The 144,179-nt window shown below is 38.4% G+C and overlaps 1 protein-coding gene across 1 annotated transcript; it reads right to left on the bottom strand.

Moving 5' to 3' along the window:
* Nucleotides 1-51,221: 51,221 nt before the first annotated feature.
* LOC111142734 (ARP3 actin related protein 3 homolog) lies at nt 51,222-110,863 on the bottom strand. The gene is made up of 12 exons (XM_022496025.1): nt 110,608-110,863; nt 85,629-85,684; nt 82,445-82,569; nt 80,091-80,201; nt 77,025-77,120; nt 75,228-75,335; nt 69,204-69,347; nt 67,136-67,309; nt 58,073-58,165; nt 57,746-57,871; nt 53,728-53,811; nt 51,222-52,446 (listed from the first exon to the last, which is right to left on the bottom strand). The coding sequence occupies exons 1-12, from the start codon at nt 110,649-110,651 to the stop codon at nt 52,351-52,353; spliced, it is 1,257 nt and encodes a 418-aa protein (XP_022351733.1). The 5' UTR covers nt 110,652-110,863; the 3' UTR covers nt 51,222-52,350.
* Nucleotides 110,864-144,179: the final 33,316 nt, after the last annotated feature.

Genomic DNA, 144,179 nt, shown 5'->3' with positions numbered 1-144,179 from the left:
GAATGCTTCCCTGGGGTCCAGAAACCATGTCAAACCCACTTCTCTTGCCAGTCAGCAGGCCACTACCCCGGTCACCGGATTTCATGGCAGCAAGCCTTAGTAGGTGCTCTCTTAGTCTCCCCATTGGGTTCTCTCACTCCTCCTGCACTACTTTGGACTCATGCTTCCACCGCCATTCTCTCCAGCTATGCCCAGAAACTGAACAACACACAGTGGAATTATCAGATGCCTTTCAAGTCACATTCAGGTTGCTTTGAGGTGGGAGAAACTAGTGAGGCCAATGGACTTCCCCAGGGCCATGGCTGCCAGGCTCTGCTGTGTGTAGCCAGCCAGCACCCCACTACAAATAGACCAGCAGCTACTGAAGCAACTGTCCCCTTCAGGTCAGCCACTGCCACCCCCTTGTAGCCAAGGTTTGCAGAAGGCCAACTGGGAAAGAAGTGGGGCCAGGGGTGGGGGCAACTGAGGGAGAAGGTGTACACACCTGTGAGAGAGAGCAGGTGTCAGGCCACCATGAAATAAAATTCAGTTCTACACACCTCAAGCCTGTGCAGAAGCCACCCAGGCCACCCTCAAAGTAGTCTGTAGAGGTGAAGAACAACGGCCTTGACATCTTTTGCTACCCATGACCCTAGGCAAGTTATCTAACTTTAAGCATCTGTTACCTGCCTGTAAAATGAGGATGATAAAAGTAGCTTCCTCATTGGGCTGTTTTGGAGATTAAGTGAGTTAAAACACAAAGTACTCCAGTGTCTGGCAGATAGAAAGTACTTTTTTTCAGACACTCTCTTTCTAAGCTCTGGTAAACTTGCTCTCACCCTGAAAGGAAAGAATAACCATTCTCCAACTCCCTTCCCAAATGCACTTGACTTGCTCACAGGACAAAGTTTGGTACCAACGTTAAAGTTCGCTCTGCACTTGGAGGAAGCAATGTGTGGTGTTGCATTATCCTATCTTTCTGTTTCAACCACTGCTTATCCTCTCAGCTCGCCCCTGAGCTGCCTCTGACACGACAGCTAATTGATATGGGCAGTTGATTTTTTTTTTCTTAATTTGGTGCCAGAGGCAATGGCTCCTTTTAAGTAATGGAATCAGAGCTCTGATAGTTCTCAGTTAGGAGGAGGTCTGGACTCTGTGAGGGGAAGTTGTGTCTCTTCCCATTCCAAGTTCCCCCTGGCATGAACCCACTTGGAGTTCAATATGGCTGGCGCAGTCTTGGGTAAGTGGCTAGCCCTTGAGCGCCATCGCCCATCTGGAGAGGAAATCACAGATCCTGCCCTAACCGCGGCAGTTGGCCAACCCCAGGCCAGCACCCTGAACTGTAACAAAAAATAATGAGATGAGAAGGAAGAAACAGGCAAAAGGATTGTGGCTTTAAGCTACATGGTCTTAAGTTAAAGAGGTGTCCAGCAAGTTCTCTGAACCAAGAGAGAGCGTATAGGAGGGTGATGGAAACAGCACCCCGACTAGCTTATGAAGCCAACCGGCAGAGCTGCATCATACCAGAAAAAATCCACTCAGAAAGTCTTTCAGTTTATAGTTCAAAAATTACATTCCCTTGGTCAACTTTCTAACCTACCTTTGAAGGGACTTCCTTGTCTGAGCTCTGTGCTCAGGATGAGATGAAAACAGAAATAAGGGATTCTAGTGAGCTCTTTGATCCCCATAGGGCTGGGCCAAATGGCCTGAATGAGCTCCAAAATCTCTGAGTAAAGTTGTCTGTCCCTCAAAGTCACAGATGGGAAACTCCGATTCCACGCCCCCACCCCACAGATGAAACAAAACAGCATATCTATTATCTGAGCAACAGGAAGTCAGGGAAATTTTTCCGTCTTCACTTTCCAGTGTAGAATCTTTACCTACACATCGAAACCTCGTGGTTTAGAGCTTGTCTCATCCTTCATTCCAAAATGCACTGGCTCCATTTGTCCACAGAGTGGTAGTAATATGCTCTTTCCCAAAGAGAACGGCAGCAAGAACAGAAATGTAATTTATTTTTTATTGCTGAGTTAGGCTTTTGCAAATGATTCTTGCAGACATATCTTTAATAGATTTTCAGACATATTTTATTTGTTGAAAAATTTCCATGCCGTAGCATAATTTCAATTATTCAATGGAAACCAGAGTTTGGGGAATTGTTCCAGCCACTCATTCAGCCCATTGAATAAGCTATATTTATCACATGAATTGATTACTTTGTCCATTTGAAAATTAGCTCAGATGAAGGGAGGTTAGGAGAGAATATGTTTCTGATCTCTTCCTCCTGCAGTCACACAGGGGCTCTTTGCTTCCTTGGAGAAGTTTGGAGCCTGGCCTTTCAGATCGCTGGGCTCCTGAGGAAGAAGGGCAGGAGGAGGAGGGCATCACTGAGGGCACTGTGCTCCTGAAGATACACTCAACAGAGCTTTGTTTATTCACAGTACAAGAAGTCTAGACATGAACAATCGCTGCTCTTGGTTGGGGGATCGACAATGCCCCTGGTCAGGGTCTTAGCATGTTTTTGGACCAAAGATGGACGCTACCAGTCAGGTCATCACATTCATCAAGAAGAGTAAAGGGAAAAGAATCCATTTAGTACGATCTGTCTCTTTTTATTAGGAAATCAACACCTTGTCTTGAAGCCTCCAGCTGATGACCACATACTTCCACTGTTACCCTTGGTCAAGTCACCATCATATCACCCCTTTGTCTTCCAGTTCTCACCCACCTCCTTCTCCTTGACCCATCCTGTCCTCTTCCAATAGACCAAGCAGAGTGAGCACATTAAAGTAAAATTCAAAAATGGCATTTCTCTGCTCCAAGCCCCAATAGCTTCCCAGCACACCCAGAGTTAACTCCAAACTCCTCAGAGGGGCTTATGAGGCCCATGTGATCTGGCTATCTTATTTCCACTCTGATCCCCTCTTTGACAACACAATCCTTGTACATTCCACTCTAGCCACAGTGGCTCTCACTATTTTAAGAAGGCCAAGCCTCCCCTTTGTATCTCTTGTTCCCTCTACTTGGCATGCTTTTCCCCTCTGTCACTATATGGCTGGCTCCTCACCTCCTTCAGGCTTTGTGTACATTTCAGCTTTGCGGTGAGACTTTCCCTGACCACCCTATCCATAATTCCACTTCCCTTCCACCATTCCTTTCTGTGTTTTATTTTACTATTTTTGCAAAGCATTATCTAACATCTATACATATTTTTTCCATCTCCCCCAGTGGCCAGAACAGTGTTTGGCACATACCAGATGGCCATATACTTTCTATTGAATAATGCGTGGCGGCATGCAATCATGAATGGGACAGAATTGTCTTGCACGGCCTCTACTAACAAATATTTGCTCCTCCTGCCTCTAGAGCAAGAGCCGATTGGAAGAAAGGGGGCTAGGAATGACTTTTGAGTGGTCAACAAATAGGGTGTGTCATATGGATCTACCTGTGAATGGTTGGAGCAAAATTGCTCAAATTAATTCTGCTTGCTTTTATTAAGTGAGGATCCCAAAGGTGGTTAGAGTATTAGGTGTAAGGGAAGGAGGAAAAAGTTAAAAGAAGTCCAGAATCTTCATAGACACTTTATGTGTTACTTACTTCTTTAAATTCCCAAGACAACCCTGGAAGAGAGTGGCAAGTTCAGAGACATCCAGTAATGTGGCCACAGACCTTCAGCTGGGATGGAAGGCTGTGGGTTTTAGTCTCCAAGTTCTTTGTTTTTCCCACTGTACCAGGTGTCTCCTGATGGACATATCAATGCCCTGATTTTTGCATCAGTAGCTGAGAACATACCTTCTAGAAGCTGAGGGATATCAGTGTTCTTACCTGCCACCTTGGCCAATTATGTGGTCTGAAAAAGGATAGGAAACAAAGGATAGGAAGATTTTAATCTCTGGCAAATTATAAGTGTGATTCAGAAAGTCTGGCAATGTTACCCTGGCCCTGGCCCAAAAATATGTCCCACCCACTTCCATGTTGCTGCTCAATATTCCTTTATCTACAGTTAAAGCTTTTATTATTTTAAATGCTAACTGAACATGTCTAGTCTCACAAATTTCTCCTGAAATTATTTTGATTTTTTTTCTATTTCACAGTTTGTTTGCCTGTCACAGGCTTTTGTGTGTCATCCTTCCTAGAGCATAAGTAACCAAGGAAGAAACCATGTCCTACACAGTTACCATAGCATTCTTTCCCATCAGTCAGTCAGTATTAAATAAGTGCTTGCTGGTTGATTATAAAGTCAAAAATGCAAATCCCCAGGGGAGTGTATTATACTGGGATATTCCATGTTTGGGGCAGCATGCTGTGGAGAAAGCAGAGTGAGTCACACGTGTCTCAGTTTCCATCCTCGTTCTACCACTTATCACCTGTTACACCTTGGACTGTTGCCTTTAACCTCCCAGAGCCCTCAGTGTCCACATTCAAAGAATGGTTCTGTAACGGGCCCAGCACAGTGTCCAGCCTGTCTTGTCCCTGAGTCAGAGTCAGAATTAAGGACCCTCAGTTACAGCAGCAGGACATAGCCACTCCAATCCTGCCCCCCCCCACCCCAGGGTGAAATTCCCCAGCACAGAAGATAGTGACCCTTCAGTGAAAGGATACCCCAAGGCTTAGATCCATCCCAGGCTCAGCAGTCACTCACAACAAGATCCACTCAGATAGAAGAGGAAACCAAAATCATCACACCCCCTTTCATGCCCTGACACTGAGCCACTGGTCTGGGAGAAGCTGAGAACCACAGGCCCACAGATTCCAGAGTTTCTGGCTGACCTACCTTTCTAAACACCATGCCTGTCCTCCCTACCATTTCCAGGGAAGCTACTCACCTGTCATACCTGTGTCTTGGGGCCAGGTGGCAGATCCACCTTCTCACACCTCCTCGGTGCCCTTCCAGACAATATTTGCCACCCTTAGTCTGAAGCACAGTTGATTATCCCCTTTCCTGAACCACCCCTCTGGATCTACGGCAGAGAAGTTTCTTTCCTCCCCACTGTAGAGATCCGCACTGTCAAGTGTGGCTTGGGGGCCCTGAAATGTGGCTGGTCCAAGTTGAGATGTGCTGTAAGGCCAAAATGTCAACCAGATTTTAATGACTTAGTATAAAAATAGTAAAATATTGAGTATTTCTTCATATGGATTATATATTGAAATGAGACTATTTTGGATATATTGGGCTCAGTAAATGTACTGTTAAAATGAATTACACTAGTTTGTTTTACTTTTTTTTAAGTGACTCCTAGAAAATTTTAAATTACTTTTGTGGCTCATGTTATATTTCTGTTGTATAGCACTGGTAAGGACAATTCATCATATTATACTGTCATTATTTGTTTTCTTTTGGTCTCACCCACTAGACTGGGAGCTCAAGGAGGGCATGAAGAGTGTCTTCCAGTGCCCCGAGAGAGGCTCTAATCCAAGGTTAATCTTCCACAAATGCTTGTTAAATGAATGAAGGTATGACCAAAAACAAACACAACTATTCAGTATTTCTGAAATAATTACAAAATCACTTGGAATTTTATGCTATGAATTGCTATTGAATTGCCCGCTGATCTCTTTGGTGTGGAGATCACTTTCAATACATATGGTTGGTATGCATGCCCAGTTCTGCCCACAGGTGTAAATGAAATGAATATTCCAGAACAACACTGAACCTTATCCATGCAGACTTGAGCTTGTACATTGTAGGTGAGCTGGGATGGCTACCCACTTATAAAGCGTAAGTAATGATTGCCCTTTCTCAAAATTTGGCTGTTTAGTCAGCTGTTCTGTTTATTGCCTGGGTGAGCCAAGGGCCACAGCATGAGCATCACCTGGGAGCTTGTTTAGAAATGCAGAATATCCAGTTGCATCCCAAACCTACTGAATCAGAACAAGACCTCTGGTTAATTGTATGCACTTAAAATTTGAGAAGCCTGAGCTATATATTTTTGTTTCTCAACTCTAAGGAAGAGGACCACCTAGACACTTGGCTATCATTCCCTTCTACTCTTCACACCTTTTTTTTTTTTTTCTAAAAATGTGTTGAACTTTCACTTTGTATAAGATACCATCCTAGACCCTGAGATAGGAGGATGAACCAGACACAGGACTGTAGTGGGTTCTGTGACTCATGTCTCCTGTGACTGAACCTCACTCTGTGTGGGATAGCTGGACACACTGGGCACAGGAGTGCCTGAGAGCTCTGCAGGAGGGTAGGACAGGAGTGTAGGGGTCAGAAATGGTGCAAAATGGCCCCCTGTCTGGAGCAAATCTACAGACAGATGCTTTATGAATCATGCATGCTGAGGGTGTCCAGAGGAAAGGTAGCAGCCAATATTGCCCTTCCCTTCATGAAGAAAACTTTTCCAGAATCTGTCTGTTTCCATGGAGACCCAAGAATCTGCCAAGCTGCCGTTAGTTCTCTGGTCCCCAGGCTCAAGTTCAAGCGAGCTTAATTCCCCCTTTGTGTAGTCTCTGGGGTAGTGCTAGTTTTCTTCCTCGGAGGGAATACGGGTCTGTCAGTCTCATCTGTGTGCTCCTGGAGACCCGAATCAACTCAAACTCTAACTTGGCAGCAGTCCCCAGACACTCTGTGCATGGTGGAGTACAGTGAAGCCTCAGTTCACGCTCATCCAAATAACCAGAAAATTGAACTACCAGGATTCTTTTCCTCTATTTCTACAATTATAATTGCATTCACTTCATTAGTCAAATTCCTTGAGCACCTATGGAGCTTACTATAAAGAATACAGAGATGGCCCTTCCTAACAAGAGCAACTGACAAGAAAACAAGTTATAGCTTAAAAATCTTCCCATGGCTCCCATTGCTTCATATATGGAAATTATTGTACAAGTGCATGCCCTACCAGGCTCTGTTCTGAATGGCCCTGGTCCCTCTCATTCCTCCCTGGTACTCTGTGCATGCCAGCCATACTGGCTGTTCCCACTGCCTCCTCCCCAGCCTTCTCCTCTTCCCCTCATCTTTCTCCTCCTCCTCCTTGAAGGCCCTTATCTGGAATGTTCTTCCCTCCATCCCTCCTTATGCCTAGTAAACTCCTATTCATCCTTTATATCTCAGCTCAAGATCACCTCCTCAAGGAATAATCCAGATGCTCAATGGACTACATGGCCTAGGTCCCTGCTCTGAGCTCTTGAGCTCTTCTTCCTTACACTTTTTTCATTCATACCTTTGGATACACCTCTCTTTCCTAATGGTACAAACTTTATTCCACAGGCTATGGGGATCTGAAAACTTTCAAGCCAGAGAGAGATAAGATTAAAGTTTGCAAAGATGAATTCAGCAGCTGAGAGCAGAGTGTATTAAACAAAGGGAGAAATTGCAGGCACAGGAAAGAGACTGGAATGATTATCTTTGAAGTGCCAGGCCTGGGGCTATTTTTAAAATATTATCTTATTTGTTCTTCATCATAGATTTATGGGGAAGGCATTGATGTCCCCATTGTTCGGTTGAAGAGACTGAGACCACGAGAGGTTTAATAACTTGCTCCAGGCCACAGAGCTGGTGTGCCAGGTCTGCCTGGCATCTATAAGTCTACCTCCCAGAGAGACTATTGTAAATGTTCCTTTATGTGAAGATAAGGGAAGGAAAGAACTGACCTAGCCAAGATATTATATTGTGTTGTACATGGGGACATTGAGTGCCGGAGAGGAACTCATCAAAGATGATTGAAGTTCTCGCCTGGCCAGTTCCTCACAGAACTGTTCCAGACACATCTCCCATGTGTTCCTTTAGCACCCTCTGGATCCCCCCTCATCAGAGCATGCTTCATAGATTTTTAAAATCCCCAGTCTTCCCCGCCAAGCCCATTGTGGGGTTCACTGCTGGACTGATCCCCCAGTGAGGCAGCCAGCCTATAAGCACCCAGTGAAGTCTTGCTAGATGAATATGAGCCAATGAAGGAAGGAAGGACCACACGACTGGGAGAGTGAGGATGCCAATGACAAAGTCAGAAAGAGAAGTACCTGGAGCAAAATGCCAAGCATCAGTCAGTTGAAGCAGGTGGGTCAGCTGCTCTGAGGGAGACCCAGAGTGTTTGCCTAAGAGGACCTTGGTGACTTAATCCCACTAAAGAATGGGACTTTTCCAGGTGCAAGTGAGGTGATCAGATGGGGCATGGTTGAAGCCACAGAGGAGACTCAGCTCATGCATCCAAGGCTAGGTACAAAAATCAATAATGCACAACTGCAAATCTCAGAGAATCCTTAGTGATTTGTTGATGGGAACATTTGGCACTTGAAGAACAATTTATGCCACAACGTTGTCAATGCCTTCCCCATAAATCTATGATGAAACTTTAACAACCTGAAGAATTGGTTTCCCTTGAGAGTTAGCAAGAATGTTCTACAGAGAGAATCCATATATTGGCTCCTAAAATGGCATCTACCTCAAACTTTATCTGTTCCCAATCTGGGGAAGGGTCAAAGAGCCTGCACACCTGTGATCACCATTTTATTCCCTCTGGAAGTTGTAAAAATTCCTCTTCACACTCTAGGGGAGTCTCAATATCTCCCCCACATCTCTCTGCATTGGTTCTCATCAACATCTCCTGAAAACACCATGCCAGTCACCTCCTTCTAATCTACCGATAGTATTTCTCCCCTTCTCACACTTTCCTCCACACTATTAATAGATCCACACTAATCAGAACCAAGAGTAGAAATTACAAGTTCTCGAGCTGGCATTCATGATCCTTCATGCTGGCTGTCAACTCCCTCCTGGACTTAGCTTCTACTGAGTCTCTTTCCAGGTTCACAGACCACAGTCAAGCCAATTTTTAGCTCCTCCTCTATCCTGTGCTCTGCTTTCCATATAGTCACTTTCAGCCCACGATGCCTTCTTTCCAAGGACTTTGTCAAAAAATCCTACTGTCCTTCCAGAATTTTCTCAAATACCACTTCCTCTCTGAAACTGATCCAAATCTCTCAGTGAAAGTTAACCTCTCCCTTTATATATTCCTGTAGTACTTCTTTTTTATGGCTGACAAAATTTTTCAAAAGACTGCCTCATATTGTATTAAGTTCCATGAAAGTTTATGAAACAGCCCAGTTGCATCATGGTCTCATTTTGCATAATATGGTTAAGGTACAACACATCCACACATCAGTGGGTGGTTCTGGTATTCTTTGCAACCTAAGAATTTCTGTATTTAATGACCCTAATTAAAACTCTCAACATATCAAAGCAATTTTTTAGAAAAACAACAACAATTAGCTTTGGAAATTTTCACAATTTGTTAACTTTGTCAAGCTCAATAAACACTGTGTCTTTCTGCTTACAAGTCTTCCAGGGAAAGCTTTGAAATCCTGAAACTTCCCCTCTAATGAGTGGAATTAGCATGGGCAATCATTTTCAAACTTTTCTCTTTTTTCCTTCCTCTCCTATCTCAAGTGAAAAAGAGATTCTATATAGTCTTTAGGGGAAGTCAACTCAAGTATTCATTATCAATTGTCTTCTTTCTCTTTGATAGTTTTTAGCTTACAAGAATATGCTCAAATCTCCACATTTAATAATTACCTTCTCTTAACCTAGTTCCTCCCTCCATAAATGACAACTATGAAACTTCCCAGAAAGGATTGTTTATATACTCCCTATCTGTAGTTTCTCACTGTCTTTTCTCTATTTTTAAGTTAAGTTTATATTTATATCACACTAAATATAAAATCATTGTGGAAAATTAGAAAATACAGATAAACTAAGAGAAAATTAAAAGCACTTTTAGGCAAAACTGCTAAGCACATGGTCAAAACCACATTTCTCAGCCTCTTCTACAGTTTAAGTGCACACTTACATTCCACTGGTGAGTGCAATGTAGTCTCATAATCTACTCACTAATGAAATGTGAGTGGTAGTGCTATGTCCTACTTTTTGGCATGTGCCACAAACCCTCCTGCACAGCCTTCTGTGCTCTTTCCTCTCCCTGGAAGAATGAATTACAAGGACCAGAGCAACTTAGAAAGCCAGGTTTTTTAAAATAGCAGAGTCAATATTAGCCTTGGTCCTAGAAGGACTTTGTGGAGAGAGACCATCTGCTAATATTGAATTCTAGCCCCAGAATACTCCAAGACTAAAAATAAGCCTCCATTAAATTTGAGCCATTAAGAAATTGATTTCCAGCATTAAGAAATGACTGACTTACTTCCCAGTGAAACTGGTGGAAATTATTTTTAAAAAATAATTATTCAAAGCCTTTGGTAATGGTCCTAAAGGTAAAAAGCAAATAAAGAAGTACCTATTCAAGAAAATCTATGAAAATTCAGAAAAAAAGAAGAGTCTATGGTTTCTGAGCCAGTACTGTTCCTTTCTTCTCCTTCCCTCCAGCTCAGTAGTTGGACACTCCACCCAGACTGCTTTAGTCAAGAGCCCAGAGCTCCTACTTGGGAACAGGGTATCTCTGTTTCTTATTCCATCCTCAGTACCTTACTGCCAAAGCTAAGTTTTGGGCAAGTGTCATTAAGTAGAGATTCACTTCTTCCACCCAATTCCTACTGTACATTGGCTGTGGCACACTGAGTATACTAGGGCCCTGATGGTCCTTACTTTGACTCACAAATCAGTGGTTCTACACCAGAAGAGGCTAGCTAAGAGAAACAAACCTAGGCTGCTGCCCCCTAACAGTGTTCAGTTCCTAGAGTAGGGGTGTCCTTCAAAGAAGCTTACCATTTTCCCTACTCTCAGCCTCAGAGTCCTGCCTAAGCAAAAATCTTAGGGGAAGAACAGATCATAAAACAGATAACTCCTAATCTCTTCCCAAAAGAACTGACTTCATTTGCAACAGAGCATGTAAAAGTTCAAGCCTAAGAATGCTCTCACGAATAATGAGGACTGTAGTGAAAGGCAATTGGAAGGAAATTTGTGAATCAATGAAGATACAGCTAGACTGTAGGCTGGCTATTACAGGAGAGGAATGAGGAATGACACAGCTGGGAGGAGCTTTCTTGAGATCAGAACAAACATCAAACACTAACCACAAAAATCATTCCTCCCAAAGAACTACAATTTAACTGGATTAGTTTGCAAAGGAATATACACTCCAGAGCTTTGTTAAAACCCTAGAGCAATCAGGTGGCAATTACTGGAATTAATAGCTGTGTGTGAAAGGAGAAGAAAGCTTTATCAGTACCAGTGCCATGTGGTGTCATCCTAGAGTGAGGAACATCAGAGGATTAATACTGTGGAAAAGGCAGGGAACAGACTTCACCAAAATGACCCAGTCACTAAACAAATAAGCAAGCAAATAACGAGTAAGCAAGCAAATAACAACAAGCCTAGGCAGTGTTGAGAGGAGTTAGACCAATATCCAGAGTTGCTACAATATGTTATCTAAAATGTCAGTTTCCTTTAAAAAAAATTATAAAGAATGCAAAGAAATAGGAAAGTGTGACCAATAACAGGCAACAGAAACTGCCTGTCAGAGCAGACAGAAGATTTAACATAAAAAAGGTTTCAAGATAGCCATTATATGTATGTTCACAGAACTATAGAAAAGCATGATTAAAGAAGTAAAGGAAGGGGCGTCTGGGTGGCTCAGTGGGTTAAAGCATCTGCCTTCAGCTCAGGTCATGATCTCAGTGTCCTGGGATCGAGCCCCACATCCACAGGCTCTCTGCTCAGCAGGGAGCTGCTTCCCCATCTCTCTCTGCCTGCCTCTCTGCCTACTTGTGATCTCTCTCTGTCAAATAAATAAATAAATCTTAAAAAAAAAAAACAAGTAAAGGAAGGCTTAATAACAATTTTGCATCAAATAGAGAATATCAATTTAAAATAGAAATTATTAAAAAATGAAAATTCTGGAGATGAAAGGTACAATGCGTTAAAAAAAGACAGACTCAAATTACTAGAATCAGACATGAAAGAGGGAACATTATTACCAACCCTACAGAACTAAGAAGGATTAGACTGGATGAAATGGACACATTCCTAGAAAGATGCAAACTACAGAAACTGACTAAATCGACCTAAAACAAGTGAAGAGATAAAATTACTGATCAAAAAACTACTCACAGGGGCACCTGGGTGGCTCAGTGGGTTAAGCCTCTGCCTTCTGCTCAGGTCATGATCTCAGGGTCCTGGGATTGAGCCCCGCATTGGGCTGTCTGCTCAGCAGGGAGTCTGCTTCCCCCTCTCTCTTCCTGCCTCTCTGCCTACTTGTGATCTCTGTCTGTCAAATAAATAAATAAATAAAATCTTTAAAAAAAAAACAAAAAAAAAAAAACTGCTCACAAAGTAAAGCCCAGGTCTTGATGTCTTCACCACTGAATCCGACCAGTCAGTTAAATTAGAATTAACACCAATTCTTCACAAACTCATCCAAAAATATAAGTGTAGATATCACCTTACAACTCATTTTGTGAGGCCAAAGGTAACAGAACCAAGAAGATACCACAGGAAAAGAAAATTACAGACCAATATTTCTTATGAATATGGATGTAAAACCCTTCAACAAAATGCTAGCAAACAATATCCAGCAGTGTATAAAGGAAGTTATACACTATGATGAAGTGGGATTTACCCCACAGATGCAAGTTTGGTATAAAACAGGAAAATCAATAAATGTAAGCCATTATATCAATAACACAAAAACAAAAGTGACATGATCATCTCAATAGACACAACAAAAGCATTTGGCAAAATCCAACATTCTGTCAGGATAAAAACACTCAACAAACTAAGAACAGAAGGAATTTCCTCAACATGATAAAGAGCATCTATGAAAACCCCAGAGCTAATAATTTACTTACTGGTGAAAAATTGAAGACTTTTCCCCTAAGATCAGGAACAAGACAAAGATGCCCATTGTTGCCACTTCTATTTAACATTGTACTAAATGTTCTAGCTGGGGCAATTAGCCCACTTGGGCTGTTATAAGAAAAATACCACAGACTGGGTAGCTTAAACAACAAATATTTTTTTCTCATTGTTCTGGAAGCCGGAAATCCAAGAGCAAGGCACCGACAGATTCTTTGTCTTGTGAGAACATGTTTCCTGGTTCAATGATCAGTTTTTTCACTGTATCCTCTTATGGCAGAAGGGCCAAGGGAGCTCAACAGAGTCTCTTTTATAAGGCTCTGCATTCAAAACTTGATTACCTTACCAAACACCCTACCTCCTAAAGCCACCACATGAGAGGTTAGGATTTAAACATGAATTTGGGAGAGATACAAATGTTTAGTCAATAATAGCACTTAATGAAGAAAAATAAATAAAAGGAAATCATATTGGGAAGGAAGAAGTAAAACTATCTCTATTGACAGGTGACATGATCTTATACATAGAAAATCCTAATGAATCAATTTTTTTAAAAACCATTAGAACTAATAAATGAGCTTGGCAAAGTTGTAAGGTACAACATCAATAGATAAAAATCAATTGTATTTTAATACACTTGTAATAAATTATCCAAAGATGAAATTATGAAACAATTGCACTCACAATAGTATTAAAAAGAATAAAACACTTAGGATTAAGTTTGACCAAAAAAGTGCAAAATTTATATGCTGAAAACTACAATACATTATTGAAAGAAATTGAAGAATTAAGTAAATAAATAAACATGCCACGTTTATGGATCAAAGGCTCAACATTATTTTAAGATGGCAATCATCCCATGTGACACTGTGTGTCAACTATACTTCAAGAAATAATAAAAATAATAAAACTAAGTTAAGTTGTTAAAAATAATAAAACTAAGTTAAGTTTTAAAAGATGGCAATCATCCCCAAACCAACTTACAGATTCAAAGCAGGATCCATCAGAATCCTAGTGGACTTCATTGTAGAAATGACAAGCCTTTTCTAAATTCATATGGAATTGCAAGGAACACAAAATAGCTAATAAAATTCAGAAAAAGGAAAAATAGGGGGATTATACTTCCCAATTTTGAAACTTACCACAAAGCAATGGTAATCAAGATAGATTGGTATCAGCACAAGATTAATATAAATGATGCAAATCAATGGAATAGAATTGGGATTCCAGAAATAAACCCATACATCAATGGTCAACTGTTTTCCACAAGAGTGCTGAGACCATTCAAAAGAGAAAGAATAGTCTTTTCAACAAACAGCACTGAAACAACTGGATAGCCACATGCTAAAGAATGGAACTGAAACTTTTCTTTACACCATATACAAAGATAAATACAAAACAAATCAAAGACCTTAATGTAAGAACTAAAACTATAAAACTCTCAGGAGGGAACATAGAGGTAAATCTTTATTCACGACCTGGTATTTGGCAAAGGAGCCTTAGATATGACCATAAAGATAAGCAACATGAGAAAAAAAAATGAACAAATTGGTGAGGACACGGAAACTTGAAATATGCATACACAGCTGGTGGGAATTTAGAATGATGCAACCACTTTAGAAAACAATCTGGCAATTCCTTGAACAACTAAATACAGAGTGACCAATATGACCAACCAATTCTACTTCTAAGTATAGTGTATATACTTTGGGTGTCCAAAGTAAGTTAAAATATATTCCACACAAAAAAATGTACTTGAGTGTTTATAGCAACATTATAACAAGCAAGGGTGGAAACAACACAAATGTCCATCGGCTGAGGAATGAATAAATAAAATGCAGTAAATTCCATCAAAAGGAATGAAGTACTGATCCATGCCACAACATGGACCAACCTTGAACACTATGCTGAGTGAAAAAAGTCCATCACAAAAGCCCACATATTCTATGATTCAATTCACACTAAATGTCAAGAATAGGGACATTTACAGAGACAGCAAGTAGATCAGTGGTTACTTATGGTTGGGAGGTTAGCAATGTAGGAATAAAGGGGTGATGGTTAGCTAAGGGGGATGGGGCTTCTATTTGAGGTGATGAAATGCTCTAAAATTCACCATGGTGGTAGCTGTATGTATCTGTAAATATACTAAAAAAACCTTGAATCGCACATTTTAAATAAGATAATTGGATAGTGTATGAATTATATCTCAATATATCTATCTTAACCAATAGAACCCATAATCTCTCAATCCAGTGATATACTTATTTTGATATATATCCTCTGGACTTTGTTTTGTAGGAATATAGTTTTAAATCAAACCAATATTCTTTAAAATGCATTCTTCCATTTAATTATAACTATTTATGTCAATACATGTCTCTTTTTCATTTCATTTGCTATGCAGCACTAAAAACTTTCTGTTTTATTACAGTTTAAAATCTTGAGTTTGTCAAATCGCTAAATTTTCCTTTTCTTTCAGTTTTACTTTTTCATAATAGATGAATTTTTTAGCTTTTCCCCCATATTTGTGTTATGTTTTATATTCTAAAAGATTTCCTTAACTTTATTACACCAGTTCTTTTAGCACATTTTACATCTCCAACCTTCTATCTTTTTCTCTGAATATACCTTCATTATGGATCCTATTGTTTTTCACGAATGTAAAATCTTCTCTTATGTTGCTGAAGGTATTGGAAGTTTCTGTCTGATCTCTGCATTGTCTGACTTCTCCGGGTTCTTTTTCTTTTCTTTTTCCTGTTTGTTTTATGCTCTGTGTTTCATCATAAAGGATTCTTCTGAGTATATGTTCTCCATTGGCTTTCTGTTCACGTCTAAAAGCGAGACACTAAAACATGACTGGAAGCCGTGTTTGACTGCAGTATGCTAACTGGTGAGCTCACTGAGCTGTGAGGGAGCAAGTATCTGACTCCTTTACTGTGATTCCTAAATGTCAGTAGGTGGCATTATTCTATCTCACACTAGACAGTTTCTCCAGGCAAAAGTCCTCCCACCTCCTGGCCTTCACACTTTCAGCTGCCAGCTTTCTGGTTGCTGAGAAAGGCAACAAGGCAGAGGTTACCCCACCCGATATGTGGAGTTTCCCTTGATCCCCTTTGCTTCCCCTTGCCTTACTTCCTTGTGGCCACTCCCAAGCCCAGAGCTTCTCCCTCCCAGTTTCTCTCTTCAGCTCATTCTGATCAGTTTTCCAGACCTCTGCAATGGAGGAGTCTCTTATCTAAGTCCTTCATGTCCTCCATCTTGCTGAATCCCAAGGATGTTTTCCTGTCCTCATTTCAGCCTCGTGGAAGAATTGAACACAGTTTAGTGTTCCTTCTTTCCAGAAACTCCGTATTTACTCCAGGACAAGAGATCTCTTTGCTACCTTGCAATCCATTTCCCACAATCTTTGTAAATATAATATAGACATGCCACTCTCCTGCTTAAAATATTTGAAAGCTTCCCCACACACTTTGAAAGCATCTGGCTTCCTCACCATAACCCTCAAGGCTCCACATCACCTCTCCTTATCTGTCCCTCACCTCATCTCTAACCACCACTGTGCACTCACTCTGCCCCAGACACACTTTCCTTCTTTCTATGGCTCCAAAATATGGACTCGGTCCCCGGGGGGGGGGGGGGTTCACTTATGCTCTCCACTAAGCACTCTTCCCTCAGATCTTCCTGAGGCTGGCTCCTTCTCATTATTCAATTCTCAGCTCAAACATCTCCTCCTCACCCAATCCAATTATGTATTCCCACCACCATTACCCCAGCTACCCTTACTGTAATAATCTCTTCTGCTGCCACCATGACATTTAAATAATTATGTGAGATTATCTTATTTTTTTATTTACGGTCTGCCTGAATTCTCCACAAGAATGGGGTGTTGTCTGATTTGCTCACAGGTGTCATCAATTGGTGCCTTGGCTTGCAGCAGGTCCTTGATAAGTGTTCGCTGCATGAGGGAGTGACGTGACTCTACAGTCAAGAGCTGAGGCCTCCATGAGAAATCAGTACTGAGCTGCAGTACAGCTCAGTGAGTGACCTATTTTCAGCTCAGACTACTACCTAGAAGTAACTCTTCCCAAAGAACAGACTTAAATTCTCCTCAACCACCATGGTTCCTAGAACTACTTAGCACCTCAGAGAACACAGAACTTTTAACTAGAAAGTCAGGGGACATACCTCATACAGACATTTCTTCTCAGTAGAAAAGCAGGCAACCAGCAAGCAGGAACATCTTTTGAAAAAATTAGTCACAGTGAAGTCAGCACATTAAAACATAACTTTGGACAAGTACACAAGTAAATATTAAGAGTCTCACACAGATAAGTGCAATATACAATTAGCAGGAGAGCATCCAAAATAGTCTAAAACACGGACTGTTCCCTTGGTCCCACTGGTCAGAGGTTCTTGCCACTTTCTCAGTATAAAAGAATTAACTGTTGCCACCAAAATTTGCTGTAAGTCTTTTAGTTTTCAAGTTAGATAAATATGCAAAGTAAAGTATATAATAAAATGGTGCTGAGTTAGTCGCTGTCAATGAATTTTGACTTAAGGAATTTCTCTCAATATTTCTTACATACAGTACCCAAACAGATAGACTGTGCTGTGATTTCTTAAAAATGTGACCAATTTTTGGCCTTACAATTCTACTTTAAGGAAGTTAACCAAAGGAAATAATTAAGAATGTGCATTAATTTTCAGCTATAAGAATACTCAGTACACTATCATTTATAATAACAATCTAAATGTCCAACAATAGGGGGCACCTGGATGGCTCAGTGGGTAGAGCATGTGACTCTCAATTTTGAGGTTGTGAGTTCAAGCCCCATGTTGGGCATGGAGCCTATTTTAAAAATTATAAATAAATAAATAAATAAATAAATATCCAACAATAGGAGATTGATTATATCCATTTACAAAATTATTCCATGGATAAATATTTATTGGCAGAGAATTAGTTCATTAGTTTGGAAAAGGCAGGTTACATACAAAGCAATATGATCCCATTGTATTCATACAATTTTATATAATATAAATTTAAGAAAGACAGAGTAAGGGGGAAAGGAAGGGCATAGACTAAACTGAGATTTTAAAGAATTTTCTCTAGATAGTAATTTTATACAAGTTTCTTTGTGTTTTTTTTATCCTAATCTAAATTTTTTTCTTATAATAAATAGTTGTTACCACTGCAAAATGAAAAAAAAAAAAAAAAAAAAAAAGCTGCAGCACGCCTGGGTGGCTCAGTGGGTTAAAGCCTCTGCTTTCGACCCAGGTCATGATCTCAGGGTCCTCGGATCGAGTCCCACATCGGGCTCTCTGCTCAGCAGGAAGACTGCTTCCTCCTCTCTCTCTCTCTCTCTGCCTCTCTGCCTACTTGTGATCTCTCTCTGTCAAATAAATAAATAAAATTTTTTAAAAAAACTGTAAAATTAAAATAGAAATTTTGTTGATGATCAGAATGGGCATAATCAGTTAAGAAACATTCTTCATAGTGTTTCTTAATAGGTTTATTCTACCCAAAAGTGCCATATACCACACACATGGACAATACCAACCATTAAGTCCAAAATAGCCTGACAGAGTCCAACAGACCCCTCTGGTTCAGACATTTCCCAGCACTTTCTTCTCCCTGTCTGATCCTCACCCCATGAAGCCCTTTCCATGCTTTCCCTCTAGCATCTCAGCAGTCTTTGCTTCCTTTCCCAGGAGCTCCTGTCTCAGTCACCCTGGGCTGCCATTACAAAATACCACAGATTGGATGGCTTAAACAGTCGACCTTTATTCCTCATGGTTCTGGAGGCTCAGGAGTTCAAACTCAGGGTGCTGGCTGATTCAGTTTCTGGTGAAAGCTTTCTGTCTGCTTGTAGACGGCACCTACCCCTCTCTTCTCCTGGTCTTTCCCCTGTGCATGCAAGCAGGGAAAACAATCTCTCTCTTCCTCTACTTGTAAGGCCACTAATACCATCTTGAAGGCCCCACCCACATGACTTTATTTAACAAAATTACCTCCCGAAGGCTCCATCTTCAAATACCGTCACTTTGGGGGTTAGGCCTTCAACATATGAATGGGGGAGGAGTGTGGTACAATACTCAATCCATGACACTCCTCTTTTCCTAATTACACATGAATGTTTTCCAGGGATCTGTCCTGATGCCTTACACATTCTTCATTATTCACACACATTAATGGTTTCCATCCCATTTTTTTAAATCCCAAATATGTCCCAAAAGATTCAAACTCCAATCCCAGACCTAATCTGCCCTGAGTCCCACAAAGAGTTCAAACTCACATGCCCTGAAGTGTTCATCCTCTTGCAAACGTCCTTCTTCCCCATATTCACCACTGTGGGAGACGCATGGCATGACCATCCACTCTGTGGATTTACCTGTGCTGGAAGACTCACTAGCAGCAGATGGCCTAGACTCTTCCTTTCATCCATAATGGCTAGGCACTCATTTTGTATCTGAAGCCTTGGCCACTCCTGCCCATAGGAAGATGCAAAGTATGTAAGAGGTATTCAGGCCGTGAAGCACTGGCAAAGAAAAGGGGAAATTGCTCAATCCAGAATCTCAGGACTCAGAATTCAGAGCTTAGCGTGACAGGTGTGACTTGCCTTGTATGGAACTATCAGATACTGATACTGATGTGGCCAGGCCACAAAACCCAGAACCCTTGGCCTTCCTGGTGGACATCTCATGAAGTGGACTGTCAAAACCTCCAAAATACAGGACCCATCCAGGAGCAAGAGAGACAATAGTATGTCACAAATGGCATATCATCTATTTACTTGAGGTTTTGTAAGCAAAATAAAAGCAGTCTTGGACTGAGTTGAAGTCTTCCTTCTCACCAAATCTGTCCTAACTCACATGGGTCCTACAGGTTTCTAGAACATGTCCCAAATTTCTTTTCCCCATTCCTCTTCCCTCTTGCTCCATCCATTTCTCATTCAGTTTAAAGCTTAGCTCCTAGTTTCCTCCTTCACTCAAATCTCTTCTGACTCCCAACTACTGTTCATGTTGTCCCAGGAATGGTCTTTCAACATGTCAGACTAACACATTCCACCCCCTGAAGCCCCTGAGATGGCTTCCCATTATCCCCTAGAACAGGGATCCTTTATGACCTGGCTCCTGCTCGCCTGCCCATACCTCCACAGCTCATTCTCACTCATTCTTGACAAATTTGCTATTCCCCAGCAAGCCACCTTTCCTCTGTTGCCTCCAGTCCTTGCATATGTATCCACTCTCACTGGGTCTCCCATTCGCAGCCTCCCAGCTCATCTCCCACAGGAGAACTTCCCTGGGAGCCCTCCCCAACACCACCCCCAGAGATTTCAGAGTTCCTTTCCACTTGCCCCTTTTGTACCTTGTATAGCCTTTGAGGTAGCCAGACCTCACTCTTTTGTGGACCTCTAACTCCTCCATGATGTATGCATTTACAGAAGAGCTCTGAAGTCCTTCTTACCTTTCTTCACACTTACATTTTTGACCTTAGATATAAATGTTCAATATTTTGGAATAAGTTGATTAACAAGATGAAGAACAAATCAAAGAATGACCAGGTGGCACCAATGACAGTAGACATTACCTCTAGGGTTAAAATATGCTTCAAAAGTGCTTGGGAATCCTTGTGGTCATGAATATGGGACATTGGAATTGGGAGAATAAAAAGGGTAGGGAGCCTCTCTGTGATACATGGAAATCAGGAAAGTCAGAGTAATCCAAAGATGGAAAGACATAGGAAACTGGCCTGAAGTGATGTGCAAGCTTCTGTAATGTAAATTTGGTGATTTTCCAATACCCAAGAGAAGGAAACATTGGGGCTTTTCCTAGCAAATAAACCCACATTTCCTTAGCAAATAAACCCAACCTGCCTTAGCCAAAAAATGACCCTGGGAAAACAAATCCCACTGGAAGCAACATCCTTTGAATCAGGGTCTCTGAGATGTGACCTGCCCAGACAGCTACTGGACCTCTTCTGCCATTTTATATTTCCTCTTTAATCAAAGCCCTGATGCCACCGTTCTCAACTTGCAGAGATCTAAGAGGCATTTTGATTAATGGACTTGATCAGTGTCCGCTCTTGTTTAACCACGGTGTTCTCCTCCACGTTTCACATTTCACATCCACATAACACCATTCCCCTTTTATTACAGGAACTGAAGAATGTGATGGTCTGCCAGACAGCAGAGTAATTTATGAAAAATATATTTTTAAAGGGAGAGCATATTAAAACTTGAAAAGAACTCAGTGCCTGTTGCTATTTTAATTTTAAATAGGCTATGCAAATAATTAAATGTCAGGTCATATTGACACCATCAAATTTAGGAGAGTAGAGATGGTATACAGCTCAAGAGTCCTAGGGAATATTAAATCAGATCAGATTTACCAGGGCACTGAAACATATCTTGCTTTTGACATGAACTAACAGTATCGATTGGGTTAAAAATGAGCCAATTTTCAAAAACCTAAAAACCTCTACCTGCTACAAATGTTTCCATATACACCACAATTCTTTAAAAAGAGATAAAAAGAAATCGAGATGAATTTGTAACTTTATATTTAATCACTAAATCCCTCTTCGGTTTTTTTTTTTATTTTTCTCAAGCCTCTCCTGCCTTACACTCGCCTATTTCAAATATTGACTTCCAAGAAAGGATGGATGAGAACAGCCAATATTCAGGGCTAAGGTAATGGATACTGCTCGCCTTACTTTAAAATAGTTTAATTTGGATATTTACCTGAACTTTGCTCATGGCATTTACGCTTGAGTCTTAATTGGTCACACGAATGTGCTCTATGTACTGTGTACTATGGTGAAGCTATTCTAGATTAATAGGGAAGTCAAACATCCCTTTAAAATGACACTGAGAAAACACAAGTGGTCAATGAACAAATATTTGCTGTGGGAAGAATTGCATAACATCATAGAAGTTCTGTGATGAATAAGACACTACAGTACTTTTGAGGAAAGGAGAAAACAGCAGAAAATATACTTTTAAATTCTTAATTGGTGGTTAAAGGAAATTCCTATTCCCAGAGTACCCAATGACTAGTCAAACTGAATCAAGCTGCATGTCAGGAGGAAACCAGTTTTTCCTCCAGGATTGGTTTGTCCAATGACCCAACTATATGATGACAAAAGCTTGGCACTAACATCACGACTTGTCTATCCATGGACTATGACAGACACCACTAATCAATTACAGTGTTTGAGCAGAAATTCCACAAATATTTACTGAGTTTTCCCCATCCGCCTACACCCTAAAATGCACAGAGACATTGTAGGGGTTGAGAGAAACAAAGTCCTTGCCCTTTTGGAGCTCACATTAGAGGAAGAGAAGAGGCAATGCACAAGGAAGATTGATCATTTCAGATAATGAGAGGTGTTAGAAATACAGCTAAGCAAGGAAACCTGAGAGAGTATGGCTGAGAGGATGCGGGAGGAATGGGTGATTAAAGTCCTCTCTGTAGAGGTCACTTTGGGGAAGAAACTTGACCAGGGAGAGAGGGCCAGCAGTGAGTAGATCTGACTGAATCTTCCTAAGCACAGCACTGCAGGTGGCCATTAACAGTCAACTGCTGATTAGCTATGGATGAGCCCCGTGCAAGACATGCTGGGGGATGCAGAGAAATCTAAGGTGAAAAAGCGTGTATAGCTATGGGAACACATTTAACAACATCAAACACCACGGGATTCTGAAACACGGTGTGGAAGGAGGATGTGGAATGCTTGGATTCTAGTCTTCCTCTTAGAATCTTGGTTTTCTCATCACTAATATGAGAGGGTGGACCAAATGATCTGTAAAAGTCCTTTTAGATCCTATGACCAACAATTCTCACTAAAAAGTAAAATAAGGTTTTAAACAATTGGAGAAATAAGGTAGATTAAGTAGAGAAGTCCTTCCGTGAATGGGGTCATATGAACAGTCAGATGAGATCTAAGATACAGCTATGCCTTCCTGGAGGCTTCTTGGAGGTTTCAGAAAAAAACCATCATCAGTCCCTAGTTTTTCAAACAGCTTCAAACTGCCACAATCCAAAGCAGTTTTTGCCTTGAAATCTGGTTGAAAATTAATTGGTGTGATCTTCTCAGCCATCCGCATATTCAAAATCAACATCCCAATATGTCATCTGGTCATCTCAGAACACAAAGGGCTGCACAAAGGCAAATCACAACGCTGTAGAATAAAGAGGAAAGAGTTATCAGGGATTCATATGGAAGAATTCACCTTTCGCTGCTGCCTGACAACAGGAGAGCCAGCACAGAGCACCACAGGAGAGAATTATAGGCTTGCATGGTAATGATGGGTCTGGATCAAGACTCAGGTATTTAGTTCAAAAGTTCCTGGTCTTGCTTCACAATGGCATTAAAAGCAGGTCCCAAGTGCATGAAAATATCCCATCTTACAAGCAGTAGTTCAAGTTTGGGTCACCAGCCATAATACAGATACTTACATGTGAGTTTGGATGATAAATGATTGAAATTCGCTTTGTGGGTACAAAGTGCTTCCTAAATACTTAACCTCCAGAGAGACTTCAACTTAGAGTTACTCACCATCTGGACTTCTCCAGGGTCACACAGGGTCCCTGTTCCTTTTGTAAATATTTCATGTTCTGCATGAGTCTCTTCACAGTTCTCACTGTGGCTGATGGGTACTGGCTTGGATCTTGCCATTCCAGCAGACCAAGAGATCCAGGACAAGCCAAGAATGGTCTCTTGAGTAACTTCTGATTCACAAACAGCCTCACCGATTTACTATTTCTCAGTTTTTCCATGCTCTGAAGCAAAATATGGAACTATCTCTGTGACTTATTCCAGATCACAGGGATGGATGCTTTCTCCAAAGAGAAGTCCTTACAACCAGCTCAGTGCTTTCGGTCCACAAACTGTTCATTGACCAAGGTACAGACCCCACTTCTCAGCCAGGAGCTAAACAGGAGAATAACCAAAGGCTTACATTCTCTGGAAACAACAGGAAAGGACAGTGCCTATGTCATCTCCTCTATCTCCCTCCCTAAAGCAACAGTTCGAAAGACATTCATTCAACACGGTTTTGGCCTGTACTGTAGAAACCCTTTAGGGCCAGGATGGAGTTGTACTGGCCAGAGAATTCATGGTTAGTGACAGAACACGGCAGCAATACTATGCCCTCTTCCTAATACTCAATCTTCTCATTTATAAAACGAAGCTTAACATCTTTCTTGTAAGGCCTTAACATCCATGGTAGCCTGTTTGTTGGATAAGCCTGCTAGGTGTTCAAAACTCATCTCCAGCACTTACTGTTTCAGCAGCCTGACCTCAACTTACTTGTTCATGTAATAAAATAATGCCTACCTCACAAGGTAATTGTAAGAAATAAAATTAGTTAAGCATATGAGTGTTAAACCACAGTGAGCTGTTTCACCTTTGTACATTACCATCCAGCATAGTTCCCTCCCCATGGATGTACTCACTAAATGCTAGATTCATTACTTGTTGGACTTAAGCTGAGAACAAAATTGGACCCTCAAGGTAGCCCAAACCCTGTTTGAATGAAGAGTTTATCTGGATCACCTCTGTTGAAGGTAGAGAACCCAGGCTAATCATACCTCCCAACTCGTCACATTTGGTTAGAGCATCCAGCCCTGCAACATGAAGGATCCATGTTGAGAGAAAAGGAAAACCAGGAACCTAGGCATGAGTAGTAAGTGCATATCTCTTTCACTATTTTCTTGTCTTAAGAACACACCATTTTATTATATCTCGTGATTTGTAGGTCTGGAATTCAGGCCAAGTTTAGCTGGAGGACATTTCAGTTCCACATGGAAGTAACTGAGGTCAGTCTGTGGTATTTCAGGGGTGAGTTGGCTGGACTCAAGGGTCCAAGACAGTTTCACTCACATTTTGGAAGCCCTGGCAAGACTGCCTGCAGGTCTGTCCTCAGCTGGACTGTCAGCTGGAGCCACTGAATGCAACTACGCCAACATGGCAGTCTCAGGGGAGCCAAACGTCCCACACAGTAAGTTGGGAGTCTTGAGGTAACATTCTACGAGACCAAGGCAGGAGCTGAAAGGCTTTTTCTGACCTGTCTTTGGAAGGCACGCACTGTTGCTTCAGCCACATTATATCGGTCCACTGGTTCTACTGAATGACTGAGGCTGACCCAGATTTAAGGGGACAAGTATCTTTAATTTAGCTCAGTACCCAGGCCTCAGTTCTGCTGCATAGAACCAGCTATGTGTATAACCTCTTTCATCTTCTCATCCTTCCCATTGTCACCACCAATGTCTTCATCATGTAATGAGAATGTTAAGAATGAGACATCACCAGGGTAACAGAAAACCCCAGCAGGTAAGGACTGAAGGACCCTCTGCTTGCCACCCTCTTGAAATATCTGGCTGTGTCCAGCCAGCTTTCATTAACCAAGAACCTAGAATACCAAAGATCTTCCCAAAGTCTCTACTTCACAGAGATGAACACTGTCAACAGGAGGTTCTCTAGAGGCTGACACTTCCCAGGATGCTCTCTATCACCTACTGTTGATAGCAGGCATGCTGAAATGTGAAGGGAATCAACCTTCCACAGAGAGGACAGAAAAATTGGGCAGCCAATAGGCTGTGTCCTTCTGCAGTTGGTAGCCATCGTGCAAGAGGGACCCAAGTCTGCTCAGAGTTGTTACAGTGCTCAAGCCCTCTTCATTAGTATTAGCATCCAGGGTCTTACAACAATGGAAGTTTGATTTTTCATGTGCTGCGTTCATTGTGGCTTGACTGTGGCTTTGTTCTGCATCATCTTTACTCCAGGACCAAGGCTGAGAAAGTAGCCTCTATCTAGAACACTGTCAGTTGTCACAGCAGAGGGAAAGGTGGACTCCGGGTTTTTTATCCTTCCGCTCAGAAGTAGCTCCTGTCACCTCTGACACACATGTGTCATTAGTCAAAGCAAATCAAATGGTCACACTGAATATCAAAGGATCAGGGTGTGGGGCCCTCCCACCGCAGAGAGGGGCCCTACGGAGAAGGGTGCCACAATATTTGTTGAATAAGAACATAATCCACCACTGTCTGTACACTGTACACCATATATGCAGTTCCTTTCCCTGTGCTCGTAAGTGGACACTTACCCTTCCCAATGGAGACAGCCTCCAGTGCCCCTCCAGGGGCCATTCTGAGCTCAAAGTCCAGGATGCATGCATATGGCACAATCACCTCTCTAGCAAGTTTGGCTGTGCCTCCTTTAGGTGGGGACACTTCAGAAATTAAGTATGTCACTTGCTCCAACAGAGAAATTCAATATGCAGTTATGGCAGGGACACAATAAATACTCCCGTTTGGAAGTGGAAGCATGAGAGTCATTAACAGTCATTCCAGTCCCTCCAAGCAGACATTACAAGCAGCCCCTTGTCCTAAGGGTAGACCACATTCTTTAGTTAGCTCCCACTGATTCTTCCCCACCCCCCAGAGAAACTCACAAGTCCACTATTCTCCATAGTCTGTGGCTCTACCCACTGACAGGTCCTTCCTTTCTCACTATCCTCCTTTGCTATATCTAAAAAGGAATATGATCTCTTTGGGGGTTAATCAGAGCTCTCACCCTACTCCTGACCTATAAAATGTAGGGGGAAGGAGCAAAGTTTAAGTATCAAATGGGTGCAGTCTCTTTTACTCCAAGCTGGTGGTGTTTTTGCCCATATAATTCTCTTAAAATGTTAGTTGGTTTCTTATATGTTTCATTCTAGTCAGCCCCAAGGACCAAGAAAGATAATATTAAAAGACTACTTCTGTCTTAAGCTCCTCCATTTGGGATTGGTCTGTTATGTAGCTGAGGATAAGCAGAACAAAACAGCTACAAAATACAGACACCCAGGCCCAGGCCAGGCCAGCTGAACCAGAATCCCTGGCAGAGAAGCCTGTACCTCACCAATTTGTTTCTCGGGATGATTCTATTGCTGCTGAGCGCTGAAACCCTGCGGATCTTCTGTAGGCCATACAGGGAACCAAAACAAAGGGTTACACAAAACATCATCTTTGGCTTAGTCCTACAAGGAACCACGTTTTCTTGTTTTGTTTCATTTTCTCCCCTATCACATTCACTTCACAGTTAGATTCAACCAAGTAGACAGTGACCAGATGGCAAAGGGTTGGAAACTACATCACAGGAAGAAAGTACAGGAGGCACGGGGAGGTGTTTAATGCAGAGAAGAAAAGCTGAAAGGGAGCGTTGAGTCGTCTCCACGTATTTAAATGGTTAAGGAAAGCTTTCTCTGCTTACTAGAAATCAATAGTAAGCCATTAGATAGAAATCACAAGGATAAAGATTACACTTGATATAATTTATTGTAATAAGATGAAGAAAGTAGTATTTTCTTAGCAACCATTACCAGAATATGTAACTAGGGCAGGGATTTGGGCTTTTGACAAATAGCCTATGTTCTCTCCTTCTGAGTACATGACAAATGGACAAAGGGGTTCCTCACCCCTTTGAGTTTAAGCATGACTAAATGACCCACTTTGACCAAAAAAAAAAAAGTGATTGGCAATGCTATATATTCCAGAAGAAAACTTCAAGAGCCAGTGTGCCAATGGCCATATCCCTTTTCTTTCTGTGATGTTTAGATAGTAGAGGTACCATTAGCCTGGGTCTAGAAAGGGGATGTGAAATGGAGCCCCCAAATAGCACTGGCGGATAAATTACACAATTTCCGGTTAAATTTGAAGTTCAAAATATTATAATAATTGTTAGTATGCATTTTGGGGGACCTACTCACTGCAAAAAAAAATTACCAATTATTTGAAGGTATCCTGTATTTTCCCTTGCTAATTCTGGTAACCCTATCCCCAAGTGATCCACACAGGCCATGTAGCATTAAGAAATAAACCTTTGTTATTCTAAGCTGTAGAGACTTGGGGATTGTCTGTCACAGCCAAATAACTTAGCCTAAACTGACTTAACAATTTCCCATTTTTGATACAAAAATATTTTGATGAGGTCTAAGTGTAGCCCTAATATGTAAAGGAGATAGGAAGCTTCTCTGCATAAAAAAATGAAAAACTGAGAACTCCCAGTACATCCTTGGAGAAGAGGAGATGGAGAGAAAACTGTTAAAACAGAGCCTCAACCATCAGGGACTTTCTTGTCTACTTGAAAAATCAAGTAAGAGGAAACAATGGTAGAGAGGAGCCTTGAGGTCATAGAAGTCATCGTGGGTTTGGAGTGAGCATGGAAGGACTCCATGGAAAGCACAGGCTTGCCTGCCCCAGGGATGGCCGCATAAATAGGAGTGAGACTACTAAAGAGCTAGCTGAGAGAAGAAATGCCCCGTGGGGGACCGGCGACCTTCCAGCTTCATCAGTGCACGTGGGCCCTGGCTTCGGGGCAGGTCTGGAGATAAAGCTCTAGGTGGCCACCTGGACCCAAGCCACAGGCCTGATCTGACGCTGAGAGACTGACTGCATTCCATGATGCAGCCTCTGGCAGGCAGAGGGGATGGTGGTGGGGAGCAAACATTTCAACCCCCAAAGCCAAACATGTTGCCAACTTTTATTTGGTGCATCAGTGTTATAGGAAAGCTCCTTGAGAGCAAGGCCTGGATCTCTCATTTCCATGTGTCCTCACCCCACATGGCCCTCTCTTGGCACGTGGTGGGTGTTAAATAAACATAGGAGTAATTGCTGGGAGAAGTCCCAGGAGTTTATTTTGAGACCCCTTTAGCAACTCCTTTTGGCCAGCAGGGGGCAGCATAGTATCATGAACTATAAACTGGTGGGGCCTTCAGAATCAGGGTGCACGTGATTCCTATTGGGAAGCCGGTCTCTACCAAAATTTTCCTGGGACCACTGAAAAGGACATAGACAGTCAGTCATTTTTTTCTTTTCCTATAAAGCTACATTCACCCACTTTAAAAAGACTGTCCTTTTTTCTGAGATTTTTCTTAATTTTTTTTTTTAAACCATTGAAACATCCTTTCTTTTATGTGGTAGAGTTTTTGTTTTGTTTGCTTTTTATATCCTTATTTAACCAAATAAGTAATGGCAACCTTCTGATGTTCCAGAATGTTTTCAGTAGATGACTTTTTTTAAAAGATTTTTATTTATTTATTTGACAGAGAGAGATCACAAGTAGATGAAGAGGCAGGCAGAGAGAGAGAAAGGGAAGCACGATCCCCGCCGAGCAAAGAACCCGATGCGGGACTCGATCCCAGGACCCTGAGATCATGACCTGAGCTGAAGGCAGCGGCTTAACCCACTGAGCCACCCAGGCACCCATCAGTAGATGACTTTTAAGGTTTGTGAAATCAACAGTCGGGAGATCCCTCAGTGTTGAATGTCAGAATCACACAAGGCCCATAATATTAAAAAAGAAGAAGAAGAAGAAGAAGATGTAGATGAACTTTACCTTTGGGTCCCCCAGGCCCTCTTTCCTGCCACCATTGCTCCTTCCTTTCTGCTCACCCCTGCCATGGCCAGTGAGCCAGCTCCGGGTCCTCCTGCTCTCTCCCTATCCAAACTCCTCACCCAAGCTAAAACCTGTTCTGGGGAAAGAAGCAGCTATCAGCAGCTCGGTCCTCCGTGAGAATGTAAATTGCTCCCTTTCCCTCCCATAAACCTTGCCTCCCATTGTCTTCTCTCTGATTCCAGAATGCAGGTATGTGTGGCCAGTTCAAGGGACTTCAGGCATCTGCAGAGGACGATATGACAGTGAAAGGCAGTCAGCAAAGTCATAAAATCAGGGCACCCAAAGGACTTGCAGATCCTACTCTGCTTTATTAGGGAGGCTACGAGAACCACCCCAATGCACGTGGACCAGTTTCTTAGACAGAGTGGCTCCAAATGTTTATTCTTCTCTCACCTTTTTGGAAAATCGTAAGTCACACCCGTAAGTGCTTATGATGTTTCGATCCAGGTGATAGAGCCTTCTGTCCATTGGACATTGCACATGGGCCTTGGCTTTGGGGCAGGGCTGGAGATAAAGCTCTAGGTGGCCACCTGGACCCCAAGCCACAGGCCTGATCTGACGCTGAGAGACTGACTGCATTCCATGATGCAGCCTCTGGCAGGCAGAGGGGATGGTGGTGGGGAGCCAACATTTCAACCCCCAAAGCCAAACATGTTGCCAACTTTTATTTGGTGCATCAGTGTTATAGGAAAGCTCCTTGAGAGCAAGGCCTGGATCTCTCATTTCCATGAGCCCAGGCAAGCCCAGGCAAGAGGCCATGTCCCAGCTCATAAAGGGGCTGCTTTGGTCACAAACCAAGACATATGGTCCATACTATGATTATACCCCTTGCTAGTGTTATGAGGGATACAAAGGAGTATGAGACACAGCAGGGGCTGCCATCAAAAATACTCCAAAACAATTGCCAGAGTTGCAAAGGAGAGGACAATGTGTTTGGAAGACTTGGAAAGCCCTCCTGTGCCAGACCTGGCATCAAAGGTAGGATTATGACAGGAAACAGCAAAGATACAGCCTGATCAAAGGGCTGGAGTAGAGAGTACACGGTTGTACTTGGAGCACAGGGTCCAGTGCCATTTGGCATAGTGTCAGGCATGCAGCAGGGAAAACTAGAAATAATAATGAAGGACAGGACAGCTTGGCAAGCTGGCAGAAGCGGGCCTGAATCCCCCTGCTAGAGCGGACGACTTGGTGGCCGTGATTGACTTGCTGGTCGAAGCCCTAAACCTCAGCTCCTAGAGCAGCAAATCTTAGCCCACAAACCCAAGCAATAAGACAAGTTTAATAGTAATCACTCCATTTCTTACGCACTTTCTGTGTAAGGCCTCATTCTTCCTGATGTCGGAGATGTCACTGCCCACAGTCCAGGCTCCCACTGTAGGTGTTCCCTGCCACAGTGGGCCCACCCGGTACTCAGTGCTAGTCTCAGTGCTGGCCTCTCCACCTCCAGGCTCACCAGCTGGGACCATGCTAAGAGCCTCTCCTGCACCCTGGTTCAGGTCGGGGTCATTGCCCGGGGCTGCTAGAACAAAGCACTACAACCTGGGTGGCTTAAAATAGCAGACACATATCCTCCCACAGTTGTGGATGCTGGAAGTCTGAAATAAATTGAGGTGTCACCAGGACCGGGCTCCTTCCAAAGGCTTTGGGACAGGATGCTTCCTTGCCTCTTTGTCACTCCTGGTGGTGGCAGCTGGTAGTTCTGGGTGTTCCTTGGCTGTGCCGTCATCTTCACAGAGCACTTGCCCTCTCTGTGTGCCCCTCTGGGTCCACAGTTCCCTTTTCTTACAAGGACACTAAAGCATTGGATTAGGACCCACCCTGATCCAGTAACACCTCGTCTTAACTTGATGATATCTGCAAAGGCCATTTCCAAATACCGCTGCATGGTAAAGCCCTAGGTGGACACGAGTCTGGAGGGGCACTGTGCCGTGGTCCCCTCTCCGAGAAGTGCCTGCAAGCCCACGGATTTCCCCTGCTGGTGCCCGTCTCTGAGGCACCCGAAGCTCTCTGGCCCTCTGCTCTGGGGTAAGAAAACAACCCTCTCCTCTCTGAGGTCTGCACACCCCTCCTGTGCTCCCCCCCCCCAAGCCAAGGGGGCCAGGGTCCTCGCCCAGAGAGCAAACACTTCTCATCCTTGCCAGCGAGCTGGCAGAAGGCAGATGAGAGCCAACATGCTTCCCTGCTCAGAGGCCCGCGTCTCATCACCCCAGCCACTCTCTCCTTGCTCCCCAACCTGAGAAAATATTTATTGACCACCTCTTCTCCCAAATCTATCAGCTAAGGCCTAAACTTCTGAAATTCAGAAGCCAAGAGAAGACCCCTTTCCTCCAGAACATTGCTTTCCCTGACATAAGTCTCACTGGCGAAAGGGAACCTAGGAATCTGGTAGGAAAACAACAGCAACAAAATGATTCATAATTTCAAAATAGTATTGCACTGCCCCAAATCGCCCAGCTCACTTCATGTGTGTGAAGGTCTAGCCTCATCCCTGGTGTGTACATCCCAGGCAGCCAGGATGACCAACCACCCCGGGCCAGAAGCGGGAAAGTACCAGATGGTGGGCCCCCTGCAGTAAAGACCAGTTATCCTCCCATTCCAAGAACACCAAGCAACCTGGGGAGACTGCTGCTCAGGCCTCAGAACCCAAACTGTTCAACGATGAGCAAGTCTTTCCAACAGAGGCTTTCTTTTGTGGGACATCTAGCTACATTTCAGAGCACTCAGCAGCCTTGGGCAGACCCCGGGGAATAGCACGGAGGCAGCACGAAGGACTTTTATGACCAGGCCTCCTGGGGGCTAACCTCAAAGTCCTACCCTCCCTGGGAGACTTCTCTATGACTTGATTCCACACATCTGCACGCGCCTCTCCTCATTACAGAAAGGACCCTTCGGCTTCAGTCCCATATTCCTGAAAGTGAACACACTGCCGCCGCCCCCACCAGGCCCTCCAGTGCTCCCACCCGGAGAGGTGCTCTCATCAGCTTTCTTTCCTTTTAGCAGTAACCGGGGCAGGCGTCTGATTCTGTAGCTGGTCTGCGGGGTGGAAAAAATGATGGAGTTCCGCAGGCTGAAACCTAATTTCTGGTAGGAAGGTACCATCTGGTGGATAGTTGGGAAACTGCTCACGTCCTGCATTTGAAAATGAGCGTCTGAGGGCAGTCTGTGCAGCCGCATGCCAATGGAAATGTTACTTGGAGACAGAAGGACAGCCCTGCATCCGAATAGAGGCTGAGCCCCTTAAATGCTGGACTCCACTTGCAGACGGTTATTCTTAGAACCAATCTGAAGCATCTACAAGAGTCTTCTCCATGTTCTGGCCTCCACTGTCCAGTGTACCATGAATTCAAACAGCTACTCGTTGTCTGTTCACTTCCTCTCAAAGTAGAGTTCTTCCTTCTCTTTATCACATTTATTGATGAGCATTTTACCTTGAGAAATCTAGTTACACCTCATTCCATGAACACGCTCACACAGTCAGCGACCCTTTGTCGGGGGGCTTCCCACGACCCCTTCTGCCGAGACTCTGCCTGGCCTGGCCTTTATACCTTGCATCAGCCAGTCACTGGATGTGGTCATGTGGGAAAGGCCAGGACCTTGGACAAGGAGGCTGTCTTCAGCTGAAGGCTGTCTGTTGACCACTAGGAATGATGAGACAAGTCTTTCCCTGAGGGAGACCCCAATCTGTGAAAACACACTGGGCTCTTAATGTAATCTTTACCCACTTGCTAAGGTCTTGTTCCCACTAAGAGATGGCATCTTTCTTGTTCTCTCTTTTTTTTTTTTTTGCTTTGTTTCATTTGTTTTTTGTTCTCTTCCTTCTTTACCTCACTCCATGAGCAATGGACATTTACCTAAAGTAGATCAAACCATTCCCAAAAGATCGGGACCTCTGTGAGGAATACTGGGAAGTCATCAATATCTGTTCCATTTCTATTCTTGTTCCTTTGCCTTTCCTTTTGCTGTACCCTCTCTCCATTCCTTCCTTCTATGGTCAGAGTTCTGATTTCTGAAGGATAAGCAACAGGATAGACTGATTTATACTACGGAATGAATGACTGCTAACCAACCATTCCCATCCTACATAATCTTCTCTATTCCTGCTGTGGACCAAACATTCAACACAAGTGTATTTAGACGCTCCTCTACCTGCTCTCCCTTCTCCACTTCTCTAGTCTACCTTGACTACTGAAGCCATACCAGCAACCTTAAATTTCAGTTTTGTCATGTCACTCCTTCATTCAGTGTAACCTCACCTCAATGACATGCCCAGTCCAAGGACAAGAGCACTGGACCAGGAGTCAGAGGTCTGAGGGGCTGTGAGGAACTGAGAAATTAAGAGCACAAGCTCTGGAGCCCAACTGTGGCATTGGAGTCTCAGTTCTACCACTTACTGGCTGGAGTTTGGGCAAGGTACCAGTACTCTTCTGCCTCAGTTTCTCCATGTGCGAAAATACCATTTCAGAGGTGAAAAGAACATAACCTGTATTAGATTCGTTGATACACTTAAAGCACTTAGGATAGTGGCTGGTACACATAAGTACTCTGTAGTCTTAGCTATTAATAGCACTGTTAGTACCATCATTAGTACTACTATTAGTACTACCAGTTGTAGTACTATTAATCAGGGGGTTCCCAAAACCAAATGACCTTGATGTTGAACAAATCACTTCATCTTGTGGAGAAGGGACTTCAGTTCCCTCATCTTCAAATTGAGGGGATTGCCAGTGTTCCTTCCAGCCCCAGAATTTTGTTTCTCCTACCCTCTGCATATCATCTAGGACCTAGCCATCAACATGCATTATATTATTGTGTGGTGGCTATAATTTTTGGCTTACCCTTACATAAGCCTCTGTTCAGACTTCTGCCAGCCTAGAATTGTCCATGCACCTCTCCTTGTGCTGTCCATCTTCCTAAACGTAGGTCTGAATGTTGGTCTCTCTGATCTGTGTGCGCGCCTATGGACTCTGGAATAGCTTCTTCTATCTGGGTGTTCAGGAAGTGTTTATTGATCAAATTGATGTCAAGTACCAAATGGTTCTGGCCACGTTCCAGCGATTTGTCTTCCCTGCCTCTCCCCCTCTGGAACGGCTCCTCTAACAGAGGTTCTGGAAATGCTCTGGCTTTTTCAATTGCCAGTTTAATTTGCCGCCATCTGTCATAGAGTATGTGTTCCCAGAGGCCTGGAGTACATCTTCCAGGGGCTCAGTGCTGTGCAGAGTCCAACCACGCAGAGCGAGTTTACATGCAAGAAGCCCATTATGGTGGTGGGAGGGGAGAAGGAAGGTGGAAGCTAGAAAGCAACACGCAGTTATGGCCTCCACTTTCGGAACTACACTCACTCAGGGAGCACTGATGCAATTTAGGAATTGATATCTAAACATTTAGAAAAACCAGTGTCCTTAAATACAGGAATATTCCAGAAAGATAACCTCCAACACACCATTTATTCTTTTGTATGTTGCCACTTACAGCACCAACCATAAGTAGGTTGAGGTTAGGCCACTATAAGAGAAGGAACTGACAAAAAGTCTCAAGATCCACAGGTGTGAGAAGGGAGATAGAAGGTGCCCTTTATTTCTCAAGGAAACAGTGATAAATGTGTGATATCAGATGAAGAAGCCACCACAATGTGAATGAGTGCAGCAGCCTTGCACCAGTGTCTTCTGCCTAGAAGGTCAACAAATATATTCGCGTATGTTTCAACCTGTGTATATTTGGGCCTTTTATGGCAGCCACACTGAGAACACTTGCTAGAGGTTTCAAAAATATATCCTTTTTAAGAGGTAGCCAGTAGTATCCAAAATCTCTAAACACCTTATCAGACTCAACACCCAAAGAACAAATAATCCAATCAAGAAATGGACAGAAGACATGAACAGACATTTCTGCAAAGAGGACATCCAGATGGCCAACAGACACATGAAAAAGTGCTTCACTTCACTCGGCATCAGGGAAATGCAAATCAAAACCACAGTGAGATACCACCTCACACCAGTCAGAATGGCTAAAATTAACAAGTCAGGAAATGACAGATGCTGGTGAGGATGCGGAGAAAGGGGAACCCTCCTACACTGTTGGTGGGAATGCAAACTGATGCAGCCACTCTGGAAAACAGCATGGAGCTTCCTCAAAAAGTTGAAAATAGAGCTACCCTATGACCCAGCAATCGCACTACTGGGTATTTACTCTAAAAATACAAATGTAGTGAGCTGAAGGGATACATGCACTCCAATGTTTATAGCAGCAATGTCCACAATAGCCAAACTATGGAAAGAAACCAAATGTCCATCAACAGATGAATGGATCAAGAAGATGTGGTATATATATATATATATATATATATATATATATATATATATATACAATGGAATACTATGCAGTTATCAAAAAAAGAAATATTGCCATTTGCAATGATGTGGATGGAACTAGAGGGTGTTATGCTAAGCGAAATAAGTCAATGAGAGAAAGACAATTATCATATGATCTCTCTAATATGAGGAACTTGAAAGGCAGGGTGCGGGGGGTTGGGGGGACGGGTGGGACGGGAGGGAAAAAATGAAAAAAGATGGGACCAGGGAGGGAGACAAACCATGAGAGACTCTTAATCTCAGGAAACAAACTGAGGGTTCCTGGGGAGTTGCGGGGGATAGGGTGGCTGGGTTATGGATATTGGGGAGGGTATGTGCTATGGTGAGTGCTGTTAATTATGTAAGACTGATGATTTACAGACCTGTACCCCTGAAGCAAATAATACATTATATGTTAATCCAAAAAAAAAAGAGGTAGCCAGATCTGTAGCAACTTCAACATCCAGAACACAAATGGGATCCCAAGTAAAAAGCCACAGCATTTCTGTCTTGCTGTCCACTGACGTGCATTCAAGGAGTTATAGGATCATCTCAGACTGAGCAACACATGCTCCCAAGCATCATATCCATTGTGAAGCCCATCTAATCTTCTGGGAGCCCCTTTGTGCTGCAGATATAATTTTGAAAATGAATGCAAATAAGCAGTGTTCCTGAATTCAAAGTCCAGTGTGTCCCAGGTTTGCTTTGCCAGCCTTCCAGTCGATGTTAATCTCACCTGTTTGAGCAGTAGTTCCATCCCTGATTAATTTGACCAAAGGACATGTGGCCAGTGTCTCTTGCTAACACATCATAGTTGGGTTCCTAACCCAGGGCTTGTTGCCATCTGCCACAATGAGATAGACATTACAGATTGTCTCCTGGGAGGAGGGATCTGGGAGAGGGATCTCTACCATCTAGCCTGAGCAGTTAGAATAGGCTTCCTCTATATGCACTGATTTGAAATCCAATTTCCTGAATCCTAAAGGAGGCCATTTTATAAACTTCATATATTTAGAGTAGATAAAACAGAAAATCTCTTAAGGAGCGTGTCATGCTGAGAACAAGTGATTACAACCAGCATGCTCCATCCACACCCAGGAAGGGCTCACCTATTGTCTCCTCCTCTACTGCTTTAAGAGAAGACTGACTCTTCTCTACAGTTCACTCACCCACCCCCAGCCCCGGCACTTTCCATCCCACTCTTACAACTCTTCTGGGAAGCTGAGTCAGAAACACTCTCTGCTTCCTCTGCCCAGGCCAGGGGCATGCTCAGTGCTTCCCAAGGAAACAAACCTCGCAACCTGTCCTCCAGCCTTTCCTCCCATCCTCCTGCTACCCAGAGCCCTTCTTTCATTCCTCTAAGTGCACATTTCTTGAAAAAAAGCTGTTTAGTTATTGGCTCTATCTCAGTATCCTCTTACTCCACAGCTCCTTGCAACCTGCTTCAACTCCCATTTCTCTTCTGTAATTGATCCTTCAAAAGCCAGCAGTAAGCTTCCAGTTGGCACATTTAATGACCTGTCATTGTTTCACCTTGGTCAGCTCTCTGAAACTTTGGCATTTCTGCTAACTACTTCCCTATCCTTTGCTCTCCCAGTTCTCAAGATACTCCATGCCCTGCTATTCTCATCCTAATGCTGTCACCACCCATCCTTCCCCCTTTGACTTCTCTTCTTCCTTGAGCCCTCTGCATGGCCTTCTTCAAAGCTCCATCCCTGCCTATTTATCTCCTTTAACTTTCCTTTCTCATGATTTCAACATTCACCTCCTGTATATAACTCTTGACCTCCTCACCTTCAGTTCTGAAGATGGTATTGAACTGGAGATCTCTTTTACCAACCCAGTGGACATTTCCAGTGTTACCTTCCATACCCCCCTCAAAATCAACAGGTACCAAACTCATTCATCCTTTTCCATCTTCGGCCTGGTCTACTCCTAGTTCTGCCATTGGCACCAACACTCATTCTTATTCCCAACTTGATCATGTCGGTCACCATCCAGGCTACTGCTCAGCCTTGTCCTTCTAGGACTGATGAGGTACCAAATTTCATGGGTGCTGCCCCTGCACCAGCTCTCTCTACCTTGTTTCCATGTTCCACTCTAACTCAGGCCCTCATCACCTCTTCCCAGGGGGACCGTAGAGCAGGTTTATTTGTTGAGTTATCAATTTGTTTTCACATTACCTTTCCCTCCTCTATCCCATGGAGACACTGAATACTTTGGGCATCCTTGCCTCTAGTAAAGTCCTTTATGGCTTTTACTGGAGAAAACATACTTAATCCCTCTGAAATCAACAAGGAGAAGGAAATGCTGTTATGGAAAGAGAAAGAAAGAAGGGAAAGACAGAAAGAAGAAAGACGAAGGAAGGAAGGAAGGAAGGAAGGAAGGAAGGAAATACTATTCCACAACAAAAAAATACTAGGCAACAAAAAAGGAATGACTGTTGTCAGACACAACAATATGATGAGTCTCACAGATAAAATGTTGAGGGGAAAAGAAGCTGGAGTAGGATTTTACTTATATGAAATTCTAGAACAGGCCCACTCATCTATGGGGAAAGAACCGACAGGAGTAACTGCCTCAGGGTAAGGAGAGGATTGCTTGGAAGGGGGCATGAAGGAACTTTCTGGAGTGATAGAAATATCCTGTACCTTCAATGGGATGTGGTTATATGGGTATTTGGCTTATCCAAGCCCTTCTAACTCTACACAGAGGTCTATAAATTTCACTGAATTCAAAGCTTAAAAAGAGGTCGGAGATTGGGGCACAGTGATGGGAGTGGTACTGATGGCAGGACCCTGAGAAGGAAACACCACCTCATGTCTGTAGAGAACCTGGACCTTGGGCTACAAGGGTCTCATAAAGCTTCGTGCATTCTAAGCTGCAGGAGGCCACCAGCCTTCGTGGATGTTGGTGCGACCATGATGGAATAAAGGTCAGGGATCCTTTCCAGGCCGAGTGTGTCGTAATGTTTCCAGATTTCAGAGCATGCTTGGGAAGGCAGAAGTGCCAAAGAATGGCTGATACTGAATTTCCTACCAGCCCAGCAGAATGAAACTAAAAATTAACCATGAAGAAAATGAAGAAATAGGCATTTCTGGCACATCAGACTTACTGGGCTGAAAGTCAGACTCCTACAAATGTAAAAACCTCTTATATTTCTCTCAATGCTTACCTACTTTGACAGATTAGTTTCCCTAAATTGCAGTCAGGTTCATGTCTTCCTGTGGCTAAAATCTTCAATGACTCTATATTCCTTGGAGCAGGAAAAAAAAAAGTCTATATCCCTTAGCCTGAAATTCAAGGGCCTCCTTAATCTGTCTACCTTCCCAAACTCAGTAGCCAGCACTTCTCAGTAAGGACAGAGCAAGAGGGACACTATAAAACACTAACACCAGTCGGAGGAATTGTTTTAAATGCTGCTGCCCTGTTGCTGGGGGGGTGGAGGTGGTGGGTCACATTCATGACCACTGTTGTTCCACACACCACTTGGCTAATGTTGAGAGAAAGTGAACACTTCAATACTTTAATACTTACATAACCCAAATATAATTACAAGTGCAAACTTCTCAAAAATTGGGATTTGTTCCAGTCATGTTCTTTTCTTTTTTTAAAATTTTATTTGACAGAGATTGATTGATCACAAGTAGGCAGAGAGGCAGAGAGAAAGAGGGAAGCAGGCTCCCTGCTGAGCAGAGAGCCCAATGAGGGGCTCAATCCCAGGACCCTGAGATCATGACCTGAGCCGAAGGCAGAGGCTTAACCCACTGAGCCACCCAGGTGCCCCCAGTCATGTTTTTCTTAAGAACCACACGCAGGAAACCCTCATCCACATGTGAGCTTGGGGAGGAAGACACACCCGGGCTTTGGGATGAGACAGACTGGGTTCGAATCCCTGCTCTGCTGAGAGCAGCAGACAGGGTTGCACGTGTACCTAACCACCAAACACGCAGGCACACACACCCCTTCCAAACCGCCACATTTGTTTCAGTAAGTCACATTCCTCCGCTTGTCTCCCACTAAGCCAGTCACTGAAATCCACCCCACTTAGGACAGACATACGTGGTAACTCTGATCATTGAGACATAAGGAGAGCTCTTCTGAGAAGCTTGCAGGAAATTTTCCTCTCTTAAAATTAAACAACCACCCAGGACGAGAGGGGCTCTTTTGATGCTGGATTTGATTATGTCTGGATGTGAAGCCTGCAACATCAACGTCCTCTTTCAACTACAGGAGGAGACCTCCTGAGGACAGAGGCTCTCCACTGCGAAGGGCACGGCAGAAAGACGGGGGGAAATGCTAGGGGTTAGAGGTATGGGTATTGGCATATCAATGACACATACCCCTTCCCAGGCTCTGAGAGGCAGAGATTTCCGATTCCCCACCAGTCCCCTACATAAAGGGCAAGGCCCAGGGGGAAGGCACTGGAGTAATTGAGACTGTGCTTTCAATGCTGCTACATTCAAATCTAATAATGTCTTCAGTGGTTTTCCTGAGCTATTTTTAATCGATGGTTTAGTTCACTCTTCTTCAACTGAAGTTGTGGATGAACAAAAGTAAATACGCAGAGGTCTGAAAAACAAATCAGGTTGAGGTGAGGAATTGTGCATTTACTTCTGCACATTTTCAAATGCAAATGACATTGTTATTTCCTCAGAGTGGAACCTGACAGCTGATCATCTCTTTGAGTTCCTGCGCATCTATTTATCTCTAATGATGCTGCTAACGGGGCTTATTTCCACTTACCACACATTATGACAAACACATCTATCCATTGACATTTAGGTGGCTGCAGACAAACGGAGCCATAAAAAGCTTCAACTGCTCAGCGCCTCATTGCCTAAGGATAATTTGTACGTTGTAAGGTAGAGGTGGAATTGTGAAGAAGATACCACAGTCTGCTTCTTTCAAACTTCGTGGAAGTATCAAAGAAACAGCTAAGACACAAAGCTTCCTTGATTCAATGTGGAAAGTATTTATTGAGCATCTACTGTATGTACAACACTAGCCAACACTGAAAAAAATTCAGGTGAAATTTTAAGCAGCCAGACTACCCTCCAAAAAGAGATGCTACTTTTGTGGAAGTAAAGTATCTACATATAAAATCATAAAAGTGAAAAAAAAACAACACTGGACTATATGTAATGTACATCTTACGTAAATACATTACACATACACATATATTTAATGCTAATGAAAACTGTAAAATGGAAAAAAAAATGGAAAAAAAAATCCCAAAACTGGAATTGTCAAAAAGAAGAAAGTTTACGTGGTCTCAAATCTGTAATACCAAATAAACTGTTAAAGAGTGACACCTAGTAAATCATTAATACAACTGCCTTCTTGACGTGTTCCTGAACACTCAGTTAAAATCAGCTTCTGGATCTTACTGTGCTTTGCACTTTTAATGCACTTCTGTCCTAGGCCATCAGCCTAAGACTTCAGGGAAAAATCAACACTTTTCCTCTGACAAAGTCAAGTTTATTGACCCATTACTATGAAGGATGCAGCACATTGAGGAAAGGTGGAAATTATAAGATCTGGGGTGAGGTATTCAAACAAAAAAATGAAACAAATTAGCTCTGCAATAGGCTCAGAGTAAAGCACGGCTGAAAATAGAGGGCTAGACATCAGATCTGGACTGCAAGTGGACCAAGGGGAACATAACCTTGGAAACTAAAGTTTAGATGTGAAGTGCTATGTCCCAAAACCTCTCATCTGTAGCTCTGTGCCTTGTTGGAAACCGAGGCAACTTCTCTGGATCAAAGTAAATTATATTAAAAGTGGATGTTTCATTCTTACCAGTGTCATTTCAAACAGCACAATTTCTGACAGTCTGATTTTAAAGAACAAAGTTCCTCGGAGTGAAAAAGCAGTAGACACTGGAAGGGAGTTGTTCTGACAGGGTACAGCTACAGCATGTCCTTGGGAAAATTATGTTTTCCTGTTAACTGCAGTTGGCTTTATCTGTGTCTGATGGCAGGGCAAGGCAGATTTAGATTTTCTTAGTCTGAGCTAATTTTTACTTTCTCACCTCCATGACAACTCAAAACACACATTGCCTCGCATTTTCGTTAGTAACCTTCAGAGCGGTCTCCAAGCTAGACTACAAATGCAAAGTGTTGTGTACCCACCAAGGGCTAGCAGGTGTCTCTGATGTGGTCGCTGGGTGCCCAAAAATATTTTCTGGATTTGATTACCAAGAAATAGCAGTATTTCAACTTCATCAATGAGGGCACATCAGGCCCAAGCAAAACTAAGATCAGGGGACATTAAGTAGCAGGTTAGGAATTTCTTCTAGCAACAAAAAAACCTCCCACTTGCAAAACAAGGCAGGCCATTCCTCCTCAGCTGGAAGAAACAGTTAACAGGATTTCAACAGGAATCCATTTAGCAAAGATGCACCTAGAAAAAGAACCTGCAAAAGAAACAGAGAGCTAGGCACATGGGTTAGCCTTCTGCCACATGAACAGTGTACTTTCAAATCTGCATCATTCAGATTTTGCTCTTTTATGAATGGTGACAGTAATCAGCTTTTTCTATCTTATCCTGCCCTAGGCATACATAATTGCTTAAAAAGGCATAGCCTGTCAAGTTTTTATTTGTTCAAGTAATGTCTGTTCAATGATCTTAGTTCAAATATGTCATCATTAAACAATCACACCCATTATAGAGAACACAATGAAACTATTTGGAGTGGAAAACTGTTCTTAACCCCGAAGTACCCCTTAAGTAAAGGGCTTTTGTGTCATAGGATCACTTTCCACTTCCTCTCATCATGAAATGTTAACACAGTTCAACTTGTTTGTAAATTGGCCTAGTGGGTAGAAACCAGAGAGCAAGCAGTACAAAAAGTTGTTGTTCACAAGACCTAAAGAAATGACACTATAATCTTCCTATGCATTTAATAATTCTAGGGTAAACTTATGAGGATTTGGTGAATGCCACAATTCCCATCTCATAATGCAGTTCTGCTTTGCACCAAATTATAAGCAAGAGTCCACGTCAACATTGAGATTACTAAATGAAAACAATTTTTTTAAAGATTTTATTTATTTATTTGACAGACAGAGATTACAAGTAGGCAGAGAGGCAGGCAGAGAGAGAGAGGAGGAAGCAGGCTCCCTGCTGAGCAGAGAGTCCGATGTGGGGCTCGATCCCAGGACCCTGGGATCCTGACCTGAGCCGAAGGCAGAGGCTTTGACCCACTGAGCCACCCAGGTGCCCCATGAAAACCATTCTTAAAGAACATTCCTTACCAAGAGTTCTTCCATGTCCTGATGATCAGCCACATCTGGGAGAACCGGCATTCATCTTGGGGTGCTTAAGACACGGGTTCAGAGGTAGCAATGATAAATGTCAGCAATACCTCTCCCTAAAAAAAGACTGCTTTGTTTTCATTCAACATGTGGAGCCCCCTTTTGAGGTAAGGAGCAACATGACACGTGTATTACTATAGCTGTGTTTTAGAGTCAGGGGGTCTCTGGCCTGGTGTAATCTTCAAGTTCTCCCACTGTAAAGTAACTCAAGGCCAACTAAAATACTTATGCACAAAACAATACATGGGACATTTATTCCATTTTCTCAAAACATTTGTACTTAGTTTCAGGGAGCTTTGATCTCAATCTGAATCACCATCCCCCAAACTCAGAACAGCCAAGGGACATTGAGGCGGGGGGGGGGTCACGGTTAAGAGTCAGCTTTGGCTTGTGTTCAGTTCATTTTGAGGTTTATGAGGATGCTCTAGAAGAACATAATAGCACATAGAAAAGAGAAAAATGCTTGTTTGATAAAGTATAACCAGTTAATTTACTACTTGGGCTAAAATGCCCCATATCCACTTAACCTTTAATCACTTCCTTCTGCTATTGTTATGTCACTCACTTTTGAGACCATAACAGACCCAAGCAGGAAAGCTTCTTGGGAATAGGCCATTATCTAGCCAAGAACACAAGCAACCCAGAGGACACAACTGTTAGGTCTCAGAACACCATAAATTCTCAGTTTTTGTTTTAATTGTTAAGACATTCATCAGTTAGGACAAAAAAAAAGTTGAGATTTTCTTTGGGAAATCACTAAACAATAAATTACTAGAATATATAATAGAGGAGGGGAGAATCCTGAGTTAATATATTCTGGAACCAAAACCACAATCCTCTCCCATCCCAAAGTTCAAGTTTCTCAGGACCAGACTGCCTGTGGTTAGTTCTCTGCTACAGCAGTAAGAGCAACTGACTAAACCAATTCATACTGTCACCCAAGGTTCAGTTCAATACATGTAAAACAACTCATGGAGTTCTACATCACATGTTGCAAAGCAGTAATAGTTTTAAACTTTGTTTCCAGAAAAGAACCTTCATTTACACTGAATATATTAATAGGAAAATGTGGGACATTAAGCTGATTGTTGCCTGCTATCTGCATGATAAATTAAAGGCAATTATCATGTCCATGTACCTTCATAGTAAGGGAAGGAAATCCACCTTCCATTTCTTTGTTGACTCTGCAATCAAACTCTGCATCTTTTCAATGATCCCTATCACTAAAGAGAAATTGTACAAAGTCTAACCTTAGAGAAATATGGAGAACACTAGTAAGGACTATTTTTTTTTTAAGATTTTATTTATTTGACAGAGAGGCAGGGAGAGAGGGAACACAAGCAGGGGGAGTGGGAGAGGGAGAAGCAGGTGTCTTGTGCAGGGAGCCCAACACAGGGCTCGATCCCAGGACCCTGGGATCATGACCTGAAGCAAAGGTAGACAATGAATGAGCTACCCAGGTACCCCTAGGAAGTACTACTAAAAACTAAACTTAAAGCATAAAAAAAGGGTTAAAATGTTACCCAACCCCTTTCCTTTTCTGGCTTTCCTTAACACAAGAATATAAATGATGATGGTTGTCATATTGCAGTTTTAGTATATTTTGCTGTGGCCTGAACATTCTTTTAAAGTTCTAGGAGGCAAAAACATGTCTGTTTTGCCTATTATATCCCCACACACCTTGAAAAGTGTTTAGCATATTAAAGGTTCCAAACTGATACTGCTCAATAAATAAATTACACTAACTTACTGTCACAACCTAAGGAACATCTTTGTTTTTATTGAAATCATGGGTATGTTGCTGAAAATGGCATGAAACAGCATTTAAACGGGAACATGAAATGTGTTACTTCCATAACTCAGATCCAACTTGCTTTTGACAGGAGCAAATTTAATTGGAATATATTCATTTACAGATGAGGGGAGAAAAGAGAGACATCTAGTGGATGGACTGAAAGATTCAAAACTCAAAAGCCACATCTGCCTTTCCATTCTTCTCTTGCTAAATGTCTCTGAAAAAAATCATTGTCTTCTTTGTGAAAATTTCAAGACTACTACTAGAATGCTAATGCCTGAATGAAAATTCTTCTACCTGGGAGTTTAAGAAGTCACTTCGCTCTCCTGGGAGGAGGTGTGGGGGGTACTTAAAACCATTTCCGTTCATGCTGCAAGTGCCCTAAAAAATAATGTTCATAAAGTTGCAACTTTTATAATGGTGAAGGAAAATATAGGTAGAAAAATTTAGTGCTGTTCAGATCAAATAACCCAATTCCTTCTGGGAGAAATATTAGAGGCAGGTGAATCCACAGACATACAATTCAAATGTAATCCAAATATGAGTTCATTAGCAGATTACTGATCTTGAGTTTATTAAAACATACATTCGTATAAGGATTGAACCATTTTTTCAATGGACCATCTTGAAAGGGATGAATTTTTAAAAGATAGCTACAAATGGATATGTAAACAGAATTTTAATTTGTGCCAAATGTGATTTTAAGAGAGGGAAAGAGAATCCCAAGCAGGTTCCTCTGCTCAGTGTGGAGCCTGACACAGGGCTCAATCCCTCAACCCTGAGTTCATAACCCAAGCTGAAATCAGAGTTGGACGCTCAACCAACTAAGCCACCCAGGTACCCCAAACATGTGACCTATTTTAAAAATAGATTATCACCCTGCCTATATCATAAGTATTCTTAATTACTATCAAAACAGTAAGAGGATCAAAAACACCATTTTCACAAGTGTCTTTTTAATCCAGAACTTTTTTCAACAAATATTTGAGCACTTGCCACATGCCAAGAATTGTATTTCATAACATTATCACAAAGTTCACTTTTATCTGTAGCCTAAAGATGCTTTCCCAGTCTTTAAAACCAATTCAGGTACTTTCTAATTAATAAAAATCCAGTTATGTCACTGGCAAGTTTAATTTTCAGTAGATCTGCTACTAGGTACCTTAGTCTAGCTAATCTGGAGAGACACGGCCAAAATGTGCAAGAGCTCGAATACACTACTTGGCCTAGATCACGACAGTTCAATATTTCAGAGGTTGTTCTGTATGAAGAGCGGTCTTTTTCTTTCTCCTTTTTTAAAAGAGATCATTTCCTCATAACATTCAGTTCAGTCTCCAACAGATTTACTGAGTTTTTGCCTCCTGCTATTAGCTCAGCACTTTAGTCTGCTAACTGTGGACATCATGCATGATTTGGTAGACACATTTAAGGTCATTTGATAGCTCCCTCGCATCAGCAGCATCTACCACAACAATGAGATCAGCTCTCCCAACTAAATGGCTCACTGCCTAATTTTGAGAAAACTACTTAATAAACCATATGCTATTCCATATAAACAAAACATAAAAATAATTACTAATAAGTCCTATTCTGCCCCTAACTACTAATATGGCCTTTGCCAAGTCACTTACAGTATCAGTTGTCTTCCCTCATCTGTAAAATGTGATTAGGACTAGACCAAACTCTGAAAATTCCACATTACTGATGTCAGTTGTTTGCATGAGTGGTCTCAATCTTAACCACATCCACTTTTTTCAGTCCATGTGTGAGGACAGCAGACATCCCCATTGCAACCCACCACTATTTCCAACTTGCATACTAAAGTCACAACACACTCACCCAGACCATAATCACTAATTGTTATTCAGGCTGCTTCTCCCATACTAAAATATCTTCCCTACCTACTTTCCATCTACCAAATTCTTACTCACTGTTCAATGTCTTGGGAAAGTCTGTTCAAATAGAACTGCTCTGTAAAGTACTTTGGTCATCCCAAAAATGTACAAGAGATCCCAATTAAGCATTATTGCACCAAAACAGGAATCTCATATTTTCTTATTGCACAACCCTCTGAACATTTTTAATTTGTTTGTAAAAGATACTATGTACTCTTAGTAAGAAAAAGGATGTACTCTCAATTCCAGTATCAACTTTCTAATAAGACCTCCAAGAAAGAGGAACAATCCACCGTACCAATGATTCTCATTCATTGAAAATGGGAGGAAATTTGGGGGCACCTGGGTGGCTCAGTTGGTTAAGCGTATGCCTTCAGTTAAGGTCATGATTTCAGGATCCTGGGGATTGAGCCCGCATCTCTTCCCTACTCAGTGGGGAACCTGTTCTCCCTCACCCTTTACCCCTCCCAATTCTCATGCTCTCTCAAATAAAAAAAGAAAAGAAAATGGAGAAAGTTTTGATTTAAGTCATCATCTCTAATATATCTCAAAATGGGATCTGGATAAGAGAGAATCAAAACTGGTCAACATGGGACGCCTGGGTGGCTCAGTTGGTTAAGCAACTGCCTTTGGCTCAGGTCATGATCCCGGCGTCCTGGGATCGAGTCCCACATCGGGCTCCTTGTTCTGTGGGGAGCCTGCTTCTCCCTCTGCCTGCCACTCTGTCTGCCTGTGCTCGCTCTCTCTCTGACAAATAAAATAAAAATCTTTAAAAAAAAAAAAAAACTGGTCAACAAAAGCAAAGCTAGAAATTAGTAGAGTTCCTACTGCTGATAGTGAATGGTACCAAACATTTCAAAGCATTTCAGTTAGCACTGTACAATGCTCAGATTTAGAGTGCACATTATATTACAAAGATTTTAAAATGACCATAAACTAGATGAAGAATTACTGAAGACTCACTTCAGAAAATTTATGATCACTTAATAATCCTCCACTGTTTTATACAGAATATCACTGTTTTAAGATAAAATCTAGAGAAACAGAAAAATATAGTAATTTTTACTTTCTTGATAAATATGGGTTATCTTTTAAAGGACCAAAAAGTATATACACAATTCAAAGTTTTAATTTCAAAATGAAGGATGGATTTTATATTCACTCATCCATTCATTTATCAAACACATTTACTGAACCATTACTATGTGCCAGGTAATATGTAAGGCACTAGAAATACCAAATGAATTAAGAATGATCTCTACTGTGTAATTACTTTCTTCAACTATTGTTGGATTTAATATTTCTGATTGTTTTAAGAATGCCAAGAACACATAAAAGACTAATTTTAAACTGCAGCCACACATTTAACTTTTACCGTAGTTTTTTCCCCTCAAAACAACCACCATCATCTTTATGAAGAAAAATCCCAGGCTTATTAAGACATCTCTGAAATCTCACTCCTCTGTGTATTTATCACTACACTAACCTCTGAGCTCAGAGCAGAAAGTTTTATTCATAATGAGACACAGTGCCTGAAACACAATATGCAGTCAAGAAATGTCTCTTCGGATTGGGAGCCCAAACCCTGATGCAGTACATGGGTGGTATAAATGAGTTGTAGTGTTTGAACAAATGTGAAACCATTTCAACTCAGCACCTTAATTTTAATGTAATGTATAAAAGTCACCAAAAGTGATGGAATGCTGAAAAACAGTAAGGATCATTTGTTAAATCAAAGTAAGAGTAATTTTTTTCTAATTTTTAATTTTCTCAGTTTTTTCCTTCAGTTGCCATTTTTACTAAATCACTCATTTGTATTTTCGTACCCTTTTTTTTCTTTTTTACTGCTGCGGCATTCATTAGAGCAAGATTAACACAATTCTGAAACTGAATAGGTGTTATTTAATTCATTTAATTCAGCTCCAAGTTCCAAGTGCATCAGTTAAACTGGGTTATGGCATGGGGAGTACCACAGACAACCACAGACTTCAATTTATTTCTGTTAAGATTCTATTAAGACCAAGCACATTACAATAAAGTGCCGGTATGCTGACAAATAAATACTATGGAAGAGGAATGAACAATATTGAGGATTCATCAACAAAGAATAGCAGAAATCCTTTTTCACTCAAGTCTCCAGACCTTTCTACAGATCTAAAAATTCTTAAGGTCAGCTTAAATGTGATATGGGCCTAATTACAAAACAAAGTACTTATTTTTAGGTTTTGCTATGAGAGTTTCACATAACTTCTTGCTGACAAATCTGCCCATGGCCGGGGCACCTGGGTGGTTCAGTCCATTAGGCATCTGCTTCGGCTCAGGTCATGATCCCAGAGTCCTGCTCAGCAGGGAAGCTGATTCTCCTTCTGCCCCTCCCCCTGCTCTCTCTCTGTCAAAAAAAAATAGACTATATCTTTAAAAAAAAAAAAAAAAGGCAAAAAAACCTGCCCATGGCCAAGTGTATAGGCTACATGCTATTACACTGAAATATGCTCTAGGGCATAGAGAAGTAGAGGTTTCACTCTGAAAATTTGTTAAGTATGTTGGTTTCTGTGTACTTTAGGTAATATATTTAGTGACATTAACCCCAGTCAAGAATCTACGTGCTAACAGCTTCAGAGACTGCACCAGGCTACCGGAGATACCCAGGCACGGTGATATGAACAAGGTAAGGGAGTAGAGGGTCACAGGAGTCAAAGCTGAGCTGGTAACAAAAGCAGAAATACACTGGACTTTATCATGGACTGATTAGTCCAGTATTTAGAGGAACAACAACTCTTTACAACAGCACAAATACCATATGACACTAAAATAATTTCATCAACCACCTTTATGGTTATCTGAATGAAGAAAGTTTCTATTTTGTAGATATATTCTCTAGGACTTCTCTGTAGAAAATAAATAAATAAACAATATAATAGCCTATTATCCCTATACTTCATATTATTTCTGAAGCTATTTCTACAAATAACTGCAAGAACAGTTATTTCAACTTGTTCAAGTAGCTTTGAAAACAAACCAAAAAATTATATTGGTGGACCTTAACAATACTGGATTGTTCTTTTTTACCAAAAAAGAAGGCAGACAGGAAGGTGATCAATTGCAGTATATGCCACTTACTAATGGGTAAAGATTAAGTTGTGAAAATCGGCTTACTGAAGAGTAGGCAAACTAGAGAACCATTATCTACTTTATTTCTGTCCATTAATACTTCCCAATTGATCAAAGCTCTGCCTATTAAAATGGAGACATCAGAAAACACCTTTACTATCACAAATGAATCAATTCTAACAAATCACAAAAACTGCATTGTTAATCCATATATCACCTTCTATGTAAAGTGAATTAAGGTCCAGAAAATTCGAAGAATTTGTCGAGGATTATACAACTGTATTTTCCATGTTTTAATAATTACAACAAAAATAAAAGTTGAAGGAGTTCTAGCATCAATTTGTAGAACTAGAATAAAAATTTCAGTCACTGGTCTCTTTTCCAATGTACCACACTCATGCAGCCTGGTATCAAAGCAGTGTTACAGATCTGAATTCATCTTGGCCAGAATCTACACATATACAACCAAAGGTGCTGTAAATTGAGAAATGATATACAGTAATAGGGAAGATGTAAAGAAGAGCACTGTTTCTCTCATACTACAGCTCAGTCCCAGAAAAGCAGAGCAAAAGGGCCAACAAGAAATATGGAAAGGTTTGAATCTTGTTTCCCTAAAATATATGTAAGTTTAAAGGAAATTTCTTGATTCACATTTTTTTAATGAATCAGTTAACATCTTTATATAAGTATGCATGAGATTGTAATCTGTAGCTCTGTAAACATGTCTTTTGAGCTTACTCACTATTCAATAACACTAGGTGGAAAAGACATATTTAAGGCAATGCTAATAATACTTTATTGGACCAGGAGGATGAAATCTTTAATGCTTATCCATTTAGTTCTGTATCAAAAAAGATTTGAAAAGCAGAATAAAGAACAGTATATGCAGCAAACTCCAATTCGTGCTAAAATAAGGGAGTTATACTTCTTTCTATATGCACAGAATTACAAAAACACAAAAGACATTTCTAACTGAAATGAGAAAATAGGACAAACTAGGGTGAAAAAGAAAACTACTTTCACTATCTACTCTTTGGTACTGTTTGAATAGTTTTTTTCTTTACATGTTCATGAACTACTTTTTTTATGTGAGGCGGGGGGAAATAAGATCTTTGATTCTGACACTATCACTACCAGAGGATATACACTCTGTTCTTTACTCCCAAAGTTTCACAGAAATGATTAATATAATTTTAAGTACCCTGCTTCATTTTAAATAAAATCTAAAGTTTACTCCTCAATTCTATCTTTATATTAAACACAAATAACAAAGACCCTTTACTTGTTCTTTAACTTTTAGATAGACGTATACTAATTCTCTGTGCGTTTTCACGGATAATGAAGTTCAAGTGTGCACTGGCATTAATGCCTAAAAAACATCTTCCATTTTTATTCTTCTATAAATATAACTGGTGAAATTTCAAGTTCACAAGGTATTTTCTACCATACACATTATAGAGATTTCAATGAATCCCACTATTCCAACAGAAACAGAAAGCCTATAAGATACATAAACACAAAATAGAATGACACTGCTTCTTAAAAAAAAAAAAAAACAAAAAAAAAAAAAAAAAAACTTTAGAAAAGGTAATTCAGTTTTAATTTATTTTCATCACTTTTTCTTCATGATCCAGATATTTTAAAATGCAAAGAAAATTAACTTTCCGTGATATGTCAGGGACTGGCACTAAAAAAATTTTCTGACTGCAAATGAGTTATACAAATGAAAATATCAAATGGAGATCCAGTTATCAAAATGAAAGCACTCAACATATTAAAAGTTCACAATTATTTGTTTAGAGCACATAAAAAAGTCAGCTTGCTAACCAATTGTTGTGATTTTAAAGAATTATAGCAGAGGTTTGAAGAAAATAGATTAGTTAACTTATAAAGAGATTAAAGAGCTTGAAACAAGTATTAAAAAGAAATTTGTGCCTTTATTAGAATGGTGTTAGGCTTTAAATATACCAATTTTGGTAATCAAATTTACTTTTAATAAGAAATGACACTACAGAACTGCAGTACTGGTCCAACAGTCTTCTCTTTACTTTTCCTTTAAAGCAAGAAACAGGGTTCGAGTAGTCAGAAAGCACTAGCGGGCATCAGTTAATCCAAGATACTAGCTTCTTAGTTCCAAAAGCACTTGCAAAGAAAACCATTGGGGGGTACAAGGGGGTGGAAGCCATTTGTAATAACTGGAATCCCATGAGTGTGTGTGTACGCCAAGTCTCAGGAGGCTTTTTTTTTTTTAATTTATCCTTTACTTGGTCACTTGTTTCTCCTCAAATACTAGTTTTTCTTTGACTTTTTTCCTCAAAGTATAAAAAGTATGAAATATAAACAAGCTCTTGCATTGCACACTTAGAAGTGTACAACTCAAGCATTATAGAGCTATCTACATACCGATAAATCCCATCAAATCTTGGATAATTCAATAATATACAAAATATCAGGGCACAGAAAGAACTAAAACCCACTTCTTTTTGTTACACATAAGATTCAAATATTCAGTCTAAAGAAAAACACTTAATCATTTTGGCTCTCCTCTACATTCGCATGTTGATACACTTATTAAAATATTCCTGTATAATTATGTTTGGTCTTCTTACTTCAAGTCAGGTTTAAAACCTCAAAACCAGCCATCCAGACAAAACAGGTAATCAGAAAGATTATTTCTTCCCCACCTCCCTAGCCCCGATAATTATGAAATCAATTTTACGACATGACTCCAAACACTGGATTGTGACGACAAATGCTAGGTCCAATTTCTTCATAATCCTTTTTGGTGTGGCATACTTGGTAGAACTCAGGCTGAAAATAAAAACATGTATTTTTACAAAGGTCAAAAGTGTACCAACTCTCAAAATGCTTTAAAATAGAACAAAATGTTTACTATTAGTCCATCTGGGTATTTAAATGAAGCTTAAAAATTCTAGAAACCGTGACTTAAAAATCAGCTACACACAGTTATCAGAAATGAAAAGCAGGATTTAACACATGTCCTAAGACACATCCTCCTACCTCAACATGATTCTGACATTCTGAGGACTGGAAGACTGATTCTCAAAAGCTCAAACTATTCTGATGAGATTTCCCCACACTGTACAATAAATCAATATTCTAAAAAAGCAGCATTAATTTAAAATATAAATAAGGGGCACCTAAGAGGTGCAGTTGGTTAAGTGTCTGACTCTAGGCTCAGGTCAATGATCTCAAGGCCATGGGATCAAGTCCGCATTGGGCTCCATGCTGAGCGCTGAGGAGTCTGCTTCAGATTCTCTCTCTCCCCCTCTGCTTCCCCACTCGCACTGTCACTCTCTCTCACTCTCTAAAATAGATACAATTTTTAAAGTAAAATAAAATATAAACTCCTCTTAGTCAAATACAAAAACTTCTAGATTGTTTCCTCAATAAAGGTCTGATATAGATAGAGGCTCTCTCTCCCTTAACTTAAGGGCAAATTTACAAACTCATTAGGTTATATGGAACAAATGGAAGATAAAATAAGGAAGAAAGTAACTACCTCTTATTTTTCAATGGTTTTAAAAATCCAAATTTATGTAATTTTCAGTAATTCAGATAAAATTTCATCTTATTTAATATTCTGTACTACAAGATAAAGCACTGATATTTAATAGGCAAATGATGTTAAATTATCTTTTAAAGAGGTTTTAAGATGTTTTGTTTTGGGGAAATGGCCCTTAGAATAATTCCCTTTACTAACTTTTGAACATCATACTTTCTATGCAGTGATCTTGATGTTTTTAAATATTTGCACAGAAAAAGCAATGACCTTCTGATATCTGTATCATCACAAGATTAAAAGAACTTTACCTACAAATTAGTTTTAAAACTCTTAAGTGTTCACCTAAAAAACTGTCTAAGCAAGCAAAAACTAAAATCCAAATACCTACATTTTAAAATACTATGTACATACAGACGTTTCTAATTTTAAAACTTTCTCATGCAATCTACAGCTATATGCAGATAAATTTAAAGAAATTTCCCTTGTTATTCTACACTGAATATATACTGGCAATTTCTTCTCTCTGGGAAAAAAAAATCAAATTTGAAATAGAAGCTTTATCTCACCGTGGAAGCCAGCATGGATCCTCCAAACCAAACTGCATATCGCTGCATGTGGTGTGTAATGACTTGTACATCAATAGGTTTTGGCTAAAAATGACATAGCAAGAGCAGTTCAATAGTAAATTCAAGTAACAATTTCTGTATCATTTAACTGTTAATGTATGTAACACAAAACTGTGTACTCAAAAGTAAATAAATGGGCAGGATTCAAAAGAGGCAGGATGCATATAAAGCAAAATAGAATACAACAGAAACAAATTAAGCTAATTTTATTTTTAAAAAGTAGTAACAGCCACACTGAAGTGGGGAAAGAGACTAACCCGAGTAACTTTTGAACACGGGATTATGACTAGCCCTCTGTCTTAAGATAAAAACGAAGTAGGGTGACTGGGTAGCACTGTGGTTTAAGCCTCTGACTCTTGGGTTTTAGCTAAGGTCATGATCTCAGGGTCAAGAGACCTGGCCCCGCCTTGGCCGGCATGCTCAGGGCAGAGTCTGCTTAGGACTCTCCCTCCCTCTTCCTATCTTTTTGTTTAAAAAGATAAAAATGAGGTAAATATTGAACTCCAGTTAATATTTTTATCACTGTGGTATGGATTAATAATTCTGAAAGCACTATAATATGTATTACAGTTTGAGCAAAAGCATAAATATACTGTTTCTGTCAGAGTATAGCATTACAAATACGGAAAAGTGGAAGGCTACAATGAACTTCTGGTATTCTGGAGCTAGCAGTATCACTATGAATTAAGTTTTTAATTTATATAAATATAAAACTGGATACAGATGAGTGTGTATATGCATGTGCACAAACACCTCCCAGTTCTGACTCCCAAGAAGGCCTAAGGCAGTGACCCTCAGTAACAATGAGTATTTGGTTCTTTTTTTTTTTTTTAAGATTTTATTTATTTATTTGTCAGAGAAAGAGAAAGAGAGAGCACAAGCAGGAGGAGTGGCAGGAAGAGGGAGGAGCAGGCTCCCTGGTGAGCAAGCAGCCCAATGCAGGGCTCCATCCCAGGTCACTGAGATCATGACCTGAGCTGAAGGCAGACACAATGGACTGAGCCACCCAGGCAATCCCCAAAATGTGTTTCCTAAATAGCATTCTCCACTAAAACGAACAAGGGTGTCTCCAGAAAGGGGGAAAAAAAAAAAAAAAAAAAAGGCTGATTCCAATATTGGAGAACAGAAAGTACAAGATGAATCTGAATTGTTCTGCTGTGTCAAGGAGTAGCAAGAGCCTAAAGAATACTAGGGCCACATCAAAAGGACAAAAAGCCACCTTTAATGGTTCCCACTGGCCAAATCTGAGAAAATTTTAGCATCAAAATTAAAGATATTAATAGTATTGATATGTTAATATTTTATTGCAATGGTATTAGTGATACAGCCTAAAGAAAAATATGAGAAATCACATTTTTATAGAGGTATTACTGAATGAATGAATGAGAAGGGAAAACTCTTCCTTACAGTAAAATGAGACTAAAAACCATAGAAGGAATAACAGAATTTGCAAAATACCAGTTGGCAACTACCACATAGTGGTAACTATTTTAGAAAAGAGAAATGGATGTTAAAACCAGTGGTTCAAAGTCTGATAAGAAACATGATAGCTACATAGTCTGAAAGTATCTTCCCGTAGTATTCTTATTACACATAAAGAAAAAATAATAACTTTATAGAGAAACCCAGCAGACACAACTTTAACCAACTGATCAAAATTAACATCTGGGACAAATTACACCATGTGTCTAGTGATACAACCAACTTAAAAAAGATATAACATCATTTCTGTGGTATTACTGCCAAAAGTACATAATCTAAACCTAACTAATCATGAGGAAATACCAGACAATCCCAAATTGAGAAACATTCTGTAAAATAAATGGCCTGTATTCTTAAAAAAAAAAAAAAGTTAAGGTTAAATAAGAAAGACAAAAAAGGGGTTTTGGGTGGCTCAGTCAGTGTGGAGTCTGCTTCAGATTCTTTCTCCTTCTCCCTCTCCCTCAAACCCTCTCCACTCAAGAGCACTTACGCACACTCTCTCGCTTGCTCTCTAAAATGAATAAATAAATGGAAGAAAGGAAGGAAGGAAGGAAGGATGAATGAATATAAAAGAAGACTGAGTACTTCAGATTGAAGGGACATGATAGCGAATTAATGAATTGAAACATGCAATCCTAAGATTGGATTCTAGACCAAAAAAAGGTATGTCTTTTTTCTCCCTTTTGCTATAAAGGACAATAATGGAAGTGGTGAAATGTGAATCAGGTCTATAACTAGATTTTTTTACTTTATCAGATTAGTTTTGTGACATTTGCAATGTCCTGTTTTAGGGCATACACACTTAAGTATTTAGGCGTGATGGGACATTATACTTCCAATTCATTCTCAAATAGTTCAGAAACAATATTTGCACATATAGGTATGTGTGTTTATTTGCATATGTAGGTATCTTTGTAGATACAGAATAAAGCAAATATAAAATGCTAACATTTGGAAAATCTAGGTGAACGATATACAGAAATTCCTATTAGGTTTTGTACGTTTTCTGTAAGTATGAAATTATTTCAAAATAAAAAGTTTAAAAATATTTACATGTCATAAAAAATGGCATTTTTTTTGTTAAGAAAAGTTATTTAGTTGTCATTAAAAATTACAAATTGAAAGGCAATAAAGTCAGATTTAGATACAGATATATAAAAACGTGATGAAAATCCATAAAAATATAAAGTAAAATAAAAAAGAAGGCAGAGTCCTCCAGTAAACTGGATTTCTCCTTTATCATTAATGTCAGTACAGTGCTAATATCACTGAGGAGGAAAAAAAAAAGTCCTCATTTCTTATTTTGAAATGTACAAAAAGCCTAAAAATGTTAAATTTTTACTTTACTAAAATACTATACTAATAAGCGGCATTTGTTTCATTTATCTATAATGAGCCCATTACAAACTAAACAACTACTTTGAAACAAACTTTTTTTACTGTGCTCCAAGCGTAAGTTTAAGATAATCAAAATTTAGGGACTGAAAACAGTCAGCTGTCATGCAATTTCTAAACAAGCGGCAAACCCTAGAAGATTATGTTTTACTTTTAAATAATTTTGAATGACTAGTAGTCTCAGATGAAGCCCTAATTCTTGATAATTTCCCAAATTGAATACAGCTTGTTTTTATTTAGCAATGTATCCTCTAAGTCAATATTTTGCTTCAATATACTACACTGAACAAGGATGAAACATAACAGTTACTGAAAAACTGTCTCATAAATATAGAAAGCAAGCATCTGAGAATTTAAATTCATTTTGATTTTGACAGCAAACCCAAAGTCCAGGACATGTAAAAGAAGTTATTTCTGCTAAACCACCAACTGGATTTCACACTCTGAGGCTGCTGTGGGGAAGCTAGAATGAGTCTGTGCAAGCAGGATAAACCTCGCAACATCAGGTTCTCTATCAACTAGGCTTTGTTGTACTGCTATAGTACTCTAAAATCGTGTGGGTCCTTAAGGAGTATTATCCCTAAAATATGCAAGGAATTCTTCTCTATGTAAGTTATCCGTGAGATACGTATGAATTATTGTCACTCACACAGGCTAACAAAAGTTTCCATAAATGTTGATACCATCCTAGAGGAATCAAATGACCAATGAAGGACATGATATTCTTGAATGATTCCATGTATGTAAATCTTCTAAAACTATATGTTTTTCTGAATACATGCACAGTTAAAAACATGACCCGGGTAACCTAAACTCATGATAGCAACTACCCTCAGGAGGAAAAAGACAGGATGGAAACCAAACAGAGACAGGAAAAGGTCTAAGGAAGGTAAGATACTCTTTTTGTAATATTTTATTTCTTAAAATAAGATCTCAATATGATTAATCACTTTCCATTAGAAAACCTGACAGAAATCCTCTTATTTCCCTAAATAAAAGCAGAAGTTGGCAGACATTTCCCATCCCCACTACAATTATCAAGGCACCCTCAACCCTCCCACCAATATCTGAAAAAACCAACCTTCAATCTGCCACCACTCAATTCCTCACTTAATTTCAGCCTGGCATCTACAGTTCTTTTCAAATCTCTTTGCAAGCGACGTCCAAAGTCCCTGAACATGGTTGAACCTCCAGAGAGGACAATATTCTGTATCATTGGAGAAAAATATATAAGTATGATTTTTATTTAGAAAGAAAAACAAAAAATTTTAAGACATATGAAACAGTACTAAAATCCTATCATAGGCTTTTGAAGAGAGGATTTTTAAATTTAATATTCAACAATGGACAGAAAAATAAAGAAGTTTTTTAAAAGAAAACCTTGAACAATTTTGCTGTAAATACTGACCTTATAGAGTGGACGCCTGACATCGATAGGGCAATTCTGAATTACTTCATCTACAACTTCTGAGATAGGTTGAGTAAAGTCTGGATTAGCAAACTGAAAAGTAAAGGTGGATATATGATAGAAATTAGATCCCTACTTAAATATCACAATAAAAAAGTAAGGAAGTTTTGAGTTTAAAAAAAAAAGGACTTTTTACAAACATAAATTCTGGTCGCTAACTCAAAATTAAAGACTCTGAAATCAGAGATTTCAGAAGAAATCAAATTATAGTAATGATGATATATACCATTTCATAATCATCAGAATAGCAAAAATGTAAAAGCACACGTATACCACGAGCTGGTAAAATTCTGTAGGCATGCACATGAACAGCACTCTGAAAATCTGAGCTGACCAGCACATTCATATTTGAGGTCAAAAAAGGAAATGCCCAGTCTTCTCATTTCAGCTTTCATACTGTAAGTGTCCTTTTCATGATCTATTTAGTGCCATAGTTTCCACATTTTTGTGGGTACTTTTGCTATTTAAAAGGGTCTCTGGGGCACGTGGGTGGCTCAGTTGGTTGGGGGTCTGCCTCTGGCTCAGGTCATGATCTGAGGGTCCTGGAATTAAGCCCCGAGTCGAGCTCCCTGCTCCACAGGGAGTCTGCTTTCTCCTTCACCCTGCTTTTATGCTCTCACTTACTCTCTTTCTCTCAAATAAATAAAAAATCTAAAATAAATAAATAAAAGGTTCCCCAACCATAGTAGTGCCAAAGTGATATCTACTATTCCTAAGCTTAAGGCTATGGTATATGTCATGGAGAAAATAGTTTTGGATAAGGTTCATTCAGGCATGAGTCACAGTTTTGCTGTTGGCCATGGGATCAAGGCCAATAAATCAATGACATATACTAAATAGTGCATCTTTAAACAGAAACACAAATAATAGCTCTATGTTCACCTGACAAAAGTGTTGTAACCTAAAGCTCCAAGAACCTAACCCTGTTTCCCGCTATGAGCAATGATTCAGTATTCACTAATTCAGTGTTCACAGCAACTTTTTGGAGTATCTACTGTGAATAATGAGAATAAACTGTATACTCACATGATGATATAACACAGTTGAACTATTACCAACAGCTGACACTCAAAAGCAAAACTCATTTTTTAAAAAGCTGACTTCAAAAAAACTTCAGTGATTCCATATATGTAAATCTTTTAAAAATGTGTTTTTCTGAATATATGCACAGTTAAACACATGAACTGGATATACACTAAATTTATAACAGCAACTGCCCTCCAGAGGAAAAAGGAAGGATGGAAACCAAATACAGAAAGAAAAAGGTCTAAGGAAGATAAGATACTCTTTTTGTAATATTTTACTGTTTAAAATAAGATCTCAATATGGTAAATATTAAAATATTAATATGTATTTATTTGGAATGGAAGGTACATGTATTACACAAAACTCTTCAGAATTCTTTAACAGACTGGATAAGGTGTGAGGCAGAAAGCAATTTGACAACTTCAATTATTATGGAAATAGAACGAGGTTAAAAATAATAATTTTTTTAAAATGTTTATATATAACAAACAGGCCTTACCAGATAAAGCGCTAGTACCCAAATTCCATAAAGAACTTATCAAACTCAACACCCAAAGAACAAATAATCCAATCAAGAAATGGACAAAAGACATGAACAGACATTTCTGCAAAGAAGACATCCAAATAGCCAACAGACACATGAAAAAGTGCTCAACATCACCAGCATCAGGGAAATACAAATCAAAACCACAGTGAGATACCACCTCACACCAGTCAGAATGGCTGAAATGAACAAGTTAGGATAGGACAGATGTTGGCGAGGATGCGGAGAAAGGGGAACTTACACTGTTGGTGGGAATGCATGGTGGTGCAACCACTCTGGAATCCAAACAGTATGGAGGTTCCTCAAAAAGCTGAAAATAGAGCTACCCTACGACCCAGCAATCACACTACTGGGTATTTACCCTAAACATACAAATGTAGTGATCCAAAGGGGCACGTGCACCCCAGTGTTTATAGCAGCAATGTCCACAATAGCCAAACTATGGAAAGAACCTAGATATTCATCAACAATTAAATGGATAAAGAATATGTGGTATATACACATACAATGGAATACTATGCAGCCATCAAAAATGAAATCTTGCCATCTGCAACGATGTGGATGGAACTAGAAGGTATTATGCTAAGCAAAATAAGTCAATCAGAGAAAGACAATTATCATATGCTCTCTCTGACATGAGGAATTTGAGAGGCAGGGCGGGGGGTCATGGGGGTAGAGTGGGAAAAAATGAAACAAGATGGGACCAGGGAGGGGGACAAACCATAAGAGAATCTTAATCTCACAAAACAAACTGAGGGTTCCTGGGGAGCTGGGGGTAGGGATAGGGTGGCTGGGTTATGGACATTGGGGAGGGTATGCGCTTTGGTGAATGCTGTTAATTGTGTTAAGACTGATGATTCACAGACCTGTACCCCTGAAGCAAATAATACATTACATGTTAATAATAAATAAATAAAGAAAGAAAGAAAGAAAGAAAGAAAGAAAGAAAGCTTAGCAACAGAAAAAACTTTTTTTATATACAATAAACAGGCCTTATAAAAGGAGAAATAAGATTAAGGAGGTCTTCCTTTCTTCCCCATTATTTATTTTTATATGCATGCTTATGACCCTCCAAAATCATATAGAGAAATGTGGCTTAATCTGAACCTTGAGAACTCAACCTATAGACTATTTGTTCTGTCAGAAGTAGTCCACACTGTATTCTGTGGAAAAATAGGAGAACATAACTCAACTCAGGTGGCTCTGTATGCCATGTATAGACAAGCTTAGTTTACTGGCAGGGAATGGCTCAGTCCATAACTAACTAGAATGAGCAAAAGAACTGGCATCCTGAAAATTTTATTCTGTCATCTGTAGAAACTCTCTAGGTTCTGACTACGAAATTTCTAAGGAAACTAAGTTCTCAAAACATGCTTTTATGATCCCATAAAGATACCTCAACCTGAGACCTTGATATGAGATTTAATCCCCAAAATGTGGACAGAGACCAATTTGATAGAAAATATGTTCCAGGATATCTTAATATAATAGCGACTTATTAATACAGAACTTACAAATTCTCTACATTATCTTTATTAGCTATATTCCTTTAATATCTACGTAAACAACACAGACACATACACACACCCTCACAGAGGAGCACATATGCTCAAGAGACTAACCCTCCCGTAATTCTTTCCTTAACCTTTAAGACAGTGATCTGCAAAAAAAAAAAAAAAAAAAAAAAAAGACAGTGATCTGCTTTAACATAAGCAAGTAAGACAGGAATAGAGTAATTCATTCCTGTGCTGGGCCCTTCTCATAGCAATTTTTAATCAAGAACATACAAAAGAAAGAATTTATACATTCTTTAAATATTCACATATTCTGGATCTATCCACAGATATTTTGATTTAAAAAGACATGAAGTCTGATTTGAATACATCTTCACAAAAAGCTCATGGACCATTATGCTATACAGAATCCCAGATGAGAAGAAGAAGAATATGCAATAAAGCAGCAAACATGGATACTTAGTAAATAAACAAAGGAAAAGAGTAAGAATTAACAATAAATTGTTGTAGGTTACTTAATACTTGACTATGCTTAACCTAGGGTCTCCAATAAGACTATCTTTAGGCCTTTTGTTCTCATTTTCAGCAAAAGGGTTAGTCTTGCCTCTAAATGCTCTCTGATCAGGTCTTAATACTACTGTAAGTGGCTATCAAAGGAGTATCTTTTCTCTCTTCTGGAAAATTTATAGAGAATACACCCAAGCAAATAAAACAGTCCAAATAGCTTTGTCAAAAAAAACTTAAATTTCCTTCAGAGAAAAAAAAAAAAAAAATTCAGAGTGCCAAGCCAAGCCTGTTCCTTCTAAAAACAGTTCTTTCAAGCATCTGTGATGATTTTAGCTATTCAAAAAAAATACCCTTACTCTTTCATACAGTTTATGTTCGGTTCCAAGTTTAGATACCTACACTTTCATCTAGACAAAACAAAAAACAGAGTGAATATTTCAAATGACAGAGGAACTCTGGCACAGAAATATCTAGAACTACAAAAGACAGAATCTTAAAATTCACTTGGGAAGTGACACAGTTCATAGGATACCAAAAAAAAAAAGTCTATTCTGGAAAAACATGGTAAACTAAGCACACATATCTCAACTTGTTCTCCCTACTAAAAGCAACAAAAAAGAAATTTTTTTTAAAAGGAATAATCCCAAATGTATGGAGAGAACAGAACAAGAAGAAACAGCAACAAAATCTGGCAAACTAGAATCTGGAAAGCAGATGGACAAGACATGCACTCCCTCCAAAACACTTAGTTAAGTCGTCAGTTGGGAAAGCCAAGAATAAGGCTATTTTCTATTACCACCCCTCTCCCCCAAGAACTGGCTGTACCTGTCAGCACTGAAAGTGAGGTAGAAGGACAGGAAGGAACACTGGTTGAAAGTCTCTGTGGAAAAGCAATTAAATCACAAACCCCAACCAAATAATCTATGAAATGCCTCCTCATCCAAGGAGAAAGGTGACTTACCTATTCTCTAAAGGAATAAATTAGAGCCCGGGGACTCTTATAAATGGCTGAAAAGAATGAAAGCTGGGGGCTTTTAAGTGAACGTATGCAGCCTACTGCTGACACACAATGGCTGACCCTCTTCCCATTTGGCTGCCAACCTCTACCCTCCAGGCAGCAATCTTCCTGGGACTATGTGAAATGATCTAAAGAAACATACATAGGGCATTCCCCCAAAGAAAAGGACATACTCTACAAGCCCCATCCACAAAGCTCAGATTTCCAATCAGATTTTTAGTGTTCCCTTCTTAAATGAGTGGTTCTCAAAAACCTCTAGCATGAAAAATACAAGAATCAAAACAAAGAAAACAAAGAGAAAAAGCAACCTGGAGAAAAAGACTAGGCAGAAAGAAGAAAACTTCAAAAAACCTAGACTAATATCCTCAGAGAGCCAGAAGATATGCAAACATGAAACAAGAACAGAGCAGCATAAAAAAGGAATATTCAAGAGCAGACATAGGGGAGCCCTTGAAAATTAGGTATGTTACCAGCAATAAATTCAGTTAAATGTTCAGAAGATAAAACTGAAGAAATAACCTAGAGAGTGGAACAAAAAGTACAACTAGAAGAGAAAAAGAGAGTACATCAGAATGTTAGGGGAACAAAGGGACAATATACAAGTATCTGGAAAGAAAAAAAGCAGGCCCTATAAAAGGTTCAGGAATCAGAACAACTTTTCACTTCAAGCTATAACAGGAAGCAACTGAGCTGAGGCTTCAAAATGCTAAGGAAAAATGACTTACAATCTAGAATTCTATACCCAATTATCAGACAAGCATAAAGGTAAAATGAGTACATTTTCAAACATGCAAGATTTTGAAATTTTCATTCTTCATGTGCCCTTTATATCAGGAATCCCAAATGGAAATGATTTCCACCAAAATAAAGATAAAGATATGGGATAGAGGGAAGAGGGATTTAAGTGAGAGGCAAAAGGAATCTCCACAATGATGGTGAAGGAAGATGACAACTCTTTACCAGGTGCAGAAGGAAACAGGTTCTGATTGGGACGTAACACATGCTCTGGAAAATTAAATTGATTATAAAACCCTATGCATCTGAATATCCTGAGAAGACAGTTTTAAAACTCGTAGGCAGAATTCAGAGGTGAATTAAGGATCCAATATTTTAAAACTAAGCAAACAAGTTACTATTTCCCATGGAAAACAAAATATAGGACAGAAAAATGTTTCATGGTAAACTGCGTAACTCAGATTTGATCAGAATTTGTGTTCACAAGATCTGATTAAAATTTGTGTTCACAAAAATGTAGGAACTGCATTTTTACCTAACTAAAATCATAATGTAATTACTGGGACAAAAAGGTATGGAAAGGTATTGCTTGTCATGGCAAAAAAAGAAAGGGAGAAAAGGCAATCCTCTTCCTCCCTATCTGAAAACTGACAGAAAATGCCTAAAACTGAAAAATGCAACCAAAGCAATGTGTAGCAATGGAGGCAATCACCAAAACAATCAACTAAAAAAGGCTGAAGTGCTTACCTCTAAGAAAAAAAATAGAGAAGTATGCAGGACACTCCTAGTTTTTGTTAGAAGTTCAATAATCAGGACTTTTAAACAATGTGCATATGCATAACTGGTTTTAAAAAAGAACTCAGAAGAAGAGAAAAATATGGATTTCTACAGAAGAAATTATTTACAAAGAAAAAATGCTATAGAGAGTAAAAGATGTCTCAAAGTTTTAAAAAACTTAATAAAGAAAACTTAGCTTATCAAATGATAAAGATTAAATTAAAGGAAAAATATTACATATAAAACATTAGCAGCAAGGTAAACTGACATCCTGACAACTATCCCTTTCCTAAGCAACACAACACAACCAAAACAACAGTTTATTTATGTATCTAATATGTCAAAGATTAAGACTGTCAGGACCTTGCTGAGGGTGTAAGTATTCCACTCAAATGCTTCCTCCTTTAAAATCCAAGATACCTCTTACCTCCCACGCTATTATCTATCTTATAATGATCCTATTCATCTAGGACTTTGGTTGTGAATCTTCTGCAATTCTCTAATTCCTGTCCTCCACATGGAGGTTTAGTACGTCTCTCCAGTATTTCAACTTCAACTGATGTGCCTTAACCTGTGACCTTTAATACGTTCAACTTCAGCAGTTCACATATACATGACCCCAAAAGAAAATGTGACCTGACTGCCAGATACATAGTTATCTTTTGATCTTCTTAAATCACTACTAATATGACAGAAGAAAATTACAAGAAAGGATAAATGCCCAAGGATGAAAAGAGAAGGTGAGTAAACATAAATAAAATACTTCAATCCTGTTTGGAAGACAAAAAAAGAATGTTACATCCTAAGTGCCTCCAGAGGGCATACTGCTAAGAAGTCAATCCATTCACCCTGCAGAACCTTGGAAGTCCCCAAAATTCAAAGGATAAGAAACCACAAAGAAAAAAGTAAAACAAGGTTTTAAAAACACTGTTAAATTTCTCTATATAGAAATAGACCCCCAAGATCCCTTCAGATTACAGTTAATTACACAACTTCAATGAATAAATGAAATAAATGAACAGAGAGAAAATGACACGAAGAAATGAGGTAAAAATTTAGGAGAAGCTCAATTTTAAGAGAAAAAATTTACATTACAATTTTGCCTCAAAAGCAAAAAATATTAACAGGTATAATAATATTTATATACTGTAAAACTACTGATTTAGCTAGTAACTATAACATAACATACAGACAGGCTAAAGGAAGAGGGTCTAAGGAAATATCAACTAACCTAAAAGGAAGCTGGTAGATAAATTACTTATGTTGCTATGTCAAGAAATAAGAGGACAAATATTTGGAGATGTGCAGGTAATTGCCAAGAGTGCGGGCTAAGTGAGAGCTAGTGAATGCTCTGCGGAACACAGAAAGAGTGAGAGTAGGGGTGGAGGATGAGGAGCTGCTATTTTTATTTAAGCCTGTCAGTGTTCTTATAAAACTTTTAAAACTATGTACATATGTCCTTTTATGAATTTTTATTTTAAAGACTGCAAAGAAAACGTGCTGTCTAAAGCCTTAAAACACCCATATACTTGTCTGACCACAATGCCTTATCCCAGGTGCTCGCTCACTCCTTTGCTCCCAATTTACAGGTATATGCCAATTCATCATGATCTCTGATTCCTGCCCATATCTCCTTCGCATCCAGCTGTTCAAGTTACACATATGGGAATCACAGATTTTTCATATTTACTCCCCTCACATCTAAGTAATCAGTAAGTCACGTTCATTCTATTGCTTTTTCTTACCTCTTTCTCAATCTTAGTGGCCTGACATTACTTATCCTTCATCTGGAAAACTGCAATAAACTTACCTGTTTCCAACACAATTCACACCCCTGTTTCAAATCCATCCAAACCAGTGCTGTCAGAGTGATCTTTCTAATCTATGTCATTTGCACTAAAGATCTCTGCACAGAATCCAGAACTACTTTCTATAGCATATTAGTCCCTTATAAACACCCATCTGGGCCCATCTCCTACCAATCCCTTCCTTTATAATTTTATTACCTAGCAATCTCCTATCCCAAACTTCTACCCAACCTATCTCTTCTGCCAGAAAGATACTTCCCTAACATACTTGCCTGACAAATATGTATTCACCCTTGAAGTCTCAGTTCATAAGAAGCTTCCTTAGTTCTCCCAAGCAGACTTAGATGGCCTTCGTTCCTATGCCCTCCCCAAATCCATGCATTTATTGAAACAACTATGCCTGTTTAGATATTCATCTTCCTTACTCTCTGAGCTCAGTAAGGGCAACATAAAATACTTTTTCATTTTTAAATATTCCATACTTCAACTGAGACCATGAAAATTATATTCACTATTTCCTAAGTGAATAAACAATATTAAAAAATAACTTTTTAATGCCAAGTAAGCACACTTGGCATTTAATGTAATTCTATTAATAAATTTCTTCTATTAAGTTTCTGGAAGAATTTTTCATATTAAAAACACACCTTTTATTTACTTAATAAAACCCTCCATGTTGCTAACATTTCATAGAGACAAAAAACTATTTTGCTAATAAATATTTTGTTATGATAGTCGACTAACGGTTCTTGGTTTAATGGTTATTTTATATGGGGCACTGGTAGTTCTAGAACTTTTCCAAAATACTTTATTTAAATGGTCATAAATTTTAAGGGCTCCCCTCTTTCCATGATCCCACATAAGCCACAAATATTAAAAAGACAAGTTTTAGTTTTCTAAATATACAAAAAATAGTAACTCGTTTAGCCTATTTCAACATAGGAAACTATTCCTCTTGAACATAACTCACAATAGCATTTTAGTATACAAAGGAAAAATTCCTGAGATTAACTCTTCCCTGAATTTCTCAAAACAATCCCATCTAAGAAGAAAAACAAAAAACAAAAAACTTACCTCTGGATGAAAAAAGATTTCAGGTCCCAAGAATCTCTCATAACCAACATCAATAGAAAATTCTTTCTTTGAGATAGCATTGATTCCAGTATATTGCTTAATCCACTTTGATCCATCTGTGTCATACTTGTTAAATTCTTTTACTAAATCTGGGCAGACATAACTATAGCGCTCCTAGGAAAACAAAGAAATGAGTAATTATTTCCTCATTTTAGGAACAGTAGAAAAGGATGACATATTTTTGGCAAACCAGAATCAAATGAACAAATATCTTTGGAAAATAAAATTAACAAATTAAGCTGAAGATAATTTCATGTTAGGACATTAGTTTATGTTTAGTACAAATAACTCATCTCTCATTTCCTATACATAATTTCTAGCTTCATACATATTGAATAAGATTTGATCAACTGAAGAGACAACCTCTACTATCTCAAGGTTATTTTATGAAAACATTCATTATTGTCTTCAACACTTTATGCAGTTCCAATAATTAATGGAGTCTGCATTATGAAGAGGAGAAAACATAAAATAAATACAGAACTAGAGAAAAAGTAACAGTTGATATAACCCACAAATTAATATAGACCCTTAATCCTTAATACCTTCCTGGAACAAAACTCAATATGATCTAAGTAAATGAGCAAAATAAAAAAGACTGAAAACAAAAACTATTCTTTTTTACTGTATCACCTACAATGCCAAATTGCCGCTTATCTGATTATAAGTCCTAAGTAAAAGTTTTCATCAAAAATACAATTCAAAAATGTTATGGGTTGTAACATTCTATTTGCAATTTATGGACTCCTGAATCCACGTTTCATTTTTTTTTAAAAGAAAAACACACACTTCACATATTTTTGTTCATGAAGAATTCTAATCCACAATAGATGCAAATACTATTACTAATAATATAAAGACATATAAGGAAAGAATATGGAAAACAAAGAACAATTTGATGTTATTGTAGGTCTTCTTTTTCCAACATCAGAAGTAGGAATTACATGGAAATGATAATTCTTAAAATACATTCAGACTGAGCATCAGTATTCTCTAAAATAGATTTTAATCCTTGGTGCTTTTGTTATTTTTTTAAACCCCACAGGCTTCCCAAAGATGCTGAAGCAGTATTCATGTTAATTTTTTACATATTTAATTTTGCTGCCATCCTTTGGGTTAGTTTTGGCAGCCATTTCATAATTCCTTTACTACTAGGAAGCAGTAAATTCCTTAAACTTATTTTTGCTGGGGGATTTTTGCTTTCACATACTGAAAACATATGAGAAACCTACTAAAATTTTTGTAGGTATGTTGGCAAATGATAAATTTAAAAAGCGATGCTAAGTATTTTGACAGTTTACATAAAAGCACTGATCTAACAAAGACTTATATAACATACAAATTATTAAAACACCTTAGTCTTCACGTTTTTCTTTTATTTGCCGTATCATGTGAGCCAAACACCACCTCTATTCTAGCGAAATGAAACAATTACATCAAAAAAAAATTTTTCAACAGAAAATTGTTAGGATTAAAATAAAGAACTCAGGGGCGCCCAGATGGCTCAATGGGTTAAAGCCTCTGCTTTCAGCTTGGGCGGGCTCTCTGCTCTGCGGGGAGCCTGCTTCCTCCTCTCTCTGCCTGCCTCTCTGCCTACTTGCGATCTTTGTCTGTCAAATAAATAAACAAAATCTTAAAAAAAATAAAATAAAAAATAAAAAATTCAGTGAAAAAATTGAGATACAAGAACTATGAAACGAACTAATTACTTTTACTATGGGGAATAATCACAAAAAATGTATGCTAAAGTCAGCTGGTACAAATGTTCTTGACTCAAATGTGAAATGTGGAGACAACAGGCACGGAGCTAATCATCCCACAAAATCTCCTTACAAGAAATAAAGAGAAAACATATATATAATTAAGGGTAATAATTTACAACTGGCTAAGTAAAAAGGTTTTTGTTTTTTTTTTAAAGTACCATTCTTCACCTGAGAGTTTTCATGTTAATATTATAAATCTGATTTTAATTTCTAGCTGAATTACATTTTCATCATTACTTTTTTACCTTTACTGCCTTAGCAGTTTCCAAGGATTGCTCTGGAGGGATTCCTACTTCTCGGTCTCTCAACAACTGCTGAATAAAATATGTTATATCTCGTCCTGCGATTGGAATGTGCTTAATACAGCTGCCAATCACATACCCTTCAGCCTATACAGGGGAAAAAAAGTGGCAAATTTACTTTCAGTGATTTCAAAAATAAAATAACCTAAATAATCATCAAAGATTAATTTCTCAAGTTAGTGTGTTTATATTCCCAAGTACTGCTTTATCCCAGGAGAGTTCTTCTAGTCTTTATTCTTCAACCATATTCCTCACAATACTGTATAGTATAATTTATAATACTGTACAGATATTATGAACAAAAATGGCCAGCAACTTAGATTATTCTTTTACTGGTAAGAGTTTATAACTAAGACTGAAATGACTTAACAACACAGAAATAACAAATTTCAGAAGTTTAAATGTTTTGATAGCAAACCAGCTAGGAAATTATTTTAAAATCTTTAATAATTTCAGTAAACAATTTAGATAGCATTGTAGGAAATCTCATCATTAATCCACAAACTCATTTTTCCTAATGAAGCAGGTACCAATTTCACAAGGCAGAGGCATTCTATGCATTATTATAGTGTCAAATAATTAAATTCTACACAATTCATAAATTTACAGATATGAGTCAGAAGTACAAAAAATAATGTAACAAAATTAAATTTCATTAACAAAGAATATCATCTGGCCATGACAGAGTATTAGGGATTGAATTTAACCTCTCACATTAAAGGGGAAAAAAAGGGCAAATTAAATAAACGTTTTCCGACACTAAACAGGCAGAATAGGGCAGTGCTCCCAATGAGAAGGGAAAGCAAACAAGATGAGGGCTATGAACAGCCCATCTCACTGCCTAGGAAGAGTTGCTAGGCAGCAATAATGGGAGGAAGAACTCAAGCAGAGTCAGAAAGTCTCATTAAGTTGAGGATACAAAATTTAGATTTCAGGGCAGTCTACTGCTACAGCTTACATGTCAAACTACTAAGCTGAAATAGCTACAGTGACACAGAGCTCTGAGATGTGAAAAGTAACACCTTGGCTGACTAGTAATCATCACATTCATGTTAGGAAACCATCAAAGCCAGAGAAAGAACCTCTGGAAAGTGGGAACAAAACAATCCTCAAAGCTTATTGTAGCTGGGAATAGTCTGCATTCCCATTAGCCAGTGTAACAAGACCTCAAACACAGGACACTAAGTAGAATCCTCAGAAGAGTGCCTCAAGAGTGGAGACAAAGTAGGACCAGACAAAAGATTGTTCTGGACTTGCTCAATAATGTTTAAAAGGAACCCCTGAAAGAATCCAACTGATTCCTAGTAATTTAACTGTATCCCAGGAAAAATACCTCAAAGTATCTTTAAAAGTCCCCAAATCCAGGACATAACAATGTGAACATACAGTACCCAATGAAAAATTATACCCAAGCAAGAAAGCTGGAAAATACAACCCCTGACTGGGGAAAAAAATCAAGAGAAAGAAGCAGAAATATCAAAGATAATAGCATTCGTAGAAAAAGCCATTAAAACAACTACTATACATTCCTCATAATCAAGAATGGAATCATGAATGGAAACATGAATGAGAGAGAAAGAAAGATGTAAAAAGATCCAAAGAGAACTGCTATGGAGAAAAATAAAAAATCTAAAATTAAAAAATACCCTAAATGTGATTACAGCAAACTAAACAATAAAGAAAAATGTGAACTTAAAGACAAAAAATGAACTACTCAAAATGACAGAGATAAAAAAAAGATCAGGAAAAAAATGAACGGAGTGCTAGTAACCTATAAGACAACTTTAAGTAGCCTAAGAGACACATAACTGGATTTCCCAAAGATACGGAGGAAAAGAGGGGATACAAAAAAAATGTCAAGAAATAAAGAACTTCTCAGGTATGATTTAAAAAAAAAACAAACTACAAATCTACATTCAAGAAGTTCAACAAACCCAAACCCTAAGGAGAAGAAATGGGGGGAGGGGACAACACATTTAGGTACATCACAATCTTGAAGGCAGCCAGACAAGTAATATCACAAAGAAACAAGCAAATGAATGACAGCAGACTTATTTTCATAAACAATTTAAGCCAAAAGACATTAGAACTACAATAGAATGACAATTAGAACCACAATTAGATCTACTATAAAATACTCAAAGGAAAAAACTATCAGCCTAAAATTCTACACCAAGTAAAAATCTTTCAAAAAATGCAGGCAAAATACTTTTTCAAAGGATGTACGTAATGAAAGAGTTCCTAATCAGTAGACCAGCATGGTAAAATATACTAAAGTCCAGGAGTGCCTGGATGGCTCGGTTGAGCATTCGACTCTATTTCAACTCAGGTCATGGTCTCAGCACTGTGGGATTGGTCCCGTAGGGATTCTCACCTCAATGTGAGTCTGCTTGTCCCTCTTCTCTTCCTCTCCCCTCCCCTTTGCCCCTCCCTCCTCCCTACCCCTACATGCACGTATGCTCTCTAAAATAAATAAATAAAATCTTAAAAAAAAAAAAAAAAATCAATGCTAAAGGCCATCATTCTTGGAAGAAAGAAAATAATATTAGATGGAAATCTGGACCTTCACAAAGTAAACAAGCACTGGAAATGCTAAGTCCATAAATATAAAAGAAATTTATCTTTTTCAAATTCTCTTTTAAAGATGGAGATTTGGGAGTGCCTGGGTGGCTCAGTGGGTTAAGCCTCTGCCTTCAGCTTAGGTCATGATCTCAGGGTCCTGGGATCAATCGAGCCCCACATCAGGCTCTCTGCTTGGCAGGGAGCCTGCTTCCCCCTCTCCCTGTCTGCCTCTCTGCATACTTGTGATCTCTCTGTGTCAAATAAATAAATAAAATCTTTTAAAAAATAAAAAATAAATAATAATAATAAAGATGGTGATTTGTTCTCAGCTGATATGGCCTACCCCTTCCAAAATTCGTACGTTTAAGAGCTATCTTCGGATACCTCAACAATGTGACTGTATTTAGAGATGGGAACTTTAAAGAGATAATTAAGTTAAAATGAGGTGATTACAGTGGATCCTAATCTGATACGATTAATATTCTTAAAAGAAGAAATCAGGACACAGACACACAAGGAGACCATGTGCAAACAAATGGAGAAAATTGGGCCACCTAGAGAGAAGACACAGAGAAGCCTCAGAAGAAATTAACCCTGCCAATATCTTGATCTCTTTGTTGCCTCCATCTGTGGAAAAAATTAATTTTCTATTGTTTGAGAGCCACTCAGTCTGCGGTACTTTGTTACAGCAGCCCTAACAAAACTAATATACTACCTACAGTGAAAGAAATTAATAATGTACTATAAGTTTGTAACATGAAGAAGTAAAATGAGTGACTATTATAGTGTAGAAGGGAAGTACACTATTGTATACTTCTATTTATAAAACAGATTATTTGTGATTATAAATTAAAGATGTTTATTATAAGCCCTAGAGCAACCACCAAAAAATAAGTGACAATAACAAAGAAGTAGAACATAGCTAATAAGTCAATAAAGATAAAATGGAATTATAAAAAAGTACTCCATTAGTTCAAAAGAAAGCAAAAAAGAAGGAAAATAGAACAAAACACAGGAATATCCAATTCTTAATACCCTTATGAAAATTCATTCTTATTCACTTGATAGCATGTATCTGAAAATTACCTTATTTGAATATTATCAAGATACTGATATTACTGATTAGCTGTGCAGATGTTAAGACTGGGGTGAGACGAAACCAGTTTGAATCCTAGCTCCCCAACGTATTATTTGGTGATCTAAGGCAATTCTTTTATTTGCATTTTTAATGAGTAAACTGAGGTCTTCAATGTAACTTACATTATAGATTCTGAGGTTTAAATGAAAATCTTAAGTGAGTTAAGCCTCTGCCTTCAGCTCAGGTCATGATCCCTCCTGGGATGGAAGCCCGCATCGGGTTCTCTGCTCAGCAGGGAGCCTGCCTCCTCTTCTCTCTCTGCCTGCCTCTCTGCCTGCTTGTAATCTCTGTGTGTGTATGTTAAATAAATAAATAAAATCTTAAAAAATAAAAACGAATCTCTATGTACCACTAATAAAGAAAAATATGTTGCCAACTGAACGATTAAAAAAAAAACCATAAAATATTGGACACATCCCAATTTCCAAGATATTAAAGTATCCCCAATGGCAAAATAAAATCTGGTATAACCAAAGAATGAAACATTATTTGGGAATAATAAGAAATGAAGTGCTATACATGCTATATCTTAGATAAATCTTGAAAACCTTAGGCTTCATGAAAGAAGGCAGTCATAAAAGGCCGTAACTGTATGATTCCATTTACATGAAATGTCCAGAAAGGGCAAATCTATTGATACAGAACATGTATAAGTGGTTGCCTGGGGCTAAGGTTATCGGGGGGACTGACTGCTAACAGATATAGGGTTTCTTTTTAGAGCAATAAAAGTGTTCTAAAATTGACTGTGGTAATGGATGTACTTGGTGAAAAAAAAAAAATCCACAAGTATACACTACTTAATAGGTGAACTATATGGTGTGTAAAATTTATCTCAAGAAAGCTGTTACTAAAAAAGGAAGAATCATTACTAAAACTATTATAACACTGGGAGGGTAGATTATGACATCTAAAAGTAGTCACCCTGAGGATGTAATCCGCAACAGAAGTTGCCTGATGCATTAAAAATAGGAATGACTAATAATGAAGAAAAGTTCAAAATAATTTCATTTCTTACAGGACGGTCAATATAATAATATAATAAATTTTAAAGATATACCTTTCTATACATCTATCTATCAGTATGATTCTAAGTAGTCATTTTTAATGTATTAGGCACCATTAAAAACCCTAATTTGTTGGGGCACCTGGGTGGCTCAGTGGGTTAAAGCCTCTGCCTTTGGCTCAGGTCATGATCCCAGGGTCCTGGGATCGAGCCCCACATTGGGCTCTCTGCTCCGCGGAGAGCCTGCTTCCTCCTCTCTCTCTGCCTGTCAAATAAATAAATAAAATCTTAAAAAAAAAAAATAAATAAAACCCTAATTTGCCATTAAGAATTGGAAGCACAAAGGCCTTGGCAGAAAAAATGCCATCTCTGACAAATTATCCAATCTGATGCATTTTTTTTAATATACTTTACTAAATACAAACCATAAAAAGCACAATTGTAACTTGACCTTTTTATTAAAAAAAAAAAAAAAAAAATTTCCCAGGGGCACCTGTCTGGCTGAGTCAGTAGAACATGTGACTCTTGATCTTGGGGTCTTGAGTTCAAGCCCCACACAGGGCACAGAGCTTAATTACAATAAATAAATAAAAATAATTCCCAAAAGTCATTAATAGCCACGTGCTTATAACAAATTGTTAGTTAACCTACGCACCAAACTGAAATCTGTTAATTAAGGATAAGAGAGACTACCAACTGGCTAATCCATGTAACACAGACACATCCAAACTAGAAGACAGAATTCCATGTTTAAGAAAAGAAAAAGGCATAGTGGCACCTGGGTGGCGCAGTTGGTTAAGCATCTGCCTTCGGCTCAGGATCTGATCCCAGGGTCCTGGGATCTTGCCCCCGCTTCAGGCTCCCTGCTGAGCAGAGAGTCGGCTCCTACCTCTCCCTCTGCCTCTTCCTCCCCACCACCACTCATGCTCTCACTCGTACTCTACAAAATAAATATAATCTTAAAAAAAAAATGCACAATATCTTTTACCATTCCCGTTACATCTTCTAATTATGAATTAGAAACCATTTCTACTATTTTTAAATCATATCCTAATTATAGTACAAACCTACAGAGCAGAAGAAAGATTTTGGAATTTCTTTCTAGAATTTTGAGCAAAACACAGCCCTAGATGAACAAATGGCCAAATCAGTACAAATTTTTCAAATGTTTAAAATTTTTTAAAAGTAATATTAATTCGTATCATTTAACTCTGCCAGATATGTTATCTGATAGGACTATTTGGTAATTTTAAAATATCCTTACCACTGGAATGACATGGGTGACACCATCTCCACTGTCTATTACTGTACCAGTCAATGTCCGTTCTCCTACTTGTCTTGAGGTCCAAGAGGCAGCTAAGGCAAGAACAGCCTTAGACCAAAAAATATGACAGGCAAGAAAATAAAAACAAGCACAAAGAGTTAATAGAAAAAAATATTTCACGGAGTACTTCAATTTAAATGTACAGTTGACTCTGGAGCAACACCAGGGTTAGGTGCGCTGATCCCTCCAACACAAGCAGTCGAAAATCCAAGTATAACTTCTCACTCTCCAAAAACTGAACTACCAAGTGTCTACTGTTGACCAGAACACATAAACAGTAGATTAACACAGATTTTGTATGTTATATCATATACTGTATTCTTATAATAAAATAAGTTAGAGAAAAAAAAATGTTAAGAAAATCATAAGGGAGACAAACATTTATAGTACTCTACTGAAAAAAATCTGCATGTAAGTGGACGTATGCAGTTCAAACCCGTACTGTTCAAGGGTTACCTACAGTCATCTCTGACAAGAAAATATATAAAATTAATTTACATTATGCAATAAAATTATTCACATACTACAATTTAAGAAAAACATAACAAGCTTGTATTTACTTCTAGGGGCATATTTGTAAATTTCCCATGTTTTTATGCAGGCCAAAATGGGGAAGACTAACATCAAGTATCACAGCACTAAGACTGCTAGGACTTAAAATTATGTTTATATGGGCTAGCCTGCATACAAACCACAAAGTGTAAGTAAGGTAAAGAAATACACAAACACCCAATCACTAGTTATTCCATACATAAAAACAAGTATCTCTATCAAAATAAGCTCCAAATTTTTAACTGCAACATGCATTTAGGAATATATAACAAGTTAGTTAACCACAGGAAAAGCCATTATACACTTCTAAATACATGAGTTAATTAGGAAACAAAAGTTGATGAAATTATATTTTTCTATGAAAAAGACTGGAATGGACAATGGAGTATAATTCTTTTTAAGTTTACAAATTAAGAAATTAACACAGCTAATTCATTTTTTAAAAACCGAATTTCATACAATCCAAGCCTCCAACAAGATATATGTCCAATAATTAAAAACAGAGCTAAACTTTCACCTACTTGCAATATAATAGCTGTAAGGGACCTAGAAAGTTATCCAGGACATCCTCCTATTTTAACACAGAATCACACATCATAATCACTGTTACCTAAGAGAACTATACAATAGTTTATATACCTATTAAGCATTTGTGATATGCTAGGCATCACATTTGCTACAAGGTAAGAGGTGAGCTGTGATCCTGAGAGGTGGGAGAGAAGCCATTCCATGAAGATACATTTACAAAGTAAGCTCAATATTATTGAAATTTATATTAATAAATTATTACAGGAATTTATGACACACAGAATACAGAGGGGCACAAAAGAGAAAGTGGTCAAATATATCTAGCAGTAAGTGAATCAAAACAATGAAAAAAGGACACAACAAATGTTTCAAGGATAAATGAATATGTATATAAAGTTCTTGACCTGAAATAAACGCTCAGTAAATATTAATACCCTTATTTCTGTCCCATGAAAAGCCTTAAATTATCTACAGATCAATAACTTACTTCCTTCAACATTTCTCTTTTACAAACTCCTATTTACTATGATTTCTAAATTACTGATTCAGGAGAGAACAATGATATGCTCTGAGGTCATAAAAAATATATATTTAAGAGTGAATTAACCAGATAAAAATTCAAGAGTCAAGCTTATCTTGACTTGTTAACTTTCTTACCTGCACAGCAATGTACAAGCCTGGAACATTGAAGGATTCAAACATTATTTCAGCAGTATATTCCCTGTTTTCTGGAGTATTCAGTGGAGGTTCAGTCTATTAAATTGCATAACATTTCAAACAGACAAAACCAGATTATTTTGACAACTTTTAAGCAATTTTTAAATAAAAAATAATTTGTTAGAATTTTTATTTAAAAATCTTAAATTTAGAGATACAAAGATAGACCAAAAAAAGAAAAATTTTATAAAGAATTCAAACAGATCTACGCATATATGAAAAGAATATAATCACTCACACACACACACACAAAAAAACAAATTTCGACATTACACCATTAAACACTTATAAAAGGAATGAGAGGGAGAAAGGAGACCTGGTCAAATCATCTTCTAAAAGGGTAATGACAGATCTCCAGGGAGACATAACAATGGTGTTTCTAGTGGCAGAATTCTCACCTATGTAATGTTTTCAGCAGGATGTACCAGGTCTGTTTATAACCACAATAAATAAGGCAAGATTCTACAAATTTATGCCATGCTTCTTGGAAACTGTTATTTAAGTGATGTTAACTGTTAAGAGTATTAAAATGGAGATATTTACACAGTTCTCTTCCATTTATATGACCGTATACATCACTTAGAAACATGCAGATTTAAGTCTGGGCCAAAACACGTTCTAATGAGGCAAGAGAGGACTAAGGAAACAGTACCTGCAATCCTGTACTTCATGTTTCCCATATGCCTCGTGATTACTTAAATCATTTAAATTATTAAAGCTTGAAACTGGATAAGACCTGATTCTTATGAATCTGATCTGACAATCCTTGTTTTCTCAAATATCTAAAATGAAAGGCAAAACTTTCAAAGTTCAGAAACGCAGAGGAATGATGTTTTTGACCTTGAGGTAAGAAGGACTCCTTAAATGTCAAGAACACAAATTACAGAGAAACATGAATAAAACTTGAATTCATTGCAAATTAAATCTTTTTGTTAATTTAAGAAAACACTGTAAGGCTTTTTAAAAAAATGGTCAACTAGGAGTAGACTTTGTGCCTACCTAAAATCTTTAATAGCTCAAACTACCTGATGTGTTTAAACTTATTGAAAGGAGTTTTGGAACTATTTTTCAAGGCTTTGGAGATAATTTAGTGATGGATACATACTAAGCAAACTGAACAAATCAAGTTAAATTATAAACTCTAAGAAAAACACAAGTTCTATATAAAATAAAACATAATCAGAAGACCTCCCAAGGAAAATATACTAATAGCTAATAAGCACATAAAAAAGTGCTAAACATCATTAGTCATCAGGAAAATGCAAATTAAAACCAAAATGAGAAATTTTACACACCCACCAGAACGGCTAAATTTAAAAAGACTGACACACCAAACGCTGGATAGAGCAACCAGATTGCTAACACATTGCTGGTGGGTGTGCACAAAGGTACAACCCCTTGGAAAGAGCTCTGAGAGTTTCCTATAAAACCAATCATGGACCTACCCTACAACACAGTAATTCGGTATGTAGGTATTTATGTAAGACAAATGAAAACATGTCCACAAAAAGACTTGTATAAGAATGTTCACGATAACCAAATTGTTCGTAACAGTCAAAAACTAGAAACAGCCCAGGTAATCATCAACAAAAAAACGGATAGTGAGGCACATTCATACAACAGAATATGATCCAGCAACAAATTACCAATATATGCAACAATGTGAATGAGTCTCAAAGATTATGCTGAATGAAATCTTACCAAAGAGCATAACTTGTATAATTCTATTTATATAAACCTCAAACATAGACCAAACCAATCCATGCTGGAAAAATGACAACAGTGGTTGCCTCTAGGACACAGGGCAGGAATTAATCAGGAAAGGGCAGCGGAAAACTTTCCAGGCTGATAGTAATGTTCTATATCTTGGTAACGGTTTAGGTTACACAGATGTATGCATCTGTTAAAAACAGAAGCTGGGCAAACTGTATCATGCATTCTATAAGATAAATCCATCTCACCATTTGTTTTTGTAAACACGATTTTACTGGAACACATTTAGGTATCATCTAAGGCTGCTTTCCTGCTATAACAGCAGAGCTGCAGAGACCAGATGGCACTCAAAGCCAAAAATATTTACTATCTGGACCTTCAGAGAAAATCTGCCAATGCATGATCAATATCCACAGAATTGCAGAGTTAAGATTTATACGTTTTATAGCATGTGAATTTTATATATATAAGAGAACCATAACCAAATAATGTACTCTAGGTGATGATATGCATGCTAATGTATTTAGGGGTGAAACTACTCCACCTGCAACTCATTTTGAAGTAATTAAAAATATAAGATGGAGTGATAGATAACCTGATAGATATCATAAAGCAATTATAATAAAATACTTGGGTCTAGGTTGTGTACATGCAGGTATTTAAAGTTCTTTCAACTTTATGTTTATGGTCTACCCATAAACAATATTTACAAATTATAATAAAATATAGAACACTGATTTCATATAACTATATTGTAAAGAGGGGGAGAAGACAGGGATTCTGTGTTAAGAGAAGGAGGGTAAAATAAAACCCTCATCTTTCCCACTTAGGAAGTCAGTTTTTTTGTTTTAAATCTCAGAGCATTTGATTTTTGTAAGCTATAAACATGCACTGCTTTGATAAAAGTAAGTTTAAAAATTACATTGTATTTTTGCTGCTGAGAATTACTAAAGAAATAATAATCAGGCCAGTTATTAAAAAAAGGCAAAGTGCCATATTTCCAACTTTTTTTGAACCTTACTGTTCCTATAATAAAAATTACGTATTAATTATGAAAAGAACTTTTTCTAAGTGCCTAAGCCTCAGTACTTCAACATATTACAACCCTACTGAAACCTAGAAGTGGACGATCTTAAAGACAGTACAGCATTATAACAAAGTCTTTTAGACATAGGACAATTTAATAAACAATAAAACAATAAAATATGCCCTAGTGAGTAGATAAATGTGATAAAAACATGCTCATTAAGTTTCTTCGAAAATGTCCTTGGTGAAATTACAATTGGTACTTACCAAAAGAAAATAATGGTCTTCTGGTTCTGCCCTTAAATATTTAAAGATCACTTGTTCCATAAACCTTTCCATCAAGTCCCAATCTTCAACTATACCATGGCGAATTGGCCACTATTAAAACACAAAACACAAATTAAATCCTTTAATGTCAAAAGTAAACAAACCAAGAAGGATTAAAGATTATTATATACAATGGGCTTTAACAAAGAACTTAATAATAATCTGAGCACAAAGAATCTAAAACTAAGTAAGTTTGATGCGTTTGGTTTTTTTTTTTAAGATTTTTATTTATTTGAGAGAGAGGGAGAGAGAGCACACAAGTGAGCAGGGGGAGCAGGAGAGGGAGAAGAGATTTTCAAGCAGACTCCCCACTGAACCCAACCTCAGGACCCTGAGAACATGAAGTGAACATAAACCAAGAGCAGACGCTTAACTGACTAAGCCTCCAAGGCTCGGTTTTAAAAGAGGAAAGCAATAGCTAAAAGGCTCCTGAGGAAAAAGAACAGGAAAAAAGACTGAGAGAAGTTTTTATTGTTTTGGTTTGTTTGTAGCATATGGAAGACTCAAAAATGTATTTAAGAGAACAGAATCAGTGCAAAAAACTCTGGCCTCTTAGCTCACTGACTTCATCACCTTCAAAGATTTCTTTTCGCTGTTTCGATCTTTGTATCACTATCACATCTCTAAATTCCTAAAATCCAAATACATCTCTCTCTGAACACAAGTCCTTCTCCCCCTACCACACTCGCAGCCCGCTATACTTCTGATCACAATTACACTTGCAGTCCACTGGCTCTTGTGATTATTCCCTAGCCATCAAACTTGCCCAAACACACACAAACACATACATAGAGTTTAGATTTTATGCTCCATCACTTTGAGTATTCTTATTTCCTTTTGTCATTCCACCTATCAAAACCCAACCTAGCACGACCCTTCACTAAACTTGCCTATTCCCACAATGCTGATAACTAGGTGGATAAAATTAAGAATTCGTAGTTGCTATTCTCAAATGAACCTAACGTTGCATGGCAAGTCTTTGTTTCCCTACTCTGTTCATCTTCACTCTTCACAATGATAATTTTAAATGTTCTCCCTATCACTCATTATTTCACCTTCTCCTCCGACTCCTTGGGCAGCAGAGATGATGTCACCATGTATTTCACAGGGAAAACAGAGGCCAAAAGTCAGGAGTCAACGTCCCTTCACCAAATCTATAAAACTGATTCTGTACTTATCCATTTCACTTTTTTATAATATGAGACCCTCCACATTTCAATTAGATCATCTGTGCTGTGGATCCCATCCCTCTAGCTTTCTCAGAGACCTGGGGATTGAACTCCATCTTTCTTGTTACTTAAATCTAATGGCTCTTTCACGTTATTATTTAAACATCTCTTCCATCTTAACTCCACAACTTGTCTATGCAACTATCTCTGCCTCCCAATCACACCCAAACCTCATTGAATATTACTATCATTTTTTCCTGGCCTAACATTCACAATCCGACCTATCTGAAGCCAGCCTCACTGGGTTCTCACTCTTCTAAAACTATTCTTATTAAGGTTACAAATGACATCCTTGTAGCTAAAGACATAAATAATGTATGGGCTCTAGCTTACTTGATAGTGCAGCAGCATTCATAGGCTTTTCGTCTTCTACCAACCTAAATGGTACACTGAACAGGCTCCATCTTGGGCCTCTTCCCAAGTACACTCCCCTAAATAATCTCATCCTTTCTAGAGGTTAACTGATACCTTCCAAATATTTGTCTCCAGCTGTCTTATTTCAGAGCTCCAAGAGCCACATTATTTGACAGCCTAACAATGTGTAAGATGTCTCTCACGTACTTCAAACACAACATTCAAAACTGAACATGTATCTAGATGTGGCAATGTGGAGGAAAAGGAAAGCCATTCACACCGATGGCTTTTGAGATCTAATGAGTATGGAAAAGTAAATACTGCTCATTTGGGTGAAAATTTTCCTCCCAGGATTAAAAAAAAAAAAAAAAATGTTAAAGCGAGACTGGGAAAAGCCACAGGGAAAAAGAAATTTCTATGGTGAAGAAGTTGAGGATATTGGGCCTGTAACTGAGTAAAATTCCAGATTGCACAATCACTGAACTAATTATTTTTGATGATTTTATTTATTCATTTGTGAGAGAGAGTGAGCACTAGCTGGGAGAGAAGCAGGCAGAGGGAGAAGCAGGTTCCCGGCCAAGTAAGGAGTCCAATGTGATACTCGATCCCATAACCTGAGCCAAAGGCAGACGCTTAACTGACTTAGCCACCCAGGCATCCCAAATTAATTTTTAAAAGAAAATATTATTTTTATAAATCATAAAAATATACCTTTGTTGCATACGTAGGTTTTTCTATTGCTTCATCACCAATAAAGAAGTCTAGGTCATCAACACCTTTCATCACCCTCCTTTGAGCTTGATCACCCACTTTTGCAGACTCCTTAATAGCAATACCTTAATAATAAAAGTTATTTATACATGTCAAAGTTTGTTTTCAAATGAGACAGAATTTTAATTTCTGGTTCTTTCATCATAAAGTATTATTAAACAAAACATGATCTAACAAACTTAATATGTTAAAGTTAAAGCACAGAGGTCATTTAAGAAATTGACAACAAAATTCATTTAACACAATGAAATCTCAACTTCCAGCCAAGGCTTCAAGCGTAAAAAGCCCAAAAAAAAGTACTGTTGTGGGAATGTTTCAGCTGCATTTTTAAAAACTATGTAAGCTCTATTTCAATTTAAGTAAAATTATAATCCTACAAAGTCAATCAATATATACTTGGACAATCACAAAGAAAAAACTAAAAAACACTAACAAATGAAAATAGGAAAATTGCAAGGGGAATTTAAAAAAAAAAAGCTGTCTTCCTATTTGCACTATTACAGACTTGCAATTTAAAAATAACACTGGCATTGGGTTCTGTTAAATTCTAATCACATATACAAAGGGAAATTTCGAATCATTTAGGTAAAAATCAAAATAATCCCCTCAAATAATTTCAGAAATCCAGCATACTGTTTTTGACCTAAAAGTCGTGACATATTTTAAATTAAGTTATAAATTTCTGAATCTGTCAAGCAGTCATTCATTCAAAAGTTACCTGCATGCACTTAAATACTACACTTTTATTTAGTAACAATTATATCCCTAATAAGATGGATAGAAAATACTGAATGACATTCTAAATCCAGTTTACTCCTTCAAAATTTTAGAAAGCTTCTCTAGTATTTATAATGTACACAGACATCAAGACAGCTCTCTCTAAGTTCCCTGAAAAACAAAGATATATGCAAATAACCTTGAACCATATAAACAGGCTTTCCAGATCAAATATCCATGCTCATCAGTGGCAATCAACGGTATCTAAACTGGTTATAAACACTGGACTTGCACCATTAAAATTGGTGGGGAAAAAAAAAACCCAAATCAGAAACCTTCTTTCAATAGGAAAATGGATTTTTAACATGCTGCAACTTCTCATAAGAAAGACAATGAAAACTAAAACTGCATATTTTGGCAAAGAGATGAAAACAGAGACTGGATACAATGGTGATAAGATCCCAAGGTTCAAAAGATCAATATATGGGTCTCCAACAAAGACAACACAACCACTTAAGAACATAAAACATCAGTAATCTCATGAAATAAATGTGTAACCACAACATAAACCTTATGAAAGATTATAAATTATGAAATAACAAATTTGGCATTTTATGGGTTGAATTATCTTCCCAAAAGTTATGCTCAAGTCCAAACCCCCAGTACCTCAGAAGGTGACCTTATTTGGAAATAGAGTCGTGTGAGTTAAAATGAGATTATTAGGGTGGGCCCTAATCCATTATGACTGCTGTCCTTATAGAAAGGGAATTTGGACTCAGCCACACAGAGAAGACAGACAATGTGAAGACGAGGAGAAGACAGCCATGTGACTGGAGTAGTACAAACACAAGCAAGGTAATACCAAGCACTGTCAGCAAACATGGGAAGCTAGAAGAGGCAAGGAGGGTTTCTCCCCTAGAGCTGTCAGCAAGATTATGGCCCTGCTGACAACACCCTGATTTTGGACTTCTAGCCTCCAGACCATAAGTTCCTAATGTTTTAAGCCACCCAGTTTTTGGTACTTTGTTATGGTGGCCTTAATATGTGTATGTGTGTGTGTGTGTGTGTGTGTGTGTATAAAACATATATATAACATACATAATGTGTGCATATTACATATGCATATGTATATTATTTATGTGTGTGTATTGTCTATGTGTGTGTCTGTATATATAAATATGTATATATGTGTGTATATATTATATAAGCTTCCCTTTTAAATACAATTTTGATAATGCATTTCTCGTATTTCACGTTTAATTTTGTCCTTGCTATATTAATTACAAAACTACTGACCTATTCATGTCCAATGAGTGCCCATTTGAAACTAAAGATTGGCAGTTTTTGATAAGCCCAATAATTTCTACCTTGCTCTCAACTTCACTGATTGAAACCTAAGTTTCTTTCACTACTATCCTACATGTTTATTTTTCTATTTCCTTATTTTCATAAATTAAGAAGAATACAATACACAAAAATATTTATTCACATAAACTCCTGTGTAAAACTGGTGACACTCTAGAAGCCAGCATCACCAAGCAATGGCTCTAAAGGTTTTTCATCTGATACATTCAAGTCTTCATATAGCAGTAGCACAAGTAGATCAGAGGTATTCCCATATAATGTACAAAAGGAAAACTAACTGAAAGTCAAAAGTACAAAAGTATGTCTATCAAGAACCAGATACATGATCTATACTAACAAATAAGAACACTAACAAACCAAGTGTGAGAATATTTCTTAAAACTACTAACAAACTACTAAAAGTTGATGGCCAGCCCAGTGTGAAGTTAACAATAGGACAGAACAAAAACAATGGAAAATAGCTTAAGTCAATCAACATCTCTAAAAATGAGATGTCATCCTTCTTTTAAAACACGGACTCAGGGATGTCATCTGGGATGTCAATAAGCCCAGGCCTGGCAAACGGTAATCACGTCCACACACCGAAGAACAGTCTTCACATACATGTGATGGAGGATGCACTAATTAATATTTAAATCCACGCATTGTTAACAGCAATATCCTCAAAGCAAAAAATATTTAATTAGCAGCTCATTTATTTTTGTCTTTAAAAGGAGAGATTTGGTAGATTTGGTAAACGAAGAACTAAACAGCTAAAATGAATGGTGAGAGGTTTGGAAACGAGGTCACATTCAGCAAACCATTTTTTTTTTGGTTTTTGTTTTTCTTTTTCTTTTTCATAATTTTATTTTTTTATAAACATATAATGTATTATTAGCTCCAGGGGTACTGGTCTGTGAATCGCCAGGTTTACACACTTCACGCAAACCATGTTTTTAAAGAACTAAATCTTATACAGTGTCAGAAACAATTATCTTTTACTTTAACTACTACAGAAAAAGATCTTTAAATCAGCTTATTTGTGACTTAAAAAAATACTTACAGGAAGGGATGATAAACTGTGGTTCTGTATTTCCAGCATATCCTAGCTTTGTATACCTGCAAAACAAAAAGGGAAATTATAAGGATTTCACTAATATCTTAGCGATTACAAATTTATTTCTTAGATTTCCATTTGTTATTAAAGTGCGATTCCACTGTGGGTAAATATACAAAATTCTATAGCTTCAATGTATTTAAGCATCCCTACTTTCCAAAGCTGTACCAAAATTATACCCACAGCTTTTAACAAATTCTACTTCTAGAAACAGATCCTACAGGGACTTTCATACATATGTGAAATAATATGCAACAAGACCATTTGCTATAATCTTGCTAATAACAGCAAAAGACAGCAAATAACTTAAACATGAAGTGAGAAACTAGTTAAATATGCTAAACTTATACTGTTACGTTATGCAGCTATTTAAAAAGATTGAAGAAGCTTTTTATGGACTAATATGGAACAATCTCCAAAATGTATTGTTAACTGAACAAAGCAAGGGACTGAACAATGTTTTAAGTATGCTATAGTTGTACAAAAGTAAGGTAGAGGAGTAAGAGCATATAAAATAATTTGATTGTATGGGCATAGAATATCTCTGAAAAAATATAAAGCAATCACTAATTTCGCTTGTCTCTAGGGAAGGACCTGGGTAGGTGACAGGCAGGAGTGATGAGATTTTTTTATTAAATATTTTTCATACCATTTGAATGCATCACTATTCAAAATAACTGTAAATTTTAAATGTTTTGCCACAGTGGATTCAGCCTATAATCTTACAACAGGAAAATAATAACAATGATGATTAGGAACTATAAAAGCTGAGCTTTGATAAGCTGCATGTTGTGGGCTACATAGGAGACAGCTGGACTTCTGTGGCCATGCATGAAAACCTATTAATGATGACTAGGCCTTAAAGAGAAAGGGATAGCATTTTACATTATTCCATATTCAAATTCACTGCTAAAGAGCAGACAGGTAAATTGCTGTGAAATTCTTGAATTCTAATAATATCTGCATAATTTTTCCCCCTAATATAAGAAGAAGGGAAAAAAAGCTCTCTTTGGGGGATATTTTAGTCCCAAAACTAAGTTCAAGAACTAAGAGTGCCGAATATGCTAAATCGCTAAAAAAAAAGTAGACAACATAAACTGATCCAAATGGGATATGCTCTGACTAAACCTCTTCCAAGATTCCCCACTGTTCACGTTTGAAAAATCAATATGCAAAACTTCTTTGCAAGGCATACAGAAGAGCTCCCTTAATATCTGGTTCTTTATCACCTTTTCCAGCAGCCCTGACACACTACACCAGTCTCCCTAGCTATAAAACGGCTAACAGTCTCTGGACAAACCAACTCATTTGCATGGCACAAAGCCATTACCAACACTGTTCCAACTACAAGAGATGCTCCCCTTTCGATGCTGAATGCAGCTAAACTCTTACCCATCCTACAAAATTCAAGTATCACTGCCTCTATATGAAAACTTCCCTAATCTTCCAACAGTATACTTTGCCCCTACAGTAGACAAATGGAACGGACTTATGTCTTATTACAATAAAGACTTAAAAAACAAGATAGTCTAAAACTGTCTGAGCCACAACACCCTAAAAGTCTACTCTCTTAACACCTAATTATTCCTTCATCTAATCCCTCCACTTTTTTTTTTTGCCATTAGTCACCAAGTAGTTCAAGTCATTATACACAATACCCTTACAGAATACCTTACTTCAATTTTATGACCCCTACAAAGAATAATCTCCCTAAAAATCACTGCCTAACTCAAAAATCCTCAAATGAAGCTGTACTGCCTACAAAATTTGTTCCCATTTCTATAAAATGATTCATTGAAAGTAATTCCTAATGTCCCTTTCAGATAAAAAAAAAAAATTTACATGATTCTGATTCCTTCAGCTGAATATTACAGTACTTCACAATAAGCCACAATTAAACTTTTAAGTGTCTCCCATCATTTGCTTCCATGAATTCAGCTCAAAATACACTGCACTTTATTACTCATTTTCCCCTACATGACTTGCAACTTCCCCATCACATGTGATCTGTGCTTACACTGCACCCTCTCAAAATGCTCCCACCACAACTTAGGACTCCTCCATGAAGTCCTTCCTCATCATTTTAACTATCAGTAATTCAATAAACTCTATTTTAACAACCACTCACTATACAGGCCTATATTGTTATTTTCATGTGCGTAAATACCATCTCCTAAATATGGCAGTAAGATATTTGAAGTAAAAACCATTTATAGTAGAAATTCCCTTAAGGAAACCTCCATTTATCAAGTTCACCAGATTAATCAATATTCCATCCCTGGTCAAAATCAAATCCCCTAGGCTGAGCATATTCAGCAATAAATTACTTTCAGAACAAACACTAAAAGAAGAATCTAATGAAGGTAATATAGAACAGTCAATACATACATACATACATACATACAATACATATATACAATACACAAAATAAGTGTGCTCTTCCCCAAAAGACAAAATTAGCTAACTATAACATATCAACCATATGGATATACCACAACATTTAATCATTTCTACTACATTTATAATACCATAGCCAAATAACTTCATGACACTGGATTTAGCAATGATTTCTTGAATCTGATACTAAAAGCACAGGCAATAACAAAAAAATAAACTAGACATCATCAAAATTTGTAACTTTTCTGCACCACAGGACACCATCAACAGAGTGCAAAGACACCCATGGAATGTAAAACAAAAACAAAAACAAAAACAAAAAAACCCACCTACACCTACAAATCATATACACACAGTTCCCAACTTAGAATGATTCACTTCAAAATTTTTTGACTTTACAATGGTGCAAAAGTGATATGCACTCAGAAACTGTACTTCGATTTTTTAATTTTGATCTTTTCCTGGGCTAGCAATATACGGTATGATACATCTGGTGATACTGGACAACAGCGGTGAGCCTCAGCTCCCAGTCAGCCACCTGATCATAATAAACAATGACTACACTTACAATCACTCTGTACCCATACAACTATTCTGTTTTTTACTTGAGAAAAGTAGTCAACAAATTATATATTACCTTATTATAAAACAGACTTTCTGTTAGATTATTTTACCCAAATGCAGACTAATTTAAGCTTTTGAACATATTTAAAGTAGGCTAAGTTATGATGTTTGCTACTTTAGATGTACTAAATACATTTCAACGTAGGGTATTTCCAACTTACAATAGGTTTATCCAGATGTGAGCTCAATTTTAAGTGAAGGAAGATCTTTATTTGATAAAGAGTTAATATCCAGAATATACAAAGTACTCCTATAACTCAACCACAAAATAAACAATACAATTAAAAAATGAGCAAAGCACTTGAATAGACATTTCTCCAAAAAAGAGATATACAAAAAGCCAATACACACAGGAAAGATGCTCAACATTATTAATAACTAAAGAAATATAAATCAAAACCAAATTAAATGCCAGTTCATACCCATTAGATTGGCTATTACAGAAAGGAAGGAATGGAGGGAGGGAGTGAGGGAGGAAAGAGAAAAGAAAAGAGAAGAAAAGGATAAATGTTGGTGAGACTGTAGAGATATTGGAACCATTGCACATTCCTGATAGTAGATAGTAAGGTAAATGGTACAGCTGCTGTAGAAAACAATGTGACAATTCTTCACATAATTACTATGGGATCCAGCGATGCCATTTCTGGGTATATACCCAAAATAAAAAGCAGTGGCGTGAAGACCAATGTCCATAGCAATATTATGTATATAAGCCAAAAGGTGGAAGCAACTTAAATGTCCACTGTCAGGTGAAAGGATAAACAAAATGTGGTAAATACATCATACATAGAATATTAGCCTTAAAAAGGAAGGAAAATCTGGCACATGTTACAACATGGGTGAACCTTGAGAACATCATGCTAAGTGAAATAAGCCAGTCACAAAAGGTCAAATATTTTATGATTCTACTTATATGAAGTACCAAGAGTAGTCAAATTTATAGACAGAAAGTAGGACATACCAGTCAGTTTGGAAGTTCCAGTTTGAGAAGATGAAAAAGTTCCTAAGATGGAGGTGATAGTTGCACAAAAATGTGAATATACACAATGCCACTAAACTGCACACTTAACAATGTTCTGATGTGTATATTTTACCATAATTTAAAAAAAAACCTAAACATTGTAGCTACCTGAAAAAGAATTAAATTGGGTACATGCCATACCATACATGCTTAAGTAATATAAATCTAAATGCATCAAAGATTAAAAGGGAAGAAAAATTAAACCATAAGCCCTAAAATAAATAAAATGTAGACTTTCTAACTAAAATTTAAAATCCAGACACTAAAAAAGGTATTTCAACTACATAAGAATTAAATACGTCTTCACAAAACATACCAAAAGTAGCCAAAAGAAAAATGACCAACAGAGAAAAACCGTACTCAAAGACAATTAATCTCCTTATCATATATATAGGAAACCCAGAAGGTGATGATAAGGGAGAAAGGGAAATAAAGAGGAAAGGAGGGAAGAAAAGAAGAAGGAAAGGCAAAAGACAGTAGCCACTTGAGGAAAAAGAAATAGAAACAGCTATAAATGAAAAGGGGCTCAACTCTTTGGGCTTAAAACAATGCAGATTAAAAATACACTGAGATAACGTTCATACATTCATAGGTGGAATGCAAGATAACACGTTTATTTTGGAAAACATCTGAACATTCACTTACCATATGACCCAGCAATTCTACTTCTAGTACATACCCCCCCAAAATAAAAACACATGTCCACACAAAGATGCGAACACACTTGATCAAAACAGCATTATTCATATGGCCCAAAACTGTAAGCAAAACATATGTTCATCAACGAGAAGATAAACAAGAGTAGTATCTTCATATAAACCAAAATTACTCTACACGTGAAGAATTTAAAAATGTAACCCATTCTCCAAGGAAAAGTATTCAACATAAGACAAAATGACCCAAATGTTGGAATTATCAGATAAAGACTGGAAAGAAGTTATGACAATGAAATAAAAGTGCACTTTTTTTTTAGGGAAGTGCACTTATAATGATTAATAACAAAGTAAACATCACCAGAAACTCTAAAACTACATAAAGAACAAATGGAATTCTAGAACTGAACAATGCAATACCAGATATACAAAAATCAACGAATGAGCTAAACAGAACACAGGTTAAAGAGTGTAAAGAGGAAACAATCAGTGAACCTGAAAGCAGATCAGTAGAAATTACCTAATCTGAAAAAGAGAGATGAGAAAAAAATTGAAAGAAGAAACGTGAAGAAAAAAAGAACAGAGCCTCTGAAACTTGGGAGACAGTATGAAAAAGGTGATATACTGAAGTTCCAGAGAAGACACAGGGTAGTAAACACTTTCTGAAGGAACAAATGACAGAAAATTTAACCAATTTAGTGAAAGACATCAATTTATAATCTAGAAGGCTCAAACAACAACAGAGCAGAATAAATACAAAGAAACCATACCTAGGCACATCACAGTCAAACTAAACTAAAAATCAAAGATAAAGAAAAAATACTGAAAGCAGCCAGAGGAAAAGGCCCATGAACAGGAAACAAAAATTCAAATTACTACCTCCTTCTGAGAAACTATGAAGCCCAGAAGACAGTGGAAAAACATTTTTGAAGTCTGAAGAACATAGGGAAACAGACAACCCAAATATCTATAGGAACCAAAATATCCTTCAAAAATGAAAGTGAAATAAAGACATTTTCAAACAAAAGAAACTCACTGCCCTGAAACCTGGACTAAAAAAGTTTTTCCACACTGAGAGAAAATGATACCAGTGGGACAGTGAGGCATTAATAAAGAACATCAGAAATAGTAAAGAGGTAAAGATAAAAGATTTTTTTTTTACATTTAGTTTTTTGAACATACGTATAACTAAAGCAAAAACCGTATTATCTTATAGAGAATTATACTGTATGTAGAAGTATCTATGACAAACACATAAAAGGACAGTGGGAAGCTCTGGCATGGGAAGCAGCCGGCAGGGGAGTTAATAGACTTCCTGAGATGTGGGGTCTCTACTCTTGGCATGAAGTTTTAAATTAACTCTAAAGAAACAGTGAGTAGTAACTTCTCTTAAAGATGTATATAGTAGTCCCTACAGCAATCAGTAAAAAATGCCAAGAGGTATAGTTAAAACGCCACAGGTAAATTAAAATGGCATTCCAAAAAATATTCAAATAATCCAAAAAAAGGAAGGAAAGAGGAAAGAACATCAAACAGGGACAATAAATTCTTTAAAATAAATATACAAAACAGTACACCTAAGTCAACCACAACCATTATTACATTAAAAGAGACAAAACCCTCCAAAAAGAGTTGATTTAAAAATAATAAAGTAAGCCCCAACTATGCTGTCTGCATGATATGCACTTTAAATACAAAGATGGAGAATGAAAATGGATGGAAAGCGAAAAGCCTTAGAAAGCTGGAGTGGCTATATGGATATCAAATAAAACTGCTCTTTAAGAAAAAGAGTAAATACCAGAGATAGAGTAATTTTATAATGATAAAAGGATAAATTCATCAAGACATAACAGTCTTAAATGTCTATGTGCCTATTAACATAAGTTTCAACATACTTCAAATGTTATCATAATTGAATGCTGAGATAATTCAACTCTTACAGTAAGAACTTCTGTCACCTATCTCTTAATGGATAAAATGATACACACACACCCCCAAAATCAGTACAAGCATAGAAGATCAACATTAATAACCATTTTGATCTAACTAATCTTTACAGAATATACTCAAGAAATACAAATTATGAATTCTTACTAAGTACACATGGTACATTCATTTGGACCATGGATGAGTAAACTATGGCCCAAAACTAAAATTCTACCTGTGCTCTGTTGTATCACTAGTGAATTTAAAATAATTTTTACTTTTTTTTTTTTTTTTTTTTTGCATTTTGGGAGAAGGAAGAGAAGCGAAGAGAAAAGGTAGGAGAGGAAAGCAGCAGCATAAACCATGCCTGGTCCACTAACTTAAGACAAAGATGATATGTGGCCCACAAAGCCTAAAATATTTACTATTTGGTCTTTTACAGAGAAGTCTGCCAATCTCTGATCTCGACCATACGCTAAGCCATAAAACAAATCTCAATAAATGTAAAAGATTAAAATCATAAATACAACGTTCTCTGACCAAAAAGGAATTAAGTCAGAAACCAATAGCAATAAGGTACCTAAATGAACCCCAAACATTTGGAAATTAAACACTTCTGACTATAATCCATGATTCAAGGAAAAAAATCACAAGGGAAATTATTTTAAGTTGATTAGCAATGAAAATAAAAATTTTAACATCAAAATGTGTGGGATGCAGCTAAAACAGTGCTTAAAAGGAAAATTCCAATTTTCAGTGCTAAGCTGGAAAAAAAAGAAAGGTCTAAAATCAGAGACCTAAAATTCCACCTTAAAAAGTTAGAGAAAGGAAAGAAAGCAAAGTAAACCCGGAAAAAAAAAAAAATAGAAATAAACAATAAATAAGATGGGAAAATCAAGTTCATAGGAAAGAAATAGAGAAAATTAACAAAAAGATGGTACCAGGAAAAAGGGTGATCAAGAAAAAATAGTATGGAAATTGCCAGCAAAAAGAGTGGAAAGCTGGTTAACACTACAAATAATAGACATGAAAATGGTAAAAAAAAATATATATATATAAACAACCATGCCATTATATTAAACTCAAGATGTAATGGACAAAATTACTTCAAAGATACAATTTACTGAAATCAACACAAGATGAAACAAAAAATCTATTTGAATAAGCCCATAGTTATTAAAGAAATTATCAGTAACCTTTCCAAAAAGCAAACTGCAGGCCCAGGTTTCACTGGTAAATTCTATCACTCATTTAAGGAAGAAATAACAATCATTTTATATAAATTCTTTCAGGAAAAAGGAAAAAACTCATCCCAAACCCTTTTATGAGGACAGCGTAATTCTAATAACAAAATCAGAGACAGACATTTCAAACAGAGAAAATGGCAGGACAATATCCATCATGAATACAGACGCAAAAATCCTTAACAAAACAAATACAACAATATGCAAAAAAGATATACATATACCATAACTATGGAAGACTTAGCCCAAGAATCCAAACTTGGTTTAATAGTTAAAAAATCAAGCCTCTGCTTTTTTAGAATATCTCAATTAATTTCACTAGTTTGAAGACAACTCCTCAACATGCTATGGTCTGATGCCTACTTACCTCCCCAGACTCCTCTAAATACCCACTTCACTTTCATAACCCTCAACCCCTGCAAAACAGAGTTATATCCGAAACGCACAGTTATACTCTTATAAAAAGTCTTGATAACTGGTTAGGAATAGCACACATAAATCCTAGCACTTACATGACATAAATGCTCATTCTTCTTTCCATCACTGTTTTTTTTTTATTTCACCCCAATCCTTCGTTTCCTCACAGGCCCTTTTCAAATCTCTCATTTTCATCATTCCTTTTGGACACATTCAATTTTCATAGCATGATCCCTAATCAAAATTAGTAGAGTCCTAATGCCTTCCAACTTGCCATTTTTAAATAAATGGTGTGTACTTATGTGTGTTCGTGTGTATACTTTTATTACTGCTTATTACCTTGCACTTGTTACCCTGCACTACCTTAAGAATACTTTCAAACCTAGTCCTTTTTAAATGCCAATTCTAAACAGGAGAATTACATTTTGTGAATACCCTGAAATCTCAAAGATACTTTCAAAAGTGGTATCTTTTTTTGATGTCAACTGTAAACAGAGATTTACATTTACATACAGAGTAGAAATAAAATTACACATCAAAAATTCTATTACAGAATGCTAGAATATGCATACATTTTTTTCTTCAGGAACTCTACAAAAGAAACAGTAAATTGTAATTGTCTCCAGGCAGCACGATGGAGAGAAGGGAGAATATTGTTTTCTAAATTTACACTGTTTGTCTTAACCGATCTAACGATACACGTTACTTTTTTTTTTTTTTTAAGTAAAAGCACTGTGAACTGACTACATTTGCCCATCATTAAAATTTTAATAATACTGAAAAAATGTTAAGTTTCCCAACCATGCCTATATCCCCTAGCCACCCAGGTGCCATCCCAAGCATAAATCTCTTACACATCCCAAAGATCATTCATACATGAACTTGCATATGTATTACTTTGATTTAAAACATGTTACTGGGCAAACTATGAGTACACTTTCTTTACACTCTCCCGTATTTAAAAAGAAAGTGTAATTTCCCAAATGGTTTTTAAAGAGACCATAAAATGAAAAAGGCAAAGCTATCCTACCTAAGGTTTATGAAATGCATAAGCACAATACAATATTTTGGAAAACTAAACCAAAATTTTCCTTTGTGACCCAAGGCAGCAAGCTAAATTTACAAAAACTCCCTGAAGTATACAGCAATGAAAAAAAAATCTCCGATGTTGATCTGGGCCAGCAAGGAGGGAAAAGGAATTGGAAATAGCTTAGAGAAGGAAACAGAATTCAAAAAACACTAGAAGAATGGTAGTGGAAATATAACGAAATTATAAAAGAGGGATGACCTGCACTGGGAGTAATGAATGGCAAAACACAAACAAGTTTTATGTAAGAAATGGTTGGTCTATCATGGTCCTAACTGCCTCTGGGGTAGGGAAAAGTAGATCTGGGAATGAGAATAGTTATCAATAACTCACTCTCGCTCTTAAAAAAAATGAAACAAATATGATAAAATGCTAGCAGACAATAATTCCAATAAATAGGAGTATCTGTCCTATTATTCACTGTACTTCTCTAAAAGAAAATAATTCATTTAAGGAAAGAATATTTTCAAGTAGTAAAATGAGTTATGCTTGTTAAAAACATTAGCAACCCTTATGTTGGATATTAGTTTTGATTCTACAAATTCAAATCTTCCTTATTAAAAGCATGTAGTTGACAAAGAGTACTTTTACTTAATATAATGGTTCATATTTCTTTTTGCTTTGAAAACTATCTCAAAGCAAAAAGCTATTTGAAGATTCTAATATGTTACTAATACTGAACCACTAAATGGGAACAAAAATTTAAAAAAAAAACCAGTTCGAAATGAACCAGAATAAAAAATCATTACAGAAAAGAACAAACATGTATTGACGCTATCACAGTAAATCCAGTTAATAACCTACAGCCTATGTAAGAGAGAAACAGCATTAGAATTTTAACCTTCCATGTTTCCACAGTCTTAAACCATATAACAAAATGAATATAAGATTCTCAAACTTTAGGATAGAAAGAACCTTAATGATCTAGTGCAACCCAATTTTCCAAAACTTCTGGGTATGAACAACCACTAATTTAAAGTTGAAAGAATTCTATCTCAATATGACCAGCTTCCACCTTTACCTTATCATAAAAACAAAGTATGTATTATGTATAAATATCAAATTTTAAATGAAAATGGAGGTCTACAAATGAATCCCACTGCTTAACTTCTGTAATACCTCAATTCTCTACTTAGCTATAGTTTTCTTTGTACTTCTAGTGTTAGCAATTTTTAGAACAAGAATACAGTGGCTAATTCACAGGGAATATTGGCTACAAAGATAATTAGCAATTATTTGAAAAGAATTTCCAATGCCCTCCAATGTTTTTCTCACTATATTAAAGTAAATGTTTAACGTGACACACACAAAAAAACTGACAGAACTCTTAAGTGTAAGAAAGGAGTGGACTCCTCTGTGTAAAAAGAAATGATACTCTCCCAGTCCTTTTAGGTCTGAAACATAAAATCTAACTCCTTTTCACTAGTAAGGAAGAAAGAATATGGACCTTAGAATCAAAAAGTCATGAGTGAAATGTCTGTTCCACCATTTACTAACTCCCATGATCACAGACTATTCCTAATTCATAAGGAATAAAACTGAATTCACTGTCATGAGGATTAAAAAAGATAACAGTAGATGGCACTAAATATTCAGTAAACTCGACCCACACCCAGATCATTTTCCTTTCCATGAGCCTTCTTTTATTTCTCTACCCATCCCTATAATTTTTCTTTCAAAGACAGCAATGTTTTCCCAACCTCTTTGCTAGTACACCAGTCCAACTATCCACCACTAAAAGAGGTATTATTCCACTTATATGAAACGACCACAACAGGCAAATCCATGAAGACAGGAAATAAATTAGTAACTCCCAAGGGTTGAAGGCAGGGAGAATAGAGTTTGACTATTAAATGTGTATGATGTTCTTTTTGGGGTGATGAAATATTCTAAAGTTGACTGTGGAGATGGTTGCACAAACTTGTGAATAACTCAACTATACACTTTAAAAGGGTAAATTTTAGGTATGTTAATCATATCTCTATAGAGCTGCTTAAAATAAAGTACAAGATTCAGACTGGTACTACATAAGTTTAACTTTTATCAGTCTTCTGCTTAATGATCAACACAATCTATTGCCAATCAAATCAATTCTAAACCATTGTTTCCCATTTAAAATCCTTCCCAAACAAGGCAAGATAAGTAAAATTAACTACCTACTGTCCCACAGCTCCAAACAGGGTCAATTCCAAGCAGGCCAATCTCCTAACTGATCCCTCCCTCAAATATTTTGAAATTTCTGCCTGACTTAACTTCATCAATAAAATATTTACTGAGCATTATTAAATACTATGCACAAGGTCATAACTTGGAGAGAGTTATCCTACCATCATAAAGAAAGTTATCCTACCATCATAAAGCTTCCAATTTAGCTTCTATTAACAAAGCTTTCCCTCCCTTCCATCTATCATAACCTATTTATGTTTTTCCAAGAATTTGAGCAAGTTCAGCTCCTTCATAAACCATCCTCCCAAATACTACAGCCTTTATTAATCTCCAATTAAATAATTATATACCATCTTCAGTTATTTCACATACATTAGTTTCATCTCTGAAACTAAACATAAACCTAAAGAATAAAATCATGTCATAACTTTCTGTATGTACCAAAATATTCAGCATAGAACTGAGAATTCCAGTGATGAAATAAGTCGATTACCTGCAATACCTTTTTTTTTTTTTTAACATATATCAATAGTTCATTCCTTTTTATTGCCGAATATTATTCCATGGTACGTACCAGTCTGTTTAACCATTCACAAATTAAAGGACATGTGGGTTGTTTCTAGTTTTTCTAGTTTGGGTTGTGGGTTTTTTTTGTTTGTTTGTTTGTTTTTGGTTGGTTTTTGTTTTTTTAGCCTTTTAATGGCTTTACTTAGGGATTTTTTTTTAAATTAACATATAATGTTATTATTTGTTTCAGGGATAAGGTCTGTGATTCATAAGTCTTACACAACACCCAGCAGCACTCACCACAACACATATCCTCCTAATGTCCATCACCCAGCCACCCCATCTCCCCAACCTCCTCCCCTCCAGCAACCCAGTTTGTCTCCTAAGATTAAGAGTCTCTTACAGTTTGTCTCTCTCTCTAGTTTCCTCATTTCATGTTTTCCTCTCTTCCCCTATGATCCTCTGCCATGTTTCTTAAATTCCACATATCAGTGTGGTGTATATACATACAATGGAATATTGCCCAGCCATCAAAAAAAAAAAAAAGAAAAAAATGAAATCTTGCCATTTGCTACAACGTGGATGGAACTAGAGGGCATTATGCTAAGTGAAATAAGTCAATCAGAGAAAGACAATCATCATACTATCTCACTGATCTGCAATACCTTTTTATAGCAATTTTAACAATAATTGCCGTTGTTACTGTATATCAATTATTTTGCAATGTGCTTTATATTATCCCTAACTGTTACCAAAACCATGCAAAATGGATCTATTTCCATATTGGGGAAACTGCACCTCACAGAAGAAGAAACCACTGCAAAGAAATATTAAAGCTAGATATGAACTCAAGATATCTATCAAAATCAATGACTTTTATACTGTCTCCTTTAAATATGAGGGGGTTACTTCCAAAATAAAACCAGAGAAAGGACTAACAGTATAGTTTGTCGTGCTAGCTATGGAGATCTTCCTCACTTATAATTTCTGCATCAGTTTCATCTTTAAGAGAGTAACAGTATCTATGTTACAGGATTAGGTATCAAATGCATTAACAGATAACAGTGCCTGGCACACAGTATGCACTGTATAACTGCTGGTTATTATTTTTATTTTCATCACCATAAATCACCATAATGAAGTCACTTCCTATTCTCATAAACTTGGTTTATGATAGATTATGGCTTCATACTACCTATGGCGTAAATACCAAAGCAGTGCAGAATTCAAGGTCTTTCAGATCTCCATAATCCTGTGGGTATAGCTCAGTGGTAGAGCATTTGACTACAGATCTCCATAATCCAAGTTCCAACATATCTTTTGAATTCAACTCAAGAAGCACTTACTATCATACATCAGAGTCTCACTACTTTGCTGTACTATATCAAGTATTCCACTACTTTTCTGTACCATATTGTATATCACTATTTCCTTGTACCATACCAAACCTAACATACCCAAATTTCAACCTATACTCTTCCACCTCACTTTGTTTCCTACCACTGTTCTCTCACCTTGTACGCTAGTCTTATTTCTGCCTATCAATACTTTATTCAACCTTAAAGGCCTACTTCAATTATTATCTCTACCAGGAAGTCTTTTTTCATCCTCCCTGGAAAAAGTAAATTTTCCTTCACCTATGATTCCAAGAAGTTTCATTTACACTTGCCAGAGCAGTTACCATACTGTTATTATGTGATGTGAGCTTCCTAGAGGGCAGGCACCATTTCCTAATCATCTTTATATTCCCTACAACAGAAGTACTGCAAAAGTATGCATTTGCTCAGATGCTCACTAGAGTTACTGAAAAGCAGTTTTTCCAACTGATGCAAAAGCTATTTCCTACTTTCTAGGATTTTGTCATATATGAATAAATATATACGGCCCATTATCTCTGAAAAAGAAAAAAATTAGCACAGCTCAAATTCTCATAGTTATAATTCAGGTTTACTATTTAAAAAAAAAAGTTTAAAGAAATGGTCTATCATATCACTGAATTTATCAAGTTGGTCCTACTTTCCAAAATATTCCATAATCCCAAAATTACTTGACTGTTACACCTCTGTTCTAATGAAAAATCCCGTCACAACATCATTAATTATTCCTTTAATAAACTGTCCTTGATTCACACATTTAGAATGAACGGAGTGTGAAACACAGGGTTTTTGCACTTTTGGAAAAAACATGTTAATTCAAACTGCTAGTTATGAAAAAGGATTAAGCAGTTTTCAAAATGAAGGAATTTAAGGCAACATAAAGATAAACGGACAAAAAACTTCCCCATCCTCATCTTTCTAATGACAGTGGACACTCACTTTTTCTGCCAGCATCAAATTCCCATTACTATTTTGATCAATCCACCAAGGATTAAGTCTTTGCAGGACATGAAACCTCACATCCCTTTATAGAAGGAGGGACCTAATACTGGTACATTCCATTTCTGCCACCTACTACACATAACATGATCGATATCAAACCAATCTGAGCTCAGGTCAGAACTTTGAATCTTGACTGAGTAAGTACAAGATGAAGAGATGTTTTAGAATTTATATTGCTAGTATCTAGTTGTAGCATCCTGCCAACTTCCTGCAACATGACTTCGATAGCAGACTCTCACTGCCTGGTCTCGGTTTTCTCTGCTTTTCTGAGCCTGGTTCTCCAGCCTTCCCATCAATTTTGTGATCTAAACCATATCCTTTCAATAATTAGTTTTTGGCTTGTATTAGCTAGATATTTTGTTGTTTGCATCCATGATTTCTCACTCATATAATCACATTACATTTCCTTCGTTTCTACTTCTCAGAATCTTCCTATCAATTTAAATCCTGCTTCACTATTAAAAATAAAAAAGTTTTGTTTTACTTTCAAATCCTGACAAGGCAACTTGAAACAAGTAAAGCAGGTCCCTTCAAAATGTATTTTGGAAGCAATAAAATTCTCAACTAGTCTACTATCTGAATAACAAATTAATCACGAAAAGAAAAAAAGCCAAGCCCAAATAGGTTTCCTTTGCTTTGTTACCTCTATCCTTTTGATTAATATGAAGCAAAATTTTAAAATAAATACTTTCAAAAAGGAAACATAAGCTTCTACTACAACTGTGTACTTTTTAGATTAAATGTATCAAAATTCATCCTAAACTCCAGAGATAACAATCTCTTTAATTCTATTTTTGGGGGGGGGAGCTACTTTCTTGGTAACCCATGTGTTTCTCTTAATCTATATATTCACTACTTTCAGATCAAATACCTAATATTAAGTATTCTGAGTCTAATAAAAGAGTTTCTTTTTTGTAATCCTATAGTCTTAAATCCTTATTCTTAAATTTAACTATTTCATTTTTGTTTTTTTTAATGCAGGCATTAATGAGAGAAATAACTTTGTAATGGATCAATTATTCAAATTGCAGCTTCAGAAATATGTATACCTTTATTCTTAAGTTATATGTAATTAAACATCATTTCCTTAAGTGAGCTATCTTGAATTAACCAGCAACCGTCAGCTTTATCATGTTTCATACAATGTCTGTCCTTACAATATTCAAACAGTTAATAAACAATTCTATGTCAATTAACTTGCTTGTGTTTTGGGTTAATCAAATCAATGAATTAGTCACTAAGACTTTCCTATATATCTCATATTTGTACTAAAAACAGTTCTAAAAAAAAAAAATATATATATATATATATTTTAAGATTTTATTTATTTATTTGACAGAGAGATCACAAGTAGGCAGAGAGACAAGCAGAGAGTGAGAGGGAGGGGAGGAAGCAGGCTCCCTGCCAAGCAGAGCGCCCAATGCGGGACTCGATCCCAGGACCCTGAGATCATGACCTGAGCCGAAGGCAGAGGCTTAACCCACTGAGCCACCCAGGCACCCCTAAAAATATCTTTTGTTAAAAAAAAAGTTTGTTTAAATTTTAATACTCTTCAAAGACTTGGTTAACAATTTAACCACTGATACTGAATATATCCCAACTGAACGCAGTATTAACAGTGGGTTCTGGAACCAGACTGCCTGAAGGCTCAATGCTAGATCTAATACTTAACCGTACCTACTATTTAATTGAGCAAGTTACTTAAATTCTCTATACCTCAGTTTCCTCATCTTTAAAATAGTTATTATATCACCTACACATCATAGAGCTTCTGAAAAGGTTATGCAGAATTATCTCAAAAACATAATTCCTAAAGGACTTTGAAAGGCTGACCTGTACACATCCCATGTAATGTCTTTAAAATCAGTGATAACCAAAAACTAAATTAAGTACTTCTAATATTTAAATGCCTGAAACAATAAAAAAGCGTATTTCCTTAAAAAAAGGCATTCATTTTATGAATAATTTCTGAATTTGTGTTAAAATGTTATGACGGGAAACAAAATTAGTTTTGCAACTGTACCATCTACTATGCATTTGTATTACAATAAAAACACTTAAAGATTTCTGAAGAATGTACTGAACCAGGCCTCAACCAAACTACTTTAACCATTAAAAAAACATATATTGTTATTTCAACCGGCAAGAAGAAACTTCAACTGTAACTCTGTAACTCAAAAATATGAACTCCTAAGAAAATTGAAGAGAATTCAACAACGCTATCAAATGATAACTAGGAGTAATCCTGAAAAACATTTCTCAACTCTGGACCTCTGTCTCATTTATAAATAAAGAGCAAGTTAAACTATTTCTCAAAGTCTTTTCGATCTCCATAATTCTGTGTAAGTCATTTAGGCACTTCCCTTATTAATTCACTAAAGTAAGTTTCACAAATACACATTAAATGCTATTTTTGTAGCCTCGAAATAACTGAAGTTAAAAATACTTCAAGAAAAACGCATCAAACTTATACTAAGCTCTAAGACTTTAAGTAAGCAAAAAATAGACTTTTATCACAGACCAAGACTAAAAACATAGTAATTTTACATAGTTCCAAAACCAACCATAAACTGTAAGGCATTTTGCACCCTAATTCCCCATCTTAAGACTCAATTTCCTTGTAGTAATCCCTCATTCACACTAAGTACTGTAACTGAAAAAGTCTTAAAGACACCCTTATCAAGGGAATAGCATTTTCACAATGGGCAAGATGACTTAAAGGAGAGAATATTTAAAGATGTAATGTTCAGCATCAGACCAGATAAAATATTTTTGTGAGGATGTGTTAGAGGTAGAGAGGAGTTAGAAAGGAAAATATATCAGACCACACAAATTCAAGGCTGTCCCTTTACTGGTTATAAAGAGTATGTAAGAATGACATGAGTTTAAGGCAACAGTTTTGAAAAGTTTTGGAAAAAATCTTGAAAGAAAAAAAAAATTACACGAATGGTCCTTTGGAAAAATTAAAATACTATTTGTCTTTTTTGTTCTGGTATCAATCCACTATGGATGTATCTTTCATATATTTGTTGTATAATATAAAGGTCCATATAAAGGTAATAAAACCACCAGCACACAAAGTAATATTAGTCACTATCATATTCTGGAGAACCAAATTTAAACATTAATCCAATAATACCACCTTATCTTGTGCTGTTACTTAATAATACATGAATTTATAAGTGCTTGGTAAACTATAAAGCATGTTAATGTAGTGTTATTATTACTTAACTGCTTTGCTCTTCCCTCTATGCCAGTGGCTATTACAAATCAGTAATGTCATAAAAGAGCCTTCAAGTTCCAAGAGAATTACAGACGAGCATTCAAATGCCTTTATAATACAGGAATTTTGTTTCAGAAAACATACTGCTTGAAGCTACATTTTAACCATTCCAAACTCCTGTCCCTACTCCAATCATTCAGCTGTTTTCACCTGCTGGAGGTGGGAAAGCACACTGGATAAGGAGGAACACTGTGGAGGGAAATTTAGTCCTATGCTGAGCTAAAATCTCCTAAAAAGATTCTGCTTTAAAGATGTAAAGCAAAAGGATGAAGCAAAAGACCAGCTGTCAGCATAGCTGATCACTCATCATTGCAAGCCATGTGTGCTCACTCATTCTTCTCATTGTTATGCTCAAGAAGCCAGATTACATATCGAAGATTTTTAAAAGAAGGAACATTAATATTCAATCTTCTTGCTATTATTTTATTAGCTTCAGTTTATAAATCGCAATGATGGACTGCCACATCTCTATCTTCATTCCTGAAGTTCCCATATTTTTAACTTCCTTTAGAGTATTTCCAATTATGATCATCATCCAAATTCAGTAACAAATAACAATTTCACTCAGCTTCTTAAAACCAACCTTAACTGTTCCACTCAAACTCAAATCCTGACATCTTCATTGATGACTACAATCCACCACAATCAACTGTCAAGCCCTAGCTATACCTTCATCTCTCAAATCAGCAAAAACATTTTGACTGTGCAAAGAACTGTTAAGCCAAGCACTGCAGAAGAAAAATAAATATCCATAAGACAGTGTTCCTTTCCTTAAAAAATAACAATTCAATAAAAAAGAGAGCTAATTGATAACTATAATAATTATGATGTATCAAGTTTTTACTATGTGTCAAGCACTGTGACTAACCATTTTCATGCATTATCTCAAAAAACAAGAAACAGGGGCGCCTGGGTGGCTCAGTCCTTAAGCATCTGCCTTCTCCTCAGATCATGATCCTAGGGTCCTGGGATAGAGCCCCCAGAAGGCCCCCAGCTCAGCAAGAAGCCTACTTCTTTCCTCCCTCAGCCTCTCCCCCTGCTTGTGCTTTCTCTCCGTGTTGTCTATCTCTGTCAAATAAGTAAGTAAAATCTTTAAAGAAAAAAAAGAAACAAATGAAAAAAACCCACTCATAAGATAGATACTATGATCTCCAAATTACACATGGGAAACATGCGACATGCAGAGTTTGAAGTGTACAAAGTCATATAGCTAGAAAAGCTTGAACTCAAAAACAGCTATGACTACAAAGCCCTTGCTAACCATAACACAAAACAATATAACTAGGAAGTACAAACAAACAAAAAAAGCAATGTTTCCCAAATTTATCTCTTCTGCTCTACTCCTACTACCAATATCCTATTTCAGAATCTCTGCAAAGCTGGTGCTGAGAGGACTGCTTAAAAATTATCTAGGAAGATCATCTAAATTTATATTCCTAGGTCCAACCCCTGAGATTCTGAGTCACTGGGTATGGGGTGTTTCCCAGGCAGTTTTTTTAAACCATACCCTAATTCTCGTCCCTTCATTCATTTGCTTGTTCATTCAACAAAGATGTGAGTTCATATTATGTGTCAAGTCCCATAACTTCATCCCAAATAGCTCCTCTACATCCGATTCAACTGCATTCCATTCTGCAAATATTCTAAAAGCCCTTTTTACAACGTTTAACTCCTCTTGTAAAGGATTTTTATTTCCTATCAAGTAAAAATATTTTGAATCAAAGTTCTGCTGACACACAATGAAAACCTGGTACAGTAAGTGCTCAATAAATGTTAGTTACCCTCCACATTATGTAATCTAGATTTGCATTATTACGTGGTCCTCAATTCCAACGGAAGAGGGCGGTGCAATGTATACTAACAGGGCTAAATACAAAAAGCAGCTGCTCTCTGCTGCATATGAACTTCCTTTTCCTGTATCTGTCCTTAAAAGGAAAGCATATATCCTACCTTCACTGCAACTTCCCTGACTCTTCCTGACCACAATAATCTCTCATACAACCTATAGAGCAGCTATTAATATAACAAAAGTAAATATCTTAACATTTGATAAAGTGCGATCTTTTATCATCCTAATTTTTAAAAATAATTTTTAGCTCTTATCTCATTAAGATTCTTGAAATCAGACTGTATTATACATTTTCATTACAATCCCAAGAGTGTCTGACCTGCTGCCAAGTCTACAGTCAGCCTTGATTTGGCAATACCACTTCTACCTGTGCAACTAATCCTTAAGTTACTATTACTAACACTGCTTTCTGCCTTTACAACATCATAAATGAATTTTCTTAAAAAAATATCTAAATGATTCATTACTGTTAAAAGCCCATCCTCTATGTAAGGAGACTATTATATAGAGTAGGGACTATACCACATTTATTTGCTACAATACCTTGGGCAAATAGTTTAACCTCTTTAAACCCTAATTTTTTCTGTCTTTAAAACAGAGATAATTCTTAGGCTGATGTGAAAAGTAAATGAGATGATATAAAGCATTGGGTCTGACATGTAATTCTTAATAAGTATCAGCTGTTAGTATTTCCTGATAAAACGCAGAGTAAATTTTTTCCAGAATTTCAATGTAATCAAAGTGACATGGAAATAAGCTAGGAATTCACATATACTATATATATTTTTTTACATACATATAATTTTATATATATATGATATATATACATATATTTATATAAATAAAAATCTGAAAGATTTCCACAAGAATTCTCTAATTCATTAAATCTAATGCACAAGGCTAAGATTTATAATAATATTTTAAACAAGAAGAGAATTAGCCTTACTAATAAAAACAAAGAAACGTACATAATTCTGATAAGGGCTCAGGAATCCCCATAGTGTAACAGAAAGAACACAGGGCTTCAATACAGAAAAGCTTAAGTCCAAATAGCAATAGTTACCACCTGCTAACTACATGCCACTAAAAAAGTAATTTATATTTCTCCAATCCTGTTTGCTCACTTGTAAAATGAGGTAAAAATGACTGTCACAAAACTAATAAGATAAATATAAATCCTGGCCAGCATGTCCTCCAGTAGTGGAGCTTCCCAATCTGTGCTTAAAAATAAATTTCTGAACTGTGTCTTAAAATTAGGCTGGAAAGTTCATTAGATACAATATATATATACACAACCCGAAGTCTGTATTTCAACACAGAATGTGCATGCAGGGAAAGAGACTGGTGGGGAAGGAAAGAAGAAAGATTTTAGGTAAGTCTAAGTAAGAAAGTGACTTCTCTTTCATTCCCATCACCCATTTACCCCATCCCCCCACCCACCCCCCTTTCTGCAACCCTCACTGTGTATCATATTAAACTAATGAATAATTGAAAATAATATTAAAAACTAATGATGTACTATATCTTGGCAAATTAAATTTAAATTTTTTAAAAAATGCTCCCCCCCCCCCAAAAAAAGTGACTTCTCAACAGGAGCCTGTTACACTTACTTCAAAGGGCATACAAAACATGACCCCTGAGAAAGAATAAGAATTTCTGTGTTTTTTGGTAACAACAAGATACTGCAAATGTTTCTGCCCTTGAAGATGGCTGGAGAAATAGTGTTGTTATTAAATATTATGTACAGAATTCACATAGGAAACATGAACTTCCCACTTGTTTTTCCCCACCCACTCAGCTCTTCCTCATTGGTTCTCAAAGAAGATCATCCTATCTGTACTAATTTCTAGAATGTGGCCACAGTATGAATTATATAAGCTCCTCATCCACTGACTCCAAACAAAATATTTATGCTTACATTTTAAAATTATACTAGGAAGCTTATGTCAATTACAGAAATTCTGAACTAGTTCTAAACCTGAATATATCTAGATACCAATATATAGCTCTCTAGCAGGGCCATATTAACCTCTGCTATCATAATGGAAATAATTTACCACAGCAGTACTGATCAGATTAAAAAAAGAGACACAGGGGCACCTGGGTGGCTCAGTTGGTTAAGTGTCTGCCTTCAGCTCAGGTCATGATCCCAGGGTCCTGAGTTTGAGCCCCACATCGTGCTCCCTGCTTGGCCAGAAGCCTGCAACTCCCTCTCTCACTCCCCCTGCTTGTGTTCCCTCTCTCACTGTGTCTCTCTCTGTACAATAAATAAATAAATACATTAAAATTTAAAAAAAAAAAAAGAGACATAAAGGGGAAAAGGAAATTTGACAATGCAGAGCTCTATAATTGAGCTACAGCATTTAAAAAAGTATATAAGCAGTTCCTTTATTTGGCTTGAATGTTGAAGAAGTGAGTGAAAACATACAAAAAATAACAAGATCCTCTTAAACTTTGCAAGTGTTACAATGTCATAAAAATGCTTTTGAAAAAAGTTTCCCTCACAACTGATAGTTCTATAATTTAGTTAAGCAACCAGTTCTATCAATGAAAATCTCTACACAAATATTTTTCCTACAGCACTATTCCAACGCAGACCAAGAAAGTGTGCAGAGATGACATCAATATGAAAGAAACAGTTATTTCTAAATAACTTTCCAAAGGAGTTATTTTCTTTTATGATCTCAGCTTAGGTGATTCTTTATCTTATGTTGAGATAAAGGATCTTTGCTGGAGGATCTCGAACTTTGGTCTTGGGTTTAAATTTCATGTTTCCTAACTCTTAAATAGCTTTTCTTATTGGAGAACACCAAGTTTCATAGATAGCCACTTTTTCCAGTCATCTTTTTCCTAACTTATATGATGAAACGGAACAAGCAACCAGATTCAGGTTATAACTTTTCACTTATTTTTTTTTTAATTTTTCACATATATTAAGTGGGTAATTGTAATTATAGACCAAATAGATGAATGCATTCTCTAAAGCACAAATTACAGGCACACAATTTTCATCTGGGGACCACAGTGCTCTGGAACATAAAACTCCCTGTGAAGGCCTTACTTAAATATGCTTATCGCAGTCCCAATCTCAAAGAGCTATCCTCTTCCTGCTAATAAAGCTGCAGGTGTGACTTTCCAGGAGTTGCATTAATAGGCAACACAAAAGACCAAAAAACCTTTTGAAGACCAAAATAAATGGAGCTCTGACAGATGGTTAAAAAAAAGAAAGTGAGAGGCAATGGGGAATCCTAATTAGTTCCATTTAAATCATGAGTGTCCAGTTAACTACCTCACCTTGTGAGCTAAAATTAATGCAATAAAGTAAAATGTAACAATGTAGTAATAACTGAAATATTAAAACAAAAATAATCCTAAGTATGGATTGAACCCCTCCCACATCTCCTGGTCACTCAGCATGTGTTTCAAATTCAGGGTTGCCCTATCAGAAGGAGGTCACTTAAGGACAGTTAACCTCAATGAAATACCTAGTATACTAACTCAAAAATAACCAGAACTGATTTCGAAAGGGGAAAAACAGTGAGAAAAAGTAACATCTTACTTGTTACCATGTTAGTTGTTAGGACTACAATTATCTACACTAATTTTATTAACAACCCAATAATTTCTAAAGCATAAATTATTAATTATGTAGCAGTATTTTTCACTTTAACAAAACACACCTGAAAATTCCTTCTCACTCCAGCCAAATCTAATTTTAAAACTGACCCTAAGCATGAAACTACTCACCAATTTGACTGGGGGGGGGGGGGGGGCGAGATATATATATATATACTGGCTCAAGAACATTAGGCGGGATTAAAAAAAATAGTAACTTTAATAAGCTGTCCATCAAAACAATACATTTAGAAGTTCCAAGGCTAAAGTAGGCTGGTGTTTCCCAAAGGAAAATGTTAATAAATCGGTGTTTCCACATGCACGGCTGGAATTTTAGAAAGTCACACTACCAAAGTTCAGAGCATGAAGATTAGAGCTAGAGCTGTTTTACAGTGAACAAACGGAATGAGGAGTTTGTGTATACAATCCCTTAAACAACAAAAGTTTGGTGAATAATGAAAGGAGGAAAACTAGGCTAATACTCTACCTCTCATAACCCCCCGCCCATTGGATTATTTTGGTTATTAGAAATATAACCATATATCGACACAGGACACACACTCCCAACACTGCAACATTAAGAAGTCATTCCACATTAAAATATAGACAGTATTTCTAATGAAAATACAAAATGTGCCAAAACTCTAAAATGCCTGTTTATACACTTTAACACCAGTCTACAGGTAAAAAGGCTATTCTACAGATCTGGTAACTCCATGAAAAGCAACCATGTCCCTTTATAGCTCTATACCTTCCTTCTCGATTTTGAGATACCTTCACAAAACGAACGCACACAACTTATTTTCTTTGGTGCTTCCCTTCCTCCCGCCCCACGAAACATCAATACATATATATTTTTAAATTCACATAAACTGATAACTGGCACCAGTAATTCAATGTTTGGAATACGCTTAATTTTGAAAGTTCTAATAAGATGTGTTCAGGTTGGAAGCGAAAAACTACCTTATAAGGGTATAAAAGACTGAAAGCAGGAAGCGGCTTTGACAAAACTAAGGAAGTTGCAGCGCGCTTGCTCACTGGGGGACTTTTTTGAGGCAAGAGAAGTAACACATGACATCTTTCTCTCTCAAATTAAAATGTGACTTGGTTCACCGGTATAAGCGCAGTAAGAGATGGAAAAGACCGGAGTCGGAATCGGAGAGGAGGTGGGTGGTCAAATAAAAGCCCCGACCTAGGTTCCCATTTTCAGAGTCTGATTCTTCCCTTTCCCCACCCACACCCCTGGGCAGAGTGTTGTCACAGCAATCTTGCAAAACCTACAAGCAGTGCTTCTCTTTTCTCGCTCCTCTGCCAGGCTGTCCCCGCGCTCGATCCACTCGGTCCCCAAATCCACGGGCAGGAAGGGATGTGGAGGCAAAGGAGAGCCGGGTGCACGGGGTCTGAGACCACCCCGACCGCACCGCGGGCCCCGGAGAGGCGACCGGCCACACGTCTCCTTGGGCGGTGCTGCCCACCGCGATGGGGGAAGGGCTGGGAGGGGTCGCGCGGAGCAAACCGCTCCCAAGGGGTTTCTCGGCCCCGCGCCCCTGGCCCGGTCCGGTCCCAGCGGGTGAAGCCAGGCAACAAGGGAGGCCCTGGCTCCGGGCCCCACCCCTGGCAACACCGCGCGGCTAAGACTGACACGGCCGGCGGCAGCACCTTGCCGCAGCACACATCTGCCGACCTCCACCCTCCCCCGCCATTTTCCCGCCTCCGCCTCAGTTTCCCCCCCCCTCCCCCGCCCGTCAGCCCCCTTACCCCGTGCCACAGTCCACCACACAGGCCGGCAGCCGTCCCGCCATCTTCCTCCTCGCCTGCTACTGCCGCTGCCGCCGTCTGCTCCGTGCTGATTGGGGCCAGGGATTGGCGGCAGGAGATCGGAGCTATCTGACCATCCACAGCCGGGCCGCCCTCTCCGTCCGGGGGGGAGCCGGGAAGCCGAAGCAGTAGCGAGAAAGCAGCAGGCTCGGTCAGCGGCTACCACTTCCGCAACCCAGGCGGGCAGACAGTCCCCGCCCTGCCCCGCCGCGGCCTCCTCCCCCTCTCTCCCCTCCTCCTCCCTCCTGCCCCCACCCTACAACTTCTTCCCCCCACGCCGCCTTGCCCCGGGAAGCCAAGATGGCCGCCGGTGCCGCCGCCCCGGCCAGGCCAGGCCCAGGCCGCGAGCGCTCCCCCTTCCGGCTCCGAGCGGGAGGGGCGAGAGAACATGCGCAATGACGTGCTGCCGCCAGCTGCCGCTCGCGTCCCGACGTTAATGAAGTCCACTTCGGGTTTTCCCAGAGGGTAGGGGCGGGGAAGTTGGCTGGAGCCTCTGATTCTCCTGAAGCTGAAAGGGTTCTTCAGTTTCAATTACTTCTGTGCTAGGATGGAGGGACTGCAATCCGCAGCAGCGAATATCTTCTCCATTTCCCCGGGGAAAACTGGCTTAATAGAAAACGTTCTACACACAACCTTCTTGTAACTTGGAGAGTCCGCTTTTCTGGGTGGAAATGAGCGATATCAGACCGAGGGTGAGCACTCGGGAGGGATGGGTAAACAAAGGCTTGCTCCGTAGCCCTTCTGCCTTCTTGCGGAGTTTTTAGTCATTTACACCTGTGCATTGTTACATTGCACATGACAAGTGTTACAACATTGTCTAGATTGTAGGCCACGCCAGGGGCAGGCCTGTACCCACGAGGAAGACAAACCTCCTGGGAGTGCGTTCTACATAAGGTACTCTATAAACGAACGGTCCGTTTTTCAAGGCTTTTGGATGACAGCAAAGATTGCCTCTGCGGTAGTTTAGGATTTTACTGTTTTACCAGCAGGATTATACCAAAGTTAAGGACCCCCCCAAAAAAATAGGAAAAAAGGTTAAAAACTGGAGAGCCTAGAACAATGGTTTTCAAACTTAAATGTGCATCAGAGTTACCTGGAAGGCTTGCTGAAACGGATTGCTGGGCCACATCCCCGGAGTTTTCTGTTTAGGCGGTCCGGAGAAGGGCCTGGTAATGTGCATTTCCAACAAGTTCTCGGGTGATGGCGTGGGACCCCACCTGGGGAACCTAGAAGTTTAACAGCTTTCCACCTGGCTTATCTTCCGGTAAATCATCAATTTGTTTACGTAGCTGAAATAAAAATTTTTTTTCCCTAAGAAAGGATGTCTTACATCAGAAGAGTAAGTTGTTAGACTGGGCTGCGGGATGGAAAGTGGACTTTTCACTCATCTGACAGATAAGTATTGCTCACCTACTCAATTATGGCAGGGACCCTACTGCCCCTGAGTAGTCATTGGGCACAAAATAGATAAGGTCCTTGCTCTCAAGAGTTCACAGTTTAGTGGGAAAACATAAATTGTGTTAAAAGCAATACCAGAGAGCAGGGGGCTATGAGAAATGAAAAATAAGGGTGGGAGAATGGGAGGGAAGTGGAATATAGGGAAGGCTTCTCTGACAAAGTGACATTTTAAAGATTAGGCAGGAGATAGGGAAAAGGGTGAGGAGGAAGGGGAGCCCTCCAGAACAGGAAATGGCAAAAGTCAAGGACCTGAGGTGGGAAAGAGCTTGGATCCTTTCACAAATTCAAAGAAGACCCAAACGGTCAAAGTGAAGTGAGTCAGGGAAGTTGCAGTGGGATATGGAGCCAGGGAGATAAGAAGAATCAAAATGCAAGGATTTGTAGACTTCTCCACGAATCTTAGAGTTTAGCCTAAAAGCAGCCTGGAAGCCATCAGAGATTTAAGCAAGGAAATGTGGCTGCTTGATAGAGAATGGACCCCACAAATTAAAGATTGAAGTGAATGGTCTTATAATACATTGTGTGCTATAAACCAGGGATAGGAATTATGTGAGCAGTAACATCCAGATGGGACCAAACATGCAGAGAGACAACTTAGAGGAATTGTCATCACCAACTAGTGTCCAGCATATCCACAGCTACTCACAGAAAACAGATAAATAATCCTCCGGGAAGGCTTTCCTCAGTGATTGTCTTCCAAGAAGTCATGCAGAAGTGGTTCTCTGTTCAGATGCATAGTTGCTTTTCTCCCTACATTTTAGAAGACGCTAAGTGAAGATTCTTTGCTGCCTTTCACAACATCAGATATTTAAGGTCATTTAAGGTCATTTCATCTTTGAGAAAAGATGCCTGAAGATCAGCTGTGTCAGAAAAGGGACATGTGGGTTGGTTGGGGTAAACAGTTGTTTCCAGCAATACCGGTAGTAAGTCAGGAGCAAAAGGATCTTACCAAATGGGGCCCGAGAACAGAGGTTTGGAACTTAAACAGGTCCATCAGGGAAACACACACTGGTGGATCCTCAAGATGGCTGCTCACATACAGGCCTTGTGTGGGTTGTCACAGAAATAGTTACATCAAGGGTCAGGAACTGGAATGCTCCCAGGGTCCAAACAGGTGCATTATGTGTAAAGAGGACCCTGAGGAGGTTTGGCGATATGGAGAGTCCACATCCCCACCATAGGCAGTAGAAAACTGTTGCTCCGCAGAGATGTAGACCCAGTGTTGCCCAAACTTCCCTTTGTGGGGGGATAATCTATATTTGTTATCTGTTGGTAACTAATTCTCCGCAGGTTATATCTGACCTGCAGGCTACCAGTTTTCAACTGTTTGAAAAGTTTTCAACTTTTGATTTGGGAAGCTCTTTAACATTTACATAGAGATTGCATTCAAATATGCAGTTCAGGTCAGTGCTAGATACTGTATCTCATCAGCATGAGGGAACCTTCTAGGATAGTCTCTTTCATGGAGTCAAGTCTGCCCTTTGTAAAAGATGCAACTGTTAGAAACCTTTGGAAGCTTCTAACACTCACTGGTGGCATTATTTATGCTTGTTCCTCATCATTTGTCTACCCAAACACTTCGCTTGCTTAAGACCCCTCCTACTTCCTAGTGCCAGAATTGGTGAGCCTCTGTAGTGCTGCTGTGGTTCAGCCTTCCTCAGCGGCATGCAGCCTTCAGATGCACATCTAGCAAGAGTGCATCTGACCACCCTGTTTGCATATGTACCCTTCCTCCTCCAAATACAGAGAAGCAGAGGATGTCAGAGCTAGAAGGGCTCACAGAGATCATCTTTAGACAAGAAAAGGAAAGCAGTGGTGGATGGGTGGGGTTTGTTTGCCCCATACCCATTCATCCCTAATAGCACCCCAATTTCCTTTTAGTTCAGATGAACTTGTCACTTTCTAAGCCCGGTACCCAACATTTCAAGCATTTGTGAGTCTTGTAATATCCTTCCAAGAAAGCCCCTTTTGCTTAAGTTGGTAGTAATATCTTTCATTGCTTACATCAAATTTAATACTAAGTGATGCAGAGGACAACAGAATGTAAGTGACTTTCCCAGTATCTCAGAGAAACTAGGGACCAGGACCCGGACAAAAGCCCAGCTCTTTTCAGGGCTCTTTAGTTGTAATGCCACAGCATTGTTTAATTTTGACTGATACACTAGTTAACCAGTTACTGTGAGATTTCCTAGGTAATTTGTGTTTTAAGGCCAGCTTAGCAAATGTCTCTGGATCTTAAATGTCCAAGAAACTCACGTATCACTCAATCTCCATTATTTTAAAATGAGAAATGTTATTATTATTTTTTTAAGATTTTATTTATTTATTTGACAGATCAAAAGTAGGCAGAGAGGCAGGCAGAGAGAGAGGAGGAAGCAGGCTCCCTGCTAAGCAGAGAGTCTGATGCGGGACTCCATCCCAGGACCCTGGGATCATGACCTGAGCCAAAGACAGAGGCTTTAACCCACTGAGCCACCCAGGCTCTAAATGTTGTTATTATTTTTAAATCAACATAAGTACTTGCTGCAAGGATGACTATTTGCAAATTAGCAGACCAATCAAATCCATAAAGAATATTGATTAAGGGCAGATAAATAAATGGTCAAGCTGTCCATACAGCCTAATGGTGAAAGGAAGTGACTGTGAACCTTGGCTTCTCCCTAGTCCCGTTGTTTGATCTTAGTCAGCTAACTTAATGTATAGAGACAGCACTGAACTTAGAATCAAGAGACTTGAGGGTGGGGGTTCCTGGGTGGCTCAGATGGTTAAGCGTCTGACTGTTGGTTTCGGCTCAGGTCATGATCTCAGGGTCGTGAAATGGAGCCCTGTGTCAATCTCAGAGTGCAACACAGCGTCAGCTTAAGATTCTCTCTTCCCTTCTTTCTGCCCTTCTGGCTCATGCACTCAAGCTCTGTCTCTCAAATAAATAAATAAATAAATAAAATCTTAACAAAAGAGAAAGAGACTTGAGAATGAATTCTTTAATCTATTTTCATCTATAAATTTGCAGAAATAACCTATGGGGTTGTTGTAAAGCTTGAATTTTAAGAAAGGATATTATAAATTATAGAATGATCTTATATGGACAAATCAGGAGGACTGTGGTGTAATTATAAAGTAATGACTCTTTTACTTACTATCTAGACATACAGACTTAAACATCCAAAAATGTGTCCTCCTCATCACAGAGGTTATCTTGTGGCCTACGTGCTTACTCTTTTCATGCTACTGCTGTGCAGAATATTTTTAGAAGATCTCCTACAGACTTGCCTTCAGAGCCCATGGCACATTCTCTTAAATGTCTCCCTTGGTGGCTGGTCTTGGCCTTTTGTGGTTAGATTTGATTTTGGAATTGGTCAAAAGTCATTTGTGTCAGAGCTCAAGTTCAGTGAATAAAATGGCTGATCAACTAGAGCTATGTTTTTTTTTTAAGACTTTTATTTATTTATTTGACAGACGGAGATCACAAGTAGGCAGAGAAGCAAGCAGAGAGAGAGGAGGAAGCAGGCTCCCCGCTGAGCAGAGAGCCCGATGCGGGGCTCGATCCCGGGACCCTGGAATCATGACCTGAGCCGAAGGCAGAGGCTTAACCCACTGAGCCACCCAGGTGCCCCTAGAGCTATGTTTTTTGATGAACTGCTTCGTGTGACTATAAAGTAATAAAACTGGTTTTCATAAGTGACTTTCTCAACTGCTGCTGCCCACAAACTTCTAAAATGAAGTTCTGGAATGATTTTACTCCATGGCCACATCCCTGGGATAAAAAATCTTATACTCATTACATGCTTCATTTCAATTGAAAATATATTTCATATAGTAATAATATCTGTACAGTGTTTGAAAGGAGGTGAGAATCTATGGGATCTATCACTATCTGGTTTCACTCACCACTGCAAAAAATGAACAATTTATTTAATATATAAATCAGTTGGAAAGAAAAAACAGGTTAGACTCCCTCACCCCCTCCCACATACATCATATTACATATAAACACAAGTTGCAGATAGACTACGTAAATCTTCAATATAGAGTAAAATCCATATTCCTCATTGTGGTCTGCTAAGCCTATTGTATCTGGGTGCCTGCCTCCCTTTCCAAATTCTCCTGTCCCTCATGAGTTAGCCACATAAGCCTTCTTGCTCTTCCTCACACACACTGAGGCTGTTTCTACCTGTGTCTTTTCCCTGGACTTCTGTCCTATCATTAGTTATTCCAGAATCCATTTAAATTTCATTTGCTCAGGACAGCCTTTCCTGACCACCTATTCTCAAGGAGACTTTCTCACTCCCCCATGTCACCATGTTTTAATTTTCTAATGAAATGCCTTTTTATATACTGGTTTATTTGCTTATTATCTATCTCTCTCAACCAGAAAAACATGCCCTCTAAAATCTGAAAAGGAATCGGCTGATAACAAATGCACAACAAATATCAATTGAATGAATGAGTTGAAGAGCAAAAATAAGACTCTAAATATTTAGAATAAAACTTAGGAAAATATTTGTATAATCTCAAAGTGGGAGAGACTTTCTTAAGTAGAGACCCATAGCTATTAACGGAAAGACTTGGTTATATAAACAATTGGATTTTCATTGGCGAAAGCTTTTTCTAGAAATTATAGATTAAAATAATTTATATTACATATAACAAAGGTTAATATTCTAAGAGTTAAAAACAATAATTAAAGTGCAAATAATCCAACAGAAACATTGGCAAAGGCTATTAACATAAACTCCCTACAGAGGAGTAAGACAATTAAAATAGACAACTGTCATAGAAAAAGAGGCTTTTCATTGCTGATAGTAAGGGAAATAAAAATTAAACAATGATAACATTTTTAACCCACACTTCACAACATTTAAAATGAGAAAAAAGGGGCACCTGGGTGGTTCCATTGGTTAAGTGGGTGCCTTGGGCTCAGGTCATGATCTGGGGGTCCTGGGATGATGAAGCTGGGCTCCCTTCTCAGCAGGGAGTCTGTTTCTCCCTCTCTCTTTGTCCCTCCCCCTGCTTATGCACACTCCCTCTCACTCATCCTCTCTCAAATAAATACATACAATCTTAAAAAAATACGATAAAATGAGAAAAATATGCAGAGCTGATAAGTGTACATGCATTTGCACTGTACACCGTTCTGAGGACGTGAATTGCCCCACTTCCTACGAAGTTAGCCATTGATCTCAATTTTTTATTTATATGTATTAGTACATATTAGTCTTAGGAATCCCATTTTGGTGAATCCTAAAAAAATTAAAGTACTATAATAGGAGGGAGAGAAGATTATGATCATGAAGAATTATTTTTAAAATTTTGGAGTTTTAGAAATACATTCTTCTTTTTTAAAGATTTTATTTACCTATTTGACACAGAGAGAGAGCACAAGCAAGCAGAGCAGTAGGCAGAGGGAGAGGGAGAAGCAGACTCCCTGCTGAACAAGGAGCCCAACGTGGAACTTGATCCCAGGATCCTGGGATCATGACCTGAGCCAAAGGCAGACACTTACAGGACTGAACCACCCAGGTGCCCTAGAGATACATTCTTCAAGTGCCTCTCTGACCAGGTAAATCTCAGGTTTCTTCTAACATAGAAGAAGGGAAGCTTGGGTCTTAAGAGGCATTCACAATCTCTTCCATATGTCAGTAATAACCTGCAGGGCAATGTAGCAGAGACTGATATTTATGTCTTCTCCTTAGTAACAACACCTGGATTTTACTAATGAGTCTATGTGCCCCACCAAAAGGCAACATTTCTCAATTGCACTTGCAGCTGATTGTGGCAGTGCAATTAAGTTATGGCCAGTGAGATACAAGTAGAAGTAGTTAAGTATAGTTTCTAGAAAATAACTTTAAAAAAGGTTTACTCAGAATACCCATTTTTTTCCCCTTCACTTTTCTTCTGCCTACATCATGGATAAAGTACCTGGAGCTCTTCAGACACTATGAATGGTTAACTGACCTTGAGACTAGGAGCCATGTCCGAAGGAAGATGGGGCAGAAAAATGGAAGGAACTCAGGTTCCATATGGCCCTGAAGTGCCATATTAGCCCTTGACCACTCACGTTCAGGCTTATTTTACATAAGAGAAAAATAAACCCTTAGTGGTTAAGCCACCATAATTGGGTGTTTTTAGTTATATGCAGCTGAATCTCATCCTGATTGATAATGCCGTGATACTACACTAAATACAAAAAGCAAGTTGCTACTGAGCAACCAGTATTGCTTCGTATCAGAAGGATATAAACTCAAATGCTTACAGGTGATAAGTGGGTGATCAATAGGGACTGAGAGACCGTGTTAAATTGGAAAGCCCATGTAGCATCAGTAATATTATCACCATATAGGCATGTGGAGCCAGATCTTCCAGTTTTTCATATTAAATTTTCCCCAATATTTTGCGAACAAAATGTTTTCTTTGCTGTATCTAGACCAAAGGCCACCAGTTTGTGACCTTGGATTTGTAGTGTGATCTAATATTTGGAAAGATACACAAAAACAGGGAGTAAGAAAGGGAGAAAGGAAGGAAGGCCTTTTGGTTGACACAAAATGAACAAACCTTTTAGAATCTCTAAAAGTAAGAAGGAGAGTTTAATTCGAGCCCAAGTGAAGACCGTTGCCTGGGGAACACGTTCTTTACAGGGAAGAAAGTGCTCCAGAGAATGACAGTCTTTAACAGAGTTAAGTACTTTCTACATCTTATCAAAGCTCAACAACTTATAGATTCACATATAGAGAGGAATCATGAATTTTATCGTAAAGGATTGCAGGCAGTGGGAGCACTGATGGATATCTCAAGGATAAGACAGTTCCCCATTAGGCTACTCATTCACAAAGCAGATGTACAATGCGTGCATGGCGGGCCATAAATCAGGCTCTGGGTTTGAACAAAGTTTATGTATAGTCATGCTGATTTAGAATGAAAGCTACAATGGCTTCCTTTGTATATCAGGCCTTTAAAGAGGTTTTTTTTTTATCACTATATATGTACCTTACCCTCCCCTTCCCACAGTCTTGCTTTCTGTGGTTTCAGTCACCTAGGGACAGCCATAGTCTGCAAGCAGATGACACTCCTGAAGTAGCCTCAAAGGTCAATGGTAGCCTAACACTATGTCACAACACTTGTGTCGTTTGCCTACTTCATCACATCACGTAGGCATTTTATCATCTTACATCATCACAACAAGGGCAATAAGACATCTTGAGAGAGAGTGAGAGAGACCACAATCACATAACCTTCATTACAGTATGTTGTTATAATTGCTCTGTTTTACTGGAAGTTATTGTTAACCTCTGACTGTGCCTAATTTATAAATTAAACTTGATTATAGGCATGTACATACAGGACAAACATATATAGGGATCAGTATTATCCACGGTTTCAGGAATCCACTGAGAGACTTGGAATATATTGTCCAAGGATCAAGGGGGACCATGGTACCTACTTATATGTGGTATAAACATAGAGACATTATGGAAGATTGCACAGAAAACAATGGAAACCTAAAAGGAGATGAGATTGAAGGGGGAGGTTATTGACTTTTTCCTTTAACTCTGAATTTCCTGTCTTGTTACAATGAATACATATTAATTTTGTAATTTAAAAAGTCTAATAAGATAAGAGGAAAATTGCTGAAGTTAGCCAGACTGAAACTCCAATGCAAATGCCACAATATAACCATAGAAAGCTTTTAGGATAACCCAGTCAGAGGAAGTTCAGTTTGTTTAGGAGCAAGTCATTAATTTAAGTATTAATACCTAAAACTAGAAAATACAGATTTGAGAGGGAAAGCATACATATATTATAGGTTACAGTGACTTTTGTTAGGTGTAGATGAACTGGAGGTCACATGTATATGCCTGTCAATTACAGAAAAAAATGCTCCAGGAAATGGTACCCTCATTATTTTTTCAATGAAAGATAAAAAGAAGTACGTTCTTAGTTCTCTAAAATTACATTGTGGCTCAATGTGTCCATTGCATTTAGTTTAACACATTATGCTATTCTATTAAAATAGTTCTGGAGTACCTCAGATTTTTAAATATTTATTGCTTTTTTTTCCCCTGCTTGCCTCTCAGGCATTGCAATGCTCTTAAAAACACATATTTCAAAAATGTCCTGGCTTCTCATTGCAATTTAAAACTGCATTTAGTTCCAGTTTGAGGAGAAGAAACTAAATTGTGAATACATTTGTTCAGACACATTTATTTTCATCCTTTGGTAGATTTGACAACCTGTAACAGTTCTCACATTTCTGGAACAAGTCCACTAATTATAGAAGAAACTAATAATAACAATATGATAAATAATAAATTACTTAACTGTTCGGAATTATCCAAAATGAAGTCATTGAACTTCCTCCGTGTGCTTGTTCCCCCCAACCCCAAACCACCCCGACATGCACCATGTACCACAACAGCATATATGCCTAGGGAATTGTGATCCTTAAATAGTAGTCAACTGCTCTAACATCGAGTCAGTGTTTTTCTCATAGAATAATAATTGTACATGAGAGTCTTGGTATACCTCCCCAGTTTAACAAATGAGTAAACTGGAGCACAGAACTAAGTAACTTATTTAAGATCTCACAACAGACTAGTACAGTGTATCTCTACTTAAATATGTCTCTAGAGGTTCATAGATGATAAAAGCTATATTGAAAATCCAAACGATGGGGGTGCCTGGGTGGCTCAGTTGGTTAAGCATCTGCCTTGGGCCAGGGTTCTGAGATCCAGCTCAGTGGTGAGCCTGATTCTCCCTCTTCCTCTGCCTGCCTCTCCCCCTTCCTCTGCCTGCTTCTCCCCTGCTTGTTCTCTCTCTCTCAAATAAATACATAAAATATTTTTTTAAAAGAAATAAAATCCAAGCAATTCTTGTGAACTATAACAAATTCAATGATGTTATAAAATCTTGGCATAATTTCTAGTAGGTGGTAAATAAGAGAAGCCAAACTCAAATCAGCTCAGAAATAAAAAAAAAAAAAAATGTTTTCTTTAGAATGAGTGATTTCAAATAAGTGTAAATTCCAAGAGGCAACTGGGTTCAAGCATCGCTGGATGCAAAGCTCAAAAATAGTAGAATCTGCCTCTCTCTTTTTGGCTTTGCCTGCCACTGTGGTCATTCTCAGGCAGCTTTACTCACACAGTGGCAAAAGCGGCCTATGTTCTAACAGTTCATCCTCAGCGGGGCAGAGAGCACATCTTTCTCAATGGCCCGAACAAAGGAACTGGGAGTAGCTCTCATTGGCTGGTATGGATTGGGTGTCCTTCCTGGCCACTTCACTGGAGCTAGTTGGCTAAGCCTGAGTCACATACTCTACCTCTTCCCAACAAATTCCATCAAAAAGAAGTACCTGTATAGGAAGTGGAGGAGGCATAGTCACACAGGGGAAAAAGTGCTTATTACCCAAATAGAAGTAATGAATATAAGGCAAGCAAAAACAAAGTCTATTAAGTTTACATTGAATCATAAACTGATATACAATTAAGTGCTAATTTCTTGCTTAGTGGTTGGGGGCTCCTGGTATTTTCATTTAAAAAAACAAATACTACGAACCCTCTAGACGAGGATACTGTAATACCAGGAAAAACTGAAATATGCTGAAAAATATTGTTGAGTTTGGAAAAAGAAAAAAGATGCATGGTATGTGTATGTGTATATTGACAGTCCATAAATGAACACAAAGGCAAAAGAAAAACTAAGATGTTGGACATCTGCCAAACATTACATTAATTTAAATGCTTAATTATTCCCTCAATCCTGTACTGGGAAAGCAATATGTTTTTGCAGTAGCATTTGTTTATTTTGGTTTCCATTTCATCTCTAATGCTGATGAGCTTGTGCTAACTTCACTTAATCGTATTCCATTGGAAGGCATATAATTATTCAGTTCATAAAGAGTAATGGCCTCATACATAGCTAATTTTTATCACAGTGTAACTAGAGCTCTGCTCATTCATTTATCCATTTGTTCATTTACTCATGGGCCAGTTACGAACCAGGAACAAGGCTGGACATAAGATTAGAGAGGTGAGTAATCTGCAGCCTCACCCCTTGAAGAAGTCAAAGTGCAATGACGGAAACACACAAGTAAAAGTTAAAGAACACTATGGCAAGGGACTTGCACAGGTCTTTAGAAGCAGAGGAGGACCCGTAACTTACACAGCTGAGAGACCAGGCAAGGCTTCAAAAAAGAAGGTGTAGGGCATTCTTTCCAGGGCAAAGCAGTTGACAGGCAATTCTGGAGAGAATGACATGTGCGGCAACACAAAAGCTTAAAAGGAACCGTGGGAGTTTCAGAAAAGGGATATAATTGTGGCTGTGGTATAAGCTGTGTACAGGGTCAGAGTCAAGGTGAATGACTCCTTGTGCTAAGTTTGGACTTGATCTTGCAGTTCCAAAACCCTGGTTCCCAAACTGGGACCCAGCTGACAGCAAAGAGCCATCTGGAGAGCTTATTAAAAAGACAGATTGCTCAGGCACCACTTCCGGAAATTTGGGTTAAGGAAGACTGTGTTTTAAGAAATTTCCCTGTGTGATTCGGGAACATATGCAAGTTTAGAGAACCACTGTGTATAGACAACGGGGATCCTTCAGAGGGTACTGGGAAAAAGAATAGCTTTTGGAAAGATAGCTCCTTGCCAGTGGAAAGTTGCAGTAGAGCAGGTCAAAACAGGAGATGGAGAGACCTGATAGGAGACCATTGTGATAGAATAAATTGAGAAATGGCTAACACCCACACGGCAGCCGAGGCAGTGGGGGTGCAGAGGAGGTAAACGCTCAGATATATTTCTGAGAAATATAACCCACAGGACTAAATGATCTGTTTGATGTGGGAAGTGGTGTGTGTGGGCGGGAGGGGGGGGCAGGGGCGTGGGGGGGAATCTACTTTGTGAAGGGTGCCCTTGAGAACAGAAAGTAAGAGGCAAGCAGGAGGTGTGGCTGTGTGTACTGCAGGGGGGTGTTAGCTCAAGGTGGGAGACCAAGCTGGAGCTTGCCAGGGGCAGGAAGCCAAGGCTTGGGACTGGGCTACGCAAGATCCAGAGGCTCGGTTCTGAGCTTGAAAACTTGCTGACGATCTTCACCTGGGGATACCTCCCTTCTTTGTGCCACATGGGGTCCCTGCCAGTAGTCATCTCTCACAGTACCTATAGTAGCTACTTGGGCTTTTTCTCTGGCTTATAAACTGAAGCCAGGAATTATGTGACTCTATGTTCTCAGAGCCTAGTCTAGTGCCTGCACTTACTTGATGCTTATGTTTCTAGGTAAATGAATTTTATTAATTACCTAGATACAGCTACAGCCTCATTATATCTGTACAGGCTAGGGCTTCGTGTGTGCGTGTGGGGGGGTTATATAAACTTATATTTCTATAATTGTACATGCTTCCTTTATGACTTTCCAAAATGCACATTTTTATGAAGAATAAGAGTATGCCAGATACAGGGCTTTCTTCCAAACACTAATTATTGCAAGATGCATGTGTAATTAATGAACCAGGCATCTGCCACAGATATTTAAATTCTACCAAAAAGAGCTTGATCAATAAAAAATTACTTTCTAAAACTTTTAAGCTAATTAATTAAAGACAAGGAGTAATTTTCAATTCAATTATCCAAATAAGTGCATATGGATCTACAGAGATTATTTTTAAGTAGAGTGGTCTGATCACTTCAAGGTATCAATCTTTTTCTCATTGGTAGTACATGGAATAAATAAGAGAGGCTAAAGCCCCAAGGAGTCACTACCATGCACAATAAATAATAGGACAGAAAATGTAAGGCTAACTGAAAGGATATGTTTTCACTTTCTTCACTGATTGGATCATTCCTTTTTTTTTTTTTTTAATTCCCTATTATTTTTGCCTTCTTTATTGCAGATGAGTGCCCACGGAGTACTGAACCGGAACATCTTATTTACAGGGTTTCAAATCAACAGAAAACTCAAATACTTACAACTTCCCTTTATAATCTACCCTCATGAGAAAAAGCAATGATAAGTAAGCAAGTTAATATCAGCAGTTACAAAGTACAATTTCCAAACAGATGTGGGAATTACATCAGAGAACCAAAAAATGTAAAATAGCAAAGATATCAGCAAAAATTAAGAGAAGTATTTTGGGGGGTACCTGAGTGGCTCACATGGTTAAGCATCTGCCTTCTGCTCAGATTATGATCTCCAGGTCCTGAGATCAAGCCCCAGGTTGGACACCCAGCTCAGCAGGGAGTCTACTTCTCCCTCTCTCTCTGTATTTCCCCCCTGCTCATGTTTTCTCCTTCTCTCTCTCAAATGAATAAATAAAATCTTAAAAAAAAAAAAAGTAATTTTTGGATTCTAGTGCCTACATTTCAAACTGGTTATTTGTGCTTAATTTTTACATATGGATACCAAATGATACCTCTCTATCCCTCTTTAACTCTTTGTTATTTCCCAGTGTGTGTAAATGTATTTGATATAGCCTAATTACTGTGAAAATTTGTAACTTCCTGTTTCCCCTGATCTCCAGGAGGTTGTTTTATGCTTCTCAACTTAAAATTTATAATATGTATGTGCTAGTTCATTGCCCTTCTCTTGCTCTATCTATATTGAAGGAAGTTGGGTCTTGCCAACTCCATTTGCTAGGCTCCTTTGCCTATGCCACAAAGAAATTAGCACAATGAAAGATAAAATGACAAAGTAGGAACACTGGCAGAAGAAGAGGAGAAACCAAGGTATTTCTCCTCCTCTCTGACTCAGGGAGCCTTCCCCACAATGGCTGCTTCTCTATGATTCCTATTCCAAATCCAGCCAGGATCAATGGTTCTAGGACTCCGTTGACCCTAGGGATGGAGAGGAGAGGCTTCCTGCTATGGCTACTGGCTGGGGTGCCCATCCTTCCCCAGTTTGGCTTTTCGGTCCTTCCAACACATTTGCACCTAGTTCCTGGTGTTAAATTCCCTCAACTGAACTACCTCACTTGGGTTCTGACTTCTGGTTGGCTCCCCATCTCATACATTGAAGTCACAATACCTGGAAAGTGGTTAGGGAAAGAGCAAAATGATTATCATCACAGAAGAATTTATGTAGGTACTGCAAGGCTCACATCCAAAACTGTGAGATATAAAATAACTAATGAACATGTTGTTGAAAATATATAATACAATGGAAACAGTTATTTAATTTTTTAAAGCCACTTTCACTTAGTTCTTATCTTCATTCATTAGTAATCTCCCATCAATAGGGAAACTGTGGGGAATGGAGCAGAGCGAACAAAGAATCATACCCACGCTGAGCCCGAAATAGTTCCAAGCAGAATTGCCTGTACAAAAGAAAGAGAGATGTAATCAGCACTCAGGGTAGGAAACAAGATGCATTTACATGGTTACTGTTAAATAACAATGAAGACCTCTCTGAAGTCCCCTGCAGCTAACTCCCCAGACACTCTTTCTTTCTCTGCATTAATCTGACCTTCCCAATATACAAAAGCAGTCAAGCTTCATTGGATGGGAGAATCTAAGACAGCTGTCAGTGACCTAAAGGGCCTGGGGATGAGCCATCCTTTGAGATAGGCTTTGAAATCAGATTTGGTGCTCTATGCAAAGTGGACGCTGTGGTTTCATGATCTTGGGCAGGGTTTGGTTCATCATGTCAAGCTCCCAAGCAAATCCATTTCTGATTTCGTTGAAGTCCCATGAGGGACCAGTTTTATTCTCCAAGGAGTGATGGGCCATGTGTTGGTTTCCTGGGACTGCTGTAACAAAGTACACAAACTAGGTGGGGGGCACTTAAGCAACAGAAATTTACTGTCTCACAGCTCTGGAGGCTGAAAGTCCAAGACCAAGCTGTGGGCAGGGGGGCTCCCTTGTGAGGGTTGTGGGGGAAAATGTGTTCCAGGCGTCTCTCCTCACTTTTGGTGCTTTGCTGGCAATTTTATGTGTTCCTTGGCTTCCAGAAGCATCATCCTGATCTTGTCCTAGCATTCAACTTGTGTGTGCATGTCTGTCTCACGCGTGTGCATCGTCTACCCCAATTTTCCTCTCGTCAGGACAGCAGTCATTTTGGATTAGTGCTTACCCTGATGATCTCAGTTTAACTTAATCACCTCTGCACAGACCCTATCTATAAATAAAGTCACATTCTGAGGTCCTAAGGGTTAAGACTTCAGCAAATCTTATTAAGAGGAGCACCATTCAACCTCTAACTGGCCATTTATACAGATTAGCTCATTGTTTCTTGCTGAACTTTTCTTCCCACACCCACCTACCCATTTCTTTCCACCACAGCCTTCTGGCAGAACTTAGGTCAGGAGCCCATTTGGTAAACTCATTCACACTGAAGCATAATTCACTAGAATTGTCTTTGTCTATTTATAAAGTATAATAGTCCAAAAGGATATGAAGCAGCAATAAGAAAACAATAAAGTTTAATATACTATCCCTTCTGGAAATATGTACCTTTTATCAAATCACAAGAATATACCCATTCCTCACTGTAATGTGAATGGTAGCAACACTTTTTACTTAAAAAAGTTGCTAAGAAGCCCTTGGTTTTCATTGTAATTAACATAAAAACTGCATTTTCTATTAATGGCAGAATAAGGTTAGATTCCATGTTGTTGATACAATGGTTTGCACTCATAATTTCTTACTGAAGTTTACTGTAAACTTCTTTAACACTAGCTAAAAACATAAACACTGCTGAAGGAACTGTAAACATGGTAGTAGCTACTGAAATATTATTTATTTCATAAACGGTGCAAAAAATTGGCAAGATATTTGAGCCACTCAAAGGAGCAATGGCTTTTTTTTAAGTCCATGCCCTCCTATAACGCCTCTACCCATAGCATTTAACCCACTGAGCCACCCAGGCACCCCTACCCATAGCATTTAAAAGCCATGTTTGCACCCAAGGAAAGATTTATCTTTTTTAAGCTAAAAAATGTGGGATATGATGGCACCAATATCACATTTAAGAAAAACTTAAAAATAAAGTGACACTAAGAACTCAAAGGTAAGATAGAACAACTTCATGCTCTAAAATACAACTGATTCTTAATATTCACGGAATCAATTTTCTAGAGTCTCTGCCAACCTGGAATTAGCAAATACTAGGCCATCATTCCTATGGGAAGGACAGGGTGCGAGGCTCTGGTCACAACTTTTTTGTCAACCAAATGCATCATCTTATTTTGTATGTGCTTCTTTTTAAAGGCACATTCCTTAATATACATTGCTGATTCGTGAATAGTGAACCCGTGGCCAGCAACATCGTAACTCATGCCTGAATGAAGCTTGTCTGTTTTCCCCTTCGGGCACATCACAGTCTTCTTGCACTTAGGAACATTAAACAGCGTGTCAGGACTCTGCCTGGGGGCCATTTTAAATAGCAAAATCAATGGCAAAAAAACACAAAAATGTGAAAAATTAGCACTAGATAGACCAAAAGAGGGATATTTATTTACAGTATCAGAGCCAAATCAAGAAGGCAAAGAATCCCCTTGTTGGACCTTAGCTGGGAACATGCACAATCAGCAACTCAAATTTTGCCATTCTGTGCATATCTGGGAATGACCATGAAAGTGGCATGGGTATTGATTTTGGGGTTACAAATAACATTTTTATTGAGTAGGAGAATTCTCAAACATGGAAGCCATGAATACTGAGATACTTTAATCTGGCTTCCATGACCCATAAGTTGAAAGAAAAAAAAAAGGCTCTATTTGTCTCACAAAATCAGTTATTTACATTTACAGTTCATATTTGTAAGCTGAGACCTTGTAGAGTGGTGGATAAGTACAATGTTCAAGTCCTTCTACTGATTATCTGAGTGACCTTGGGCAAAAAGGCAAGATCTCTGTGGGCCTCAGCTTCTTATTCATTAGAAGGCTTGGACTACAGCTAAAACGTGTGTGTGTGTGTGTGTGTATACACATTCACATACATATATATATACTTTTCAAGCTATCTTAGAATTCTAACACACACAACAATGCTCACCTTTAAATGTGTTTACCATCAGGAAAACATATAAGAAATAATACCCTAGATAGATGGAGGGCAGTGATATGATGAGAGATGTTTCACTGTATTTCTTTTGGTGTTTGAACAATGAAAACATATTAACTATTTAAAAAAATTAAACTGTATAAAGAAGGAAGAGAATAAGAATTAGACTTTAAGGGGTGCCTGGGTGGCTCAGTGGGTTAAGCCGCTGCCTTCGGCTCTGGTCATGATCTCAGAGTCCTGGGATTGAGCCCCGCAATGGGCTCTCTGCTCAGTGGGGAGCCTGCTTCCTCCTCTCTCTCTGCCTGCCTCTCTGCCTGCTTGTGATCTCTCTGTCAAATAAATAAATAAAATCTTAAAAAAAAAAAGAATTAGACTTTAAGAAGAAGGAAGGGGAAAGGAAGAAGAAGAGCAGGAGAAGGAGGAGGAAAAGGTGAAAAAGAAGGAGGAGGGAGAAGAAGAGGAGGAGAAGCAAAAGGAGGAGGGGGAGGAAGAAAGGGGGAAGAAGAAGGGCGAGAGGAGCAAAGGAGAAGAAAGAGAATTCCTAATGGGCATTTCATATTCTATGTAGTAGGGAGCAGATATTTTAAGCTCAGATTACATTATGACCATTAGGTCACAGGGTTTTCCTTTTTTACATATCTTTTTATAAGTCATATATTTATTAAAGACTTACTGAACACCGGGGACAGTACTAGACATTATTTATTCTATTTAATTTTTTCTTAGGCCTGTGAAGTACTTACTAGGTTGAATCACATGAAATTGCTCATTTTTAATGATTTTTGACCTACAAAAATGTCTGTTGCTTACATTTAACCTAATGTTAACATCCTCATTTCAATGATGAGGAACCCAAGGTTCCCAAAAGCTGAGTAACTGCCCAGCAGCACACACAGATTCAAAAGACACCTGACCTGAACTGAGATCTGTTCCCAGAGTCGTGTGTATGAATTTCAGGCCATGAAAATAAATGTACAAGAACTATTTTTCTTTTCCTATATGTGACCTTAAATGCCACCAAGTGGTAGAGATGTGACATCCGTTAAGTCAGGATTGTCTCCTCTCACCATTTCACACTTACTCTCTAGAAGTGCTATGGAGGTGCCTCAGGCTCAGGGGCCCTGGGGTCTCCCAGTCATTTCCTTCTGCTTTCTGCTCCTTTTTGGCAGGGGAAGGGAACTCTGGGATCCCACTCCCTTTTCCTTAGCCTTTGGGGGAGTGCCACATGTTCCCTCTGCTCTCAGGGAGAAAGTAGACATCACAGACTACTTTCTCTGAAACCAACACTGGCTTCCTCACTGGGTCTCCTGGATGAAGACCCTTAAACTAGTTTCAAAAGGCAGAAACATCAGGCTTTGACATATTGTCCACAATCCAAGGCTTGAGTCCTTTAAGGCATTGGTTTTGAATTTTCAAAAGCTTCATCTTCTACCTTCATAGACTCTTCTCTTAAACTCTTTCCTGCTTAGAGTTTCAAAGCCCATTTTTCTAACTAACAACAACAACAACAAACCAAGAATCTATGTTTGCTTTCATTCTTTTCTTAAGGCAATAAAGGCAAAAGAATTAGTAGCCTGAAAGGTTAGTGTCCGGGAAGGTATAGGGGTAACAGGAAAGAAGGAAAGAATGGATGGGAAAAGAGGAAAACATAAGTTAATGTTCAAAATACTGTCCTGCCACATCTGTGTGCTATTCTTATCTCAACATGACTTCTCAGGTAGTCGTCATGCGTAAGGAGAAGGGGTGCCTGGGTGGCTCAGTCAGTTAAGCATCCAACTCTTGACTCTGGCTCAGGTCCTGATCTCAGGGTCCTGAGACAGAGCCCTGCATCGGGCTCGGTACTGGCCATGGAGCCTGCTTAAGATTGTCTCTCTCCCTCACCCTCTGCCCCTCTCCCCAGCTCGCTCTCTAAATATGTAAATAAATAAATAAAGATGAACAAGAAGTTGCACAGAACCTGCTTTATTTCAAGAATACAGGTCTAGACCCATGGAAATATAGTTACAGTGATTTTCATTTGTGACCATGTCTAGATTAAAACAAGAAGTTGCCAATCTTACTAAATAGAAGGGATCTTTTTAGGCAAATGAAAGTGAAACTTAATTTCCAACCAAGAGTTGAATAGCAACCTGGCACTGATTGAATAGGAAAGCTTATTGTGGCTGCAGCTCTGTGGCCCTTTTGCTTTGCTTGTGAAGCAGTTCTTTTAGACACAGATGGGGTGCTGGGCCACTATTTAGGCAAGACTCACATAAAAAGAAATCTATCAACATGACATGACAAATCAGAGAGGAGAGTCAAGCAAACGGTACTGCTATGCTGCGTCTAAATTGTAAAAGTGAGGAAGGATGGGGAAAACAGTGTAATTAGAGGCATTTGAACTCTCTTGTAGAAGGAACAGCAAAATATACTATATTTAAAATTATAGTCGGAACTTAAAGTTCTAAGGAGATGGGAATAAGAATAAGAGAACAAGGAGAAGGGTAGAATAAAAGTGAAAAGGCACAATGTGTGCTCAGACTCAGAAAAGTATTTGATTAGACACCTCTAAGAATCAGAGAAGGAACAGCAAAAAAAAAATTTCTCCTAAGTACAGTAAGAGATACAAGGTTGGAGAGGAAAAGAATGAGAGGTGGTGGGGGAGGGTTTGACACTAACAAATTTAATGGAAGAAGAGTGAATGTTTGTAAGAGAAAAAATAAAAATTGATTTTTTTGAAGTAAAAATATTTTCAAGGTACAAAGTCCCTTGGTCAGCCACTAATGTTTAATTTAGATTATACAACTTTATCACACTTACTATGTATTTTTCTAAAAATAGTTTGAAGAGTGCTACCCAACCTTCTTGGCCACAGTTCAGAATACAGTTATGGAGTCTCATATAATCCCAGATAGTTTCTTCTCCTGAAGGCTAATTTTGTTCTCTACCTGCCAAACTGAGAAAAGAAGCACGAGTTATTTCTTCACCAAGGAGCAATTGTTAAACCTGCTCTAGTTCTTGAAGGAGAGGCAAACGTAAGGATGTTTTAAGTTTCTCTTATAATGGTTTCTCCTGCAGACACCTGGGTGGCTTGGTTAAGTGGCCTTCAGTTTGTTTGGGTCATAATCCCGGAGTCCTGGGATTGAGTCCCACATCAGGCTCCCTGCTCAGCAGGGACTCAGCTTCTCTCTCTGCCTCTTACCCCACTCATGCTCACTCTCTCTCTCAAATAAATAAATACAATCTTTGAAAACTAAATAAATAAATAAAGGTTTCTCCTTGCACAAAGGATCTCTCACAGTTGTGGGACACTTTATGCTCTCAGAGCAGTTTCAGATGACTTACTTCATTGGCATTTGGCAAATTCTATCATAAAGGGCATTTTCTACATCATGTGTTTTCACATACTGCTTTTCCACTATCAAAACCAATAAAATATTAGACGTGGTTAATTCATTAATTTCTTATATCCTAATTACTCTCAACCTTTCTCTGTTTTCCCTCAGTTTTGTCTTTTTCTTTCCTTCTGACTAGAGAGCTTTTTATGCCCCTGGTCAGTTCTGTTGACGTTCTAAATCTCTAGTCTTTCACTTGGCAAAGTAACACAAAACCTAGAAGACCGAGAAAAAGTTCACAACGGGGTAAATGTTTGGCCCCTAATACTGAAGTCAACTGTTGCCAGGCCCTACATTGGTACCATGGGAGCCACTGTGGCCTTTTGAGGTAGTCAAAGGGCATCAGGGGCTATCAACCAACGATTTACTGCCAGGCTAGACCTGACTGGATATATCACTCAGCTATGTGGCATCCTACACGAAGTAGTGATATCCACTTGATACCATTTATAAAGTTTCTAAGGGCACTACAGTTCCTGCCGTAGAATAGGCATTGAATGAATATTCATTCCTCTCCCTTACCCATAGCAGACTGTTGAAGTGCTGAGTCACTCACAGTTTCCGTGACAAGGCCTGGGGTTAGATCTTCCTGACAGAAATAGAGGTGGAAACTCTACCCTCAAACCCCAGGGTAATTGTGCGTGTTGCTGAACTCTGACCAGCCCACCAAGCCTGCTGAAACCAGGGCATCAGCTGACACCCAAGTGGATGACATAATCTCCCTGGGGCAGGTCATGAGGCCCCTGCAGCCCATAATCCCAAAATAGCCCATATTGTAATGCATACTGTAATTTCAAAGAAGACAACCCTAATTAGCCCCATAATTACAGAACAACAAATGCAGATATTCCCAGCCAAACAATATCACTCAGAACTTTTAATTTGTTAATGTGGGACAGACAAGGTTTAAGTGTTTGGGCTTTAAAAGACTTAGCGCCTGGGGCACCTAGGTGGCTCAGTCAGGAGTCCTGGAATCACAACCTGCATCAGGCTCCCTGCTCAGCGAGGAGTCTGCTTCTCCCTCTGTCCCAGACCCCGCTCATGCTCTCTCTCTCATTCTGTCTCTCTCGAATAAATAAATAACATCTTAAAAAAAAAAAAAAAAAAAAAGACCTACCTGCTTTCTCCTTCCCTAAATCTCATCTGTGAGGAACTCCTAGACCTCCGTCTCTGTCTGGTACATGTTCCCTGCTTTTCCACTTCAGCACTTAATCTTAGGTCTCTAATTGTCTTATTATCTATGTTTTTTTAAACAGCACATAAGAAAAATTAGTGTCAGCCTTTGTGGAAAAGACTTGGCCTTTCTTCCCCTAGATAAGAAAGTAAAAGAAAGCCCCTGTGAACATAATAGGACAGATGTTGATTCTCTGCATAGAGAAGAGAACGAAGCTGGCAGAACTGGACTGGAAGGTAGGAAGAAGTTCCTTCGACCTCACAACTGATCTCTGGGGCAGACAGTGGCTTGGTTTCCATGAGGACCCAGTGTATGTATATTGGCCAAATACCGCACTAGCTGCCAGAGGTGTGAAGATGAATAGAACATGGTCTTTGTCCTAAGAACTTCAGAGCCTCGTGGGACAACTGAAGCACAGAGTACCAGACATCATGATTGCAACTGTTGCTAGGAAAGACTCAAAGTGAGAGTATTCTGGGTCGTAGAGGGGAGCAGTCAACTGTGATGGGGAGAGGGGAGAGCAGGACACCTCATACAAAGGGTAATACTTATATTAATTAGGATCACCATATTGGTTCTAGCCAACTGTTATTTTTGTGAAAATGAAAAAGAAAATTACAGCTTATTGACATTTCTGGTCTGTCCTAATTCTTATACCTTTTCTTAATGATCTTTTCACTTTGTCCATAAAGTGGATATGTTACAAATACATACTTTTATATTTACAAATACATGTATGTGTATGTGTGTGCATTACATATATGTGTGTGGTTGTATGGATATGTATATATGTGTTTGTACATAGATATATGTTAGAAATACTGTGCTTTCTTTTATGACTCACTTCTATTTCTCCAGCCTGTGTTAAAAGGGTTTAAATATGCTTGAAGCTATGTTTCTCCATGGTAGATATTAATAGTGATTTCTTCTAAATAAGTCGAAATTGGAGTTGGTATGCATATATATACAAGTACCCCTATTAACACTAACCCCCCCCCAAAATCCCCTTCCTTTCTAAAACTTGGCATCTTTGTTGTCTGTTCTGTGTTTTCTTTCTTTTTTTCTTTTTTTCTTTTTATTTATTTGACAGACTGAGATCACAAGTAGGCAGAGAAACAGGCGAGGGGGGTGGGGAAGCAGGCTCCCTGCTAAGCAGAGGGCCGGATGTGGGGCTCGATTCCAGGACCTTGAGATCATGACCTGAGCCGAAGGCAGAGGCTTTACCCACTGAGTCACCGAGGCACCCTGCTCCGTGTTTTCTTCACCGTGTTTCTTGCCAGCATCATACAGCCTGTAACTCAGCAACATGCCTCAGGATTCCTTAACAGAAACATCTGGAGAGGCTCAGGACAGTGGTCTTCGCAAGCATTCTCTGTCCCAGCTTTCACGCCTCCCACGGACGCAGCCATTTCCAAATAGGTGTGCACTTTGGAAAGCGCTGCAGCTGTCTTTGTTGCGAGGAGACGCCCTGTGGCCCACCTTGCTCTCTTGGTCACTCTCAGGAGCATTTCCTGTTAACGGAAGAGTTGCCGGAGCTCTAAGCTTTGACCTGTGGAAAGCCGTTCCTCCTTGAGCTCTCTCTGAGTCACGCTGATCCAAGGAGAAGGCATGTGTCCCATTCACCTTTTAATAGGAAGGGAGCTTGAAGGGGCGTAACCTGATCACTAGTCCTTAGCGGGAGCCGAGATGGCTTTGTGTGCAGTACCGTAAGGGACCTCCGCAGCCGTACTTCCCTCCACACCCACCCCGAGAGTGGGGCAGCCTGGGCTGAAGCTTACCTCCATCTCCCGATTCTTTAGGCCACAAAGCACTTTGCAGACGCTAATGCATTGCGCAGACATAGAGTATGATTGCAGTTATGTTAGAAACAGCAGCCCATTCAAGACTAAAGGCTTTCTTCGGAGATCACACCCACCTGGCATTCCTTTATCACCGTTTACGTGAAGGGCTTTGGAACTAAGTTGCCTTGTTGTCCCCTGGGTTCATTACGAGGCTGCCCCTGTGACTGCAGAGGGCCCAAAGAAGAACACAGTTTTTCAGGAGTGTTTCTTTTCTTTTTCTTTCTTTTTTTTTTTTTTTTTTTTTTAAGATTTATTTATTTATTTATTTGACAGAAAGAGGGAGATCACAAGTAGGCAGAAAGGCAGGCAGAGACAGAGGGGGAAGCAGGCTCCCTGCCAAGCAGAAAGCCCAACGTGGGGCTCTATCCCAGGACCCTGAGACCATGAGCTGAGCCGAAGGCAGTGGCTTAACCCACTGAGCCACCCAGACTCCCTGTGTTTCTTTATTTAAAAAAAAAAAATGATGAACATTAATTTTGAATACACTGTTTTCCTATTATCCGTGGGGTTTTTTCCCCCTGCACTTATAAATACCTTCAAATTTAAAATGCCCCAAACAGAACTGCATATGTGCAAAAACGTACACAATTAATGTCCAAGAAACAAGAACCCAATTCTGCTGAATTCACTGGCTTCTAACTTTTCCACATTTGTCTTCTTCCTTCTAAAAATTGCTCTTTTCTTAATTTTCCTTAGTGTCTCCTCCCCTATTCATGGTGAGGAAAAATATGCTTATAGGAGCATATTTATAACAGTCAACTGGAAATAATGGGTGCCAGATGCAGACATTGAGAAGACTAAACTGGGGTGCCTGGCTGGCTCAGTCACAGGAGCATACTCTTGATCTTGAGGTTGTGAGCTCCTGCCCCATACTGGCCTAGAGCCTACTTACAAAATAAATTAAAACATAAAATAAAATAAAATAAAGTATCAAATACATGTTAAAAAAAGAAGAGTAAGTCTTAAAAACTGTGTTAATGTAAACATGAAATGTTAATAGTGGCATGCCAAATTGTATATTATACTATGATTAAAGCCAGGTAAATATTATATACATACTGTGTGTGTGTATGTGTGTGTGTGTGTGTGTGTGTGTGTAGAGGGGATGGATAAAATTATGAAGGAATCTGAAAGAACAAAAGATTATTGTATAGTATTATGGAAATTATGGGTAGCTTAAAAAAAAAATCCCTTGTAGGGGCACCTGGATGGCTCAGTCGGTTAAGCATCTGACTCTTGATTTGGGCTCAGATCATGATCTCAGAGTCCTGAGATAGAGCTCCATATGGAATAACGCCCCCCCAGGTAGCCCCCTGTAGAGCCCTGCATTGAGCCTCTTGTTGGGCTCCTCCCCAGCCAGCCACCCGGCCACACAGCCACCCAGCCAGCCAGAGAGGAGCCTGCTTAAGTTTCTCTCTCCCTCTGTCCCTCCCCCTTAACATAAATATATAAATCTTTTTTTAAAAATTCCTTATAAAAATTTTAAGTCTGTTTAGTAATAAAGAAAAATGAATGCCCTTACATTTATATCTTTGTGGCATTGAGTTTTCCTTCGCATCCCCTTCTTTTAAGTTTGAACTTTCTTTTGTGACCGTTGCTTCTGCTTCTCTGGCATGTGCTCAAGTGTTCTAATGCTAGATGGTATGCTTCCTCTGTTATACATTCTAGCTCTCATGGATGACTTCTTCTGCCTAAGCTGAAAATGGGTCAGTTCACAGATCTCCAGCCCTTTCTTAAATTTCATTTCTCTGATGTGTGGCGTGTACTGTTAAGCACCACAAAGACCAGCCTTGCCTCATGTTCCCTGACACTCTCTTGCTATCCACCCTGTGTGCACAGTGAGGAGACCCTGCTAAGGAATGTCCTCTTTAATTCCACCCATGGGTGGCCCAATCTTAAATCTGTATTGGTGCAAGATTAAAAATAACTTTCCTAATTCTTTCCTTTGGCATATCCCATAATCCCTTTTAAATTATTTAATTCTTTCCTTTGGCATATCCCATAATCCCTTTTAAGTCAAGCTATTACTTTTTACTCTTTTTTTTTTTAAGATTTTATTTATTTATTTGACAGACAGAGGTCACAAGTAGGCAGAGAGGCAGGCAGAGAGAGAGGGGGAAGCAGGCTCCCCGCTGAGCAGAGAGCCCGATGTGGGGTTCAATCCCAGGACCCTGGGACCATGACCTGAGCCGAAGGCAGAGGCCTCAACCCACTGAGCCACCGGGGCGCCCCTACTTTTTACTCTTTTATGATATACTTTGTCCCTTGTGAGTCATGCTCTGGGAACTTTCTGCTTGCTTAGCAATAAGATTTGACCCCAAATCTGAGAATTTAGAATTACTAGTGATTCCCAATTCCCAGTAGCTTCCATGTCACTTTTGCAAATGTCACTGTTAATATACAATCTATATGTGTGTATAATATATATGGATGTCAAAGTGTGTGTCAAAAATATAAAGTCATGTACTAGAATGATACACACTGAATTAATGAGGGACACTTTGATATAATGATAAACACTGATGTGGAAGAGAAATAGGGGAGGTCATTAGCATAGAGGCCCTCAATAGACTGGTAATGTTTTCTTTCTTTCTTTTTTTTTTTTAAGATTTATTTTTTTTAAAGATTTTTAATTTTATTTATTTGACAGAGATTACAAGTAAGCAGAGAGACTGGTGGAGAAAGAGAGAGGAGGAAGCAGGCTCCCCACTGAGCAGAGAGCCTGATGAGAGGCTCCATCCCAGGACTCTGGGATCATGACCCAAACCAAAGGCAGAGACTTTAATCGACTGAGCCCAGGCACCCTAAGATTTATTTTTTATTTGACAGAGAGAGACACAGTGAGAGAGGGAACACAAGCAGGGGGAGTAGGAGAGGGAGAAGCAGGCTTCCTGCCCAGCTCAATCCCAGGATCCCCGATCATAACCCGAGCCGAAAGAAATTCTGTCACAGTGTTAAGATCTGATCAAGTTGAAAGTGAATCTATATTCTCTGTATCTATGGGTGTGTTCCCACATTAGTCTCTATTATTGCCTATATGCATGAAATATTTCACAATTTAAAAAACATCATTGTTAAGACTTTTTATTCCATGGTGCTGGCCATTTAAACTTCTTTATTGATATGTTACAGAAAACATCAGTAAGAGAATTTTGGAAGACAAAGGCACCTATACAAAACAGAGAATTGAGAGATGTAGGTTATAGGTAATGGAACAGGAAACAAAGGTACAGATGTTGAGAAAGGCATAAAAAGGAAGTAAAGTAAGTGCAATACCTATAATTACACTAGAGGAATTAAGAATAGCGAGGCGGTCATACTGTGGGGGAGGGTGTAAGTGAACTAAGTACTCATCTATCAGAATGGGAAGGAAGCCCACAGATAAAGTCTGTCTGATAAATGAAGAAGTGGCTATTTGACTATATTACTGAGAGATAGGGAAGTAATGGTGCAAAGAAATTAAGAACATTGTTACAAAGTTAAACTTGGTTGCTTCTCAAGTGTGGGTCTAGGGTTTGAGTGGAAAGCTAAGGGGTGGGGTAGGGGTGAGATGTAGCAACAAAGCATTCTGACCTTTTGCAGTAAGTGCTACAACACCATTGATTTTTTTGCAAATGTGCATATACACTGCTTTGATTTAAAAGATAGCACAGTGGTAAGATCATGGAACCCAAGAAAATGTCCCTCCCTTCAATCATCTGATCAAGTTAGTATTTACTTCTTAAGCTATGTTGCCTGCTTGCTGATAAATTATTTACATCTTCACCCATTAATTGGTATCCTAGGATGATCCTTCGTTTTTCTCTGTTTCTTTTCTTTCTTTTAATTTGTACCCTCTGCAAACATTTTAGCAATGGTTTCTTTATATAAAATTTTTAAAACTATTTATCCACTTAAGGAAAGTTTGTTTCTGATAGACTATTAAGTGAAACAAGGAAGTCTCCTCCAATTCAAATTGCTTAAAACATGCCTATGACAAACAGGGAGAGGTAGAAAGTGGAGCTCTGAGAGGGAGGCATGGGGATAAGAGAGTAACCGCTAATGAGCTTGGAGGAGGGTGGGGTGACGAAAATATTTTAGACTTAGAGAGTGATGATGGCTGCACGTCTTTGCAAATATACTTAAAGGACTGAGCTGCACATGTTATAGGAGTTAATTTTATGACACATGAAATATATCTCAAAAAATATGCCTATGAAAAAATACTATCACAGAAAAAACTAAAATGATAGTCATGTAATATTCAGGGAGTATTTTTTCTTTCACTTCCCTTAAGCTTTAGTAATGTGATATCACCTTTATAATTCTGGATGTATTTTAAAGTAACATCATTAACATCAGTGTGTAGTATCATCTCCATGTATCTAACTTTTCCTTCCAATTCCATGACACTTTTTATTTTCCAATGCCTTCTTATGTGCGTATTTATTTGAATTTTAACCTATTTTCTTCATAGCTTGGGATTTGGTGTTACTCTTATTCTTGTTTGACTATTTCTTTTTCTTTCTGTCACCTCGATGCTGCCAAATCTTTACTTGTAATTTGCTTTTTCTGCTCTGTTTTCTTCACTCACTATACCACTTTGCTTTGCTGCTTTTCTTGAGCACTCTCGCTGAAATACATACAGATGCTTTAACCAAACGGTGACTCGGGGTAGGAGGACGTAGACTTTCCTGCCTTGAATCATTCCTCAGTCCAATCAAAGCTGGCAGGCAATCTGGAGAAGGGGCGGGGGGGGGGGGGGCGGAGAACAAGGAGAATAAGAGGAGGAGAAATGTATTTACTGAGCCCCTTCCAACTGCCAGGTTCTGTACCTGCATTTTCTCAATATTCCCTCAAGCTGAAGAAGCACTGTTACCCTCTCCTTTTCTTTTTCTTTATTTTTTTTAAAAAGATTTTATTTATTTATTTCTCAGAGAGAGAGAGAGAACAAGCAAGCGGAGCAGCAGGCTTCCTTCTGAGCAAAATCCTGAGGTGGGACTCGATTCCTGGACCCTGGGATCATAACCTGAGCCGAAGGCAGAGACTTAACTGATTAGGCCACCCAGGTGCTCCTCCCTCTTGTTTTCAATGCAGGCTTTGTGACTCAGATCACTTAAGCAACTTGCTCAAGGTCATACAGCTGGTAAATTGCAGAGGTAAGTGTCAGACCCGGTTCTGCCTCACTTCAAAACCAACACTCTCTTGCCCTACACCTTCATGTTTAGCTAGGTCAATTTTATTGAAACATATTGTCAATACAGCCTCCAAAGGTTGTACCAACTTATGCTAATGATTAGTGAATTTTCATGTTTATTGGCCATGTATATATTTACTGTCAGTAGATTTTCTGATGTGTGTTACCCATTTATATAATTTCTTCTCTGAATGTCCTCCTTATTCCCTTTTCCTGTTCTCCTACCGTGTTATACATTATTTATAATTCCTATTGATTTATCGCATTTGATCTCTATCATGGATAAGGATTCTTTATTTTCGTGTTATAACTGTGATTTCCTAGATTGCCATTTGCTCCCCAATTTTGTTTATAGTGCTTTTAAATATAAATTATAAAATATATAATTGTTCTCATTTTACCTGGTTTTCTTCATAGTTACATGTTTAATGTTACTCCAAAAAATGACTTTACTACCTTAAGGTTATAAAAACATTTCTGTGAATTTTGTTTTTAGTAGTTTTATAATTTTTTTATTAAAAAAATGTAGGTCCTTAAGCTATCTGGAATTAGGTATATGATATGAGAGGAAATGAACATAATCTCTGTCCTGAACAATAATCAGGTATCCCAAACCAATTAATTTAACTTTATATACTGAATTTGTATGCCCCCTTTGTGGAATTCTAAAGGCTTACAGAGACCAAATTGAGATACACACACACAGGTCTGTCTCTAAATTTTCTAGCCCATTCTATTGATTTCCTGCCTATTCTTTTTTTTTTTTTTTTTTAAAGATTTTATTTATTTATTTGTCAGAGAAAGAGCAAGCAAGCACAGGCAGACAGAGTGGCTGGCAGAGACAGAGAGAGAAGCAGGCTCCCTGCCGAGCAAGGAGCCCGATGTGGGACTCAATCCCATGACGCTAGGATCATGACCCAAGCCAAAGGCAGCTGCTCAACCAACTGAGCCACCCAGGCATCCCGATTTCCTGCCTATTCTTAAACAAGTAGCATGCTGTTAATTTTGAAATTCAATAGAAAAAAAATCTTATCTTCTTACAATATTTTTTTAAATAAAAAGAAGCCCCCCAAAATCACATGAATAAGTAAATAAGTAAGTAAACAAATAAGTACTGCACCCAAAGATGCTAAATGACTTGTTCAAATGCATGTATCATTTAGAGAGAGAGTTCAGAGAGCACTCTGTGTCTGGAGCTTGAGTCATTTATCCATTTATTTAACACATGTTTCCTGAGCGCAAACCATATGCTACAAGTTGTGGTAGCGTCTGAGAAGCCAGCAGGGAAACAAACAAACAAAAAACCCTATGCCCTCATGCAGTTAATGCATATTCAATATTATTATTTGTTCTCAAATAGATACAGCTTCCTTATACCTCTGCTAAGTTTCCCAATTTTTGTGAAATACATCCTAGTTATTATTTCAGCATTATTAAAGAAGTTAATCTTGTACTTTATATTTCACAGCCTCTTTTTCTTGCATATAAAATTTTCAAATTCTACAGTTTCATTTCCTTTTTTTTTTAATGCAAAGTAGTATCTCTTCTATATCCTAATTTCGTTTCTAAAAACCTCTTTGTAGAGAATTCATTGTTAAGGAGCTTAAGGCTTTGTGAGGAAAACCAGTTTAGGGAAATCAGGTCATAATTAAACTAGAAAAAAATACATATTTTCCTTAAACATATATTGAAATAAAATAATACATCTAACATGTATTATGCATCCAAAGTTAGTAATTAATTTTCCTTAACCATTTATTACTTTTGAGGAACTTTCCAGAACTTCTCTTTTATGAAATTTCAGCAAGAATGCATGACTATTTATAGTTCATGACATTCATGATGAGTATTCTCCCTTTTAGTTTTGATCCCTACATTTTAAATTTTATCACTTGGATTAGTTGACTCCCACTCTGTAGTTCCAAAATGACACTAAAGAAAGTCACTTGACAATAGTTAAATATAGTTATATATTTGGGTCCTGAAGTTGTAGAGATCTGGATTCAGAATCAGCTTTGCCTCAGAATCACTGTGTGAACTTGGGCAAGTGAGGTAAGCTCTCTAAGTTAGATTTCTCCATCTATAAATTGGTGAAAATAATAACAGTGCTCCATAGTTCGTTGAGAAAATTAAATAAGCTGAATATATAAAGTTTAACAGCCAGTGCTTTTCATATGACATGTGTTAAGTAAGTGTTAGCCAATATTTTTATTGAGATCGTCGTCAATATCCTTACACTACAAAAAACAGTGGTTCATTTGGGTGATAGAAGCACGGGTATCTTGAGGTTATTCATGGAATGAAGGGCTCTAAGAACCTCCCGGGGACTCAGGGGAGGTTAGGCCCTATGGATATTGGCAGTCATCCAAGCCACTAGAGGCATCCCTGGAAGAGTCACTGACCTGAGTCATCTTGGGGAGCTTAGGGATCCCAAAACCACTGTGACTCAGCAGCCCTCCATCTGCGCTGCTCCGTTTCTATTCCTTCTCATCAATTTCTCAACTCCCCTGTAAATACCTTTTGATTTCAGCTTACCAGAGGTTCTGCTTGTTCATAAGGGCTTGCTCACCTTCTCTAATAATGCAAAGCTTCGACTTATTCACAATTTGTCAGTTCCATGTCACATTTCTGGGAGATAGAGTCTGCTTGACCTGATGATATCCCTCTTGCACTGATTTTTTTTTTAAGATTTTATTTTTTTATTAGAAAGAGAGAGTATGAGAGGGGAGAAGGTCAGAGGGAGAAGCAGACTCCCCATGGAGCTGGGACCCTGATGCGGGATTCGATTGCAGGACTCCAGGATCCTGACCTGACACGAAGGCTGACGTTTAACCAACTGAGCCGGTGCCCTGCACAGATATTCTATGCCAGACCATCTCATAGCCCTTAAACACATCTAAAAATTGTTTGGGGGCTAACACTGAGGTGGGAGAACAGGGGCTTGAGAGATTAGGCGGGAGTTAGATTGGTCATGTGGTATGGAACAAGCCTAACCTTTTAGTAGGAGTCACAGGCTTTGTGGTTCCCCCAAGAGGCTGGGTGGTGACTTGTCGGCCCATAGCTATACTTTGAGTGCATTATATCTAATCTTTTCAACATAGCCATAAAGGAATCTATCAGTCTTCTTCCTTCCATCTGAAGGAAGTAAGTAATTTCCCTTTACCGTTAGTTATTTTATTATTTGGGCTGGTTTCCAACTTGGTGTAAAATGGGGAAGTTTTTGGCTTAGAGGATCCAGTCAAGGATTAAAAAGTACATGCACAAACCCTGTTTTTCTTCCTATATTATTTTGTTTCCTATTTTAAAATTATTCCCTGGGTACACCTGGGTGGCTCGGTTAAATGGCTGACTTTTGATTTCAGCTCAGGTCATGATCTCAGGGTCCAGGGATCAAACCCCACATTGGACTCTGTGCTGAGCATGGAGTCTGCTTGGGATTCTCTGCCTCTGCCTTCCATGTACTCACATTCTCTCTGTCTCTCTCTCACACACTCTCTCTCTAAAATAAACAAATAAATCTTAAAAAAAAATAAAATTATTCTCTGCTTCTTTCCTCTCTGACCTCCATAGACAGTAACTCTAAATTTGAGGGATCTAATGCTATCTCAATGACCTGTTTCTGATTTATATAATGCTTGTCCCATATGTGTATGGTTTATTTTTAGCTCCTCTAGGCTTACTTTGAACTCCTTTTACTTCCTTAGATTCTTAATTTTTTACTTCCTTTAGTTTCAGAACTCATGTTACTACTTCTCCTTCTTCTATCCTTCTGTCTTCAATAGCTCAGGCTCCCTCCATGGTGCTTCTCATCTCCTTTGGGCTTTACCTCTATGGATTTCCCTGGAACCCCTTTCCTCCCACTTCTTCCTGCCTCTGTCATTGAGTTCATGAAGTTTTCTCCTCCATTGACTCAAAACAAAGGTATCTCTGCTTATCTCTGTACATAATCTTGCTATAATTTCCTCAACAAGGTTCATGTTGGCAATCACTGTCCACTTTTGTTTATTCATTTAATTTATCTCCACCATTTCCTGAAATTCATCTTGTTTTTATCCACGCGCTTCTATTGCCCCTTTATTTCCTATTTCTCTAATGGAATCATTTAATTCCTTGCCATTCAAAGGGCAAGTGATACCAGACATTGCCTGCATTAATTTTCCAGGGCTTCTGTAATAAAGTACCATGACTGGGTGAGTTGAACAACAGAAATTTATTTTCTCATATTTCTGGAGGTTGGAAGTCCACTAATAAGATTGGTTTCTTCTAAGACCTCTCCTTGTCTTGCAGATGACCTCTTTCTCCCCGTGTCCTCACATGGGCTTCCCTCTGTGTCTATGTCTTAATTTCCTTTTTTTTTTTTCTAATAGGACAACAGTTATATTGGATTATGGCCCATCCTAACGACCTCATTTGAAAATTACTTTTTTAAAAGATTTTACTTATTTATTTGATAGACACAGATCACAAATAGGAAGAGAGGCAGGCAGAGGGGGCGGGGGAAGCAGGCTCCCT

This window comes from Enhydra lutris, unplaced genomic scaffold, assembly GCF_002288905.1.
Source record: "Enhydra lutris kenyoni isolate GAN:26980312 unplaced genomic scaffold, ASM228890v2 scaffoldscaffold1, whole genome shotgun sequence".
Lineage (NCBI taxonomy): Eukaryota > Metazoa > Chordata > Mammalia > Carnivora > Mustelidae > Enhydra > Enhydra lutris.
Note: the sequence above shows the minus strand (reverse complement) of the source record. Positions and strands in the feature narration are given on the sequence as shown.

What these genes read in the sequence shown, in the direction of transcription:
- LOC111142734 (XM_022496025.1), bottom strand. Translation starts at nt 110,651, where the DNA reads ATGGCGGGACGGCTGCCGGCCTGTGTGGTGGACTGTGGCACGGG. An exon ending in AAACTGCTAAGGCAGTAAAG is followed by an intron (nt 67,310 to 69,203) that starts GTAAAAAAGTAA and finishes TTGTTTTCCTAG; the next exon opens with GAGCGCTATAGTTATGTCTG. An exon ending in GATCCATGCTGGCTTCCACG is followed by an intron (nt 52,447 to 53,727) that starts GTGAGATAAAGC and finishes TTTTATTTTCAG; the next exon opens with CCTGAGTTCTACCAAGTATG.